The sequence below is a fragment of the Pagrus major genome, chromosome 15 (assembly GCF_040436345.1).
Source record: "Pagrus major chromosome 15, Pma_NU_1.0".
Classification (NCBI taxonomy): domain Eukaryota; kingdom Metazoa; phylum Chordata; class Actinopteri; order Spariformes; family Sparidae; genus Pagrus; species Pagrus major.
The window spans coordinates 5,994,728-6,137,221 of NC_133229.1; the positions used below are offsets into that span (position 1 = coordinate 5,994,728).

Here is a 142,494-nt window from a genome sequence, read left to right on the forward strand (position 1 = left end):
AAACGACATTAGTTTCACTTCTGGCCCTCCCAGGGACAAAGTTTGGGCACAACTGCTTCAGAGGACAGTGGGTCATGTATACCAACCTAAACGCTTAACATCATTTCCATACATTGCCTGTCTTCTCCCTTTTCTATTAACAGTAAGCTGTCTAAAAAACATGCCGAGGCCCATGAACGAGAAAACTAGGGGCTACAAACAAAATGCTTACAAAGAGGTTTTAATTTTTAGATCGTTAATGAGTACATGTAACGTGCCTTTTTAGATGTGGCTCCGCTCTAGAAAAAGCATGAATCAGTGTTACTGAGACTAAAAGACAAAGTGGTGAAAAACAAACATAAAAGATTCCTACTCCTTACTGAAACAGTGAGCACAGTAGCCATTAAAAACATAACAACTTATTTTCTTTGTTACGGAACTTTATTGATCTTGCAGCAACAGTGTCCACTGGCATTGGAGTTTCATTTAAAATAAAGTTATTTGAAATCAGAACAGAAAGTTACAGTAAGTTTGTTTCAAATCTCTTTCAACACACAATGTTAAGCCCTCATTGTCAAACCAAACTGATCTGAAATAAAGTCTGCAAACTGAATTATGATGCTGTACTATAAAGAGTCTTATCGCCAAAAAATGTGCAATGCAAATTGGGTTCAAGCAACCCCCTTGATGTGTTCGTCAACAAAACATGGCCTGAATTCATTACAAAGCCAGAAAGAAAAAATTAAATCTTTGATAGACATCATTTCAGCCATTCAGTGGTTCCAGTCATACAGATGAACAAACGTATGGTATGAATGAAAAATAAAAGTAATTTAAGGTGGTTTGTTTGCCAACTTCAGAGCTGCTACTTAGCACACAGGATTATGATGGTGGTGTAAAAAAAAAATATATATTGGGACCAAACAACCACGTCGCCATCTTAACTTCAGAATCCCAAAATGAAATATTCCCCATCACACTTTCAAACTTCACAGCTGCTTGAGGAAAAGGAAGTGATGTCGAAAAAAATAAAACATAAATGTTCTTCTTTTGCTCAATTGCTGAGTACAATGTTACCTGTTCGATGTTGCAGTGAAAAAATAAACATCTGTTGGAAAGTACAAATTGATGACAAGGAACCCAGTTTGTCGTTGCATTTGATTCAAAGTAAGGCATGGGCACACATGACACATGAAAACAATAAGGTAATGTTACGTGGATTAAGGACACTGGGGACAGGTTTGTAGATTAAGGGACAGCATCTATCAAGCCTGATGCAAACAATGTCTTCTGGTTCCTTGACACTTTTATCTCATTCAAAGGCTTGACAGCGCTCTTACCCGAACAAATACCATCAATACTAAAACTGTATTCAAAAATAAAATGCATATAAAACATCTGGATTATTTCAAGTTTTTTCAAAAGTCTTCTTGTATTTTACCACAAAAATTCTAAATTGGGATATTAACCATTGACACCTTTTCTAAAGTTATCAAATTGAAGACAAAGCTCCCGCCAAAACAAAACCAGCTGAGTCAAAGTGACCATTAAATCTGAACAGAGAAACTTTTCCTTGCAGTAGAGAAATGTGTGAATAGACTTATATAGCAAGGTCACAATAGTGATGAATCAAGTGGCTTGATATTGTTAAACCTAGTGAAAAGCCTGCCGAATTTATAATTAGCTCTGTGGGAAATACAATCATTTGATTATTACAAAATAATTTAAATTACGGCCTAAAATAAAAAAAACAACAAAAGTTTTCCCCTGAAAATCGGAAACTCACACAGGCTTGTGTCGGTAAAGGAAACTAAAATCTTGGAATGGCATTAAATGTTCACCTAACTGCAAAATAAAAACACAGCATCCCTTTACATACCATCATGGGAAACTAAAAACAGACCAAACAACCGATAATAGATTGTGGAGCTTTTCAAGTAGTTCCAAAAAAGAAATAAAAATCATTTAAATAACATGCTAAACATGGGTCTTCAAAACCAAAGACTGTGATGAATATCAAAGCTTTTGACTGATTCTAAGGCCAGTACTCGAAATTACCACCTCCTCCCCCAATTTAACTTGGAATATGATCAGTTTACGGTGTGCCCTGTTAAAGATCCTGACTCACAGAAAGCTTTAAGATGAGCACGGCGATCGACATACTGGACAATGTGTCTGGGTACATAGTATTCAGGCCTGCACCCTTGCTGTGTGGTTGTTCATTTGTACAGCGACTGGTAAACACTGAAGTCTATACAAATGAACCTAGTTCTCCAGAGTTGGCCACACTGTACCTGTATGTATGATACACTGAATCCCCATGGTTTACACACATTACATCCAGCAGCGAAACAGAGAGCTAAAGAAGATGGCTGCCATGAGGGCTCACAACATTGGTTTCTACAAGCCAAGCCACTGGCACGTGTGATGCCAGGTCATTTGCTTTTGCTGGTGAGGTTCCCAGTCTGTTAGATGTCCATTTCAAACTGAGCATCGTCACCTGTAAAACAAAAGAAAAAGCCAGAAAGGAGTTGAGACACGTCTAGAACAGGTTTTAGTAAAATGGCAGTTATTAAGTGGAATAACAACAACATCAGAGGGTGTGTTTGTCAAATGTTTGAGAAGAGAGGGTTTGGTATAAGGCTGCAGCAGTAAATAGCGAAGAAAAAAATGGATGCTTATGATATTGTTTACATTTTTGAATTTAAAGTTTATTTAAAAACTCATTGATTGTAATAAAGCGTTTGTTCCACCAAAAAACCTTTCTATTTGTATTCTTTTTCGGTCATTCTTTTGTGTAATACTGTATAACAAGATATTTTGAAACTGTGATTTTTCTGACATGGTTATTGTACCATGAAGATCACATACCGTTGCAACCCTAGTTTGGTGACTATACTAATAAAACAATTCCTACTATAAAAGGTTACTCAATCTTCAGGGCTGTGTGATACGATTATATATTGTTTGATGATGGAAAACTGTCTTTTTTATATGTGCTTGAAGCAAATCAAACTACTCTATTTTGGGTCTGGAGAATGTCTAAGAATCTTCATCAACAATATTTTTGTCATTGGAGGATCCTTGGCATTTTTCCGCAGGGTGAACGCAACACAAAAACGGGTAGTTCCAAACAGGAGAAGGACTCTGACCAGCCAAGATAAAACAAGGAGCTTGGAACTAAATGAGGGGCTACTTCTGTCACATGCACGTGGTTTGGGTATGAATGGTAAATGGACTTGAATTTCTATAGTGCTTTTCCAGTCTACAGACAGCTCAAAGCGCTTTACAACACTTGTCGCATTCATCCATTCAACACACAGTCATACACTGAAGGCAGGGGCTGCCATGCAAGGTGCCAACTGCGCATCAGGAGCAATTTGGGGTTTTGTATCTTGCTCAAGGATACTTCAACATGCAGTTGGGGGAGCCGGGGATTCGAACCAGCCACCTTCCATCTACTAGACGACCTGCTCTACCTCCTGAGCTACAGCCGAAAAGTCTGATATGGACCAGACAACCATACAAATGGCATCTTTGGGGCCTTGAATCTTTAGAGAGAATTTCCCACGAATATTCAAAGCTTCATCAGCGATCATTTTTTACATATACACTTCGCTATTGCTAGTGTAGCTCTGAATCTAATGAGAGATGAGGACAGGAGAGGAGACATCAGCCACTGTCTATTCCATTCCAAAGTCAAATTGATAAGGGAGTGAGTGTTGAGCTGTAGCACTCACTACGTGAAGGTTGAGCTCATGTTGGTCACAGCCCTGTGCTCACAGGACTGCATGTCTGCTTACGTTAATGTGTGCTGGTTTTGAGACTAATAAACGCCATAGAAGAGCTCCATTTCCTTTTGCCTCTTCTTCAGCGCAGCCAGCGCAACATCTCCTTCCTCTTCAAAACCCGAAGCTTTGTTAATTACCATGGCAACTGCAGCAACTTTAAAGCATTCATGTCAGCCCTGCTTTTAGGCCAATGTTTTGTTTAAGTACCTTTAATTTGTCGTGTTTACTTCAAAATTTTATTTTAAAAACAGGCCTTTTCATTTGGTCATTTTGTAACAACTATTTATTCATTAAAGTAACAGGAAGTGTGCTAGCTTGTGATATGTTTTGATATCTTTGACATGAAATTAACTATACTGGGGTATGACATTTTTGTCACATCGCACAGCCCCATAAATGTTACCGTTTGTGGGCTTCCCATCATGGTTGATGTGGTTGTTGGCTTCATTCTTCTGGTTCTCTCTCAGGACATTTTGGCTGGTCACTCCAGGGATGACAGGCAGGTGAGCTGGGGGAGTCTGGGCAATGGGAGAATTGCGCCTGTCCAGTAGGAACTTACGGTCATAGATGATCCGGGTTCCTGCAACAGGACACATACAAAGGTTGGGTTATTTGCGATGCTATGGTACAATCAAATGTGTTGTTCCAGTCTGTGGTGGGTGCACGGCTTTGACAATAAAAAAACATGTACAAATTAAGATGGCCATCAAATTTTCCCAGAACAAAAACAAACTAAAAGGCGGAAAAAATAAAGTTGAACCAGCTAGGATGACTGCACCCACTTAAAACTCAGTCGTCCCCAAACTTTTTTTGACACGCCACATTGAGGAAGCCAAGAAAACTTATGAAGCGGTATACTTATTAAATTAATTTAACTACGTTTGTTTCTCCTGCTATTCTGACAGTACGAGAAAGACCGTCTTCTCCATGGTTTGCATTTGACTGACAAGATGCTTAGTGAGCTCCATGAATTTTCTTTCATAAATCTCGTACTTTGGCAAAAATCTGGGGAACATCAATCTCAATAGCCTTGCTGACTTTTGCACCTGTTTATTCCCCACTATAATCAGATTCACTGACCTTTTACATATCAGACATTTTGACGCGCCAGTCATGCCAGAAGAGCACAGGTAACAATGATACGATAACGATGGCTCGCATCCAGACATTACTGCAGTGCAATGTAGCAGTAAATTTTCATCAGCAACACCTGTCAGGTCTAAATGTCTGCTGTGATTACAGGCTGTTCCAACTCTAGTTTCACTTCATGGCAGGGCTGTCATGACCATGAAAATATAGTTGACGGTTAAGTGTCAACAAATAATGGTGAGTGATGACTTATTATTCTTAATCAAACAGTTTGCATGTGTGCACCCTCTGAAACAATGTGTTTCTTGTTCTGCGCCTTCAGATAAAAAGCTGTTGGTGCTTATTATCCACTCAGGTGTCGTTGGTAATGATGGTAATAGTGATGGAAATATGACATTTCTGCTTGTTTCATCCAGCTGTTTTGAAACAGGTGAATGGAAAATATTCTAATAATTTTGCAAAATGATTGTGATCTGATTAAATAATTACGATCAGGCAATTATGCAATAATTGTGCCTGATTATGTGCGCCCCCTTACAATGGCTCTATGTTCACAGTTCAGAAACAACTGCTTTAAATGACATTTATCCTAATATACTCAAACAACAGGTCTATCTCATTTAGAGCTGAAATGATTAGTCGATTGACAGAAAACTTGTTATGATGATAATTAATCTTTTTCAGCCGTTTTTCAAGCAAAAATTACAAGAAATCCTTTGACTTTAATTCCTCTAATGTGAAAATATGCTCTATTAAATTCATATGCAGTTTCTACACAGATTTAAGGCATGTCAGCACCACTGTGTCAAGATAACATATCTCAGTCATGCAGTTAAATGTGTACAGTATCCTTGCTAGATTTGTTCTACTTCCTTATTTAGACTCAAAAGAATGATTGAAATGACTTCTAACAATATGACACACAGCTTATGTGCAGTATTTGCTGTAAAACTACTGGCTGTCACACTCCTGTCTGACATGGGTGGCTTTTTCGCCTTTTTCTTTCAAACACAATAACACACAGTTAACAATGCATCCATCACAATCTCTGCGCTGCAGACCAGCCAATCAGACAGCAGCCTCGGAGCACAGGGGCGGGACTAAGCTTTGTTTTTGTTTTGATAGGGATGACAAGGCAGCAGGCTAACGTTAGGCCTGTGGCATCAACAGTTAGCTCAGAGGCTCGGTGAGAGCACAAGCGGCGCAGAAACATCATTATCATACATTTTAATTAAACATATGATACGGCAGAAGGGGCATCCTCTTACCTCCGGGAGTGGTAGAGAATAAAGTGCCTCCAGGGGTGGTGCAATAATCATGAGGTAGCTGCGTTGTGTCGTTGATCAACACCGTCCTGGTCGGGATGGCCCTGCTCTGGCTATACTGACGACTGGTCGACATTTTCGGCGCCGATTCGATGACAAATCCAGCAGCTACTGAAAAATGTGGTGTTTATTTCCCGACGGACGGTGGAAACCCGGGCCGTTCCCCACTCTCTTTATCTTCCCAAAGGCTTTCTCGTCTTTCCTCTCGTCCTCCCAGCCGTCAGCACCGTCCCCTCCCTCGCCAAGGCAGGAAGCACGACACGCTGCGGGCGGATATGAAGTCAGCGGCGCGGTGCAGCAGCGGACGGACCCTGGCAGCTACTTTTTACACTTTGACACTTCTGCCATTTTTCGTCGTGTATTAGTGGACATATTCCGCGGACAGACTGAAAACAGACTGAATTTAAAATTGACTGTATTCTGTGATATTTCTTCACCTGAACTCAATCCTTCCGTTACACCTAAAGCTTTCATAACTTGAATAACTGGCCCGCAGAAGTCCTGAGGGGCAAGTGAGACATCCATTTTAATTCAAGTCTGAAATGATCTAAATGATTTTCTCTCCTGTTTTTATGACTAACGATCTGGTGGGAAAAAAGGTTTTGTCAGGATAATCTTTCAAAGTTCCTTATTTTTTTCCATCTGTTAAAATCACAAAACCCAAAATATTTTTGATGAGAAAAGAAAAAAATAATTTAAGCTTAGAATAGAAATGTATCCTAGTAAAACTTTTTTCCCACCGGATCGCAAATCATAAACACAGAAGAGAAAATTATTTTGATCAGAATTAGAAAATGGATCATCAAAAAAACAAAAAAACAACTCACTTGCCTCTCAGGGCTTCTGATTTGGCCTCATATTCAACCCAAACTTATTTTTGAAGGCCTGAAGACTTTAGATATCCACCTATATTTATACTTTGTGGGGTTCCTAAAAGCTTAACAAAATATAACTGTTGCCTGTCTAACAAAGTGAAATCAAATCAAGCCCACTGGTTCAATGCTGCTTCTTGAACAACAAAGTCGCTGTTTGATATGGGGGGATTAGTTTATTCCTTGGTTGCAATGTTGTTTATACTTGAATATGTGAATATCACTCTTGGTTACAAACGACAGGATGAGAACACAGGCTACAGCACAGTCTCCCCTGGGTGCTGTTCTCACAACACTCTCTTGTACTCTCTCTCTTGTAGATCACTTGCTGCTGAGCAAGGCTGCTCTCTTCTCTGCCACCTTTACACGCTCACAGACCTTACCTGGCAACAATTAGTGCAGCTGATGCACAATTTCGATACTTCAGTTACACAGACACTCGGGTGGGTTTCTAATTTTTTTACAAAGACACAAAGAGAGAAGCTTCTCCAGGCTTTTATCATTACACAATATCATTACATTTTCACAACAGTCACTCCTATGTATATTTCATCATGTTTTAGAAGCTATACGCAGAGGAGCATCTTAAGACAACAACTCCCATAACAATGTAAATACTCAAGTAGGGTAGTACTGCACCGAAGAACAGCACTTTCAACATCATATTCAAATTCATCATATTTGTATTTTTTTTTTTTCAATTGAACAATTTCAAATGTACAAACAACATGGCTCACAGATATTTTACACAAGACATGAATCAGGTGCATTAGAAAAAACAAAAAAACAAAGAGAAAAGAAAACGGACGGGAGATTGAAACAATATTGAAATACATTATTAAGAAAATGACTAGTTCATAAGAAATGTCCTTTCAAGATGATCAACCTTTGGGCAAAGCCAATCATGTACATCCTTCAGAATACATACATAGGAAAATGTGATAATCAGATTTGTTCCTATATTTACGACAGCCCGTGAAGGCGTAAGTGGCAGTTTGCGCAGGCGCAGTGTCCTCACAGTCTACGTTACCAACTCCTCAGCGCAGACGTCTCCTTCCGCCGCCATCCTCCATCCCAGAGCCAGACAGCAACACCAACCTGCACTAAACATGAGCTACATAGTGGAAGAGAGGGGAAACCCGAACTCCCTGAGCTACCGCCTGTTCTTCAGTAAGTACAAACCGAGTAGAAACAGCACAGTTTTGTCTTTGTTTGCTACTTTTGAGGTGTGTGCACAATCCTCACAGGCCGACTGCAACTTCCCACGTGTCACCTATCCATTTATTGTCGCTGCTTGTTTAATCATGTCAGTAATAGTGTTGGCAGATGGCCTGAACCGGGAGAAAACATGTAAATCCACACTTGTTTGGATAGTTGAGGTGGTTCGGGTTGAGCTGTTTGAAGTTGCGTCAGCCAGTTGTGCCGGTTTTACTGGGTAACACCGATCTGTAGTGGGATGAACTGGTTTCAGACACACCGACCTTAGACCTTTATTGTTGCCTGAACTTTCTGGAAGGAAGTTTGTTACTTGGGGAAATCTCAGGAAGTGCTTAGTCACGTCATCTGTAATTAGATTATAAAAGCCTGCAGTTGGTGGGACAACGCCCTCTCTGCTGTAACACGTTAATAAACCCATTGATATTGATAAGACACAACCTGTTGGACGAAATGCTCTCTGCAGCTGCACGTACACATGAGTGATTATGACCAGATGACATGAGGAAGGCACTGTTTCTTCCAATAGAAATCAAATATTAACACACCTTCAGCCAGAAGTGAAAGTGATCTCTCTCTCTGCAGTCCACTGAACATGATGACATAATAAACCTGCTGTAGGACACTCGGTATCTACCAGCCATATTCACCCAGTGTTTAATCTGATTTACAGAAAATGCTGAAGGGAAGTACATCTCACCATTCCATGACATACCGGTATATGCTGATGAGAGTCAGGTAAGGTCACCTGTACCCCATTAATATGTAACAATGTGTGTGTACCCTTTAAACCTGAACCCTGGTTAAAAGGCCACCTGCATTGCTGCTACAAATGTGTAGATTTGCAGTTACTTAAAGTATATCAATTACAGGTGTCAAACTGTTTAAAGGGGCAGCTCACCTCAGAATCAAAACTACATATTTTCCCTCTTACCTGTCATGGTATTTACCCACCTATCACTTCGATATTTAGACTGTAGGGCTTCACATCTGTACAGATGCTGTTTGAAAAATCTCCCACTTACTAGATTTTTTTTTGTTTCTAAGTACTTAGATAATTAAATCAGTCCAATGTTGATATATACACAAGACTACAACTAGCTATTGTTTATTGTGTGCAGTTAAAAATTCTAATCATTATAAATTATTATTATTATTATTATTATTATTAAATGATTAAAAATGTCTGCCTTCTCTTAAATATAATGGAACTAGATGGCACTCTGCTTGTGGTGCTCAAACCGCCCAGACCTGGTTACTCAAGATAATCCACAGTGTTGGATGTAACAATAATGGCATCCTCCTCAACTGATTTGTAACATTAGTTAGCTTGGTGTGCTAGGCTTTTGTCCATGATTGGTTTTAAGCTTATGTCTGCACAGTGATACAGTTGGCAGGTGTAGTCCGGGAGATAGAAAATAGTTCCTACACCAAAGTGCCCACAGCAAGTCATCTAGATAGATAAATAGCACTGCAGTAGGAGTAAAAATCTGTATTTTTGATTATGGGGTGAAGTGTCCCTTTAAGTATTTTGCTCCTGAATAGAAAGGTCATAGTCTATTTGCGAAGGCAATGGCCTTTACTCTACTCTTTGTTAGTGCTGTGTCAACATCTCCTGTGATTGCAGTGGATTATCTAATATCTTATCTTTCTGAAACACTGAATCTTTTTTGTGGAATAAATGTGTAGAAATCCAGAATATAGCGTTATATATAAGCATTGTGTGTTTGTGTTGTTGTGTTGCATACTTTTCCAGAATAATCTAGACATTTTTATGATTAGATTCTTGTCTCTTGCAGAACATCTTCAATGTGGTTGTTGAGGTGCCAAGATGGACAAATGCAAAGATGGAGGTACGAGTCTCAAATAATGTTCTACCATCATCACGAATGTCCTTCACCATGTGTGAAATGTACTAAATGTTCTAATTACATCTTTAAAAGTAACAGCGATACGATTTATTTTCAGATCGCTACAAAAGACATCTTGAACCCGATAAAGCAAGACGTGAAGAAGGGCAAGCTGCGATATGTTGCCAACGTTTTCCCGCATAAGGGCTACATATGGAACTATGGAGCCATTCCCCAGGTTAGAGTTTTATTTCAACCTAGAAACTGTACAACAGCAAATATTTAGTAGTTTTACATAATCAAGCTGACATGCTTTGTTTGTGATGTTTCAGACATGGGAAGATCCCGCGCACAAAGATGGAGACACCGACTGCTGTGGCGACAACGACCCCATCGATGTGTGCGAAATCGGCAGTAAGGTACAACACTGGCTTATGATTTCACAGCCTTGTTGTTCACCTTTCATTCAGTCATTAAGTGACACTGATTGTTGTCTTTATTAATCTTTGTATGTATATTAATTTCATGGAAAAGGAGAATACTGCTCAAGTGCAAACTGAAATGTCCTCTCCAGGTGTGTTCCCGTGGCGAGGTAATCAAGGTTAAGGTGCTCGGAGTCCTGGCCATGATCGATGAGGGCGAGACTGATTGGAAAGTGATTGCAATCAACGTAGATGACCCTGAAGCCAACAACTTGAACAGTAAGCATCTTACTTTATTCCCTTGTTTGAGTTTGTGAACAGTCCTGCATCAGCCGCACTGAACTTGTTTCTGTATCTTTGTTCAGACATCAGTGACGTTCAGCGCCTGAAACCTGGTTACCTGGAGGCCACGGTCGACTGGTTCAGGAGGTACAAAGTGCCAGATGGGAAACCAGAGAACCGCTTTGCCTTCAATGACGAGTTCAAAGACAAGGTCTCCACCAAACACATCTTGCTTAGTCATAATTTGTTCAGTGGCAAATGGATTGAGATTAATCTTCAGCACTTTCTGCTTTGTCAATATCACCCTGCTCCCTTTCAGTGAAGTCACTCTGCTGTGAGAAATTAAGCTTTCAAGGAACTGCAGTGAACGCCCTTGTCTAACTGTGCAAAGCATTTAAACCTCCACTTAGACTAGAATTACAATAGACCTGTATACGTATTTTTCTTGTATGGATGTGATAAACCTTACTCTCAGCTAAGCACTTTTTTTTGTGTGTGTGTTTCAGGACTTTGCAATTGAAGTAATCAAGAGCACTCACAACTTCTGGAAAGCCCTCGTTGACCAAAAGGCCAACGCTGGTGAACTGAACTGGTAAACACTGTTCTTAATGATACTAAGAATACAGTATGTCTACAACTAACAATTAGGTTCATCAATTAATCTTGCCAGTTATTTTCCTGATTTATCGTTTTGTTGTACACAGACACAAACTAGTCAGCACTGAGTCGTGCTGACTTGTGTACTTAACGTGCTGACTGTGTACATAACGTGCTGACTTGTTTGTGTCTGTGTACAACTACTCCACGTGCCTTTAATTGCCCCCCGGGCACAAATAAAGTATTTTGAATTGAACTGAATTGAATTGGTCCATAAAATGTAAACAAATTGTGAAATATGCTCATCGCAGTTTCCCAGAGCAGAAAATCTTCAAATTGCTTTTTTTTGTCCAACCAACAAAACTCAAAGACTCTTTGTTTACCAACATTAATGACAAAGAAAAGCATCAAATTCTTACATTTAAGAAGCTGAAACCTGCAAATGTTTGATATTTTTGCTTGAAAATTACTAAAACAATTAATTTCAAAATAGTTGGCAGTTAATTTTGTTCCTCTTGATTAATCAATTTTTTCGTTGCAGCTCTAGAATATTGTTGCTATCAGAACAAATGTACACTGAAACTAAGACATTTATGCAGAGATAGAATGTGACTAAGCACATTTACTCAAGTACTGTGCTTAAGTACAATGTTGAGGTACTTGTAATTCCATTTTCTCCTACTAAATAATTGTACTCCACTTCATTTCGGAGGCAAATACTATGCTTTTTACTTCACTGCATTTATTTGTTAACTTAAGTTACTAGTTACAGACCCTAAGTAGCACATTTTTAAATTTATCAGATTAAAAAAAAGTAAAAAATAATCAGTAAAATGCTGATAGGCTGATAAAAGTTCAACCCATAAATATACAGTATAAACATAAGTGTAAATATATGTACAATTACTTTAACTTGTACTTGTTTTACTTAACTAAATGTATTGCTAGAAAACTAGTGAAGTACATTTAATATCAGATACTTACACTACACAATGTCTTTACAGCAAGAACACGTGTGTGTCGGCCAGTGGCAGCCCTTTCTGCTGCTCCGTAGATGAGGCTAAAGCTGCTGTTAGTGAAGTAAGTACAACCCTTTATGCAACATCTAACATTTCAACTCCAGGTCTCATTCCTCCTTGATTGTTATGTCATAACTGATGTTTCACTCCATTTTTAGACATGTCCGTGCGGAAAAGAAGAGCCTGTCCCCTCATCAGGTAGCATTAACCTTAAAATACAATATTTCTCTAAAAATGTCAAGATTGTTGACTTTCTGTTGAACTTGATCTGATGTGAGACTGACTGTAATGTTTTTGATTTGCAGTAGACAAATGGTTCTACTATGAGAAGAAGTAAAGCAGGCGCTGGTTGGATTGGAGCAGAGTGAAAGGCTCATCTCTCAGGAATACTTGAAGATGGTCTTACATTAGGAACCAATGGGATGACGGGATGGAACATGGATGGTTGGGTCTGGGTTGTCTGATTTCATGTAGATAGAGAGATAACTGTTAGATACTGTAGAGAAAGACGCTTCAAAAAAGTAATCACGTCTTGACCAATGAATTTTCACCTATTTAACAAAGATCTCGTTGGGAGTTGGTGCTGTCATAAACAAAGTACTGGTACAATGCCCAGTAGAGACTTGCTCTGTATGAACTGCTTTAATAAAGCTTCTCGGGTTAAATTATCAATGTCAATGTCAATGTGTGTTTCTTTGTTTCGTTCGTTTTTTTTCATTTGGACAGAAGTTCTGTCATAGTTATAATGCTGCCATCTAGTGTTTAGTACCACACATTACTTTTTACAATGTAGTAGGATTCCATGTATATTCTCTGTTTCACATAACTACTGGTGTTTGTGGTGTGTTTTCGGTCTTTCCTCTGGCTTTAATGTTTTGTTAGGAAAGTTTACTATCAGGCTTGTGATTCCTTTATTTCCCTATTTATAATAATAGTGGTAGACTGCAAAAATCACAAATAGAATCAGTGTTTGTTTGTATGAACAAAAAGAGGAAAAGAGACAAACTATATAGAAAGAAACAGGAAAACATTAAGCACAATAATAGAATTTCAGATTTTTAAGTCTTCAGGGAAAGTAAACACATGGGAATTCTTTAAGAAATTGACATTTGTGAATAACATCTATTCAAAGGGATTATAACATTAACATGGAAATAAACCTTTGGGTCCTTTGCATTAAAAATACAATAAAATTACATCTTTAATAGAAAATTAAATTGTGTTTATATTAGATAATATTGAAAAAGGTAAAATTTCTAAAATCTCGAGCAAAAATGTTTACGGTATGACTAGATCAATGCACATGTTAATGTGTAGAAAATGACATCTAACATTTACCCACATTCTGCAGTAAGATTCCTGTTGTAAAAGACAAGTGATCAGTGGTGGAAAGAACATTTACTTAAGTATGCTATACTGAAGTACAATTTTGGGGCACTTGTACTTAACTTGAGTATTTCTATTTTATGCTCTGTACTGCTATTCCACTGCATTTCCAAGGCAAATATTGGGCTTTTATTCCGGTAGATTTATTTGATAGTTGACAAATGATTAATGATGTGTATGATCTGATTATTATAGATGAAAACAAACCGGCAGTAAATATATATTTGTTAAAATTAGTCTCACTTTACCAGCTGCAACAATAATGTGAACATTAATGCATGAATAATTTATCCAATTATATAATAAACAGTAGCCTATATTATTGTAACACGGGCCAATTTGTATGAAGAATGCTTTTATTTTGGTAGTTTTTAGTGTATGTTGATGCTAATATTTTTACTTGATTAATAAAGGAGTTTTATTTACATACTGTTTTGTATTGCTACGCGTATTTAAGTAACAGCTCTCAGCACTTTTCTGGTTAACATTTAAGAAAAGTTTTACTAATATGCGCGCCCCTCCCGCCTCAGCCATCCCGATGACGTATTTCCGGTAAACTGTCAAACTCGTAGGCTTCACGTCAGTCGACGGGACAGGCTCGGACCAAAAACCAGCGGACGGACAGTTCACAAATTCGGCCGACTAAGGTAACACCCTAAATATTTATTGTGTTTACTTTGTGTTTAAGTTTTGTTTTGTGTTTGTTGACACTTTCCTCACTTTACAATGTCACTGATGTAGTTCTATCCTCCTGGAGCTCCTGCGCGCTCATGATGTTGTTATCTAAATGTGTCATTGTTTACCATGTAACAGCTGATGTCGTTACTTCTAGCTACAGGTGATAAGCCGAACAGTGGCACTAATCATGAAATCACTGGAACAATCGTGTCTGATGAGCTCTGTCACAGTTTAGTGGCCTGTCGTGTTTTTATTGTGTTATTTCTGTATATTTCATTTGGAATTCTGAATTGAGACTGAATGAAAACTTCTTGCTTTTTATGTCATGACTACCGACATGTTTGAGGGTTAACTTAGTACAGAGAGCATGTTGTGTTATAGTATTTAGTATACACAGGTAGGAATTAAATTGCTAAACTTTGTAAATGGAGTTTGGTGTTTACAAATGACCCAGCTGAAACATTGGACCATAATGTAATCAACAATCTGGTAATTTCCTGAAGCCTTAGTCACTGAAGGCCTCTGCAACAAGCACATCAAGTCCCACACGGAGTGACAGGTGTGTGTGAGTGTGTGTGTGTGTGTGTGTGTGTGTGTGTGTGTGAGTGAGTGAGTGAGAGAGGGAAGCAGGGGGCGCCTGCCGAGATCAAGTGTCCTTGCCACAACCTGTCATAAAAATAGTCAGAGGAAGATCAGTGTGACTCGGTGAGACAGCCCTCAGAACAGACTAGCATCTAAAAATCATCTATAGCCCGTTTGTTGCTCAGTTTGCCCCCTTCATCTCACGCTTTAAAGCTGCTGTGATTACACAGAGCTTACACATACCACAAGAGTAATCCAGGGTCAGGAATAATGAGTAACAATGAGCTTCAGTGCAAGATTCTGTAATGCAACCGTGTCCTGTTGCAACAGTGCATTAAATTCTGTACTGATTTGCTAATTCATTCTGTCTTTGTCAGTATTTGCTGTGTTGGTATGGTGGGATGTATGCTTATGATGGGAGAGGGGGGTTGCTGGATTTGAGCTAAAGCTTATGTGTACTTTGCTGTGTTTTTTTTAATGTGCTGTTCCAAATAATTTCAGTTATATTATTTGTTTTACAGGAAACCAAGAAAAATGTCTTTTATATTTGACTGGATCTGCAGGAGCTTCAGCAGTGTGCTGCAACTATTAGGTAGAGTATTGTACAAAAATGAAATATGTCCAATATTGTCCAACCTTGTAAATTAATAATGTGATTTTACATTATTACCTTCCTCCACTCCACCTCTACTTTAGAACAAAAATGCCTGAAATGACAGAGTCAAACTAAAACGGCTGTAGCTCATGATCCAAACAGACATTAAGCATGAGTAAGGTCTTGCCAGAAGGGAAACTACTTGAAGTTTATTGTGAAGGTGTCAGAAATATTAGTTGTATTACTTTATCAAAAAGTTAAAGCTTCTGTTTTGGATATTGTTCTCTGTCATATTGCGATTTTGATAATATTTTGAATAATTGTGCAGCCTGAATTTAAATGAAGTCAACCTCAGATCTTGGTATTGTTCAAATTAATTTTACATTTTGGTTTATTTCACCATTTCCAGCCCAAATTATATTAATTTTTTATATTACCTATGTTTCTGAAAGATACCAATCAATGTGCATATTTAATGGAATTCCTGAATATGACAAAAAACCTTTACCTCCTGCTCATCATCCTCTTCGAGACTGAGATTAGAAACAAAACTTAATCTAAGTTTATGGTGCGTTTATCTGAAATTCACGTTTGCTTTCTTTTTATCATCAGGGTTGTACAAGAAGACCGGCAAGCTAGTGTTCCTTGGACTAGACAATGCTGGAAAGACAACGCTCCTGCACATGCTCAGAGACGACAGACTAGGACAGCATGTGCCGACGCTACATCCAAGTACGTCCAGTGACATGTTGTCAGTTCACAAATCAGCCTTTTTTCATGTTTCATCACTTAACTAAAGTCAGTGCTTCCTCTCTGTCCTCAGCATCCGAGGAGCTGACCATAGCTGGAATGACCTTCACGACGTTTGACCTCGGAGGTCACACGCAAGGTGGGAACAAGGAAAAGGCTGTTTAATGTAAAGGCAGCTACCACTTGTGTGTTTCATAAATACTGAAACTGTGTTTCTCTCACAGCACGAAGGATCTGGAAGAACTATCTCCCTGCCATTAACGGTATAGTCTACCTGGTGGATTGTGCTGATCATGAGCGACTAGTGGAGGCTAAAATTGAACTGGATGTAAGTTAATTATATTAATTTCACTTGTATATCAACACACAGCACAGTTTCAACAGCTGTCACTGATAGGTCTGCTCTCTTTGGTGATTGTATTGTCCACAGGCACTGTTGACAGATGAAACCATCTCAAATGTCCCAGTTCTCATCCTGGGGAATAAAATAGACCGTCCAGAGGCCATCAGTGAGGATGCACTCAGAGGAATGTTTGGTCTTCATGGGCATACGACTGGAAAGGTAACAAACACATGGATTAAAGGGAAAGTCTGGGTTGTATAAGGTCCTTTTACGGAGTTAGTGTATTACTTATAGCAGATAGCAGTTGTCACATCCCCTATTTGGAGAAGCGGCAGGAGTACCAGTGTAGGAGGCTAAGAAATGTACTGCTGTGGATGAGGGCAGCAGAAAAATGTATTTTAGCCACCTATGAATTGTCACAAAAAACTTCATGATCAGTTTAGGTGAATTCTGTATTCAGAATATTTTCATTGCTTCACCATGCAGCGCTTTCCGAGGAAGAACTGAAGCAGTTATATCACTTCCTCCAAAGCCACCAGACTCCTTTGATAAAAATAGTAATTTTACCTTGCAGAACATGGGAGTTGCTGTTTTACTGCTGCCTCCATAAGTTAGTTTTCATGTGAAACTGTGAGACTTTGGTGATTCACATAATAACACAAACAAACTAACCAATCAAAGCAGTGGTAGACCAGCAACTCTGCTGGGTAAAATGACTGTTTTTGTCTTATGGCTTTGGAGAGACCACAGATGGATGTAACGGCTTCAGTTTCCTGTGGGTAAAGGCTGTCTGATGGAAAGGTAAAGCGGTGAAAATATTCTCAGTATTTTTTTCACTGATGCTGATCTTCATGGGTGGGCCTTCTTTGAGGGGGCTAAAATAAGTTCTGCCTCTGCCCCCGTCAGCAACAGTACATTGCTGTGTTGCCTCCACCTGTGCTCCTGCTGCTTCTCCAAACTGGGGTCATGCCGACCGCATCTACTGTAGTCAAAACACTGACTGTGATAACCACTTCAAAAAACCTGAACCAGCCCTTTAAAGATGTGATTGAAAGTCTATCATGTTTTTTTTTTTACTACATTGTTATTGGATCCATCTGTCTGGCAGAAAGTAGTAGAAACATTAAAAATACATTTTCTGGAGTTAGAGATCACTTCCTTACTTTTCTTTGTGACTTCAGTAAATAGTGCATTTGTGTTCATGATGCTTGGTCATTGAAGGACATTTTTACTGCATAGCAACAACAGTGAGCTTCATAAATCTACTGTAGCGAGGCCAGACCTACCTACCTTCAGCACAGAAGAAAAAATGCTGTCATTCTGTGATAGTTGAAAACTTTGGGTTGCTTGAATTTTTAATACAAATCTGACTTGCCAAGGGCAGAAGGGTCTGTGCTTAGATCACCGCTGCTCTTGTTAAATAATAGAGTGGTAGTGGGGGGGGCGCTATACTGTTGAGAAGCATTTGGCACATTACCTGCCTCATTAAAATTTTTCATTGTTAGTGTAAATCTTGTTTACCACCTGCTGTTTCTCAGCAAGAGGCGAGAAAGCAAGACGAGACAAGAAAGCAAAAGGAAGGAGGATGCAATAGTGAGCCATTTGGAAAGCTTGTTTCAGTGATCCATGTCACTGAGGCAGCTCTGTGCTCCATCTCACATAAAGACAGTTACAGGTTTTAAGTTACTGATCGTACATGTTCTATGTTCATGTTAAAAGATGTTGAAATGTTTGGGTTTTTTCTTTGTTTTCTTTTCAGGGCAAAGTGTCACTGAAGGAGCTGAATTTGAGGCCGATGGAAGTTTTCATGTGCAGCGTGCTGAAGAGACAAGGTTATGGAGACGGTTTCCGCTGGCTCTCCCAGTATATTGACTGATTCTTTTAATAAAACTTAACCAGATTTACTGTGCTGCCTGTACACACAAAGACATTTTCCACACAAAACTACCTGCCATAGAGAGAGAGAGAGAGAGAGAGATTTGATTCGATATTTAGGACTGTGCCAGTAGGAAAATGTGTTTCAAGTAGTGTTTTGTTTTTAATATACCCTGTGTTCTTCATGCATTCAAAGATGTCACAGCGAGGCAAACATTAAGTTATGAATCTTCATACTGTATTGTTCAGACTGTGGAGAGTGTGGAGAATAGTCTTCATGGTGTGGTTTCTGCTGTTACTTAAAGCCTGTAGAGAATTTATGCCGCCATATAGAACATGTCATCGCAGTGAACCAGTTTCTGACCCGGGTGTATTTTTAGCTGCTGGTGTAGGCTTACAGTGAAGGTCATTTTGGTTAACACTATGTGCTTGGAGTTACTCTTCCTTGATTGAGAATGAATACTCTGAATCTACATGTTTTTCCTATTTCTACCACACTAATGGTTATCTTGAATACCATCATTTTTTCCTCAAGAATAGTAGTTTTTCTGGAAAGTGCTGCAGAGATTTGGTGCCATAATGTCAATAAGAGAAGTGTTAATACAGTAGCTACATCCAAGGATACTGACAGTTTGGCTGTTGGCATGTTTTTTTTTAATCAATGAAGAGTTTACCACCACAGGCCAATTACATGAATGTGACCACAAGTGCATTAACTGATATTTTGAGGAGCTTTATGTAATAGTTTAATATAGCAGTGTTTAATAATTGCAGTTTACTGTATGTTAACTGCATCAGCACAGCCAGGTGATGTAACAAACTCTTATCTGTACACAGTGAGGATGCCAAACTACCTGTTTTCATGATGGTTAACTGCTGTGACTTGAGTACTTTGTGATTAGTGGCTGCTCACAACTAGCAGTGATATTATGAGAGTACTTGGGTTGTGCCCCAAAAGTAGGGCACGCAAGAGATAGAGATACGCATGGAATTACCTCTTAGTGCAATGTTATACATTATTTTGTATATAAGCTCTTATTTATATTTTGCAAAAAAACTTGGCTTGCTTTATGTTACATCAAGCATCGAGCTCTGAAGTACTGTATCTGTTACAAAAGGTAGGTCTTAATGTTATTAAACGTGTGAAGTTTGAGCATAATAAATATTTTTGACAATCCTTTAAATCTTTATTGTCTGACTCATTTTTAATTAAGTAAACAGGTAAAAAGTTGGATACAAGCAGTTACAAACATTAAAAAGTGATATAATCATTAAGTAAGACATTTCTCATATGTATACTGTTAAGCAGTACTAAGATAAGGTAGAACTTTCTTAATCCCTATTGAAATTCTTGTGCCAGAGAATGCTCAAAAATACAGTAACATCAGAATTGAATACAAAAACACAATAAAAAAGTGTAAAAGAATGAAATGCTGACATCAGTACCAAGAATAATAATGATAAAATGAATAAGATTAATTTAGGAAAAATAAGTAAACTACAATAAAACAAAAACTAAATATAAAAAGTAGCATAAAAAATGATATTGAACTTTAAAAGGTAATATTGCACCTGCCATTTTAAAGGTAGTATTGATACTGAGAGTAATTTCCAGTAATAATGCACATTACAGTACATTGATATTAATCTTGCCAGTGTCCAGTATATCAGCTTTCTTACCTGCAGAGTATACAGTGAAATATTATATCATATATTACAGTTATTTACAGAATATGTAGTTAACTAATACTGACTAACACTAAGTAATACTGTTATCACTACAATACATTAATATTATCAGTATCAGAGATACCTTCTTCTTGAGAGGAAATTGGGTATGTTACATTTTCTCCTTCTGGAATAGAAATATCACACTATAGACATAAAGAATATATAGAGAAGGATAAAACAACAGAGTAAGTCTATATGTATATATATATATACATATATATATATATATATATATATATATACATATATATATATATATATATATATATATATATATATATATATATATATATATATTAGAGTACCATGTATGTATGTATTGTATATCTTAAGATTGTGCTTTTAGCAGAATAATCACTACAAATAACTGAGTTTAAAATAAAATAAATAAATACAACACAAGGTCTGCTGAGGAAATAGTCCCTCCTCCTTGTTTCCCATTGGCTCGGAACTGCTCGTGTGTACATTCTGACCAATCACATTAATCGGTAGATGTCGGGTTTTCTGTCGTTGACCAATGAGACTCAACCAGGAAGCGAGACAGCAGAATTACTACACCACAGTGAAGAATATTAGCGATATAACGGTGAGTTTAAACTCGGTAAAAGACTTGTACAACTGCCTAGTATGGCGGTTTGTTTTATCGTCTCACCACCGGACTATAGCCAATATTAATGTGCTGCTTCTTAACGGTTTTCCAGTATCTTCAAGTTGCTCAACACCGTTGTTGACACATGGCTAAAGTCCATCTGTGCAGCTAACAACATGGAGGTAAAGGAGGTAGAAAGGTGTTGCTGTGTAGTCAGAGTGTCAGAGGCTTATTCACCAAAGAAACCTGTGAGCTGCAGCGGAGTTATCATCCATGCTCAGACTGGAACAGTGTTGTGCCCCGGCCTCGCGTTTTCCCGTTTTCTCACCGACACAGAGCCCCTCTCTGCAGACCACAGGTTCCTGTCGCCCCGCAGCTTCACTGAGAAACTCCAAATCCGCGTCAGCTTTTCTACTGAGCGAGATCTGGGCAGCGGCCAGTTTGCACATGGAGAAGCATCCTCACCCTCCAGAAGCAAAACAACACGCCACCGAGAAGTTTCAGCTGAGTTGCTGATGCTGGTGAACTGCCTGGAGTTCAGACAGGCTTTCCAGGCAGTTTTCCAAGAGGCTGACCAGTGGCGTTTCCATGCAGATGAAGAGGGTGAGGAGCTGATCAGAGATGCCCAGTTCCTCAGCTGGTTCGCTGTACTCAAGGTGGCAGACAGCTGCCCAAATTCAGGGACTAGCATAACCTGGCAGAGCAGCTCATCTCTCCAGAAAGGCTGCCCTGTCGTGGCATGTGGCTCACCCTTCGGCTCCCTCTGCTTAGATCTCTTCATCAGCACCCTCAGCAGGGGTATCGTCAGTAACCTCGCAGGAGAGGACAACGCTGTCATCCTCACAGATGCCCGGTGCTTGCCAGGCACCGAGGGCGGGGGGTTATTTGTGGTGAAAAGCACAGACAACGTGCGTCTCATTGGACTGATCGTGTCTCCCTTTGGTTGGAAGGCCAACGAGTGGATAGGCCTCACTCTTGTCTGCTCCATCCACTCCATCTTCAGGAACATCATCGGCTGCATGAGCAGTCAAGATCCACTCCGAGATGTTTGGCTCCATCCAGAAGAGGCAGGCCTCCACATGTCTGCCACAGCTCATGAGACAAAAGCTGTGAAATACCCCACTGTGTGCCTTGTGGACAGTGGACAGTTCTGGGGCTCTGGGGTTGCTGTCGCCTCTCGGCTGGTTGTCACCTGCCGACATGTTGTCAACGGGAAATCGAAGGTCAACCTGAAGTTCCATCACAGGGACAGGTGACAACACATTGTCTTAACCTATTAGTGGGCGGTCAGTCACTCCCTAAACACACTCTTTTCTGTACAGAGAGGATTCGAGGGGAATAGTTATCCAAAAACACACTAAAACATGCTTATTAGACTCCTTTCACTCTTTTTGATCGCTCAAAAATTAAGTAAAACATAGTAAAGCTGGTAGTCTTGATGATTGGATGAACTGTTTTATTGTGTTTTTGGGTTGACAGTTCCTTTAATTCCTTTTCTTTTAAAGGGTAACACACCCCTGAATAACCCCCCACAGGTGCTTTCTGTTTTCACTTCACTTTTGCTGATTGGACCTCTTCTCAGGACAATGGGTGCTTTTCATAATGCTAACCTGTCTCTTTTATGTCCTTCATGTCTTCCTCCCGTCTTATGCTGCGTTTCAGTCAACGGCAGAGGTTGGAATTTCCTAGATGAAATTCCTGACATCTGACCTCAAAGTGTTCCAGGAGCACAAAGGCGAAACTTAACAAACACCTTGGTTGACCGTAACAAAATGTTGTCTCTTTGGCAAGTGTAAACTTAATTGAACCCTCAGCAGTGCAGCCTCCTTGCAAATATTAACAAAATAGAGTAGGAAAAGTGAAACATGAGGTAACTACTTGGAAATGTATCTAAATATTCCATTCAAAAGACTAATACAAATACTGTAGTCTACACATACACCTACCCCATCCCCATGGGTGCTGCCATTGTTGTGTGACGTCAGATAACTGCTCCCTCATAAATTTCAGATAGATGTATGTGCCACAAGTGTTCAAGTAGACGTGCTATTGTAGTTTTTCTAGTAGGAAGTTGGACATTTTCGAGTTCTGAGTTGTCTGAAATCCAGCATTAAAGGATGTCCAGCATTCCAAAAATGATGTTACAGAGAGATGCAAGGTGTGGAGACTACTCACCTCAGCTCCTTCAGACACCTCCTCTTTCCTCGCCTCCTATCTCCCCTAGGTGCATTTGAGGGATTTGAAGAGTCTATGCGGGGCGGGGGGACGATGTCCATGTCACGGGAGGAGATGGGGCATGAGAAAGCGCAAGTTAGCATAATGTAATGTATGTATTCTGTGTTTGATTGGAATTTCCCCTCAATCTCATGTAATCTGTGTAAAATTTCTTGCACCTGCTTGGGCCTTGGTCCAGTCACATTGGAAATTCATCCGGGCGTCGTCAAGAATATGTGCTTCTGGTTTAATTAGCCAGATTAATTGAAAATGCCTGAGTGTGGGTTCAGGGTCTTTAGGAAGCTTCAGTGTGTCTCACCACAGTGTGTACTATGTCTGTTTCACAGAGTCCATGATATTGTGGGTGATGTGCTGTTTTCCACCAAAGCATCTTCACCCTACGATATGGCTTTGTTACAGTTGAGAGACTCCCCCACAGGGGCTGTGGTCCCTCGAATGGCTCAGCGTTTCAGTCCAGGTTTGATTTCAGTCTTCTTTAGAAGAAACAGTAAAAATGCTTTTTAGAGCAACATCTTGCTGCGTATTTAGTGCCAGAGGAGATTTTAGTTCTTCACACTAATGAAACAGTTGTAAGATTGATGTTCAGCGTGTTTTCTCTGCCTGCAGGTGATTCTGTAGTTGTGGTAGGATATGGTGGGTTGGGTCGGAGCTGTGGCCCCTCCATGACCTGTGGTGTCCTCTCCAAAACCATTAGTTTGAGTGACAACCCTGTCATGCTTCAGACCACTTGTGCAGTACAGGCTGGGACCAGCGGGGGTGCTGTGGTGCGGAGATCCTCAGGAGAGCTGCTGGGTGAGAAAGAAACCGTGCAACTACAAAATCATGTACTCTTTTCGATCAGTGGGGGGCATAAGACGACCACAGAACACCTTCAATGTAACAATGCAGCACATGTGTGGAGAAAAGGCAGCTATACACATCTGATTGCTCAATCTGCACTGCTGTATTTGCTATTTTGAGAGAATATAATGATTATTTGCTGTTTTGCAGGTATAGTGTCCAGCAACACAAGGGACTTTGCTACCAATGTGACCTACCCACACCTCAACTTTAGCATCCCAGTGACTGTTTTCCAGGGATTGTTGCAGCGCTTTAACCAGACAAAGGATGTCAATGTGTTCAAGGTGTTGGACACCACAGAAGAAGAAGTCAGAAGGGTGTGGAGGCTACAAGCTGGTCAAAGCAAACTATAACAGAGGACCCTGCACCTTTAGACACATTCAATTAAAAGATGTTATATGGATTACATGTAAATCACATTAGATAATTAAATTAATATTATGTGTAATTTTTAAAACAAAACAGGTGTTTTCAAATGTATAACTTTATATGTTTCATATGTCAGTTTGTTACATAGACACAAAGTCACATATATGCAGTACATGCACCTAAAACAACAATCATTAATTCTTAATGTTTGCATCCGGAGTCATGCAGTAAATAGTGTGAAATATTTATAACACCACAAACAAGTTAAAGTTACTTTAGTTCCTATGGACACTGTATAATTGTACTATAATGCAAATAAATTAATAAAATAGTTTATTCTGGTGACACTTCAACGTAGGCTGGGTATATTTCTGTCCACAGTCGTCACAAATTACCCACATTATAACAACTAACATAAAAGGAAGATAAGTAGAGCTGGAGGGCTGAATAAAGCAAGAGTAATTACCCACTTTTCTCCCAAAGCAACAGATAAAATGATGTCGCAATAAAGTACACCAGGCTTCACGTGTAATATCTAAGTTTCAGTTATTTTGCACTGACAGCATCAAGAAAAGACGATACCCTTTTCCTGGAAGATTGTGTCAGGATTTACACCTGCTTCTGTTACATATGGCTTGTTTTCACCGGGCAGGAGGAATATTCAGCATAATAAGCTGACAGGTTGCTGAACATGATTGGTCCCTTTGGGTAGCCAGAAGACTTGCTGCTGGTATCAGGTATTCAGACATCTGTTGGCAGGTATACCCACTCAGGCTAACACATTTAAGGTTTCACCCACTGGGACATTACTGCTACTGATTTCCATTATCACTGAAACGTGAAACTGAGAAATGACATTTCAGAGGATTGGTTACTGTCAGTTTTTACAATGCTAAGACAAGCGTTCTTGGCCTGGGCTCCCAAAGATGTGCATACACTGTGACATACTGTAAGGTTTCTATTTCTCTGTTCCCAGACGGAGTAGTTCACAGAGGAGAGGCAGGAGCAATGTCCTGGGGAGGCTGAGGAGAGAGTTTTCTATAGGTATTGTGCTGTTAGAAGTGCTGATATACAGACCTGGGTCTGCATCTCATTTCTGCTGGTTTCCCATAGCTATAAGCTACACTCCACTGCAGAATGAGGTAAGGCAAGAGTAGAAGTGAGCTGACAATAGGATCTGCCCCTCAGAGGATACAGAGTTATAGCATGTCTTTGAAATGGAAATTTGAAGATAGGCTGCAAAAATTATGTTTTTCCTCAATGTTTAAGTTTAAAAAATGAAGTTGCTTTATAACTTTTCTTAAAGCGGCTACAGGGAACTTTAATTTTGTTATCGATTGTGCCGACCCCTGTGGACAAAACAAAGTCAATATTGTTTTAATGCTGTACCACCAGACTACAGCGCAGCTTTCTTCAGGCTGTGAGACCCCTCAACTGGTTGTCAGCACTCCATAAGAAAATAATTTAATTTTTTTTACTTTTCCGACTTGGTGACAATAAAGAAACGGCTTATCTTCTCTATGATGTTCTTGTTCGCTTATGTAGGTCATATAAAGGGATCAATATTAAACTGAGACTGTTTGATCTGTTTCTTGTAGTACTTTAAGCTGAAGGTTGAAAACGATGTGGATTAGTTTGTTACCTAATTTAAGTCACCTGATCTAAAAATCCAACATATCCAACTGGTTGATTATATTTGTAAAACAGCAAGATTTTAAAGCATAAATATAATGAAAGCATTTATTTCTATGCACAAAACTCTGACCTACTTGTCGTTGGTGCATCATCAGTTACAGAAATTGCTTGAGTGAGATTTTGGCTCAGGGACAAGGGTGAGGTAATGACAGGCTTTGTGGTAATTAGAGCCTAACCAATATTTCAGCATGGCTGATATTATCTGACAAATCTGGCTTATGACGAACATATTGGCTCATACACGTCTGTCAATATGTAACAAGAAACAACAGTGAAGATCATGGTGAGTGCCTCACGCATTCTCATGGTAGAGCAAGAGGGAAAGTCTGAGGAGCACCAGTCTATAGGCTTCATCCTCTGGACACCAGTAATAAAGTGATTTGAGATATTTAATTCTGGACCAAAGTGGATGACCAACTGACCAAGCAACAAACCGACAAATCAGATGAGTTTGTTTTAGTGCTAATTAGCAAATATTAGCCTGCTAACATGCTGAACTATGATGATGAATGTGGTAAATCTTCCGAACATCAGCAGGTCATAGTCATTGCAAGCATGTAAGCATGCTAATGATAGCATTTAGCGTGACTCCACCAATTTCACGTCATTAAGTTGTCTGGGGGAGTACTACTGCATTATGTGGCTAAGTTGCGTTGTGGGTAATGTAGGCACCAAGTTTCAAAGAAATAAAAATGTGTGACATAAAAAAGATATATTTGGTTCTGCTGTATCTGTTACGATCATTTGTTCTAGGAGTACTGCTTTCCGAAACCCGGTACCTACATTACCCACAATGCAACTGAGCGACATCACGGGGCAATACATCAAATTACATGCTGCGTCCTCTGGAGCCACTAAAGGCTTTATACTACTTTTTCTCTCATGCTGAGGTATTCCCCAAGGTACCCATACTTTAATTTGTAAAACTGTTAGAGTCACCCTTTAACACAGCCTGACAGAGCTTGCTAGAATGGCTGTAAACTCTTAGCCTGGCTTACAGTCAGATATATATAGATCAATATCAGCCTTAAAAACCAGTATAAACTGAGCTCTCTTTTTGAATTAGCATCGCTTACAGAAAAAAAATAGCTGTATACATGACAGATCCTACATGTCATGACAGTCGTGAATCAGACAAAGAGAGAGATCAAACACACAGACTCAGATGTACGGTGGCCAGCTGGGCCACTTAGACCAGTTTATTTTATTTTTTTATTAAACACAATAATTGATCCACATTATGATACGATGTACACTTTTCAACTAAGCAGTATATTCTGCTAGTCAAGGCATTGATAACGGGACTAATATGTGACAATCTGTCTTCTGATACACACATTATATACAAGCTAAAGAGTGATGCGTGAGAAACTTTTTATTTTTTTTATAAGTCATGAATGAGACAGAGCACTACTGTCACATATGAGCCGAAGCGTATGACATAAAAAGTCAATGGGTGCTTTTCAATACTCTCATGAGGCTTCCTCTCTTTATCGCCAGTTTCCTGCCTAAAACCAAAACTGGTTATCTAAATGTTGCTGATCCGCAGAAGGAAAAGATGAAAGAGGCCAATTTGGACTATTGAAATGCACCCAATCTTTCTCCATTTTTTATGCAAGCACATGACAAGCACCTGCCACTGCTTAAAGTCTCAATTATGCATCAGCTAAAAACTGCTCAAAGATGGTTCAAAGGACATACAACAGAAGAGAACAAAGATTCACAAGTATGGGGGACAAAAATCTTGACTCCAGAACCATCATTTCCTAATAGTGACATTTCCCCCTTCCCCTGCCCTTTTAAGAACATCCTGTAACATTAAATACCCCCATTACATATGCATCCTCCCTCTCCCAACCCGTGCAACCCTCTCCCTCGCTTTTTTCAGTGTTGTTCTGAGTGTGAGAGCTTCACCGCGTCCATCTCTTTGAAGGATTTGTCTGTGTGTGTTTGTGTGTGTGTGTGTGTGTGTGTGTGTGTGTGTGTGGGACCATCAAGATGCTCCTGTATAGACGCTGGCCTGTTTACCAGATATATCCCCCATCATCCACCTCTCCCACCTCTCCCTCTTCCTCTTCAGCCTCCTCTGCAGTCTCCTCAGCTTCTTTCTCTTCCTCGTCCTCCCATCCGACCCCACTGCCGAAATCACCTGAATATGCCATTTCATCATCTACGGAGAAACAGAGAGAAAACAGATTGAATTATCCACTGTGGCCATCTTGTATATTGTAATTACTTCTGTTCAGTGTGTCTTCCCCATCAACTTTGATGGAGTCCTTTCTGTACCAATGAGAAATGCCAAAATCAATTTAAAAACATTGACTTATATGCCAAAAAAGAAGGGGCATATGTTTGACTTTGTCTGGATTTTAATAGCTATTTCTAAACCTTGCCAGGGGACCCATTCTTATCAGGCGCAGGTTCAGTCCAACCAGTCCTCATTTATCTTGAAAGACTTTTCTCACAGCGACAAGCGGCGCTTTAGAATGCAAATGACTTCGGACACATGAATGTGGCACTGGTCCCTGCAGTGAGTTATGTTGCAGTGGGCCCCAGTCCTTTAACATAAAGAAAGCCTTGTGCAGAATGTGTGTGTGTGTGTGTGTGTGTGTGTAGGGGGGTGCTGCGGAGAAATGGGTCAATCCGCAGCGGACATTTTGAGTTGTTTTTTTTCCTCGCTTAAGTTAAAAATTCTGTTCCTATATATTGACAGCTGAAACCTATGTGACTCACCGCAGTCTGGTTTGCCACGAATCCTAGATCCGGCCACTTCTCCTCCGTTTTGGTCAACACACCAGCACTCTCCCCTGTCACACTGCTGCTTCCTGTAGTAGCCATCCTCATCACAGCTGGGGATGAATCGGCCTGGCATTGGCACGCAAAAATAAACAAAAAAAAAGTCAGATATAGTAAAGCGACCTTATATACCCTATAAGACCCTGCATGTCGCATAATCACTCCAAAGCCCATGAATCATGCCTCATTACACATGGCACCGAGCCCAAGTGAGAATGTAATGCATGCAGCATATGTGGCAGCCAATTTCATATTCCATGAATACAAATATGTTCTATGAGCAAGATAGGGGTGAATAAGTATTAAGTCAGCATATTGCAGCATGTTGGGGTGGTGTGGGGGAGTGTGTGTGGGGCGGTTAGCTAATCATCATAGGATAAGGGAGGAGAAGATATTGGAAAGTTTTCAATTTGTGAAGTATTACATGAATATGAAACACAGCCTGTGTTCACGCATGAGGAAAAGATATTGTAGCTGCATTTATCACTGAGGTCAAATTTAACTGAATGGGCTATTTGTCTTAAAGGGACAGTTCAACCGAAAATCAAAAATTCATACTTTTCAATTTCCCTGTAGTGCTGTTTATCCATCAAGATTGTTTTAGTGTGAGTTGCACTCAGCTATCCATTAAAAGCACGCAAAAACTCAACAGCAACACTAGTAACCCTAGTTGCTCAAGACAATCCACAGACCGTTGTGAGCAGTTTCATGTAGGAACTGTTTCCTTTGCACAGAAATAAAAATGGATGACGTGGATATATAATTTTGATTTTGGGTGAACTGTCTCTTTAAGGAGAGTAAAGCTTGATTTATGGCAGGGTGCTCAACACTTGAGTGTTGTTCAATAGAAATCAAAGTGCCAGGCAAAATGTTCAATTCATACTTCTATGAAAGGTTTCAGGTGTCTCCATGGTAACCAGACGCTAGTCTGCAGCAATACAAAAGTGTCCAGGTTCACAACATGAGAGGGAACCGTTGAGTGACACTTTATTCTGTTGAATATACGTAATTTCTATCAAAAGTGTCAAACACCCTGCTGTATATTAGGCCTGAACTGGCATACTCCTCACATGATGTTCAATATTTCAAAGACAACTTTTATGTAAATAAAGACAAAAAAAGTGTGACATTAATGAGACAAAACACAGCAAAACACTGTCCGTCGAGTCTTTCAGGGGAACATCTGAGTGTTGAGCTGGCAGACTGCCCCCTGCTCACTGCTCTGTGTCCTTGGAGAGTCCTGAGTCAGAGCCCAGCCAGCCAAAATCTGCAGTGCGCACATGCGTGCACACACATGTCCACACACACACACACATTCACCCGCTCACACGTACATGTAAGACACACTGACGTCTGCTTTCCTTTGCCGTCTGTCAGTATCAAGTTCTAATCCAAAAGACTGATCAGCGACTAATCCCTGCCTCCTGCTTGTCGTCTACTCAATGAAAACCCCTCGAACGGGAACGACAGATCCAATTGGGTTGAAATGCTCTTATGAGGAGTCAGATACCTACCAAACTTTCTCTTGCCACCGTCTTTAACTTGGATCCTCTCGAGTTCGGCCAGGCAAGGTGGCTCTTAAAAGAACAGAAAATTATTTTTACAAGAGAAAATAAAGGAACAAAGTGCACTCCTGGGCATGATTAGACACAGAACAGAAATAATGATGATCTAAAATCTGACAACAACTATCAAAAGTCAGAGTGAAATCAGTGTTTTCTAATGATCTGCAAATTTTAAGACCACTTTCCATGTCTTTTCTTTAAGATCAGCATGAGCTTGGGACTGAGACCTAGTTTCTGCTTGGCTGGTTGGCTGACTCCGAGAGCTGTAGGAGAAACAGGCTGTCAACAAGCAGCAGGAATGTTTTTAGCTCCTTGCGGTGACCCCTCCCCATAGGGGGGCAGGAGGATGAGTAGGAAGACAAATAGTGACGGACCAGCACACAGCACAGAGGTGGCTACACCTGAGGGCCTTGAAGTTTCAAAGCATGTGCCAAGGGAAATATGTCAGCACACAGGCACGTGATGAATGTCTGTGTACCTACAGACCATAAACCCCACAAACCCTGCCCAGGATACTCACTCTCTCTCCAGAAGCAGAGGCACCACTCGGCAGTGGACACCTTGCCGTCCCTGTAGGAGTCACAGGAGTTGAAGAAGGGCCGGATGCACACCTCGTACTTGTCCAGGTTGATGGCAGCCAGCTCAGCTTGGTCCAGGTACAGGTCACTGTTGGTGTCCAGCTTGGAAAACATCCAGCCTATGGAGTCCTTACAGCTGGCCACCAGGCTCCTGTCCAGCACTGCAAACACAAAGACAGACAAACAAACATTCATTTTTATCAGGGGACAGCTGTACAAATGGAAAACGAAACCATGCCAGTGTGCTCAGAAATATCTGCTGTTTCAAATATACAAATCCACCCTGTTGTTTTATGTTACTTGTTTCAGCAAAAAACTTTTTTTTAATGAAAATGGCATTTGATCTCATCATTATCAACCTTTTGCAAGAATTTACCACTTAAATCTTTACAGCCTAGTTAAGACCTGGGGTCAGATGCATAAAGCTTTGTGTAGATTCATGTCTAAAACTGTGTGTACGCACAAAGGCAGTCATGAACTTGTAGCCGATGCAGCATGCTCCTGTTTGTGATGCAGCATTATCTTGATTCATCCACCCAAAAGAGCTACTGAAACCTTTCTGAGAGCTGCAGAAAACATGACAGTAGAAGCATCACCAGCGGAACCATAAAGCTAAATTTGAGAGGATTTTATTCTCCCAGTTAGACTTGTTTTAGCTTTTCTGATTTTCCCTTTCTAAGTCATGCCATTTTTCACTCGGTTCTCCAATATGAGTCATGCAAGTTTGGTACACAGATGAACCTCAGTCAACTTTCCCCTTTCCTGTCAAACTAATTTTTATTTTGTCGGATGTAAAGAGTGCATTAGACCTCACCATCAGCTGAATATCACAACAATACCACCAAAGACACCAATGTTTGTTCAAAGGTAACATTACAATGTACGGTCACATTATCCTGATGCCATAATCTTCACAGACACTTTGCACGGTTTATAGTCACATCTTAAAGGGGCTCTGTGGAACTTCTGTGTTAAGCTGGAAGCCGTAGCTTCTGTTGCTCTCTGTTAGTGGAGCGGAGAGAGGCACTGAGGCAAGGCACTCAAGAACGAGCATAAAGTCACATCCTTTGAATTGTTCTATTTGGAATCCAACCCAGGCCTAAACAGGACCTGTGTGTCATGTTTCTTAGATCGGTCACTTGCAGTTATTGCATTGATACTGTTGCTCTTGCTCATCAAGGCTACCTTCTTTAAGCCATGTGAAAGCCCACCAGGTTATTTATTTCAGAAGCATAAAGGGGTTTGGTGGATTTTACATGTTCACAGTTGTGTAGTAAAATCCCCAACAACTGTAGTGGCAACTTTAGTGTTAGCAGTAGCTCGCAGGCAACAACATCCATTGCCTCCACAGAGACACAATAAAAGACATAACATCTTGTTTAGACTTTTTTTACAGCTAGTATACTGCCTTTTTTATAAAGTAGTTCTAACTCCCTCTTAATGCAGTCGGGATTCATTAAACAGTAGCTCTAACCTGATGTGGTGCTGGCTGCAGTGGTTCTGGCCCCGGACTTGCTATTGTTGTTCTGCTTGGCATTGGTCTGCAGAAGCTGGAACCAGTCCCTCAGACGCTCCCCGAGATCAGCCAGATCCTGTCCGGTACAGCTCTCTGTGGAGGCCAGAGGAAAAAAATTAAATTTGTTGCACCTATTCATGCTGCTGTGATGATTGCTTTACTAGTGTGTGTGTGTGTGTGTGTGAGACAGAGATACAAAATAAATAATAATACAAAAAATATATTTATTTTTTGTCATAGTTGTTGTGTGTGTTTGATCTTACCATGTTTACTCTCCTTGGATGTCGGGGCGGCAGTTGGACAAGGACACAGACCTGAACACTTCAGGGTAAGATCCTTCCCCGTAAGACACGCCTGCTGCTCCAGCTTGCACTGCAGCACAAACACACACACACATACAGTGATTAAACGCACACACACCAGCAACATCGACAAGGGGACACAAAGGTGAAGTAAAATGAGTTATTGCTGCAACACAGATCAAATATTCATGAGGTGACGGACTGTATGCCTTAATTCAAATCTGAGATTTTCTCCTGAATGTGCTTTCCAGCCTCACACAAGGTCAGGAATAGTGATCCAAAAGACAAAGCATAAATCAATAAAAACACAGGATTCTGTCACCACAAGCCCCCAATTGGTCCTTCTGAGGCCATATATCAGGGCTCTTTGTCTTGGTTTTTTTTCCCCTGAGAGGCTCTACACACCGCTCAGCTCAGAATGTGCAAGGTGTATGTCACAATTTACGCCACAATGCAAGGTGCATTGTGTTAGTACGTATATAACATAAAGTCAAAGCTGTGAATAAATGTATCACCATCTCACTGATGCACATATCGTTATACATAGGTACTGTGTCGTATTTCAGTACAAACATTTCAACACATGTCTGCTACCTAACCTACATTGGTAGTAGGTGTTAAGACCCTTTTTGCAATTCTGATCAACACAACATGCAGTATGTTATCACAAAGCATAGAGACCATATTGTGAAGCTGAATCTACACACACATGAGTGTCCTTTTCACTTCTATATTGTAGGCGATGCTGTGCAGTGTCACTGCCAGTGATTCCCACCTACACTCAGTGATTATCTACCTTCGGTTCTTTTCAGAGAAATACACATGTTCACACCAATTAAGGCAAAAAAAACAAAACAAAACAAAAAAAAAATATATTTTTTCTGTTTTTAGACTTAACCTGCCTTAATTGTTTTTGTCGACACTTGGGAGCAGCGGAAACGAGCTGTAAGCATGATATTAATGTACAAACACCTCAAAAAAGTTTATGGAGAACATTCTTGTAAACACTTAGCCGTGTTTATGTCTAATTGTTAACTTGTGACCTTTTGAAATGTCGTGAAAAGAAAAGAAAAGAAAAGAAAAGAAAATTACACAAAGTGTAGTTTCATCAGAAGTAGGCAGCTTTACACATGGCTGTAATAGACAGTAGAAAAACTAAAGAAACGGAAACAAAACCAGTTGTTTACCACCAACACACCTCAAAGAAGATGAAGAAGAAACAGAACTGTTCATTTTTAGTAGATTGTGGGATACCGTTTTTTTTTTTCATCTAAAATGACAATTATGTTTGATGATGAAGTGACGGACTGTGTGCCTTAATTCAAATCTGAGATTTTCTCCTGAATGTGCTTTCCAACCTCACACAAGGTCAGGAATAGTGATCCAAAAGACAAAGCATAAATCAATAAACACACAGGATTCTGTCACCACAAGCCCCCGATTGGTCCTTCTGAGGCCATATATCAGGGCTCTTTGTATCGGTTTTTCCCCCAGGAAGATTAGACAAAAGAATCATTTGGTCTACTCATCCGTTCCTTGGGAGTGGAAACAGCTGATCAGTCATGAGTTCAGTGTTTGCTATATCAGAACTTATTCAGAAAAGCTGTTTCTATCTCCAAAGTGCTTTAACTCTTTTTCAAAAAAGACAAAAAACAACTCAAGCAAGGGGGGAAAAATTAATTACAGAATTGACGTTTTGTCAAATGTAATTTCCATCAACCAATGATCAATAAAAACATGGACAATGAAGCCGTTGATTTGGAGGTTTGTTTATGGCCCACTGGTGAATGTAGGTAACTCTGTTTTGGTCTCCATGAAGGAAAATATCTCACTCTTGAGCTGTTAAATACTATTTTGGGTAGGCTGAAGTCAAATGATTGTTCCAAAAGAAGACACATTGATTCTAACTGTAACTTAACTTAAAACCGTAGCCTGTATGATTTAGAAATGAGATTATGAGGTTGGTCAACAGTATATCAGGCACAGGCAGGTAACACTAACACAGTCTTATACAACAGTATTAATCACACCTTCATTGAGGTTATAATGATTTTTTAAATGGTTTTGGAGACGTTCTGATTCATCTTTATACTAATTTTGAAGGATGCAGGTGTTTACTCTGCCCTCATTGATATAAATGGGAATGACAGTATAACACCTCTTAGTATAAATCAACATACTTAACAGCAACACAGACTGCAGCCTCCAAATCATTAAGTTTAATCAACATCTCTCTGAAACAGTTTCAACAAAACTGAACATTATAACCTTCATTAAGGGAGGATTTATTTCAGGATTGTTAGACTTTATTGCAAATGTATGCAAAGTCACAGAGACAATAACGAAACCGCTGTTCAGTGCAATTAATTATGTTCTATTGTTAAGGTTTATATCAGACAAAACCTCCAGTAACTAATTCAGTTTGGTATTTATTGGCTTCAGTGTACCTTTGAGGCATAGTTGTGTCCGTCCGACCCACACACAGGCCCGGAGGAGGAGATGGGACAGGGCTGACAGTTTCCATCAGGAGACCGGAGAGCAGGCTGCTTCAGTCTGCAGGACAGAGGACACACAAACACTTCAGCCTCACGAGTCCAGCTGAGACAGCGACTGCTGTGCTAATTCAGAGTACAGACACAGCAGCAGCATCCTGGACATGTAGCAAACAGCCCTGCTCCATGTTGTCTGAATGTATTAGCTTATCATTAAACAGCAGGCAGCCGCACTGCACTGGTCCACAAACAAGCTTTATTATCATCACTGTGGCTGACAGGGAAACACGTCCCAGACCAGCACAGGCCACCGACTGGAACTGGTTTGTGTTATGTAAGTGTGCATTAACGGAGAAGATTTTTGACTACGCAAGTGTGTTTTGGGACTTAGTCAGCTCTTGCCCAGGGGTGGCAACACTCACCTGTGTTCGAGTTTCTTGCGGTTGACGCATACAGCTCTCTGGTAGCCCTGGGCGATACACACCTTGTGTCGGCTGCACTTAACCTTTTGACAGGGGTCCTTGGTGGTGTCTACATCTGGGAAAAAAATAGAAAATGAGATGTATACTGTGGTTTCCTCACTGCTTCGCTTTTTACCCTTTTCTCAATCTGTCTCTGCCCATCATTCCACTTTTCACTCGCAGTCTCAAACCCCAAATCTCTCTGCTCTATTTGCTTGGCGTAACCTGAAAGTCAGCCTAAATTATTAGAGCATTGAACACAGAGCTAATGCATTGAACTGTCTCGCACTTTATTCTATGAACATGAAAATGAAAAGCCTTTCTTTCTAACAGGATAAAGTAGATTCATTTGTTTCTTATGCAGCTGAACTTATTTTGAGTTTTTTTATATGCAGGCAGCATATTGTGGAAAGGGAGATTTCCTGTCTTTTTTTAAATTTTAAAGCAGTTCTGAGTGCTATATAAATAAATACTACAGAAGTATCAAAATGCTCAATCCATGGAGCAATACAGACAATAGGTATTCAAAAACTGTGCCTTCAAATGAGCCACCAGTACAGCCGTAAGGTTGTCATGTTACAACTATACAGCCGCGACCACAGCATGGCCATGGCTGCCAAAACACAGAGCTCATGCGGTGATTTATAATAGAACTAGATAGTAAAAAATGGCATCCATTCAATCCAGTGAGAATTGCTCAGCAGGTTCATACGCCAGAAAAGTTTTCTGGCTTCCAGGTTTACTTCCTGGTTATGCGGCCCACTGAATAAGTGCAGCAGAGTTTCTCCCACTGGCCCCACCCGCAAGTTCCTGCTCTGCCCATAGATTTTACATTTTATGATTTTTAAGTTTTACAAAATCAAACCTGGATAGATAAAAAAAATTCAGATTAGAAAGAGTCATAATTGATCTTGTTTACAGTTTGAGGTGTCCGGTCAACAGTTTCACAGATGTGTCTTTTGGGTCACATGGGAATACAGCGATCAGTCACTGGGAATAACTGGAAGCAAAGGCTGAGCAGGTCTTAATAATACATTCAAGGGCAGAGCTGATGCAGAAACATGCTGGGCAGTGCCTGCTCAGGTATGTGAGAGCTGACCAATCAGAGCAGACTGGGCTTGCCTTTAAGAGACAGGCACTAAAACAAAGCACTCAGACAGAGGGTGAATAAGGGTGCTGCATCAATGGACAGTATGAGAAATATAATGTGATTTTTGAACTTAAAAGCACATAAACAGTTTCTAGTGGAGCCACAAAATAAAAGCATGAACAGGAAATTATCATAAAATGGGACTTTCAACTACATTTTTAACTTTACACGTTAGGTGACATCCTAAGACGAATACTGTTCTTGATGTACTCCAAAGCCTGCAATGGCCAGCTCACTCCACCTCATCCATCACATTCTCTGCTTGCACCTAATGCTGGACCGCGTGTCAGCACCCCACACACACTCATATGTCACAGCTGTCTCTTCCTAGCAGGCCGCCCCGAGCCCGACCTGGATGTCACACTCCATTCTCTTCATATCCCCCAGCCTTTCTTCACCTACACGATCCATCAGTACAGCACAGCGGAACACAACTTATTCACTGTTTCAGGTTTCATCCATATGACAGAGGTCCTTGTACTCAACCCCTGCTCTCCTGTTTTATAGCGCTGTTATTATTTAGCAGACAGGCTTAGGATCTCCTCTGTTGTCCTCTCCGGTGGCTGAATACATTAATGCTGCCTACATCACAGGATTATCGAAGCGAACCGACAGATATCTGATTTGAGAAGCAAATCCAAAACAATACACCCCCCTGTCAGGGCTGAGCTGGTTGTATAACTGACTGACTGACTGCTCTGACTGAGAAACAGTGAGGCTCCGAGGCATTAATGCCCAGACGCAGACTCCTCATCCATTTAGACTGTCAACAGTGGAGCCTTATTCTCTGGTCGGCATCCCAGTTGGCATTGATTGTGTAGAGTATCTCAGTGTACGGTATCATACACATCTCCCAGCTTTTCCCTCGCTACTCTTTTGTCACTGCCCGCCTTCCTTGCAGGTTTGATGTTCCACCCCCATCTAATTCAGACCAATGTATCAGCAAAATCAGGATGCAGCAGCCAATTAAACCCTGACGATACTTCCCGACACGCAGGAGGACAAGGAGATTAAGGTACTAATGGGGATACAGGACACGTAGCTATGCAAAACTATGTATTCTTACAATCCATCCAAGGCAGATTTAACCAATACTCCAGCGAAAGAAATTAAAAGCAGCAGCACGCAAACACAGCGCAGATAATCCTGCCTTCTAATAGCAAAACATTTGTAAATAAATCTTGTCAGTAGCGAGCGGCTACAATGCTGGCAAAGCTTTGTGTTGTGAGTACAGAAGCATAAGGTGGCTGCCTGAGCCTCATGTTAACTTAACAGGCTTCCACGGATTAAAGCAGTGCCTGCGATGATGACGTTTCCATAGCAACAGGCTCTCCGTGGTCCGGGAATCATTTCTGGGTTGACTGTGATTTGCAGCTCAATCTGGTGTTTCTGAGAACTCTCTCCCTCTCCGTTTTCTGTCTATCAATCTAGCTTTCTTCCATCTTTTCGCATTCCTTTGTCTTCTCCTCGGATCAGACGTCTTCACTCTGTATTCGCGCTCCTGCTCTGCCTGCATGTTTATTATTTTCCTCATCACATCCAGTCTCTTTCTGTTCAACCCCCCGATGCACCCACCGACTTCCAGTTTTACTTTTCGAGAGTCTCTCCTTTGGTATTAAACTAATGCCCGCAGCAGTAAACCTCTCCTAATTAGGCTCCCCGTGCTTCAGTCTAATCCAATCCCGATTTGCATGAGGTTTATCCCTGCAGATTGAGGATAACGGAAGTCTAGCTCAGGCCCACATCCTCATCATGACCCTCTTATCTACTATTTACACACTCAGTCAGTAATAACATCAGTGCAATCTTATTTTCTAGGTAGCAGTGAAGCCAGACATGTCTCTGGCATATCTACAGTTGTTAGCCCAGTTAATGCAAAAATAGGCTTGCATTCTCACAGTGGTAAAACATAACCAGCAAGCCAAGAAACGTAGAATGAAGGTCTAAACTTAAACCTCCATTTATTGATTTTCTTGGCTACTTGCAGGCAGTGAAAACACAACCCTTACATATTGCCACCTGTGATGGTGAGAGCTGCTTGTTTACACATCCAGCAGACATAGAGCAATGTTAACATTCATTTGGGGTCCTGTCTCTGCCCACCTGATGAATTTAGGGCCAATATTCACTCTCCTTTTAGCTCTATTTTGGTCTCCACCAACTCCTGAGAAAAATGTCTGGCTGCTAAATGCTATGTTATGCTATGTTTACCAGCTGACTACTGCTATAAAGAAGCGCGTCATTCGCAGTGAACCAAACAACACAGACACAATTCTGCACTAGTGTGTGATTTTGGATAGCATGCCAAAGTTACAGTAGCAAAAGAGGCTTGACATGCAAGGGCCCTGACACAACTGGCCGACAATCAGCCATTGGCCAATGATTAGGCCACTGGTGAGTGTCTGTGACCCTAATAGTAACAATGTGTCCTGCACTGCTGGCACTAGTCAGCCCTTGCCAGCAGCTTTTTGGCCGATTGACAGTGTAGAATCGGCGGCAGAACCCATCAGTCAGAGAAATCACTATGATTGGCTGCTCAGATACGTGAATCAGAGTCGGGTGATGATTCTCTGAGGTTTGTCACTACAAGTGAAACCTGTCAAATTACAAAAAAACTTTGATTTAATGCTTAAGGACTGGCTCCAAATTCACTTTCTTGATTAGCGTTACATGAGCAAATCAGTACTGCTAAATATGAGGCTTTGAGTTCCTTTTTACATTTTTGTATTATACAAAACAAACAAATAAGATACAACACGTTCATTGAAACGAAAATGGTATAGATCCTCTCACAAAAATCTCAGCAAATCACCAAAGGAAGTTTTGTGTTTCCAGAAATTTACATTAAAAACTAGAATGGCACCCCGTAAAGTGCATACTGCACCTCCACCAGGTACCCTTTTATACTCACTCATAGATACCAGCCACCTTAATACACCTTATAATAAGATCCATGCATTATCCTATGAGAAATCAACCAAAATGTTAAAACCCTATTTTAAAGAAAGTGATACAAAATTTCTGGATCCGTCTGTTTATCCAGATCAGCATGAAAGTTAAAGGGGTCTATTCTGGGCCAAGACCAATCCTCCATCTAAATGGAAATCTGTTTGAGGGTGAAAACATAAACTCCTTGGCGGACATATTAACAAAAGAAAAATAAAGGACAGCACTCCCATCAAACTGTTTATTCTTGCCACATGGACATTTCTGGCAAGACACCCTTCTTCAGCGTGTATTCTGGCAAAAATGATTCTTATTTGTACGGACATATTAATAAAAATATAACAGAATATATACTATACTGCAGCTTTAAATCTCCTGAAAACTTTCTTGTGAGCCCAGAATGATTGTGTAGGTGTATAATAAAAGGGTAATAACTTTAGTTCAAGCTAAAATTAGATGAAAACTTGAAAGATTTATTTTAGAGCGTTATTAGCGAATCAGATTGACTGAATCAGATTCAGTCGCAAGAGGATGATGTGACGATGTGAGGCATGTATTAAAAAGATTAGTTTTTAATACACGGGGTAGGGACGGGGGCCTGACTCCCCTCCGGAGTTGGAGGAACATGCTGATCCCTTCACCACCATGTATGTGGGGTTTTGAATTTGATAGAAGCGGCCCCAGGTGGCCCGAGGAGGGAGAGCGGGGAGGGACAAATTTGTGGAGTGTGAAGGTGAGAAGGGCAGCAGAAGTCCCTCGAGGATTGTGGTGGCTGTTTTTAGAGTTTCAGAGTTGTAGCGGTCCAGACACAAGATGTGTACAGCTTGTAGAAAGAGCGGGGCCGTCTCCCTGGTGGGGGAGTCTGCCCTGATTTGGTGGATGTTGTGAAGTAAAAATATGTTAATAACGGTGGAGCGGTCTCACACAGGGCATCTCCCAACAAAAAATTTAAAAGTTGCACTATTGCCTTGATGTTGAGTTTTCAGTTGGTGGGTAAAGGCTATTTAAGCACCAGTGTATCAACAGCCTCAAGAGGTATCAAACTCTAGACCTTGTGAGTGTGGACTCAGCGTGTTTTCCTATCTCCTTAGTGTCTGCATTGATTTGAAACCATTGATTTCCAAGAAAGTGTCCATTCAACATTCACCTGGCCTCCGTGGCTCAGATAAGCTTCTGGAAAACCAAGGTGCACTTGAAAGTGTATGTATAAAAGGATCAGGTCTTCTATGAGTGCTGTACACAAACACTCGAGCGTCGGTGTGTGTGTGTGCATACACACTTGTTTACTCTTACAAGTCCCGATTACAACCGCTCTCCTGCCATGTTTACTGTCTTAAGAGCGAGGTGATTCAATCAGCTGCCTGATTGATGAATTGACTGGAGAAATCGACTGCAAATTACCCTGACCTCTCTCTCTCTCGGCTCAGCGCTGGCTGAAGTAGAGTGTGGTGCCTGAATGCAAATTTTCCACCTCAGTCTGTTGTTGCCGTCGACTGCCTGTGTGTTAGAGGAGTGTTGACACTTCAAAAGCTCCTTCTCCCTCTGCACGGCGATGTAGCAGTCTGGGCTGAGAAATGAGGCCTGCAGGCTCATCCGAGCTTGGGAGTTAAGACATCGCACTGATTTAGTGATGTCTCCGAGGGACAAATCTCCTCTTTCTGCGCCTTCGCTTCATTAGGCCACTCATAAAGGAAGGCAGATCAGTGGAGGGAGATAGCACACTCACGTCAAGACGAGAGAAAGGGAAATAGATAGATGAAGGGCTTTATGCTGTGTGAAATGAAAGGAGTGAGTTACTATTCATGTGACAACCTAAGGCAAGCATATAAAGCTTTGCTTAAGTTTCATAAAAGCTGAGCACACACAGTTGAATACCTACATTATAGATATGCCACTTGTGACGTTGATCTATTGACTCTGGACCCAGGCAAAAATTAGAGTATAACTCCAACTCTAGTGCCACATAAGAACATCAATACTGGATGATAATGTTTAATGACATTTTTTTATAATCCAATGCCATCGTTCTTCAGAGTGTGCAATATTTATAAATGGCAACAATGGTATGGTCAAAGAAAGATTGGGGTTATGACAAATAAATGATGGTTAGGGTTACGCAACTAAAACATTTGGTGAAAGAAGGAGAGAAGAAGATCTGTGACAAGACATGAAGACGTCCATCCACCATGCCAACCTCCACAGCCTTCATTTCATTGCACTAGATACAGTACAGAGCATGCTGCTTCCTGTATTAGCACTGAACCTTGGTAGTGGACTTAAATCATAAGATGTAGAACTGTCCACTATTGACATAGTTGACAGGATACTGGGCTGGCAGATTGGTCAAAACCTCTTATTTCATTTCATACATGAATCTCTTTCCCATAAAGTCAAAACTCTGTTGATTATTTTAGTTAATTTTTCAATATTTAAATTCTAACATGTGGCTCCTTTAAAAGAAAAACTGGATGAATATATGGAGAAACATAATGAATGCAGATGCTTACATATATGGCAATGGGGCACCAACTGTTTCAATGAGTATGAAAAAATTAAATGCTGTGGCCTTGAGTCAACAGATCTCTGTGATAGTAATTAAAAAGTTCAGTGATTTATAACACATCTTTCGATGGCAGCCATGTGGGAAACTGTTCAAACCGCAACAGCTGACGAAACTTTCTGACAATCCAGAAATCCGACCAATTGTGCAAGAGTCCAATTGTTGACCAGTTAAGCAAACTAATCGAGCATAGTCCCCCTCTTGAACGACATGTCGAACTCAGCCGTTCTAGTGGAAGTTCTGCCTGATTCTACAATGAGTTGTTGGATGCTCGTGGAACCTTACTACACATTTGGTTTCTCCTTTTATTTGCCAACCATCTGTTTGTTCTGGATAATATCAATAATGTATTGTAAGCTTAATGAATAGCAAATGTTCTCAACATTTTAGATATATATCTGTAAAAAAAACAGTTTAAGGATGTACTTGTGGTTGAAATATGGGTTCATTTTAAATGTTAAAATATTAATGAAGCCCTTCAGATAGATGGACATGTGACACATTAAAGCATTACATGGCTCATTTCAGTGTCAGTGTATGTGATTTTTGCAGTGGACTTTTTTGCATTTTTTTTCCAGTGAACAAACAGCTTCCTCTTTACAGATAAACAGAGCACAAAGATATCCTTTCACTTTTTCATACTCTCATACTCTCCTTTACAAGTCGACTCGCTTCCTCCTCCGAGTCCACGGTTTCCTCATCAACAGACTGCCTCAGAGTTGGCAGGAATAATGTTGATGTCAGTCGCTTTACACTAAATCACGGCATATTAGCTCCCACCACTGTCACTCTCTCCTCATGCTTTTACTTCCCTCCCTGGCCTTTCATTGGAAACCATAATTAGTCCTTCATTAAGCCCTTGGAAATTGCACTAATGGACTCTGCCATTCAGCCGACTTCATTTGAGCTGCAAATCAAGCGACAATGGACGAGGACACGACTCTTGTCATGACTTCATCTTGCAGGGGCTCAATTAAGGCTGGAGTCGCAGCAGGAGTCCGGGAGGAGACCTCAGACAGTGTGTACACATGTCTTCTGCCGGAGTGCAGCAGAGAAAAAGGAGGAATTAGACCGAAGGTGGTGATGGGTTGAAGTCTAGCCAATGTTTAGTGTCTCCTGGGGGAGGCACATCAGATCCACTCAAGCAGATAAAACGGAGCGCTAACATCTTTCAACCTTTTCGCTGAGGAACCACTACAAGTGTGGACAGCCAACGGCCGACCCCAGAATACAAACACGGAACATACGCAATGCTGTCCAATACGATGAACCACAGACAGTCTGGGAAGCATCCTAGTTCAAATACAGGCCACAGATTATGTCTCCACGCTTTAGTAAAAGGCTAATGACAGTTCAGTTTGAATAAATCATGTGGCTTTGCTTTCACTGCATCAGCATGCACACCAGCAGAGTTGTCTTAATATTTGCTCTACATGTATGAAATATGAATGCGCGTCAGTCCTGAGCATGTGATGAGACATTTTGGGCACAAAGATTTTCTGCAGGGGCATAATATTCATTATTTTACAGAGCCTGGGAGATGTAATTAGTATAAAAATTGGAAAAATTGTTGTGCACAGTTTATTAATTTATAAATTTTTTTTCTTTTCTTAGACTTTGACTTGAACATACGCAGGTTTTAGCTGTTCAACGTTATGTTATCTCTAAGGTACTTTAAACATATTTTACATGATAACGGACTCTCAGTTACAAAGTGAGCGTTGTAGGTAGTTTATTAACGTATTTCTTCATGTCTGTTTCACGTGTTTTACTGCAACAGAAGAAATACACTCCTGATGAGTGAGTAAAATGAGTCTTTACTTCAGAAAAAGGCCGGCCTTGGAATCATCTGTCAAGCAGCCAAGAGTCAAACAGAATTTCACAAAGAGGCTCAGAGAGAGAGTCTGAAAGAAGCCCAACAGTAGAGTGTGAGAGTGTGAGACTGATATAACAGGATAAAGAAGCAACTGCACTTAGAATGTACTTCAGCTGTGGCTTTACATTATCCTATAATGGTAGTATTTCATCTTTTACCTTCACATGAGAAAGACCATCAAGGAGGAAGACTATATTATTCTTAGACTAACATTATCAAAAGGAAACTTGAGATACTATGAACTAGGAAAAAATAGACATTTCCTTCATTGTCATCTTGCCATCATATAATCTTATACTCAACAGAATACATTATTGTTTACTTAAACTTTACTATTCTGTGCATAGATGATCATGGGATCATTTTTCAATTTATGTCCTTTCTCAAAATGTCTCATTGCACACTCAGGGTTAAGGAACAAGTATAATTCCCATATTGACGAGCCTTTATCAAACTAGCAAAAATCCACCAGTGGCCATTCAGTGGACGTCAGCCAAACCAGTGACTTGACAAGACTGAGCGGTGAAATAAGCTTGCTGAAGAAAGTGAAGCTGAATGATAAACTACCATCACACTCAGAATAACGTCACTATCTGTAATGTTCCGCTATTTTATTTGGACCATTGGCTTCATGATAGCTTGCCAATTGCAAATTACTTTATCATTTTAAATTTCTTTTCAGCTTACGTTTCAAAACAGCCAATGTCAGATCAATGTTATGTAGCTAAATGACATCTACCTGGCTAACCTTTGCTTTGTACCATCATACAAGTTATTACTGGCTAAAATCAAGATTGTTTGTCACAATACATGTTATTAACACCAGCTCATGTTAGCTGTTGTAAAGTAATTTGGTAAGGTATCCAACTATTTTCACTCAGATTGTGTTTCTCTAGCGATAACGTTTGCTAACCAAACAAGCTAAGGTTAGCCGCTGCATGGATAGTTGGTTGCTTCGTAGCAGTAGTAGATAAAGTAATTTCTAAATGATAAGCGAGCCAATTTACCAATAAGCACTGTGAGTCTGGATGAATAGCTGAAATTATCCACTCAAGAACGTAGTGTTTTACTATGTTAGCTAGATAGCAATTCATCTGTGGTTGCAAGCAAGCCAGCATTTGCTAACACTAGCCAGCTAAATCAAAAATATCACCATATGTTTCACGTGCTTTGTAGTAGTGTTAGCTTTTGACTTGTTTTTGGTGGTTGCCAGTTGTTTGTTGACGTTAACGGACTACATTTCTAAGTCAACATTAATTTGTGTGTGTTTTGGGTGGACGAAAAAGAGGCCTTTGAATTCTTCTGGAAAAACCATAGAAATCAGTCGACAAGCTGTTCTTATTTTTCAAGTTACAATACAAATTGTTCACACATTGGCTATACAAAGCGATTAATAGCAAAACCGCTTCACATTCTTACATATTCCAAAGCACACAGTGAGAAAGAGACGAGATGGTGAGTGACACTTACTGTCATTGGAACCTTGGTTTTCATCCCAGGTACGAACATAATCATCCTGCAGAAAAATGAAGAAGACAATAATTTTTTAGCAGCTTCGGAGAATGAGGAGCCACGTAATTCACACTGAAAGCCTGAGTACACAGTGTTGTTGATAGCATAACATATTAACACTCTGTCATCTTCATGGATAAGTGAAGCAGTTTACATTATCATTGCACACTGATTATAATGTGTACATTAGTCTTGCACCATGATAATTAGCCAAGTGAATCACAGCAGAGACAGATGGGTATGGGCTGTGCCTGTACGTCTGTATGGAAATGAGTCCGACAAAGCTGCACCCACAGCCCTATATGTGAGACATATGGCATCAGGGGTGAGCTCCCTTTAAAGTGCTCTGCCTTTTTCCCTACATAATTAGAACATTAATCGTTCTAATTAAAATGGGTACGTTGAAGGAGATTTGTGAAAAGGAAACACAGAGAGAAGATGGATAGAGAAGCAGAGATAAAGACACACAAAGACTGGGGAATGAGTCATGAATGAAAAAGACTTTGTACAAAGGCAGCTGGAGGAGCGTTGTAGAAAAAAATGGAGAGAACTGACCTCTACCTCCTGGTGAAATGACAGCAAAAGGAGAGAAAAGAGCCAATATTAGTGAAGAAAAGTGTCATTTTAGGTACAGGGTATTAAGCTGCAGTCAGTGACATTGTAAGGACCAGTATTCGTTTTAATGCCCCTGAAAAGTTATAACATTTAGCACTGACGCAATAAAAAGTTAAAAAAACGTCCTTATTAAGATTTCTACACTCAAAATTGCAGATTACGTGCTTCAACAAGACTTTGTGGGTCATATTTAACATGGGCCTCGCATCATCATCACCTTCTCCAAACCCCACTCTATTCTCCATTTGCACAATGTAATGCTTTACCAACTGCACGTCCTGAAGGGCCACATCCAGTGCCATCTCTACAGTACGTGTATAGTTATTTCAATGCAATTTTATCTGTAACTTAGTTAAAATATTCACTTTTCACAGTACGCTTTTTATATATTAACAGTTTACCATTTGATTTTGTATATCGTGTTTTTAACTAGCGAGGTTAGCCTGTCAGCTAGCCTAGCTAGCTTCATAAGAAGCTTTACATATACATATAATAGTAGAACCAGTCACCCTTCTCTCTGATTTATGATTTAAACCCCTTATCTAGCAGTGAGGTCGGACCAAGAAGGTGTACGTCAGTCACTTTCATTTTTGGCAGCTCTTCCAAGCGCAGAGTGTGAAAAAGAGCCATAGTGAGCTAATGTTAGCATGAGGCTATCTAACTTTGCCAAAGATTAAAAATGCTAAAAAACATGATACACAAGAACAAACGGTAAACTATGAACAACATATACAAAGCGAACTGTGAAAAATAACGTTAATAATAAAGTTCCGGATGAAAAAGCACTGACATAACTACAGACGTATACTGTAGAGTTGGCACTGGGAGCTAAAGGACGTGCAATTCGTAAAGCGGAAATACATCGAATAATAATACGAGAATTAAAACCGCAGTGTAAATTTTAAGAGTAGACTTGACTTTAAAAAAGTCAGGAACCTGATTACCTTTGAATTTATAAGTTAATCAGACAATTCAATTTAAGATGTACAAGCTATAAAGTTAACTTTATAATTTTGAGGTAATCGGATTCCTTGATTTTTTAAAAAATGTCACTTTTTTTTTACATTGCAGTGAAAAAAGCAAGAGAAACACCCATAAAAACAGAAATCCATGCAGTGAGAGTAGCATAAGGCCTTTAATATTACATAAATATAAATAAAGTGAAGAAAAATCACATACTGAGAGTATTGACCTTTCCAGATATTGTCTCAATAAACCCTCTAATTCCAAACAGTGTAACTGTGCATTACACTGGACACATTTTTGGTTGTATTTTCTTCAAATATAAAGAAATCCCACAAGAGATGGTGCAGATTTAAAGCTTTTTTGATCATATTGCTGTGTCTGAAATAAAAAAACATGAGTTATTTCAAGATATTTACAATCATCCACCCCCCCTCCCTTCTTAGCGATGACTTACTCATCACCGTAAACATTTACTGTACTGGGAGCGTGTGCCAAACAGCTCCCCGAAAGGTGATAAATCCTGACACAACATGTGAAATAAGCAGCCCTCGTGAAAGCTGGGACCTTCTTCTTTGACCCTCACAGTTTTTATTTCACAGAGGTAAATATTTTCATCACTGGCAAGGACTACACTTGAGCGCTCAAATCTACCACACTGCGCTTCTGCTGCTCGGCTCCTCATCTACTTGCTGCAGCGCTGAGCTCATTTCGGCGGCTCAATGACAGAGAAATCGCTTCCAGTAAACTGGCTCGTGTCTCTATTCTCTCTCAACACTCCAGTTGAGCTTCATGAATGATCGCAGGTTATGTTGTTTAACCTTGTCGGGCCTGACGGAGCCACGCATTAGCAGGGTAAGACCTCAAAGAGTTTACGACCTGGCCATTAATCAGAAGCCTCCCATGTCTCCTTTATTGATGCTCCAGCTCCTGCATTATTTAGCAGCTTTTCTGTATTTGTGTTTCTGCCAGGACCGATGAGGAAAGTGTCCTGCTGCGCTGACAAGACTGGAAATCAATGATTTCATAAAGGAGAGGCTGCAGAAAATGTATTAGGGTGAGAATAAATTCTCCTGAGTGTACAATGAAAGTGAGCATGAGACTCAGGAGCGCGGTGACAAGTTTGGCACACAGCAGAGGAGTTATATCACAAATATGACTCAGAGACCAAAAATCTGAAGAAAAGACTGCCGGGTTTTTTTAAGTGATTAGAGGAAGCAAGCTCGGAGTTGAAAACACTCAGCTGTATCCAGGAGCTCTGTGATCTACCTGATAACATCAGAAAGATCTCCTCTTGTTAAACAGAGCGGGGAGGCTTACCCTCCGCATCAAACATGGCAGACTGTTCACCCTGCTGCCGAGCTCGCAATACTGATTGACAGATCACAATCCCTCATATCTGTGTGGGGGAGGGATCACGGCCCGATGAGCCTGTCCACTGTAAAATTGGGCTCAGCTCATGAGGAACTGCAACGTCACTACCAAATAGTGTGTGAAAGACAGATATTGTGCTTGTTAGGTGGATTGAAAAAGAAGCACGGACAGGAAACTGGGTGATGGGTGTGTGTGTGTCCATCTGACAGGTCGTGCGTGTGAGTGACAGGTGATTCTTATTAAATGTCAGCTGTCGGATGCACTCTGCGTTCACGGTGGTTATCCTGAGGGGTCTGTTCACGGTGACAGTGGAGTGCACCACTGCCTCATCATCAGTAACAAAGGACAGTGATAAGGCTCTCATGTGGAGATTTGTGCGGGCTCATCTGCCGGATGAACGTTCATACTTGACCTTTTCTCACAATTAATGTTAATATCTGTCTTTGGTGGTTATATCAAACCCACGCAGAACATCACGCTGTATCACAAAAAAACACTTAAGGTCATAAAATTCACAGCAAATTTCAGCCCACGCAGACCCCAATCTCCGGTTTTCATGTATGACAGTGTTTCCGTGCCCGGACCATTTTTACGAGTGAAGTGAAAAAGCCTCAGAGGTGCTGCCAAGTCAATACGAGCATCGAGGTAGAGGGGTGGACATTTCTGCATCAATACAGTGACAGAACACAATAGGAGTTTGCAGCCTACACAAAATTACTGCTAATGTTGGCTAGACAATAGAGTTGTATAGTTATGTGGCTATCTTGCATTGAACTGAGGGCGAATGCTAGGCTAATGTTACTTTTGTATGATGGGAGATGTGTCGGAGGGCGGTAGAGATCAGCAGTTTCATGAACCTACAGGGAAGCACCTCTGGGCTGCAGTGGCAGCAGGCTAAGGCTAAGCAGGGTAGTCCAGATGACCCTCAACCCAGCAATGCTTTCCAGCTCCTCCTGGGGGATCTGAGGTGTTCCCAGGCTAGAAGAGATATCTAAAAAGGACTTTCTGAATAAAAAGGGCGTTTAGATTAATCTGACTTCCTGTATTAAGCACTAAAAAAGAAGTCATGCGCAGTAATATAGAATATTGAGGCTGCAATACATTGAGATACATCAAGATGCACCAAGAATCGTTGTACAGGTAAATCTTCATCAAGGGAGGCCCCAGTCTGTAAACTTTCAGGCACAAAAACACTTAATTAGGGTTGTCAACTGAATGTACACGTCGTTTTTTTGGCTCTCGCAACAACTGATGCTGACGTTTTTCTTGAGAGGAGAGTCACAAAAATGTTTTTTTTTTTAAAACTTGGGTGTTCATCAAATGCAAGAGATGTGTAGGCGAGCTGGGGTTTTGATCAGACAGTCACCTGCTTGCCAGAATGCCACTGAATGCCACTCTAAACTGAAGGTCCTCCTCACTGTAATCTCCCTCCAGACTTCATCAAGGACCGGGCTGCATGCCCACCACTCATGCTGCTGAAGTCCCACTTTTTCTGTCGGCTGACAGCTGAAGGTCCTTAAGCATGTACAAGAACCCCCTCAAAGACGAGAGTCTCTGACAGATGAGGGCGCAGAGAGGCTGACCACGTACAGTGAGGATGGAAAGCATTTCATTAGTTGGTCAGAAAGCAGGAAAACATCCACATTTCAGCTTAAAATTGTAACAATAGAAGAGACATGCAGTTGGTTTCCAAAAGTGCAATAAATATCTTTCTTTGGAAGCACACTGCTGAAGTAAATATATATAAGATACTATTGTAGTACAATAAATAAGCCCCGAATCTGATGAAATCAAGCTGAGAAATAAAAAACGTTACATTGCCTTGAGGTTGTCTTTGGCGATAATGCTACATACAGAATTGTGTCACTTCCTCCCACCTAGAGATTCACATAAAGACCCAGTTGCCGTTCACGGCCTCTCAGCTTTGGTTTATAGATCACATGAGGCGCGTCTGAGATGAAACAAAACCCCCTCAACAATATTGGCCTCCTATATGTTCTCCACTTATCTTCATGCATGCTGGGCTGCAGGGGGCGAGAAACAGCCCCGCTGATTCCTCTATTTCTGCATGCACACAGGGCTGTGAGCTGTTGCTTAAGGATTGCAGAGAAGAGGCACAGCATCAAACACTGAGAGTCTGGTCTGCCTCCCTTACAGGACGGAGTCAAGTGCGAGGCTTACGTAAGAGAGCTCGGAGGACTGCATAAGTAAAAGGTGAAATAGGGGTTAGTACTTTTGGGAAACAGATCGATGGACAAAATAAGGGTGGAGACGAAGCGATGATATAGAGCAGAAGTTCTCACTAGTAGTCGCGAGATGAATCTGGGGTTTAAACATTTATTTCTTCTCACTAAATTATGCTTATCTTTCTGTTTTCCTTCAGGAGCAGCAGCGAGTGGAGCGTGGAGTGCTGGAGGACTATTTTTGCTTTCTCTCAGGCTATATACAGGCTGCCCTGCCTCAGGAATGAAGGTACAGCTCTCTTAAAAAGACACTAGATCATTAAAAGGTAAAACAGTCAAGCACATTGCCTCTTTTTGTTACACTTTACACTTTCATACATGAAACTAAACCTAAACCCTCGTTTACACACATTAGACTCTTTACACTCTGGTTTGAAAGGTAGACTTTGATATAAGCAGAATATGGATTACCATGTTCTATATTGATGCCTCTGATGCATTTCCACTCCCACATTTAACTGCATGTACAAGCACATATATTTGACGTCATTATAAGCTTTGAAATTTGTCAGTATTCCTGTTTCTAATAATCCCTGTGTTCAAACAGAGCCGGTTTTAACATTCTATGCTACGGTAGCCATCAAAAGCAAACAGGCCGCAACTTGCACATAGACCAGAAATAAGACCAAATACGAGAAAAATAAGGAAACGAACTTTGTCAATGAGACAACACATGCACAGCATTTTGGAAATGTGCTCCAAATACAAACAAATACATGAATGGCCCAAAATACTTCCATTAAGAAAAACGAGTAAATACAGAAATGATACAAAGTTAAAAACACACAAACCCCCGAAAACACATGCACATCTAGTCGCCACAACAGACGTGCTCCAGGGCCTCTAGGGGGAGCACTCTCCACCGACTGCAAGAGCCCAGACCTTCTTCTGTTAACACAATACATGTTGTGTGGCTGATGGTGACATTAAGAAAATGTACTTCAGTATATTTATTTACTGTATACTTGTTGTATTTTTACATTACACTACAGTTAACACTTCATGTTCCTCTGAACAGAAACTCTCAGTCCTGCTGTGTGTTTAGCTCAGCTGTGAACTATTAGCTCCATTAGCTGTAAGCTAAAGCGCAGCTGGTACCGGTGTGTCGATACTGCAGAAAATAAGAACTAAAACTGTTACTCAAATATCAATGTTTTGATTATTGATATTTTTGACAACATTATGCAGGGGTATAGTGTAAAAGTTAAAGTTAAAATGGCAGAAAATCACTTATTTCCAGTTGTAGAGCAAGTGTTTCAGTACCTCAGTAGAGAACAACCCACAGATGTGTTGCCCTTGCTTTTCCGTAGTATTTCACAACGGAGATGTTAAACCAAAAGACACAAACTCAAGCCACTAGACAGAGGATTGTGGACTTTTCAGCAACACTGACTGGTTTCCTGCATGTTTCCTCCCTGTGTGCCGCAGGAGCATTTCAACATGGGTGGAGAAAACAATGCTCTTGGCGAAAGGTCAGATTTGTGTCCACATTCACGCAAATCAGATGTATAAGATCCAAAAGCAGATTGTGCGCGAGATACAATAGATGCACCGGGCTGCGCGCAAAAAAGCAATTACAACCGAGAGCGTTGGCCCTCCCGCAGGTCTAACTTAGAATGAATAATTTACATATTTCTTATGCTTGAGTTTGCAGATAGATTCCTATCTGAAAATATACTTTGACAGATGAACAGACATATTGTCTGCATTGCACTCCCCCTTAATGGTTCATACATGAATAATCTCTTTCATACTGAAGGTGGTGGACAAAGGGTATTCATCTACATCGGCAACGAGTGGTGTGACACTTAAATGCTACAGATATTGTGTATTATACATAATAATTTCCTGCTTTGTTCAAAAAAGGCTGTAATGTCTATCTTTATACTCAAATAGAGATGAGTGACGTCAGAAATACTGTGACAGTGAAGGATGGATAAAAGAACAAATACAAAAGCTGCCTAAAGCTTGGACTCCATTATGTCAATGGTGAATTGCTTTTTCCATTTCACTGGATACTTATTAAAAGGTACCAGACAAAAATGCACCAGTTCTGCTAAATTTGAGAGAAATTTTGATCCATATTGGTAATGAGCTCTGAAGCTGTCTTGCTTTGGCCTTATCTTTTTGACATAGTCACAACACACACACACACACACACACACACACACACACACACACACACACACACACACACACACACACACACACACACACAGCTGTAAAAATCACACTTAGTCCACAAAGTCTCTGCGCACTCATGCCAGCTCTGTACTCACTATCTATAAATAAAATCAGACCTTGTGCCTTTCGGGGCCCTGCGGGGAATAAGAAAACAGTCTGCAACTCACAGGAGAATCTGGTACAAACAGCGAGAACCTTCACACTTCACTGAAAACACCGAGCTCAACTGGAAAACAGACATGTACAACAATGGAAAATCAATGAAGTTGCCTTGGTAGGGGCTTCAAGAAGGATAATAATCAGACAATGATTTGAGACGGGGGAGGCTAAGACAATGTAATTAAATAAGAGAGTCACAATCAGATCAACATTGGATTGAAATGTGGCTCGTCTTGTGGAAAAGGCAGACTGGCTGTCAAAATGTCAAGTTATTGACTTAAAAATAGATTCATATGAATACTATGGGCCGACTGTTTGTTTGTATCATTCGTACAAATCATTTTGAACATTAAGAGTTGCTACTATTTTTCAAAATCATTAACTTAATTTGACCTTCCAAAGTATGCACAACGAACATCTCGTTAGCTGTTAGCCTACCGTTGCTTTACCTGTCTAGCTAGGCTACCTGTCAAGCTTTCTGTTTATGAAGTTTAAAATGACAACAAAGATTTACTGAATCCATACAGTACACGATTTTTATGATTTTTATGTCTCATCTCTAGTTTGCAGATTCAATCAGCTGTAGTTAGCTGATTAAATAAGCTAATTGTCAAAAGTCAATTGATGACTTGCTAAAGAGTCAGCATCCAACAGACGATACATGTAGAAAACATTTAAATTAAGAAGTATTATTCAGGTACTGTAGCATAGTTAGTCCTGGCATAAAAAGATCAAAATGCTAATTTAGGCTAATTCTGCTTGGCTGCCTATTCTCGCACAAGTAAGACAGGGATTTATTCTTAAGTGTTCATGCTTTCAAACAGTATCTTTGACTTTCAAAGGAACCACACAACCAAATCCTTCTTTTTAAGGGAGTGTTCTTATTGACCTTATTGAAGCCCTGTGCACTACTTCAACATGTGAACAAATCCTGCAAGTCATGCTTGAGTGAGTTTGGACCAGGAGACCTTCTCACCTATCAGCGCCTTTCAAAACAAGCATCTCAGCTCCAAACAATGAGGGTTTCTATGTGTGCAAGTATCTGTATTTCTGTGCATGTTTTTCTGAGTTTGATTACAACAAATACTTTCTCGGGAGTCGGGAAGATCTATCTTTCGACCCCTTATGTCTTCTTCAAGATCAGCAATCAAATTTCTCAACAAGCCGACTCTCAGTTGATCTCAGGTGCTAAAATATCCAGAATAACACCGTTATGTTCAAACAGTTTTCTATTCAAAATCCCTTGTTTGAATGCACCTACAGGAGCTGAGGTTATACTGGCTGTGACTCAGCCTGGCTCAAGCCCAAAGGTAATAACACTTGGGTGGCATTTACTGTAGGGACAGCCACTGCCACTTAGAGTTATTGTTAGTTTTAAAAGAAAAAAGCTGTGATTTATTGAACCTGCCTCACAGACTCTCAAAAGCCACAAACAGTCTCGTAATGATTTAAGAGGCGTAGTGCATTTTCAAATGAGGGCTAAACACCAAACAAATACAACTCTTGAGTTTCAAATTGTCCTTCATCACACCGATGCACTTTTCAGACTATTTTTGGGCTGTTTACTGTTCGGTTTTCTAACTACAGAAAGAGTTCATTAAACAGATTCCTGGATGTCAGGTGTTCTCTGCAGCAAACAGCCTATTTGGCATACCGACTCCCATGTGTAGCCAACACAGAAACAGCTATTAGTCAACACCACATGGAGAGATCTGGATGAAGACAAATTTATTCAATTACGTACACAATTGCATCTGCTAAGAAATTGGATATTTATCACCTTTCTTCACCACTTAGAAAGTCCCCTCCGTCTCTCTGCGGCACCTGTGCCCTTCAGCTGTGGCTATTGTACTGCAGTGGGAAGCAGCTGTAGCCGTGCACGCAGGGCAGGCATGATGAAAGGCTGTTTCGTCTTTTTTTTTTTCTCCCCCTTCTACTCAATTACAGCCCACCTAGGCCTCTGGTAGCCAGCCAAGACACCCCACAGAGCACCAGTCGCTCGTCCAAACCCTGAATGACCAGACCGGCTCTCTCGAAACTGTTGGAAGTGAATGAGATGCACTCTGGACATATGCAGCCTCATGGAGAATTATGAAGTATGATATGGAACAACTCATCGCACACAAAGCGAGAGCAGATAAACTAATGGATTTCTGATAAGCTGTTATCACGATTCATGGCATGAATGCATCAGTAGCAGTCTATTCTAACATCAGAAAAATGGGGTAGTCGAGCGGCTGTGAGATGGGAAAGCCAGACTGAGTGCAGGGTTAGAGACGATAATTTACTGTTCATCTAGATAGTCTTTAATGGACTATTTGGCTCCAGTGTTACAGATGCCATTATCCACAATTATGTTTCGTACGCTACGGCGAAATGATAAAAAAGGAGCACTGATGGCTGCACCCACAATCACAAAGTGTTAAAATTCTGCTGGATTGTGGCCAGTTCAAGAGCACGAGAGGCTAAAATCAGGCGGGTCAGTGAAAGTATTCAAAGTAAACCTCCAGTCAAATGTTCTCACCAGATTGCCAGAACCTGCCGCAAGTGCCTCCTCCATTCTGCATATTTAATCCATTGGCATCGACGAGGGATCTGATGTTTTCGCGCTGGCACCAAGTGTTTCCTGTTGCTTCAAAATGAAGTGAATGCATAACAGGTGCGAGCAGGATTGGCGCTGGGTGGTCCCCGACTGTAGAGGTATGTGTTTTTAAGATAAGGATTTACCAGGCACAGACAGAGAAAATACTAACAAACATCACTCTTTTATGTTCATACTGGCATGTGTGATGAAAGCTGACAATAAACATCCTCCTTTGGGGTGGATTTGCATTGATACATCATAATCATCATCCATTTTAAGGCACATATCTGAGTTTATCTTAAATCAACAGGAGTAAAACATCAGACCAATTTCATGGCCTGGTGATTTCATGGACAGTATCATTTTTACAAGGGAAGTTGAGCAAAAAATTGAATTACCGTTGGTTTGCCTTTAGAAGACATAACAAATTGGATCCACTGTGCACAAAATGCAGAAAGTCTCTAACCATTTAATTTCATACTGTAATGAAAAAAAACAGGGCCTCAACTGGTGGGATGATCCCAGCTGACATCTAATTGTCCCTGTAATTGAGTCTTTGAATGTCTGCGTGCAAAACAAATTTAATTCAGCGTCTGTTCTTAAAAATGGGGCTTAAAATAAAAATGAGCGTGTTACAAACCACAACATGTGTTTTATTATTCTACTTGCATCTGTTTTCTTTAGCTGCTGCGTGCCTCCATCTTTCTGGTTGGACAGCCTCTCTTGTGAGTAACAACAGTGCGAGATGAAGACCATTTGGCTGCAACTAGGGCTGGGCATCGTTAAAAGACTTCGATCCTGGCATCGCAGATTTATATAGAAGTAGAACTCGGTACCAGATGCAAAGATGGCGACTGTTCAAACCAATGAGAACTGCTCGCCTAGTGCATATGCCAAAAAAGAGTTTCGCTTTTCTCAGCTTGAGGATAGTTTTACAGTTATAAAACCTCCATGGATCAAAATTCACAATAGAAAAAGTCATGACCTTGTTTGCGGTTCTTGTTGTCCTGTCAATATTTTTACAGATGTTTCTTTTATCATGGCGGTCTATAGGGAAAATGCTTTTTGGGCCACAGGGGAATTCGTTGTCGCAATACCGCGCCTGACCACCGGGCGGCACACTGAATTTGATCCTGGTTCCTAAATGATACTTTTTCTGATACCAATTTCATGAAATCTGTTTTAACAAAAGATAACATTACACATACACGTGGTGAGCCCCGTCTCTGCACTTAAGCTAGTCTTTTTCTTGCATGCCTCGACACAGCCAATCACCAGCACATTACATCTCGGCACTACCAGCATGCTGCATGCTTATTGGGTCACTGACGCCAATGAGATTAAGATTGAAATGATTTAGGAATTGAAATGAGAAGACATTTTTCAACACTCAATTAGGCAATTCAGTTGGTTGGTATCGAAGTTCGATACCCAGCCCTAGCTGCAACTAACGATTCTTTGCATCATTGATTAATTGATCTATTTTCTCGACTAATCAATCACTTGTTTGATCTATAAAATGGTGAAAAGTGCCAATTAGTGTTTTCTAAAGCCTAAAATGATGCCTTCAAATGTTTTCTTTATCCAAAACCCAAAGGTATTTAATTTACTGTCATAGAGCAGCAAAGAAAAAAAATATTCACATTTAAGATGCAATCAGGAAATTCTGAACTTCTTTTTTTCTTATTACTCAAACTGATTAATCGATTAAATAGTTGGAGATAAATTCAATAGTTGACAGCTCATCGATTAATCGTTGCAGCTCAAGAATTCCATGTTTTACCCATTTCAGTTTGAACTAAAAGTGGCAAATAACACCAAAAATGTCATTCTTCAGCTTAAAATAACAACTCTGCATTCAGTCACCATGACTGCCTTCCCTGTTCCCATGCTTTCTGTTTTTTTCCCCTGGATTTGGTGCATTAGTGGAATGAAATGTTGAGTGCACCTGTCAGATTAAAGGATTGAAGGTATCCCATTCGATTATTTGTTGACTGTAACTGTTAAATCTAATCTCCTTGTCTTCCTGTGAAATAAATTGAATTGAAGTGTGGGGAGCTATTTTTATTGGAAGTGAAAGAGCCTCTTATCCTGATTCTGCGTTTACGCTTTGTGAGAGAATAATAAAAAAAAGAAATATTTACAGTGTGCCGCCTTCTGCAGCCTATGTATTGTGTGTGAGGGAGTTTGTGTGAATCCGTGTGTGTTTGCGCACATGCAAGAGGGAGAATGAAAGAGCTCGTCTTTCATGTTGCGCTGCTTTGATTATTGCTTTCCAGTGTTGGATTAATATTCAACGTTCAGCTCTCGGAGGATGGCAAGTCAGCATCAATTTGTGTAATCTGAATACCTATAACTGTGTCAATGGCAGTCCTTCATACATCAACTAAACAATTCCCAGAGACTGAGCTGCTCGTTTTCTGGTTCATTTTTTAGCTCAAACAGCAGCATGAAGCAACACCAATTAAATGTTCATTATACAGGTAATCAATATTCAGCAGCTCTCATTAAGAATCAAGAAAATATGAGCTGGTTGCACACATGGTGTTTCAGCTGAGGAAGTGTACAGGTTGACTGATATGAAAAAATCTTAATAAGGGACGGCTCCACTGTTTCCTCCACCCTGAAGCCGGACCGGCGATGGGAATAGAGTCATCAAACCCTCAGCGATACATGCTCCATTTCAACTACATAACACGGAGACCGCTGTTGCTACGGCAGCAAGCTGAAATCAAAGCTGTTTCTACTGGCGATTCCCCCGGGAGGTTCAGTGGTTCGCTTCTCTGATGTTCCTCCTGTCATCATCATCATCACCAGAGACACCACCACCACGCCTGCCCTTCAACGCGCTCGCACAAACCCTAACAAAAATCTCACTTCTTCTTCTCCTTCTTCTTGCTTAAATGCACACATACACCGTCACACGTTAAGACAATCACCCAAGGGAATAATGATCATGACAGAGATGCAGTGTGGAGCTGCGGGGGGTGTTTGTGTTGCACGGCAGCTTTGATGTTAAATTGAGGAAAAAAGGGAAAGCAGAGCAAGAAAGTGACATCTTTATATTGGATGGCAACCCTTTAAGCAATGTTAAGAAGAAGATCCCACTTTCCCTGAACCGTTTATATCTTGAGGATGCTCCACACGTACGATGCCTGTGTATTTGTGCTTTTATTCACAGATATACTGCGTCATGAATGTAGTTGCTCACTGCCCATATATTACCCCTGTTACTGGAGAATACCCCTAGATGGTACATGTTAGCTTGTTGTCCATGCCCCTGCCGATACTGACTCCTGACCCTGTCATATCCCCAAACTCTTACAGTTCATGTGCATATGGCATCTTGCGCACACATTGTGTTAATTCCTGAGGACGTGCACAACCGACGCTCCAAAAGGACGCAAGATGAGGCCGGCCCTCATTCGTACCCAAATGCATTGTTGAAAGCAAGTATATCTCCAGCCTTAAGGCTAATTTTTGCTTAAAGTTAGATATGGACAGAGCCTTCTGTCCGCACTCTATGTCCATTTTGTCTGCATTTCTTTATGTTTTCTGAAAGCTTATGGATATGGACCAACAGAGCTGTACCTCAGGTTGTCGTGGGGGGCAGTACAGTAGTGGAGCCAGTAGTTTGAGCGAGACACGACCACAGGACAAGAAGAAGAAGTTTTAAAAATGGAGGCACTTCTTAAGGAGAGGTAATGGGAGTTGGTGAGAAGTTTTACTACAGAACAGCTGGGAGCAGATTGGACAGGAATGAAATGTGAGTCGACGCTGGCGAAGGAAAAATGGAGGTCCATGCGAGACAAATTTGACTTTAAGCGGTGCCCCCTAGCGGTTGTATTGCTTAAGATCAATGCCAACGTGAAGGAGGCAAGGATGTATGATGGGAATGGACGGTTATACCAATTGAACTTGACGTATCTGTTTTTGTACGTAAAGGGAGCATGAATGAGCCTTTAGAGGAACGGCTTCTTTTCCCCATGCTTTGCTGGATTCAGAGTGAAGTTGCAGCTCTAACTAACATTTTGGATCAAAGCTGTGTAAATATAGAGCCGCATCCAGTGAGTTATAATCCCACAATAATTCTGACTTAATCTTTCCATGCCCACAATTTCATTACTTCTCTAAGTACAGTTCCTGAGGACATACTCTTCAAGCAATCACAGTCAAAGTAATCCGATCCCAGGAGAGGCTGCTGCCAATTTTCACTTTTTCTTCAGGGACGTCAGTGGTTTAAGGATCTGTATGAATGCAGACCCAGAATGACACCCCAGCCTCTCTCTGACGGTTATTATTTAGAAAGGCTCTTTGGCATTGTTCTTCTCATACAAGATGCTCAAGCTGAAGCCAACTGCTCACATTTCAAATCCAATAATGATACCCATCACGTGCTCCTAACCACCCCGGATCAATTAAAACCCAATTAACAGGAGTAATATGGAACATAATCCGACTGTGCTATTGTCCAAATCCTATCGGGATCATTAGTAATCATCTCACAGAGCTGGAGGCAAAACTACATCCATACATTTACAGACACAGCAATATATCACCGCATGTATACCCGGCAGGCTTTAATCAATCCCTGCAACCCAGTTCAGTTCAGTAGGTGAATATGCACATCAATCAATCTACGCCCCTGTGCTCTAATTGCTTAATTCTCTTGTTTGTGAAATCTCCCGGGACACGTCTGGAAACACATCCGAGGTAACCCATATTAAGGGCGGCATGATGGAATAGGTCTATACTGCTCCTGCTGTGCAAGTGGGACTCAAACATTAACTGTGTATAATTAACTAAAGGGCATATACACTAAAAAGTGGGAAGGGCAGTTGAGCACAGATGGTTTGTGATTTTGGCTTTATTTTGACTCATTCCTCTCCAAATTAATATCGCTTTGAATTTTGAGGAAGAAGTAAAATAAACAAGTGAGTGTTTCTCATTTACCTTATATAAAAATCTATATATTTGGAGTGATTCTTCACAAACAATAGCAAAATCAGGCTGAACGTCCACATGCAGATGCCATTCATTCAAAACAAGGCACATTGTGAACACTGTAAACAACCCCTCATATATTTTAACATGTCATTCCATTAAAAATGCCCAAAATACATATTTTTACCATCCAAACAGAGATCTCAGAGAGATTATTCTGAATATTTTCTTATTTTGAAACATCTATTCTGAAGTCTGCGCGTGTGTCCACAGCAGCGCCAAGTTTGTGTGTATAATCAGTGTAAGAAAGTGCGTGGTGATAACTATTATTACTGTTTCTTAATGGCCGTGCGTGTTTTCCCCCCCGCAGCCAGCGCATCTTGTACCGCATTACCGCGCATCTCTCAATCAACACGGCGGACTTACGTCTCTGAAGCGATTCCAGTGCTTGATCTTGCGGCTGTACTGTGAAATGGTGGACAGCCACTGCTCGTCTTCCATGAAATTCCCCGTCTTTTCCGCCTCTTTGACGCTCTTCACGTCGCTCTGGAAGGTAGAGCCCGGGAGCATCAGCAGCGGGACGAGAAGGCACACGATATCCGTCATTTCCACCATGGTAACGGGCAAAAATCACCTCGCGCAACACCGGCTGCTGGCTGTCCTCTTCTGGGAGGGGGAGGATGCTGAGGCTGGATTGAAACTACCAACTGATTAGCCTATAGGATGCTCCTTCTGCTGCTGGCAGAGGGAGAGGGGGAGGCAGGGAGGGAGGCAGGGAGGGAGAAACCTATTTGATAACAGCGGTCAGGTCCTGGTACTGTGTGACTCTGTTTGGTATGTTTGTAAGGTATAAATACGTCACACGCTTATTTGCATTTTTATTTTGTTGATGTTGGTTTTGCACCTTCAGCTGTCACGTGACGTCCCCCCCCCTCCCCTCCACGTCACGATGTGTTCAGGTGGGACAGCCTGTCCTGTATGTGGGACAGGCTGAATAAAGGCTGCAACTCAGGATCAGGAGGTAATCTGCGGATTGTTTTCTCAATTAATAATTAATCATTTGTTGTATGAATTTACCAGAAAACTGTGTCACAGTTAATCATATAAAACAAATAAAAACAGGAGTTAAACAGGGCCTATATTCCCGTGAAGATGTACTTTAACGATAAATGAATTATCAGAACAGTTGCATATACATTTTATCAGATTATTTTTTTTAATGATTTTAACCCTAGTTAATATATATATATATATATATATATATATATATATATATATATATATATATATATATATATATATATATAAATATATATATATACACACACACACACATATATATGTATATATATTTGTATCTGTGAATGTCACAAATAATAATAATACTTATAATCCACACAGGTGTTTTTTGTTTTGTTATTTCCTGTTTTATTTTGAAGTTGTAATATGTTCTTTGTGATTAACTTAAAGTATAAATTCACCCAAAAATGACAATCCAGTCACTATCTACTCACCGTCACGCTGATGGAAAGTCGGGTCACGCAAAAGTGTGTTGCAGCATCCTCCTAAACAACTGAAGTAGCTGGGGACTTGTTTTAAAATGTCAACACTCCATATGTAATTCAGCAGTCAATCAGTGACTAATGACCATTTCACTAGTAATTAGTATTTTAGTTAACTGCATAAATAAAGTAGAAAGCACCCAATTTTTGCCACAAAATGCAGCTAATTCTACCAGTCTTTTTTATCTTTTATAGGAAACTCAAAACAATTTTAGAAAAATAATCACGTGGTTTCATTAAACACCATCATAAATCATCATTTTGAGAGCTTAAGCTCTGAACAGACCCTGACTCTTTTAATGACACCATACCAGTCAAAAATCCCTATTTCATGTTCAGTCTGGCCTCTGAACAGGATTCTTTCACAGCCGATCATATCATCAGATTAGTTTTAGCAGGGAGAGCACAGGTGTTACTAATGACACTAACGATGGCTGTGTTCCATTTAAGTGTCCCAGTGAGCCCTGACAGTGAACCAGTGTGCATAATATCAGGGCCCTGGAACTGGAACACCTACATGCAACGCTGCCATAATTAATGTTATTAATGACACACATGCTATTCTTGCTATCACGACCCCGACACAAAAACTGAACATGCAATTAACATGAACTCCAGGGCTATTTTATTGGCATGTGACGTTACTGTGAAACTGTGGTCTGGATTGTTGATTGTATTTGACTACAAACGTGTTATTTTTATCACAGCATGTCCACCTCTGCAAGAGAGGGAATGATTTGCCCTCACGCCCTCTCTGCCACTATAATAGTGAAACATGGATGGGAAAGTGAGGTCTGTGCTGCTGCTCTGCCTCTGAATTGTTACCTGGATCCATTAAGAGACAACACAAAGTAAAGGTTCTTGAATCTGGATCAGTTTGCTGCTGATCTCTGGTCTGCTGTGTTCAGATGGCCCCACAGATAACGGCAGTGTGATACATTGCTGGGGAAAAAAACGTAGCATTTGCATAGTGCCACGCTTCACAGTATCTCACTGTATCTGCCCTGCCTGCTGTATCGCTCCCTGCTGCAGTCTCAGCTAGTCCCCGGAGAGACACGCTGAGTGACAGCTTGTAATTGAAATGCTGGATTAACTGATGCCATCTTTATTTCATCCTGAAAAGAGTGTCTTTGAGGCCCTCTTAATAAAGGCAGGCACGAGACAGGGCGTCATCTAATCTCTCAGCTGAGCGCAATCAAGTCTACGAGGAAAGATAAAGAGAGAGGAAGTTGTTTAAACAGTGTCTGAAAGCAGGAAAGCATGTCCTAATCCTCATACATGTGCTCATTTGTTACAACACAGTTACGCACTCAGATTGTTAGAAATTATATGTGTGGAAACAACAAATCTGAACTGCACCATCTTCAGTTTGTTCTCCTTATGTGTGTAAAATACAAATGGCTTTTAACACAGTGCTCTACAGCTGCTGCAATCAGCTTGATTCATTTTCAGTGACATTAATCAAACTTAGAGCAGTGAGTCAAATGAAGCAAAATGGCAGTGTGATTAACATTATGCATCCTTTAAGGCACACGTTGGGTGAAAAACTTGAGGCTGCTGCACTCAGGTCCAGTCATGAACCCGCAGACAGATGTGATGTGACAGTAACAGAGCCGGGATCCAGAAAGAGAGGAGGGCAGAACATGGCAGGCCAACAATGTTCGTCTCATTTATTGGAGCCAGTTAAAGAGAAAACGGCTGAGTAATCCTAGAGTCACAGAGCCATAGGGGGTTTCAGGTAATCTCCTTATAAAAGCTGGGGAAAATACTCCCCTGTCAGTCATGCGAGCGTGGCTTCCCCCAGGTCTGATGCTTTGTGAAGCAAAAGAAGGGGATTGTTGCAGCTGGAATGGCTGCAGGGCAGAGAAATGTAAAGATTAAATGATGCTCATTAACAAAACATGTTGGCTACCGTCATCTGGACATCAGATAATGCATGGAAGCCGTGGGCCAGCCCCAGACTCTAAGTCAATGAAGGACTATAAAAAGGGGTCGCTGAGACAAGATAACATTTTAGTTTACTTTACTCTATTGTACATTCCATTAAGGTTTGCGAACATCAAGAAGGACGGTTCAAGTCATGAAGATGAACAATGGCTGCATGCCCTTTCAAATCAGTTTGTGGCATGTGGCCTCTCAGATTTTTGAGATTTGATTGCTTGTAATACTTCAATCGAAAAATTTTAATTCTAATGTTTTTTAAACGTTTTCATAACACTTTTTGTTTCAATTTGGAAACAAAAATATAGTTTTTGCCTCAAAAGCAGCGTGCCTCTTGTGATGGCATGTCAGCCTGTCGTACGTGACTTTGTTGGTGTATTTCATGTGTATCGGGGTTTCCCTAGAAGTGACTTATGTCATCACAGCTTCTAACCTGAGTCAACAGTGAAGACATGTCTGGACATGGGTCACTGTCTTTCCTATGAATCTAAAGTCTCGCCCCAAAGGAAATGGTTTCTGTATTAGATTGACCTGAAACTTGAGTGTTTTGAAATGAAAGCTTATACAAGTGTGAGTGCCAGTGGTGTGGCTATAAGGATGGTCCAAACTGAAATATCTCAACAACTATTGGATGGATTGTCATGCAATTTCTTTCAGACAATAATGTTCCTCTCAGGATGAACTGTGGGCATGTTAGCATGCTGATGTTAGCAAGCAGCTGTCCATTAGCTATCATAATCACATCATCATTATGTGTAGGCCTATCATTTGATTCACAACACACAAATAACACAAAACACAACAAAAAAGCAGCCAAACAAGCTGAATCTTTTAGGCTAAAGGCTCTTCCATTATCTAAATAATAATTTCAAAGTCCATCAGAGTCGGACACTGAATATCTTTCCGTTTTATTGACACAATTTCACAAGTATACACAAGTTCATACCAAAATAATCTGTTGGACAACCCAGATCAATACTATTAGTTTTATCTTGTATAACAAATGACTGTTTTCACAGTTAGGAAAAAATGTCATCTTGAGTTTATGCTTACATTTAACTTTGTCCCCTAAGAAAAGTGGCAGCAATGAATCAACATCTCTGGAAAATATGCTTATTTACTCTTAATGAGCTGTCAAGGTGTTGTTAGGCAGATGTTATCGGACAGAGCCGTCCTAGCTGCTTCCCCATTTACATTCTTTGTGCTTTTGTGCTAGGCTAACAGGCTGCTGGTGCTACTGTAGCTACATATAGAGCTTACAGTTGTACAAGTGGGATCAATATTCTCCTTTAACTCTCAGCATGAAGGCAAAAAAGTAAAATTTTTCCTCAATGCAAGCTGTTCCATGAAGGTAAATTAATACAAACTATAATATGCATTTAACAATAGTAGGTCCTGTAAAATATGGTAAACAAGAAGGATATACGGAATGCTTTAAAATTCAAAGAGCAGTCACAACAGCCCTACGAGTCTTGTTTAATTCAGAGCCAAATACAAAAAGCAAAACATTGGCAGCGTCGCTAAATAATGCACACGGTTCTAAAATGAGAGATAGCTTTGCTCAGGGACGAGTCACGGTAAGAGAACTTATAAATAATGATCAGGATCTTTTTCTGTCTGATGTCATATGGCCACAGCTCATCAGGTATGCACTGACTTCCTTACTCCTGCACCTATCACTTAGCTGTGCAGCCCGATGACATTCAATCAATATCAATAATAGGGCTCATTCACGGGCACGACAAATACGAACTGGAAACTACAAATAATCCAGTTCCTGTGGGTGGTTCATGTCAAGTTAATAGTTGGGGGGATAGTCCTAGGGGAAATACATTTGCATTCAGTTCTCATATCCTGCCATGAATGCTGTATAATGTACAGTAAAGTACATGTGAAATGAAAACCAGTAGAGGACAAAACAACAACTTGGTCAGAGACATAAGAAAAAGGTGTCAAAACACAAAAGCGAAAGTATTTATTGATTTCATGCACTGTACATGCATTTAATGTAATTGTATATCTTGTTTCATTGTGGCCAGTGTTGCATGATTTTTTATGTGATGCTGCACTCTTGCTAACTTTCTTTGAATCAAGTAAAACAAATGAGATATGGTCTTTAAGGCCCTTTGTGCAGGGGCACTTCCAGAAATGTTTTATACGAGCACCCACATGGGCCAGTGAATATCCGGGGGTGAAAATAGGGATGATTAATATGCTTCTAATATAGTTCAATTTGATATGTAACATTACATACAATTGATGCCCCCTCACCTTTGGGACGCCACTGCATTTGTACGTTTGAAAGAGTCTGAACTTTGACAATTTTAAAACTTAGACAGTTTTCATGCAATCAGTCAACTGCAATGCGCCAAAACTGTAGTCATACATTTGGCCTAATGTAAAATAGGTATAAGGTTTTCTTGGAAACATTATTTAAAAAAGGAAATTTGTGTCAAAGGGATATTTCAGTTAGTTTAAATGCACAATATGTCATTTCTGCAACTAGGGATCTCACAGTCGAAACAAAAACAAAAGACAGAAGTAGTGTGGGGTCATGGGAGCCGTTAACTTCATTACCACTGCCAATGAAAATCTATTCAAGTGATTTACGCAGAAATGTTCACGGATGAGGTAATGTATTAAAGTTTTATTCATGTTCCTTCCTTACCCTTTGACATATCATCTGATGTTTTCCCAAAAGTTATAGTGACAGACGACCAGTTGAAACACACTGTTACCTTGGTTTCTTTGGGTTTGAACATTGTTGGAAACATCTGGGATAATTCAACGCAAGATATAACAATGGTTTTGTCTTTTTTAGGACATTTTAATGCAGAAATGTTACATATTATATATTTTTGCTTGGCTCATAAAAGTCATTGCTTAATGGAGTCATGCTTTTTTGGTGATTCTCTACTTTCCCTAATGTGCAAAAACTTAAAGAAACACACAAAAGAAACAAATTTAAGACAAATGAGGACTCTATCCCTACATCAAGCTAATATTCCAACCATAGGCTGTTTGAAATTGGTGTGTAAAGTGTTAATGCTTTGATAAAGAAGAGTGCGTCTCAGCAAAACTCGCCAAACATCACAGTTTCTGCTGTCCCCCCCTTGAGAGTGCAGGTCTGTTTCTGCTTCCTCCAGCAATAAATCAAAACCTAAATGGAACGCTGTCCCAGGCGCATGAAGCCAGAGTCCTGCACTCAGAGCTAAAGGGTTTCCAGATAAACACAGGGCTCAGATGACAGAGGAAAGAGAGGCTACATGCTGGGATATTTACCAGATAGATGGAGAGATACTTTATTTTTCCTCATGTTAGAATCATGCTGTCTGAGTGGCTGACACTGGCCCACTTTTCATGTCACGAACACTGATAAAACATGAGGTAACCGAGACTGTTTCAGTGTGGCTTCAACAAAACAGTTCAGATGTCTCAGTGAGATGGACCCTGCTCACAACAGCATGTTGTTGCTATAGCTACAGTCTCGCAAACACAATCCAGGGACCCTTTTACCCCCACCTGAATTAATTAACAACACAAGCGCATTTAAGAGTCTAGAAGAAGCTTGTAAATGAGCAAAAACAGGTGTAAATATATGCATTCTCCATTTAAGTGCCTCATAATCGCTCCGGTTACTTTCACACCAATTACTGGAAACTAATAGTTCTTTAAAATTTGAAATTGTTTTTTCTTTGTGATTCACGCCAGTGCACCTCAGATTAAAGCAAACTGTGTCAGAAAAAAAAAGCATTCTTAACAACCCATTTGGTAGTAGATTTATTATACATGAATTACATAGCCCGGGGCTGGCCAGCCTAACAGGTCTCTCCGGCCTGTTTGAATTGTAAAACACAGCGCCTGTCACGCTTTATTTCCTCTGCTCCATTTTACTTTTTTTTCCATTGACACGGCAAAAATAATGTTTAACCCCAAACAGTGTAGTGTAGGAGGCCAAGGTCAGTTAAGTGAAACATTTCCCATCCATATGCTGAGTGCAGAGACACGTTTAAGGAGCAGAAAAACACAGTGGTGACCATTAAAGTGCACACAGACTAATGCATGTTAAAGACTGTGTGTTCATGGGCATATTCACTGGAAACAATAGGTGCACTCAGGCAGAAACAGTTTACATGATCTCACACACCACACTGGCCGAAGCTTCTTGGCTGTCTGTGAATTGGAGGTGGTACAGTGGCGCCATCATCTGCATATGCAGTGTATTACACCATTCACGACAGACAGCTCCACCACATGTAACTTCAGATTAGAAAAAATAAGTCTAAAATCAAATCCTCAGTCTATCTACACATTTATATTCTCTGTGTCATATTCTCCCATTTATAGAAACCAGTTTTACCAGTATAAATACGTTTTATAGACATTTAGGGTATGTCAACCAGTATTAGATCTGGTTAAATGCATTTTATACAATAGGCAAGGCAAGGTAAATTTATTTATATAGCACCATTCAGACACAAGGCAATTCAAAATGCTTCACAGAGACAGAAATGCAATAAAATAAGACATTAATACGTTATGATAATGTTAGAATTGCATTTACAAAACAAAAAAGGATGCAGAAAGCAAAACTAAAAATGTATTTAAAACACAACAAAAACAAAGCAAACAAATAGAAAGTTACAGATTAAAAAGAAGTGATGAATCTGGTTATTGGAAAGCCACAGTAAACAGCTGCGTTTTCAACCCAATAGGACTGTGGCTGAGCTTTAGTGTGGAGCAAGCCTCACAGTTTGGATTGCCTTTAAAATGCACACTACAGGCCTACAAGTCTTACAAACTTGAAACCAGTGGTTTAAAAAAGTATTCAAAACCTCACATAAGTAAAAGTATGTAAGTATAATCAGCAGTATGAAAAGTTAAAGCACTAATTGAGCAGTTTAGTGGTCATTTATTATTAAGGGTTTACAGTTGAGCTCAGTTTAACTACATGTACTATTGGGTGGTTTAATCTACAGCAGTGCATCATATTCTACAAGATTATTATATGTTTGTATCTCTAAAGGGTCAACTTTTCATGAGCTCAGAAGTCAACCCTGTTTGCGTTCATTTGGACAATGCATTTTCCAGCTAATCCAAGGGTTTTGAAAGGTTTATTCAGTTTAAGAAGTATAATTCCTTCCTCAAACCATAAAGGAACACTTAATCCTTCCGCTTATGACAAACACTGAAAATCAACACATCGTTTCTTCTTGTTCTTTACTGGTTTATTTAAATTTAAAACACTGTTGCCAGTGTAGAATAAATGTATTGCAGCAGATATAGCACAATGCTTTTCAAAGATTTTCATTTCTTGTTCCTGGTCGTGTAGTGCACATAACAATATAAACAAGCACGAAGACATTAAGAATACAACAAAGATGAAAAACAACACTAATAAATACCCCTGTAGGACAGATCAGAAAAGCATTGTTGGACCTTAATGAGAACATGACTGATTAAACTGATTAAGACTTCTCTGATATTATTGGGGACAGTATTCCATTATTTTATTGCAGTAATGGAAAAGGCAGATTGAGTGACCAATGTTGAATATACTAGTCTCCCCTTACTGCTGGTCTTGTTTGTCTTGTTTCACCATGAGCTGTTACAATAAAGTATTTACGGGGTGGGGGAGCTGGACCATGCAGTGTCTTATACAGCCAACAAACACTGGTCATTGACAGGAAAGCTAAGATTATGAAAAGTAACTAGCAGCCTAACTACAGCTGTTTGTAATAAAGTAGTACAGAAAAAATTACAAGAGATTGTTAATTAATTTAATACATCATCCAAAAACCACACCAACTGATGGTGATGTTTGTTGGAGTGACTTTAGGGGTGGGGGATGGTCTGTGTGGAGTGGGCCTACGTGTCTCAAGTCAGGGGTTGTTACCTAAGTTTGGGAATTCAGTTTGTCAGATAAGAACAACAGATTTCACATTTGGAAAATCGTTAAAAGCGTGAAAATAACCAGAATGGTTGTGTACAGCTCCGTTTGGCTCACCACCACTCTCTGACACACAATAACCTGCAGCACGTATTTAACTGAATTACTGATTACACGTGAAACAATTAATACATGTTTGGATTGGACCTGGCAAGATGATCAGGATCGTTTTATTTTATTTCATATGGATGAGGGTATGATCTGATGACAGCAGTCCATCATATCATTAAGTCCACTGTATCTTCCGTCTTCCTTTCCTTTGTTAACACGCACTAACAGATTCCTGCTCTGGATGAATCAAGCCCAAATATCAGCAGTCAGCACTCACATTTCCGATCATCCACAGACAATAAACGAGTCCTACGTGCGGTACGTGTCATCTGGAGCTGCCACTCACGTCAGTGGATCTTGCCACAGCTCGTCTGTCTCATTTCTTTTTTGTTCCCAAAAACTGAGGAGGTGTGTCTTTCTTATTGTTTCATGGCATTATGGCGACGGCCGCTGATTGGCCTGTCAGTCCGTTTTTTTTTATTTAATCTGTGACAGCTGAATCACTTCACTAAAACTTGAATATGTGTGTATAGCCTGAGTGCGGTTGGGGGTCGGTGGCCCGCAGGGCTGGGGGCGCCTGGCCTCTGCCTCATCAAAGGGACCAAAAATGTTACCAGGCAGTTTAGAGAGCTGGGAACGTGAGCTGAAACCTCATTGGTTGAGAAATACAGGAGGCGTGGCTCTCTGGCTGGGGGTATTTAACGCTTTGTTCCATTGTTGCACTGTGTGTTTTCCAGCTGGTCTGGCTCAGGAAGGGGGAGGCCTGCCGTTACAGGACACCACTGCACTCTCTCCTTTTCTCCTTTTTTATTTATTTTTTTCATTATTATTTGTTTGTGAAGATGTCTTTTTCTTGCAATCAGTCTCTGGACGGCAGCTTCCCTCCGTCTCCAGCCGAGGACAGGGGTTCAAACAGGCTGTCCTGGGGCAGTCTGCTGCAGAGGCTGACTGAGCTGAAGGGGATCAATCAGAGGGCCACAGCAGATCACCAGTGCAGCAGGAGTGAGACTGGTGAGTGTAGCAGCCTTTTGTCTCAGGAGGATCTACTGTCTTTTAGTTTGGGTTGACTCACACTGTAGCTAAGAAGTTTTATCGTTGGTTGCATTTATTAAAACAAAGGGCATGAACTGACAAAGCACAAAGAGTTTAGGGCATGCAGAGGGTTTGAATGATTTTAGAGTGAGTCCAGCATCACCAGACAAGACTTTAATCTGTATTCTTTTGTTTTAGGATCTGTGGCAGACATGTCCCTGTCAGAGTTGGACAACAGTTTCTTCTGTTATCCCCTGGAGGAGACCCTGGCTGCAGAGGTTGTAGCAACTATAACACAAACTCTGAATGATGCATCAGACATCCTGGGCTGCTCCAAACTCATCCTACCTGACTTTCTTCTGCACAATATCAGCCAAGAGCTGCTCCACCTGGCCGCCAGCGAGCCCTGCGGCCTAAGGGGAGCTCTCATTGACCTGTGTGTGGACAGGGGGGATCCAGGCTCCTTAAGTACTGTGGATCAAATAGCAGTGGATGCCACCCTGGTCCCAACTTTTCATGTGACCCTGGTGTTGAGGCCCGAGTCCAGTGGGCTGTGGCCAAAGGTTCAGAAGCTCTTTAAGGGTAGCGCGTCACCACAGACATCTGCAAGGCACCAAAACACGCTGAGGCTGAGTACAAGCTTCAGGGCTATCAAGAGGAAACTGTATTGTTCAGGGGAGCTCCTGATTGAGGAGTGCTGCTGACCAAGCACTCCTGTCTCTGATTAGCTGAGCTGAATTCATATGTACTGTGAAAGATGGCTGGTGGGTGAAGCATTGTCTGTTTTTGAAGACAATATCGTATGGCTCCAACATGTCTAATGGCACTGACAAGATGGTTCTGAAATAACATGTATGTCTTTGTCGGTGTATTTCTTGTGTATTTCATGGCAGCTGCTCACCTGGTTGCAGGTGACTCAACAGTGAAGACTCATGTTTCTCAACATGAGTCAGTGTCTTTCCTATGAATGTAAAATCCCACCTTGAAGAGTGGCTTACGTATTTGATAGTCAAATATGACCTGAAACTTGTGTGTTTTGTATTTTCATAAATTTCACAACACAAAAAATAAATTATTTTATATTTAATTTGGTGTTAGAGTTTTCTTCTAACTTACAAGCATTCATGAAAACTCATAACAGTGTGTGTGTGTGTGTGTGTGTGTGTAGCCATGCTAGCAGTGTGGCTATATAGGGACAACAATGTCAATGACAATGAGCTGAGTCCACCACTTTGGTCCAGACTGAAATGTCTCAACTATAATAACTATAATACGGAGGAGAGAATGAATCGTAATGTCTTTGGTGATCCCTCAGCTCTACCTGTAATGCCACCAGCAGGTTCACATTTGTGGCTTTGAGTGAAATCTCTCAAGTTATTGTTGGATTGCCATGAAATTAGGTCCAGACATTAGTGACCCAAACAGGATAAACTAACGAATTTGAAGATACCTTAAAGTCTCCTCTAGCACCATCATCAGGATAAAGTTGTCCAATACTTCAGTTTCTGAACAAAATACCTGAAAAACCTATGAAATTATCAGCTGTACATTGTCTTTAGTACTTAATAGCAACTGTTAGCATGCTAACACACTAAGGTTAAGTTTAAGGTCCAGTGTGTAGGATTCAGTGGCATCTAGTGGGTAGGGCTGGGGAATATATACGATATACATCATTATCGTGATAGGAGACTATATATCACCTGAGATTTTGGTTATTGTATAGTGTGATATGTCTTATGGTTTAAAGGCTGTACAACACTAAAGTCATTTTCTAAACTTACCAGACTGTTCTACTTGTTCTAATACTTCCCTTTACCCACTGAGTCATTATATTCCCATTACTGATGATTATTCATCAGAAATCTCATTATGCAAGTATTTTATGAAAGTACCAAGTCATCCCAACAATATCGTTGCATTGAAGTAGGGCCTATGGTTAAAAATATTGTGATATTTGATTTTGTCGCCCAGTCCTAACATTAATAAGGTGCTTTTGAGAAGATTTCAAAATATCGTAATAAGATTGTATATTATTTTAAGGCCATACGGTCCAGCACTACTAGTGGGGAGGTTTCAGAATACAACTGAAACCCCCTTCCTCACGGTGGATGCTAAAAATGCTAAAGGTCCTCTCTAGAGCCAGCATTTGGTTTGTCTTTTCTTGACTACTTTAGAAACAAAGAGATGCAACATGGCAGACTACATGGACTACATAATCTACATGGAAGATTACATTCATTTTGTTGCCCCTAAACCCTTCACACTGGACCTTTAACATGGTAAACATGATAACTGCTAAGCATCAGCATGATAGCACTGTCATTGTAAGCATAGTATTATTTATCTCAGTAGTACAATCTCACAGAGCTGCTAACACAGCTGCAGAGTCCTGTTGTTAAGAAGAAAAATATGCACCAGACAACCATTGGACAAATTTAATTCAAAGAAACTTTCATACAATTTTAGCATGTTAATTTAATAAATATGGTATACTTTTATTTGTGCAATGATTTTCAATACTTATGATCCAACAGGCTACAAGCAAATCCACATAATAACATTATAGTAAATGATATTAACTCCAATAAACCCTGCACTGTTAAAAGTAAAATGAATATTTACATTGGTAAGAACTATAAAAATTACACACTTTCCTTGTGAGTGGCTCAGACATCTGTCTATGAGAAGGCCATGAGGTTTCTCAAAATGTTAAAAGGAAAACAAAAAGACGGGGACAGAGAAAGCTTATCTTAGCAGCTTCATTAACCGTTCAAATAGACAACTATGCTCTTACTTTTCCACTGGGACGCCAGGCCGACTCTCACCATCCTCAAGACACTAGAGTAAGAAAATGTCAGCAGTCAACTCAAAGCTTCTCACAGTTCTACAGGAAGTCAATCTACACCAAGTTGCAGAGAGGTTCCCTGATGAGGTCTGCTGCCCACTGCACGTAAGGCATTTTTGATTCTCTTGGTTTGCTGCAGAAATATGCTCCAATTTGAGTGGGCTCCGACCGATTTCTTCTAATCAGATTCAAGTACCGACGAACCTAGGAAAGAGAAAAGAAATGGCGGCAGCTGTATCTCTACATGGGATGAACCTTCATTGGATTTCTATACATGCATAGACAGACAGAAAACACCACACAAACTTCTAAAGGTGCAACAATTAGTAGATTCACCAATTCATTTATTAAAGGAAAATTCATCGCCAAATATTTTGATAACTGATTAATTGTTTCTGTAATTTTTCAAGCATCAATATTAAACATTTGCTGCCTTTTATTTACGATGGCAAAATAAATGTAGGATTTTGGACTGTTTGGAGAAAAGATCAAATTGAAGATGTCACTTAAACTAAAATATGAATTGATTAATCATGAAAATCATCAGCAGATTAATCAGCCATAAAAATAATTGTTAGTTGCAGCCCTACACAAATCAATCATTATCACTGTAATTTGTGCAATGCTTTGTATCAGGGGAACAGCGACCAAAAAACAAAAACATTTTTTAGCCGATTAACTACTGCTCTTGCAAACTTGATATAACATTTAGCCATTACTCAAATTATACAATCTGTTTATTAAAATGTACTTACTACATTCCAGGCAACCATGGATTTTTGTTCATTTTACCACTAAACCAACCTGCAGAGACTTCACCATTGCTCAAGAGAGGTAATCCATCACAGTGACCCATCAGTTGCCTTTATTGAAGGTTTCTTTTTGGTCAAAGTTCTGTCATCACATGGTAATGCAGTTGTGAGAGTTAAGTGCTCGTGGGAAACTCGGACATCTGAGACAGGCCAGCTGACATGTTAATATCAGGTGTCTTTCACTGCAGCATTAAGTTAACGGATAAAAATAAAGTTGACCAGCCGCTTGCTGTGATAGATTACATATTGGAGGCAAGTGTTATAATGAATGGGGACAGCATGTTAGGATTCCATCCAAAAACATGTGGTTTGCTTTGGGAAACAGTCAAGTGTGATGTTGAGTGTGTGAGATGTGTAGATATTGGTATAAAACATGCAAAACACTGGTGACTTTGCAGCTCATGTAAAGTATAAAGTGAAAAAATATAGTGTATTGTTGTTTGTGGCAACTTACCCGTATGTGTGCGAGTGGTTTTTAGCCATCCAATATGACCTGAATCTCAGATAGTCGGGAACAGCTGGGAGTCCCCATTCTCTGCGCCCTTTGGTACAACTCAGAATCCCCAAAGTAACGAGCACGATAAAGTAAGCCTTCCTCTGAAAGTACAAGAAGAGCGTGTGTCAGTATGCTAGGTCCCAATCAACTACACTATACAAAGGAAGACATACAATAAAAGAAGTCAAGAAATGTTACTTCACTTCAACAATAAACAAAAAATGCCAACCCTGGTGGCTAACTAGAGCTGAAATTATTAGTTGATGATCAGCAGAAAATTAATCTGTTAGCATATAAGTCAATTTTGAAGCAAAAAAACCCCCCTAAAACTTAATAATTAATTGGTTCCAGCCTTAAAAATGTATAATCTGTTGCTTATCCTCATCTTTTTTTGACAGTAAACTGAATATCTTTGGGTTTGGGAATGTCTGTCGCACAAAACAAGAAATTCAGATATGTAAACTGAGACACTGTAAAACTGTGATGTGGAATTTTCACTATTTTCGGACATTTTTAAATTATTGATTGAGAAAATAACTGTCAGATTCATTGATAATTAACTGCTAAATGCCCAGCTGTAAACTTACTCTGCTGCTTCTCCTTCCAACAGTTGTTTCTGAGATTGGAGATATAGTCTTCTTCTACACTTCTCTCAACATTCTTCAGGTTATTCCCGGAATATTCTTCATTGAACCGGTCTCCAACATAGAAAGGCACCTTCAGGTTTGTCGTATGCCTTTTGTGAATATGCCCAGCTGACCTGATGTATGGAGAAGACATCATAACAGAGTGAGACAGATGAAGAGACATTTTCACCAAACTGCAGAAGCTCTCCGAGTGGTGAACCACTTACGGGCGGTAGCTAAGGCTATAGGGAGGCTGGGTGACCATCATCTGGCTGAGAGCGGAGACGATGATGAGGATTAGGATGGGCATCAGCTGGACAAACAGAGCCAGGCCTCCCTGTCAAGAGAGAGAACGAATGAAGTTTCTTTACAGATCATACAGTGCATCAGCTAGTATCAAATTTAAGTATGATTGAAGTACTACAGACAGGACTTACATCTCTCTGTTGTTCTCGTCTGTCTTGCCTGTTATGTGCAAAATGCATTCTTCCATTTCTGTAAACGTGTACATTACCTAAAAAGAAATGAAGAAAATAAAGATTAAGAAAAGATAATGTGGGTGCTGCAACTCTAAGCCATGTGAAGTCAAGGTCACTATTAAAGAAGCTGATTCCACCGATTATCACATATTCAAAACAGAGAGTCAAAAGTATTTATAAACCAATTAACAATGTCATTATGTTATTCAGATTGATCTATTTTCAGGATAATACATTTGCTTTCAGTCTGTTCACTCTGAATAGTATTCTTGTTACACTGCAGTGCAACTGATGAAAAAATTATATATATACATAATAACGCACTAACGCAAATTCCTCTTAACGCCGTTAATTATTTTGACGCGTGATTAACACACGCACATTACGACCCTCAGCCCGCTACGTAGTTTGGGAAATCAGGAAGCGATGCAACAGTAACGTTGTAGATGCCAAGCAGAAACAAACCTCCTTGAGCAGAAATGGATAAAGAAAAGAGTTTTATGAATGGCAAGTTCAGCTTCAAAGCTCTGCCAGATGGTTCTCTCAACAAGAACAAAGTTATTTGCATTTACTGTCGATGTGAACTGAGTTATCACCAGAGTACGTCCAGTCTCAAATACCACTTGCTGGCCGAGCACACAGCTGGTGCAGAGAGCCCTCCTCCCCCTCGCCAAAGGCAGACCACGCTGTATAATTTGTGATGGAGACGCCTGGACAACTGTACATGAGACAAACTTTCTAAATGGGTGGCTTTAGCTTGCAGGCAGATTAGCCTTGTTTAGTTAACCTTTACAAGTGTAAAATTAGACACTACATTGTGTTAGTATTACGCAGGAATGTTATATTCAGGTCAATACGCCCATTTGTTGTTGCTTGTTGGGCTCGAGTTTTGCCATGTTATGCTTTCAGCATATTTTTTGAGCATACAGTACCTTTGAGGTTATTCTGGAGAATATTCTGGACAGTATTTGTCATTGTTTTGGATTGTTGCAATAATAATAAACATACATTTGCATAAAGCAAGCATATTTGTCCACTGTCATGTTGATAAGAGTATTTAAAACTTGAAAAATATCCCTTTAAGGTACATTTAGAACAGATAAAAAATGTGCGATTAATTTGCAATTAATTGCGAGTTAACTATGGACAATCATGTGATGAATCGCAATTAAATATTTTAATCAATTGACAGCCCAAAAGATTCATAGAGGATATGACAGATAATGACTACAAAGCAGTCTGTATTTTAACTCCAATCCATCAGAGATGCAAACAAAGCAAATAGCCAACCTAGTTTAGGCAACTTTGAATTTGATAAAAAGTACAGTCATATGCTTGTCAGTTTATGTTTATATGCTTGTAAGTTTATGTTTATGATAAAATAGTGATAAGGAGATTTACAAGGCTGACAGGCCAGTCAGACAGCTCTGTCTTGTTGACTCTGACAACGGCATGATCACTGATAAGGGCTGAGTAGAGCCAACTGTGCCAGGCACGGCAGAGAATTTACAGGTAATGGTGACATCGGACCAAATGACTGCTAGACAACTGTTGGCTTGATCTGTCAGGAAGAGTTTTCAGAACAGTCCCTCTGAGAAAATACATTACATGAGGGAAAATTAATAACAAAAGGACTACAGCTGCATAAGTTGACTTTCATACCATACCATCATGATGTGTAACGGCTGTTTGGAAGGCAGAAAGCCAATCTAAAACACTGCAGAACACAGTAATGAAGCTTGGCCTGATCTTACAATGACTGTGTTACTGGGATATATAAACATGTTACTCCAATCATGAAAACTAAAATACTCTTGCACCTCGAAAGGACTGCACCAGTGTACAACAACAACCTGCCTGTGCCTACATTCGTCTGGCCTCTACTTACTTGATGGGAAGCCTCCACCAAAGAACATGTTGAAGAGGTCCTCAGGTGAGATATCTGCTTCAAAATCACGATGGTGTCTCTGTCTAGTAGGGTGTGATCTCTCCTCTCCATACTGGTCATACTGCCTTCGTTTCTCAGTGTTACTCAGCACAGCATAGGCATTACCAATAGCTGAAAGACAGGAAAAACCCACACAAGTTTGCACTTAGTAAGCTTCATTTAAACTACATGTCCTTAGTAGATCAGCAGTGGAGCTGACTTTTAATTTACCTTTAAAAGCCTCTGTGGCTCCAGGCGCGTGATTTTTATCTGGGTGAAATTTCAGAGCAAGCTTTCTGTAAGCCTTTTTTAGATCCTCCTCAGTGGCGGTCTTTTCAACTCCTAGAATTTGGTAATAATCTTTACAGCTCTTAATCCTGCGGATAAAAACACACAGGAAAGTTACAAAACATATAGATACATCCCCTGAGATATTAATGTGACACCAAATACCCCAATTAGCTAATTGTAATGATACAAACAAACACTGCTCAATGTATGCACCAACCATATGTTAATTCTAAGATTATTACATTCAATTTGTGCACTTTTATAGCATTAGCCAGGGAGATACTGGATTTTTGGGGCCGATGCTGATATTGGGGAGTAAAACTTGAAATATCCATATAATAATCGTTATTCTTACATACAAAGAATATACACATGAACACATATTTTCTGCAATGACCCCTTGAATGTGGTTATGAAAACATGTTAAAAAAAGATAAGAGCCTAATGGAGGCAGGATATTTTACAGTTAAACAATGAGCTTCACTGTCTAAAATGAAACTGGAGCACAGCTTCAGCAAACTTTACTGGGAAGCAACAAACAAAATCAGCACATATTGGACAACATATACTGATATATATGCAATTGGCCAGTATAAGCCAATAATATCAATTGACCGATATATCTGTCATGCTCTAGATCTCACTATGTTGATATTTGAAAATTTGTTTGTACTTCTCTCAATAAATATCATACTGGCGTATGTTTTCCATATCATCACATTACGAATGATCTTACTCATTAAAGGCACAACTAAGAATTAAATTGACTGCTCCAGCTGGGTGACAACAATCACACTGACAGTAATGCCCACAACTCCAACCCCTTTGAATATGCTATCTACAACCAACAGACCAACACATTAGTTATTACTGATTGATATCAAGGTACTACGTTTTAACGCTTTTACAGAAACAAAAGATTAGATCCACATGTGCACTGACTTTCTAACAGCTTCCAGCTGATCTGCAGTGTATGGTTTAGCTGATTCTGTGGCCCCCTGTGCGGGCGCATCAGCTTCGTCTCCGTGGCCTCGGTGCCTCATAGTGGGTCCGTCTCCGTTCACAGGACCGCCATTCTCATCTGGAGGCTTTCCATTCTGCGCTAACGACTCCAACAAGTCTGTAAAGAAAGTGGAGCCATGTTATTCAGGAATGCCACCTGAGACTGCCTTCGAATTACTTAACTTACTAGCATAATGAGCTAACAGTTAGCATTGTAGCTGCTAACAGGGACGTCAAGGATATAAATACGAATAAGCAAACACAAATTCAAGACATTCAGCAAGTAAATATATTACATAAATCGCGGGTGGTGGGCTTTAAAAACTACAAATACCAGTGTCGGCTAGGAGCAGCTGGCGTATCGTTAAGACGGTTATGCTAACGTTAGCTGATTTGGTTTCACAGCGATGGCCCACAAACTGACGTAAAATCCTCGTCGAAACAGACTTTTATTCGACGTACTTTTGGCCTTTTCTGTCGGAAACAGTCGCTGTGCTTTCTCCAGAAACTTCCTGGCCTTGTCCTGCTGATTGTTGCTTATCGCAGATAGGGCTATTTTAATGCACCGCTCCGCTTCGTCCTTGTTTGAGTCCATCGCGACACAGCGGAAATGTTTACTTGCCCCAAGACGCACGGAGATGACGTTGACGCTATGTGGCTCATAAATAACACGTCATGACAGTTGAATTGAACCTTCAGCATGCGCTTCAATAACACCCGCCGGAAAACGCTTTTAAACAGTAATATTTAAAGTTACTGGAGTAAATGTTATATATTTAACTTCTCCGCGATGCTAGCTGACACCTGCAGCAAGGTCAGTCATAATAGCTACTTTTAATTAAAGTTAAAATGGCTTTGTCAGTTACATGCAGCAGGTCAGTCTTTGTCAAACGCAAGCTTCTGTACACTTTGAGGAAAACATGTAGTCAGAGACATGAGACTATTCTGGCTGATCAGGGGAAACCAGCGTTAAAGGAAAAGAGGGGAAAACGTCACAAGAAACCTCTCCGGACTGATAATCTGTCCTGGGAGGAAAGGCTGGCTGATGTGGTCACCCCTCTGTGGAGGCTGAGCTATGATGAGCAACTTGAGCTCAAGCTAAAGCAACAGGAGAGGATACTGTCTCAGATCTCAGGTGACTTACAATCACACTCCTCATCACCTGTCAGAAGTAAACCCGGGTTCCCTGTCCTGCCTGTTCTTCCATCGCCGGTGAGGGACGGCTACCGCAACAAGTCTACATTTTCTGTCAAAAGAGGATTTGATGGAAATCCAAAAACAGTTGGATTCTACTTGCCCAGAGAAAGGGATGGAAACTTTGTCTGCGTCAATGGAGACCACCTGCTCAACATGCCCGAGAAACACAAGCTGGTCGCCAGGTGCTACCAGGACTTCATCCGCCTCTCTTCCCTGGAGCCCTGCCTGCTGTTCCACACTGGGGGTCACTGGAGAGAGGTCACAGTCAGGACCAACACAGAAGGCCACACCATGGCTATAGTGTACTTCCATCCACAGACGCTCACCCCAGAGGAGGTGGCAGTCCATAAGGCTGAGCTGGTGGATTACTTCACGCGGGGTCCAGGGTCAGTCTGTCAGCTGGACTCACTGTTCTTCCAGGAGAGCATCAGGACTCGATGCACTCATGAGGAGTCCCCCTACCAGCTCCTGTATGGTCAGCCACACATATACGAGGAGGTAATACGCTATCATAGCAAAGTTACAATCTACAAGAGATTTGACATAGCATACAGCAAATATTTTAATGTTCCAGCATTGCAACTTCATAACCTCTTGTCCAACTGCAGCAATGTTGAAGTACTTTTTTTAAAAATTAAGTGCTGAGATTATTTTTTTAATACAAATGCAGGTGTACCATTTAATGCATGTCACTTTCTCTGTAATTTAGTGTCTTAAGATGGTGATATTTTTATTCTGTTGCCAAATCAATTCTTTTGTCATTTACAGGTTTTGGGCTTCAAGTTTCGCATCTCTGCTGATGCCTTTTTCCAGGTGAACCAAGCGGCCGCTGAGGTACTCTATAGCACAGTGAGAGACCTTTGTGTCCCTAACCATGAGGAACATGGAGGAAGAACAAAAGTTGGTGGCACTCTCCTGGATGTGTGCTGTGGGACAGGTGCCATCGGCATCACAATGTCTCCCAGAGTGGACAGAATTATCGGTATAGAGCTCATAGAACAGGCAGTGGAAGATGCTCGACACAATGCAGCTCTCAATAACGTACTGAACTGTGAGTTCATCCCTGGGAAGGCGGAGGTGGTGCTGCCTGGCCTTATGTCTCAGTTGAGCTCTGCAGGTGGAGGCCCTGTTTCTGCCGTGGTAAACCCTGCTCGAGCTGGCCTGCATCGGAGAGTAGTCCAAGCGTTACGAAACCAACCTGCTATCCGCAAGCTGGTCTATGTTTCCTGTAAACCAGATGGAGAGGCTATGAGGAACTTCAGGCAGCTTTGTTGTGCTCCTGACCCGTGGAAGAAACTCACAGGCGACGCGTTTTCTCCAACTCTGGCTGTGCCTGTGGATATGTTCCCACATACTCCTCACTGTGAACTGGTGCTACTTTTTGAGAGGTAGCAAACACCTCAGAGGTGGGCTTCAACCTTTCAACAACTCTGGTTGCTTTAAAAAGCAATTAGGTAGCAGCACGGACAGGGACAGGAAGAGACTAAACAAACTGATTAGGAGGGCCAGCTCTGTCCTGGACTGTCTGCTGGATTCCATAGAGGTGGTGGGTGAGAGGAGGATGTTTGTCAAGCTGACGTCAATCATGGACAACACCTCTCACCCCCTGCACCAGACTGTGGAGGTCTTGAGCAGCTCTTTTCAGCAGCAGACTCACTGTGTAAGAAGGAGCATTATCGCAGATCATTCATCCCCACAGCCATCAGACTGTTTAACTCGAGCACTACCTGAACAATCAATTTATTTTTTATTTAACTTTATGCGTATTTGTGTTTCTTTTTCCTGTACTTGTTGCATCTTGAGCTGTTGTATCAAGTGGATTTCCCCATTGTGGGATAAATAATCTAATCTAATCTAATCTATCTAATCTAGTGGGTTGAATATGATATGTTGTATTTGAAATGATAACGTAATATAACTTTATAGAGAGCCTTTGTAAAACAGTTAAAAAATCCTGCATTTGCATAAAACAACAACGCAATGATAGATGCGGGGAAAAGAGACAAAGTGTCAGTTATCAGAGCAAGTATTACATGGGCAATTGCAAATATGAAAATAAAAAAATACAAATAACAGATGTGTCACCAAATAAAGTGAATACAACCAGCACACAAAAGTAGATAAGTAAATACCAAGAATGGAAACCACCTACAATAACTTTACACCCATGGCTCATCCACACAGTTGTCCTCACTCATGTGCCTGATTAGACCTCCTATCAAGACTGTAGTAGAGTGGTAACAAATGACTTTTGATAATTGATGATGAGTAAGATTTGTATTTTTTTCAGATGATGCCGATAATTACCTGCTTCTCATGGCCGATATCAATAAGTTAAGCAATAATGGTACATTTTAAAAAGGAGTTCCTAACCTTTAGTTTATGCACACCTGGGGGTGAGAAAGGCTCACATGTCATGTGCAAAGATTGATGGTTAAATATTCCATATTCATCTTTTATTTCTTTTTTTCTGTGTTTATTGGTGGACGGCAAACCAAGTTTTAGGGTGCAGACAGCCACAGAATTTGAAAATGCTGTGCTCGTTAAGTCAATGAAAAATTTCCCAATATCGGCCGATAGTTTCAGATATATCAGATATTTAATTTACAGCTATATAAAACAGAAGAAAGTGGTAAAACCTTACAGACAGATTGTGTTATTATATATATTATATATTACAGAATTGTTAAGATTATGTCAAAGTGAGGCTGATTTGATTCTATGGTTGTTTTTGTTTCCTTATGTAGCAAGGTCATACCTCAGAAGCTCAACTTTTGCTAGAAGATTTGAATGTGGCAACAAAACCTGTTGCTGTGCATCCTGTCTCCTGCCCTGCAGTAGCTCTATGTGTGCAGCAGATGGTGCTATTACAACTTCTATCTCTCTAGGAATCATCATATTCTTTCCAGTTTATTAAAGGTCATAATATCATGAGTGTACAATACTAGTGGCCAAGTTTTGTTCCTGGGGGTTTACCACAGTTTGTGTGAGCTCATACACTGGGACAAGGCGGCCTTGGCTGATAGTGTGTTCTTTTATCTCTCCAGTGGAGTAATGGGATGATGACTGTGCAATAAAATCATGGGTTACTATGGTTTGCAGAAGGCTAGGAAATTCCATTTTTTACCACCACATCACTGTCAGGGTGTTGGCAATGAGAGGTTGCATATATATCTCCTTTCTTGCGCAACTAAAATGATAAATTATAAATATTTTGTTCACAATACATTACTGTGGTTTATTTACCTAAATAAAGGCTTATTAAGGAAAATTGAGAAAAAATGTAACACATTAAAGGCACATCTTGGCTGCACGTTTCACATGAACTCCCACTTGTTTTTCCCCTCATTTTCAGGCAGAAGTTTTCTATCTTTTCTATCTTCTGATGTCAACATCTGAGGAAAATCTTTTAGTCATGTCTTATTTTGGGAAACATGTACTGTACCAAAAGTCGAGATATTTTAACCACAATTCACAACCATGTCACACTAGACTTTTTAGACTAGCTTGCAAAATAACAATATTGCTGTTGGACTGCACAGTGTCTCATTTGTAAAAGAGGTAAAGGGGTACAAGGCACAGAGAGTCAGATGACAGCATTTTCAGATGGAGACAGTCATCGCTGAATGACATCATGGTGTCAAAAGAGCTGACCTGTTTTTAAAACCTCGTTCAATGTTTCATCAGTTTAAGAGTCATATTAAGATTAAGGAGCTTATTTGTACGATTGGGCAAGGGCTCATATGAGATTGTCTGATGTTGAAAAGAAGGAGGGGTGTCAACAGGCTGTCACGCAAACAGCCAATGGGATATTCAGAGCCGTTCATTTCCACATCCACCAACTGCTTTAAAACATCCTCGGGGGAGGCAGTAAGACATCCTGGACTTCATCTCTGACGAGGACCCGCGTTACTTTCTGCATCTTTACTTTTCAGCTTACCTGCATTCCAGGTGCGCAGCGCGGCCGGAAAAGCGACTGGAGCGCACAGTGAGTCGACTTTACCTGGGTGAGCAGCCATTTACACCACACGAATTTGAATGGAGTTTTACAGAAACGCCGATGTCATATGCAAATATATAGAAGTATTTGACTAGTGGTATGTTGCTGCTGTTCAGCCAAGGACATATACAGACATATGCCTGTGTAACGTGCGCCTGCACAGCATTTAACTTTCATATTGTGCCACTGACATATGCCACTAATAATGACATGAATTTAAGACATTTTCCTTTGGTTTATTAAATTTAATAATAATATAAAAAACAAGTACATGTTAGCTTAACTGCTGTTCAACCGACATACAGCCAACCACTTCTTACATGAATGTAGAAAGTTTTATTTTTTGTATATTTGTATTATAATTTTTTTTTTAAAAAGACATGCCCATTGTAATAGAGCTAGCATTAAATAATAACTCCAACAATTTTAGACATTAAAGTATGCTTACTGGCAGTGGTGGAAAATAAAAAGGGCACAAGCTGTTTGCTGTTGATTGTAAAGAGAGGGTGCTTCACCACCTTTTGTCCACTGGAGGGGCACCTTAGTGTGCACTTTATCATGTTTTATCTACCATTGGGACTTCCAAAAGGGCACTATATTGCCTCCAGTGTTGTCACTCAGTAGCTAAGTTGCATTCTGGGTAATGTAAGCACCAGATTTTGAAAAGGAAGACGGATGCGTGGAATAAAAAAGGCTATATCTCTGGTTGTACTCTATTGATTTGGCTTATTGGTCCATAATGAGTACAACAGTGTTGTGCAACACTAGACCAGTGGATTGCTTTTCAAAACCTAGTGCCTACATTACCCACAATACAATTCAGATATGAGTGATATTACTGGATTTAATCAGTGTTGCCAACTTAGCGACTCTGCCGCTTGATTTAGTGACTTTTGAGAGCCTCTTAACAACTTTATTTCTAAAAAGCAACTCGTGACAAATTTCTCTCACTGCAACCATTACAACCACTAAGCTTTATGCAAATAAATGCGCGATGACATCACCAATTTTTGTCACTAGTATGGCATCATCTGGCGACTTTTGGAGCTAGTGCTAGCTACTTTAAAGGTGCAACATCTAAAACATTTCAAATTCAACACAAATTATCCACAAAATGTGATTAAAATCTATGTAGAACATGTCTATGTATTGTGTTGCATAGATAGACACTTGAAAATAGCAAGCTAACCAGCTAGCCCCTAGCCACTTTGGACCTTAGGAGGTGGTAGCCTCATAGTAAACAATAGCAACAGTCCCCTGATGCTCTGAGCTTTCAGTCCAGACGGAGTCTGCTGATACACCTGCTACCTGCACAGTCAACTGAGCTTACTAGCTAACGGCGGCTACAGTTAGCAGCAGTTAGTAGTTGCTCTGGTGATATGCTGCATGCTTTTGTTTGTAGGATGAATTTGAAGGTGGCCAATTCTTACATATTGTAATTGCATTATAATTGGAAAACAGTTGGCAACACTATGAAAAGGCGTTGTACAACCTTTTCCCCATGTGTAGTAGCACTCCTCATATAGCTAGCTTAGCTTAGCTTAGTTTAGCTTAATCAAATCAGTGACGGTCCTTCTTCTTCTTTCATGTACCCGGCAGACTAGACGCTGCCAAGGCGTACTGCTGCCCTCCACAGGTCTTTAACAGAAGGTATTAGGACGCCTCAGAGCAGCCTTATGTATTTTATAACAGTTGAATTGATTTCAGTGACTGATCCGTGACTCCAGTTTCAGCCAGGATTCTGTGTGTGATAGTTACAGTCGGTGAATGCCGTCAAATCACGATTCACTGCCTCTCCATCAGGTTGCTTACCAACCATTGTCACCCCATGATTTAGCTCACAGTGACCCAGCCTTAGCATCAGCTACCTGTTGGTGCAGGTACACGCAGCATGAGCCGGTGGAGCAATAACGGAGACAGCAGCACCGTTTTAATGTGAGACCGTTAAATAACAGCTAGCAGCAACATATTTAAGTTAAGAGATGTCATCATGACACAGCTGGTTAAAGTGTGAGCAGTATCTCGTTGTGAAACACAAGCACACAGCTGCAGTACTTCCTAATCATCACTGGGATAAGTTGGCTGAATGTATGAATCAGTTTATGGCTGTGGGGAGTGGCGTAACTTCAGCCGGTGTAACATGAGCTATACCTTTAATGAGAGCCACACACCAGCAGAGCGGCAGCAGCATGCTAAAAACCCAGCGGTGACATAACTCTCAGATGATGCCACTGGAACAAAAGTGGCATCCCACTCTGCGATCTCGAGAGTGAAGCGCAGCCTGCTGCATGTACACAGCCAGCCGCCGTACTTTCCCCCTCCGTCGCTGCATCCCGCTGTACGCATTTTCACTGAGCAACACCTCTCTCGTTTTTTCTCCCTGCTGCGCACTGCTGCTGTTACAGAACCTCTTCAGCTGAAAAATGACCGAGACGGAAACCCGGAATCATCACGCTGGCAAGCAGCAGAACGGAGGTGCCATGGCAGCAGAAACATCGACGGTGGAGGATGTTTTTGACGACACCTACGCAGAGAAAGAAGGTCCTAAACCGCCCAGGATACTGGTGTGGAGAAACATCCTAATGATGACCCTCCTACATGTCGCTTCGCTTTACGGACTGGTTCTGCTTCCCTCCGCATCGGCTCCAACTCTCGCTTGGAGTAAGTATTGTGTAAACACTGTCGCAGGCTTTTCGCTACAGCTCCGGTTTGTCTTTCCTCCTCACAGGCCACAGTTAGAGAGGAGAGAATGTGCTGATGTTGTGTGATCACTGCTAACTACAGTACATACTGCCTGAGGGGGTCATGCCAATGGGAATAATGGAGAATGAGTCACTCTGGCCTTCCTCATTATACACATCCCTGCTCGTGTAAATGTTATTTAGTTCCCTCTTTAGCAGCTCAAACCTGTGGCGAATGATTCTAAACTATTTTGAATATGTAGCATGTGGGTGTGCAAGTGTTTGAATTTCACTAACACAAGCCAAACTTGCTGAATAATTACAATATGTACCCTATATATATATGTAGACTATTGACACATGACTTGAATTCCTGAACAGTGTCAACTTTGTTTCCACTGTGGCACTGCATAATTTTCCCCTCTCTTTGCAATGCTGAGCTGCATATTATTTCACCGGGGAAGACAAAGCACAATCACCATTCCCATAGTCATCCCATTGTGAGCTGCGTGGCACCACAACAGAATGTTCTTTGCCAGTCAGAAGCCCCCGGGTCTCAAATCCTGGGTAGTCTTGTCTGGGCTTCACATAGAGACACATTCAGCAGTTTTAGAACAACAAAATTGTGAGGGCAGACCTGCACGCTCCCATCATCCCATCTCTCCCCACATAGATGACTTTTCTCTGAACAATGAGGCCTGGCTGTAGTGGAAAGAACATGGTGTCCCAGTGACCCTGCTCTCATGGGTGTAAAATTAATCTCAGTCTAGTGGTGACAGTTTCCCCTAAGATATGTGTCCTCTCCACCTCTATTTCTTCCAGCTGTAGTGTGCTACCTCTTCAGTGCCCTCGGTGTGACTGCTGGTGCACACAGATTATGGAGCCACAGATCCTATAAGGCTTCATTTCCCCTGCGAGTCTTCCTCGCTCTCGCCAACTCCATGGCTTTTCAGGTAAAAGCAAATTTTGTTTTAAATATTTCATACATATTTCCATTGATTCCTTGGCAGGTTTCTGTTCTAGCTCCACTCTGCAGATTGATGTATGTTTTACGCCAGAGCTCTGTTTTCATATACAGCTTAACATCACAACTAGATTGGAAGCCAATTGTGCAACTTAGGCAAGTGCGATGTGGGAGCTTTAAGCACATACACTTAAAACAGACTTTACAATTCTCAGATACATCTAGTGTCGAGCATTTAAAGTGACAGTTCACCCCAAAATTGAAAATAGATATTTTCTGCTTACTTGTAGTGCTACATGCTCATCTAGAGATGTCTGCCTTCTCTTGATTATAATGGAACTAAATGGCACTCTGCTTGTGAAGCTCAGAGTGCTAAAAATACATTTGAAAAACTCAACAGCGATGTCTCCTTCCAGAAATCATGACCCGATTACTGAAGATAATCCTCGGACCTCGAGAGAGGGTAGTGCTCTTGACAGCTTGGGATGTAAACATTAATGACATCTTCCATGGCTCGCTGTAACATTAGCTAACTTAGTTAGCTTAATTAGCTAGCCTCTTGTCCATGAGTAGATGCACGCTTCCATCTGCGTGGTGATATGGTTGGCGAGTGTAGTTGGGGAGAAGATGACGGTCCCTCCATCAATCTGCTCACAACAAAGTCTGTGGATTATCTCGAGGCTCTGGAAAGAGACATCGCTGTTCTGAGTGCCATCTAGTTCCATGTTATTAGAGAGAAGGCGACCATCTCTACAGCTGATATCATGCAATTTGTGTATTTTGAAAAGAGAACATATTAGACACAAAGTACTGTATTATTCAAAGCAGTCTCTTTATATATCATAAAACATGCACGGAGGGGATCTTAAAGCAACACTATGTAGAAAGCATAGCCCCAGTTTCTGAGTGTAACACCACTGTCATAAATGCAAATCCGGGTTTCTGTAACAATATTATCAGAAGTAATGTCACATGAACTAACCGTTAGCTGGTTAGCAGCTATATGTAGCACTATTGTATACTGTCTCAGTCTGAAAATGCAGTATACTATTGTATGTATACACTATTCAACCTATTACAAGTCAGTGTATCATCAAATTGATTCTGAAGGTGTTTTAAGGTAAAATAGTTACATAATGTTGCTTTAAAGCTATCCAAATGCTTAATATTCATCACATGTACTGTACAGAATTTACTGGTAAAAATAAAGTAGCAGTGGTATGGTTTTCAAATAATTGTGTCTGATTTCAATTGAGTTATGTAATCGTAGTGATACATTTATTGTTTTGTTACCACATGATCCATGACCTTAATCTGATGATCTGAAACTTCCATGCATATGTAGGTGCCTCATGTAATCCTCTCTATCTGTACCTTTCTCTCTGTGAGCAGAATGACATATATGAGTGGGCAAGGGACCACCGTGTCCACCACAAGTACTCGGAGACGGACGCAGACCCCCACAATGCCAAGCGGGGGTTCTTCTTCGCCCACATTGGTTGGCTGCTGGTTCGCAAACATCCCGACGTCATTGAGAAGGGCAGAAAACTGGAACTGACAGACCTGAAGGCGGACAAAGTGGTTATGTTTCAGAGACGGTGAGCATGCATTACGCAGAGTTTACTGCCGTTCATGTGTCTGAAAGGAGCTCATAGATGCAGACTAAACAGATCGTAGTCAGCCATAATGAGAGTCCGCACATGTGATCGTCTTTATAAGTCATTTCCCCTCTGGCACAGGATGTTGTAGTCTGGGTTGTAGTGACCATGATAACACTTAGGGACAGATCTACTGATAAGGGAAGTGTTTTTCATCAGGGAACAAACCACACCGTGCCCCCATAGTGTCCACTGACTGGTCATTGGTCAACATTTCAACTCTTCTGGACACGGTCCCAGATTTTTACTACTGCTCTCAGCGGAAGGAGATTAACACTGGCCAGAGCCTCCCAATCAGAGGGTCCTGTCAACTGTGTACAGTGAACTAATGTGCCAATTGTCTGAAGATAATCATATCAATATGTTCTGAATTGCCCTCATGACAATGTAGGATTACATTTGTGGCCTTTATGGGACTGTTTAGATTAGATTAGATTACTAGTGAATTCAACTTTATTGTCACTGCACAGAGTCCAAGTGCTGAGGCAACAAAATACAATTTGGCATCGAACCAGAGTTACCGGAAGAAGTGTAAAATAATGTGTCTATACTGTATAGTAGCAGTATATAGATAAGGAATAGATATTAATACACTTAGATATATGTGTTTTAGAACTGGGCGATATGGCCTTAAAGTATTATTGCGATATTTTTAGGTTATATTGCATAGAACCACTATTCTGGAACAGTGGTATGAGTACCAATGGTGGTATGCAAGCTCCCTTTAGTGGTGTAGTGGTGTATTTAAAAATGATATAAGCTAATTTAAAAACGTAAAAGATATGCTGCAGAATTTTAAGATAAAATACTCAAACTGAAATGTTATTTCAGATAAGTTTTGTCTTTCCTGTTATGTTTGCATTTTCTAGTCACGTGGATTATGATTAGTTATGAGCTAAACTCATACTGTGATGGCACAATAGTAAGCTGAGGTTAAAGGAAAGGTTCAAACACACTACAGACAACACCAGTAAACTGAGCACGAGTGCTAGTGGCTTCTTAAGCAGTGCTGCTTGAACATCTATAGCACCTGCTAATGTTAGCAGCAAATGGCACAAAGCTGAATAAGTAAGCTGAAATGAGTAGGCCTACTGTATGCCTCTATTTTTAGGTCATAATTGTGTTACTTGGCGAGAGTAACAACACAGCACCCAAAATATAAGACTATATGTAGTCTCCTATCACAGTTACGACATAGTATCAAGATATTTCTCATCCCTCACATGTGTACAGTACGAACATATGAAGCACTTACAGTGAGCAGTGCAGGTAATAGTAAAAATATACAGTATATTGCAGGTGTGAGTATAAGCAATGATGATAGTAAGACATTATATAAAGAGTAAACAGCTGGAGGTATAATATGAATATGTTGTATACACTATAGATTATATATACTACACAGTGTAGACAGTAGTACAATATGAGCACACTTAATCTCGACATAGATATAGATTTTAATGTTGTTTTAGTAATCAATAGTCCAAATCTGGCACGAGGTGCAATATTGCTTTTCACTTCTATTAGTGTTGTGGGATTGTAGAATGTGTTGTTTTTTTGCCATTTGACAAAAAATGATTCAGTGACTGCGTTTACATGGACCTTAATATTGTTATTATAATCGGTTTTAAAGCCCAAACAAATAAAAATGCTCCATATAAACACCTCAGTCACAATACACGGGCTCAAACAGAACAAAATTTCAATTATCAGTTGCAGAGGGGTAGTTTAAACCTTTTCATTAACAGATCAAAATAAAATTGTCCCACATAAATGACATTACCTGATTATTTTCAGGCTGCCTTCTCTCTGGGTGTGCCCACCGTAGTGTCATATGTTTCTCTACTTACCAAAGATGGTGGCTTCCAAGGTGAACTGGTTCACTGCGGAGGGTTTGTTTTTAATGCAAACTCTCAGAGAACGTCACATAGGCGTCGATAGATACCAATCTTTGGGACAGGGAGCTGATCAAACACATGTCAAGAGATAAAATATCTGACGAGGAAGAGGAATGTGTGACGCAAAATCATTTTGCACGTTCCATAGCTGTTCTGATTAAATTACTTGTTGCATAAATATTGTCCATGTAAACATGGCTAATGTCATTTTAATCTAAATGTAACAATGTGTGTTATGTAATCCAGCCTCAGACTGGTTTATGTCCAAGTGTGACTGGATCGGTGTGAGATACAGTTTGTTCTTTCATTTCAGGCACTACAAACTCTCCGTGCTGATCCTTTGCTTCGTCGTGCCCATGTTGGTGCCCTGGTACTTCTGGGGTGAATCTTTGCTCGTGGCATACTTCGTCCCCGGACTCCTCAGATACACTGTGATGCTCAATGCCACCTGGCTGGTCAACAGCGCTGCGCACATATGGGGCAACAGGCCTTATGACAAGACCATTAACCCGAGAGAAAACGCAATGGTTGCTTTGAGTGCCATAGGTAAGGAAACAGCATGCTCATGATTCATTGTTATTTATACTACAGTAAATATGCTTATACTTATTTTTTTCCATGTGCATTCAGTCTTTTTTTTAGTTTTTTTTAGATGCTAATGTTATTTTCAGTATCATCCTTTTCCGTGAGTCGAAACTTTATGCGTGGAGGCTGACACCACGAGGGTATGGTGCTGCAAACAGCACCGAGCATTGTTGGCAGCGAAACAGCACTACAGTTACGAGCTTACTAATGACTGCACACAAGCTTTTCTTTTCTTTGCTTTCAACTGTATTTCCATGCAGCCTTACAAGAACTAACATTGTCAGCCCCATTTTATCCACCAAGATTGATTTTTTTGTTGTGCTGCCATCACGCAGCTGTATGAACAAAAGGGGAAAGAAATGAACCGGAAACTATTTCAATTTCCAAGTCCATTTTTACACCTTCTTTAAAGTCTCACCTATTGTGTCATTTTAATTAGTTACAACAGTCATTTCCATGTTACTCACTTGTTCCTCAGCACCCAGAGCTGCTGTAGTAAACACATTCCTAGTGAATAAAGCAGTAAAAGTCTGTAGCTGTAAAAGCATTCTCAAACGTAACACTCTCACTTTGCATTCAGAAGTTTCTGATGAACTTTGACCTCAATCATCATGACAAAAATAGTCTGATGGATTGTTTGCTGGGAACCAGTGGTGTGAGTATGCATAGTGATTTGTGATTGCAATCTAGAACAAAACACTGCAATAGAGTTTAGAATTTATCCAAAAATATGACAACAAATCTAAATTTATCCAACAAGTTTGACAGCAATGTAACCTGTATATGCTTCAGGATTTTAAGCTTGTTGATCGGCTGTTTTCTACTGCAGTGGTTCAGTGGATTCATAGTTGTTCTATTTCCTGAAGCTGTGGGCACAGCAAACGGTTTCATAAGCATTACTAATGCAACACATCTGATTTTGGTTTTCTTGTAAATTGTAAATTCCCTGTCTCCACTTAGCATCAAATCACATTATTAGTCACATACTACGCATAGCTGTGTGTCACGCAGCCGCAGTTCTGTGATATCTTCAAATGAGAGTAAACGTTCCATGATGGTATCAGCTGGGGCTGGGTAGGTTTCTTGTTTTGCCAGTCCTGTCTGGTGTACGAGCCTCAGACAGTTTTTGATTTTGTGCCAACTTGCTGTACTGACACTTTTCAGAACTAGCACCATGTGGCGAGTTAGCAGGAGCCCAGGGATAGCTGATTAGCTCAGCTTCATTGGTGGTGCGGTACTTATGTCTTCTTGTGATGCACTTAAACTGAGTTGTGCAGACACTGCCACTACACTTCTCATACTAAGGTCCACAAGAGAAAACTCTGTCAGTAATGATTTGGTGCAGGGTATGTTGCAGTTTATTAAGTTAAAGGCTATTTTTGTAGCCTGCAGTACAAAACTCAACACTTCCTGTTTTCATTTCAAATTAAAAGCCCTCTAGCCTTTAAGTGGACAGAGACCCTTCATTTCTTAACGAGGCTTTCATTGTGAGACATTCTCAGGAATGTGATGAGAAAAACTCGTTGACATGCAAGGTTCACAAATATGACTACTTGAACTGTTGCTTCTTTTTTATGTATTATTTTGATGTTAAAGCTCAGAGGAAGACAAGTTAAGTTGTATGGTTGGTATGAGAATTGAAAACATGTTGTTTTGCAGTTGCCCTGATGGACTGTAGTGCTACTACACTCTCTTATTATGTTCCTCTCGGGAGCATCTGTAGTCTATATCATCTAGTGGTGAAATTTGGTATTACCAGTCTGGTTAGGTCTTAGGCTTCACCTCAAAACATCTCAAAACAATTTTAAATCAACCCTATTATCAAACTCATCGAAAAGTATCAAGTTATGTCTGTTCACTTGTTGACATTCAGCAAAACACTAACTTTTGTTTTTTGGTTTTCAGGTGAAGGATTCCACAACTACCATCACACTTTCCCCTTCGACTACGCCACCAGTGAGTTTGGCTGCAAGCTCAATCTCACCACCGCCTTCATAGACTTGATGTGCTTCATGGGTTTGGCCAAGGACCGCAAGAGGGTGCTGAAGGAAACAATCGCTGCTCGCGTACAGAGAACGGGCGACGGCAGCTACAAAAGTGGCTGAGTCACACTAGCTTCAAACTCTGATAACGCTGTGTGGAACCAAGACAAAACGTAGCAACGGGTATAGCAGCATTTTAGCGATTTGGGGGGTGTTTACGATGCTTCTGATTATAAGTTAAACCTCTTCCTGAGACTAATATTGGCTTAAAAGAGTTGTAGACCTTTCTATAAATTGTGTAGGTCTCTTTAAGTTGTGAAGTGTCCTCACCAAATATTAGTCACAGCCAGCGACTCGGCTACATGTGCAAGCACAGCTTTTTCACCGTAATATAAAACAGGCAGGAAGAGGATAAAAATGCTAATTGGGATTTAAGTCTCTCTTGGCACCAGTAGGACAACCAAACAAGTCTGTGTGAGCGGTGTGTAAAAGCAGCAATTACAGAATAATTTACTGTATCTCTTATTTGTTAATGTGCTATTTATTGATTGAGTTTTTGGCACTTTGAAAGCTTTGTTGAAACCCTTAACAATGAGGTTTCTCTACAGGCAAGATTGGAGGTCATTCGCTCTAACTTTGAGTTTCATTCCACAGTGAGTGATGTTTCATCTTGATATTTGTTTGTCTGTTCCAAGCTAAGGTTTATCTTTAATTTTGGTAAGCTAGTTGTCTTACTAAACTATAGACTGCCGTGTTAAATGCCAACAAGAAGACAGTCAACACTCGACTGAACTGCCCCTATTTATCATACCAGAGTAACCCTGGGTGAATACAGATGTGTTATACCTTGGGATACTTTCATATCTACTGTCTCCAAACTGTCCAATGGGCTCCTAATGAGGACTCAGCTCTCTGGTTTGACGCAGTGTATACCTCTGATTAAGTAGTAAAGACTGGACTGAATTATACAACCAGAATTCTGACTCTTAATCTAAAGAAGAGAGAATTATTAGCATTTATTTTGTATGTACATAAAATACACTCAGACATAAGGTCTCCCTCTCCCTCAGATAAGGCCAATGAGGCATGTGTAGGAGATGGATTTACCTTTTTGTGCTGTGTGATGATGAAACATGTCAGGACTTTGCCCAGATGCCTTATGATGAGGGTTGCACACCTGTTTGAAAATTAAGTGCAAGTTATGGAACTAAATTAGGGCTTAAATTTTCTGTCCAATCACGGCTGTGTGGTGTCTGATTTCAAGAACTGAAATAATTTATTTATAATGTACAAAGTGGGACCATTCAACAAATCCTTAAAAAAAAATAATAAAAATGAAAAAACGATGGGGTTACTTTAATTTAACTTTTGTGGAACCAAACGAATCCTTTTGCTCTGAAACGAGATCCAAACTTGTTCTGACATCATTAATGATACTGTTGTAATATTTGTCACACTTCCTCTTTTACAGAGCAACAATTTTTTACAGTGTTAACTTCTTGAAGTCTGAATGCCTTAAAAAAATGGCACCTTTTTTCGAAGAATGTTTTTGCCCACTGTATGTACGTAAATAAAACCAAATTTTCTACTTGTGATAAAGTGTATGTTTTGCTTTTTTGTTGGAATTCTGTAATACTCCTTCTTCGTATACTGAATAAAAAATATGACCAGACTACTTTGGTTAAATTCTTTATCAGGGGTGTTTGGACACTACAATAATAACAACTTCTACTGATAATATAATAACTGAAAAACTATATGTGAAAAAAGTATTAAAAAGCCTTTTGTGGCTCCAGAGGAAGCTGCATGTAATCTGATAAATTGCCTCCAATGTTGGCTCTCATAGGATAAGTTGTATTGTGGGTAATGTAGGCACCAGGTTATTAAAAGGAAGATGAATGTGTGGAATAAAACAGTGTGATCTGGTTATGATCGTTTGTTTTTAAACCGTCCATGTGGAGCCTCACAGTGTTTCAGGAGTGCAATGCAGGCTGGTGGACTGCTTTCAAAACCTGGTCCTGTATCACCCACAATGCATCTTAACCACTGAGTGACATCACTGGAGGCGATTTATCAGATTACATGCAGCTTCCTCTGGAGACACAAAAGGCTTTTTACAACTTTTTTCACATGTAGTAGGCCTAATACTCGAAGACCTGTAAGCACACTTTAATGTGTACAATCTGTGGATTTACCCTTTAAGTTGTAACACACATCTTTATCTTTACTTACAGTTATGTGTCTGCACGTGCTTTTACATACTTATCACACGTGTTACTCCAACAGGAATTAAGAATGTCTGAAAGTTTTTATCTTGATCTTGCTGCTGACGTCACAGATCACCTCCAAAGCATACCACAGCAGCTTTCTAGACAAGTTGTACTTGTTAATTAATAGTGTCGTCTCCCGTCTACATGCCTGTGCTGATGTGGATCTACCTCTGCTGGTCATGCCCGGCTTGCTTGTCTCACACATCAGACACTGTTGTGACCTGGCTGCACTTGTTGACACCACCATACTGTACATATTTAAAATATCTGCATTTATTGTTCGAACATTCCTCTGGGAGCCCATTGTTATACCCATTGTTGTTATATGTGTTGCATCTTCATGTGTCCATCCCCACAGACCTCTGGCCTATTTCTGCTGTCACTGTGGCCATGTTTGTAAGTCTTGATGGGAGCTGCCACCTCCTGCTAATTGAGCCTGGTTTGATCAGAGGTGAGCAAGCAGAGGAAAATGTCCTCCCTGAGGTCTTGAGGTTTTAGTTGTTGTCATCCATCAAAGAAATTGAGGGATCTGTCAATTCGCTCCCTCTGCTGGAGAATCCCTTTACTGCAAGTCAAAGAAGCAGCTAACACGGTGCACCCTCCCTCTGTTCAGTGTAGAAACACTAAATCTGATGTTTGTTGCAACTGCTGATTGATTTTCTGCCAAATGTCTGAGTGCAGCCACCAGTCTGAGCCCGGTCCAAATGTACTGTTAGTGGTCCCACCACCACTGTTGATCTCTGTTGCCCCAACAGTGACATCAGCCCTCTGTCCATTGGCTGCTGACTGTCAGGCCATCCTCCTCACGGCATGCAACACCTCAGTGTGGTGGACACACTGGCAGAGAGCGCTCAGACGCACCACAGTGGCCAGTCGCACAGCTGAGCGCATTATTCAGATAAATAATGAATATGTGTTTGCACTTTAAAAAAAAAAAAATCCCATCAAGCCCAATTAGACTATTTTAAATATGTACAAACTATACATTTAGAGCACATTTTTGGGGGAGAAATTCTCGCGATAAGAAGTGCGTTTTTGGCGCTCCCTGTGAAGGAATCACTACTGTGCCTTAGAAGTGCTGAAACAACAGGATGGATCCTGCTGTTGTCTCATTTCACTCGTCATTCCTCTTTAAATCTTAATCCAAAAACATCCCTCAGAAGTCCCCCTCCTCCTGCTCTCCGCCTCCCAATCACTTTTTTTCTCTCTAATCCTAATTTGCACACAAGAAGATGGCTAAAGGGCTGCCTGCGCCAAAGGAAAGGGTCCTAGGGGTCAGACGGGGTTATTGGGGAATAACCCTTCATCCAGTGTTAGGTAGGGACCGTCTGGATTAGTGATGCAAATATCTGATCAATGGCCGGGCCTTCACTGTGTCTCCATCAGCCTTTTATTTTCTCGTCAGTCGAAGTATTTTTCACTCCTGTGGCAACTTTTAGATTCAGACATGGCAGGAAACGTGACAAATACAGAAATGTAAAGTATCAGTAAGTATACAGCTAAACAGCCCCATCTACTGCAGAATATTTATTACATTGATTTTAAAATCATACGTGAAAAAGTGGAAAATTAGACGGTTTTCTCTTCAAAGATGTGTAAAAGGATGATCCATGATTGTACTAACACACAACTGCGCTTCCACCTGCTGCTGATCCGCCTGTAGAAATAAAATACTCTGCAGTATAAATGTATTCAGTAAATGTGATGATGCAGTTCGAGCCATTTGAAATAAAATGGTCAGATTACACTTGTGAGGCTATCATCGTGACTGTCCTCGTGTTTCTGGCTGATACACGTTGATTCAATCACACCTCTGTGAAAACATGAATTACTTCCTGAAGAACAAACAGCTCATTTTTTGTGCTCCTATCAAACTAACAATCCGCCATCCAGAGGACTATCAGCCACTAATCCCTGACAATCAGCGAGCTGCGCGTAAGATATCTTAAATAAACGTAAAAATTCAAGGGATCAGTGTTACACTTTTCCTACAGGATTAAAGAGATCTTCCTTTGCCTTTGAGTGGAGGCAGGGAGCCTACCGTTGCCAGGCCCTGAGGGCCCAGGGGTGCCCTGATCAGTTCAGTCTCTCCTCTGGTGCAATACTTCTGATTGGTCGAGAGAGTAAGAAGGGGGAAAATCTTTAATTAGGCAGATAATCTCTTGTTGGGACGAGAGCAGCTCCATTTCAGAGCCCCCTCCTTGAGTCTTGGGAAGCCCCTGGTGAAGTTTCATGCGCTGCTAGCTCAGTTTCCATCTCCATCTCGACTGTCTGCAGGCTTCGGACGGGCTCAGAGTCTCCGTCATCCCCCTCACCTGTCACGATGTTCGTGCATTCGGAGGTTTTCTATTATATTTTCATTCTCCTGGCTCACATGAGGTCGTACTGCTGCTGGTAAGTTTCATCTAGCCTACTATTCAAATATTATTCTTATTTTGTGCAGAACAGGTAACACTTAGTACATTTCTAGGATTAATTGTTAATTCACAGTTAACAACCAATGAAATGCTATCTAAACCACTTATTAAACTGTAAAGGTTTATAAATAATGTAAATAACCGCTTCATAAAAGGGTTATAAAGCGTTTCATTGGTTGTTAACAGTGAAATAACTGTTAACTAAGTTTACTTACCTATACCTTTACCTATTAATGATGATTTATGATTTTAAAGTGTTACCCATAATTCTGTGTTCTGATTATGTCCTGGTTATGTTCTTGCCAGTATTATATTGTTTGTAAGCCCTGATTTATGTATATTTTTGCTGTGTATTATTCAGAAGGCCCCATTAAATCACTTAAATGAACAATTTTGCAATTGTAAATAAGGAAATTACTTATTTTTCACGTAAATCGCAACTGGATCTGTTCCATTTATTTCACTAATACCATTTTTAAATAAAGTACTTTTATAAATGGTTTATAAATGGTTATAACTGACCAAGAATAATGGCTTAATTAATGATAAATTTTTTTTTTACTAATGCTTTATAAATCAGTTGTAAGCCAGAAGTAAGAAAACTTTGGGTTGCCAGGTTGTAAAAACTCCTTTTCACCAATATCTGACCACTTTTTTTTTTGTTCTCAGAAAAAGACGTGCAGATGATCAGAATCCATATACAAACAAGTGTTCAACACTTAAAACTGCAGACTTGTTGGGTTAAAACCACTTTTAATGACTTGTAACATTTATAACTGCGGACATGATGACTTATTTGAAAATGAAGAAACCCATGAACACTATAAATAGATTACCAGCATTTATGACAGCATTATTTACAAACAGAGAGGATAAACCACCGTCAGTGGGTTTCTTCACAACCTGGCAACCCCAAATTTCAAGTAATAAAGGACTAATAACATAAACATTGGCCTCAGTGTGCCTCACTTCTTACATTTCTATACTTTTGGACCAAATTCAGGCGTATTGTTCCCTGAGGTTTGGATGCCTGCCGGTGTCACGGTTTAACATGTTACAAAGCGCACTAATGAGAGATGTTAGCAGAGGAATTTGTGAAGGACACTGAGCTTCCCTGAGTGAATAAGCTGTCTCCTTTTCCAGGTCAGTGAATAATTTCTTGATGACTGGACCCAAGGTAAGCCAACTCTCTTTTGATCTTTTCTCCCTGTCTCGTCCCCCCCAAAAAGAGACCGAAAACATGCTTTCCGTGCAGCCTTGTTGTCTTTGTGATAAGTGTATTGACAAGCTCTGGTACCCATCAACAATGCTACTAATGATACATCAGTGATATTCTTGGCCCTTTGTGATTTTTTCCCCCCGCCGTACACTTGACCTTATTCAGAGGCTCTGTGTATGTGCGGGTTGAATGTTTTAAGGGGCGAGGGCAAGCATTGCTGTAGTGGGTGGTCATCATTAGTGAGCCAGACCCCTGTGAAAGAGGTGGTACTCCATCTCCCCAAAGGCCACTTGAGACATATTAGTTATATTATCGTTCACACAGCCTGAACTAGCAGCAGAGAGGTGGGTGAAAGCCAAGGACAGGGCATCCTAAAAAAAAAGAGTGAAGTTTGAATGCAACTCACATTGTTTTTGCATTATTTAAATCTCCAAAATATTAAAGGAAAAGTTCACCCAAAAATGTTATTTCATTATCCTGCCGATGGAAAGTCAAGTGAAGTTTCGAAGTCAACAAAACATTTCTGGAGCTTCACAGTGTTGCAGCATTTTCCTTAAAGATTGAAGTAGATGGGGACTTACGTCTCGTGCATGCTAACATGCATAACAAAAAACAAAAACAGACCCAAAAAAAACCCATAAAATGGCTCCATACAGCTCTTCTGGCGTAGTCAAAGTCTCCAGTCTCCCAAATTGATTTAAAAAGACATTATTCACACCCTTTTTTATAGCTGAAATCACCATTTTAGCTGCTAAGCTAAAAGTGTTAGCATGTGCTTGTCTTAAGTGTGTACACGAGCTTTGAGGGTGTAAATAACTTATTTTTAAGTCAATTTGGGATCTCTGGACTTCTGGAGACTTGGATTACACCGGACGATCAGTTTGGAGCCATTTTATGTTTTTTTGGGCTTTTTTTGTGTGTTTTTTTTACGTTTGAAATCAAGTCCCCATCTACTTAAATTCTTTAGGAGGATGCTGCAATGCTGTTTTGCTGTGAAGCTCCAGAAATGTTTTGTGGACTAAAAAACTTTTTTTCAATGCATGCATTGGCATGGGGGTAAGATAATGACTGAATTTTGATTTTTCAGTGAACTGCTCCTTTAAGGACTTGTTGTGAAATATCAAGACACATTTTAAATCCTCTTTACTATTTAAGGCTTTTTTGTTTTTGCTCAAGAAAACCATGTGAAAAAGTGTAAAACATTTGACACCAGTAGTAAGATATAAATGTAAAAGATACTGAGACTGTATCACATCGGCATTTTTTGTTTTCTTTCCATATAACATTTGATTTTGTGCACCAGAAGTCTTCTAATGATTTGTTGGAGCTGTGACTACTGACACTCTATAAGGGCCTTCTGTCTGAACTCTGTGTTCAGGCTCAGGCTTGTGTCATTATTTCAAAAACTTACATTCATATTCCAAAGGTTGGGTTGGATTTATAAGGTGGGGGATTGCATTGTTTGCATCAGGTAAAAAAGAGAAAGCTAATTTTCACAATTTAAGGTGGATATATCTGGGTATCAAAATCAGTCCAGATGCTTCAGAACCATCTAAATATCTTAAAACATGCTGTCATTATTCTATGGGTTTAATATTTCCCCTGTCTCTGCTGCTGTTGCTGCAGGCGTACCTGATCTACTCGAGCAGCGTGGCAGCAGGAGCTCAGAGTGGCATAGAGGAGTGCAAATACCAGTTTGCATGGGACCGCTGGAACTGCCCCGAGAGAGCTCTGCAGCTGTCCACACACAGCAGCCTGCGCAGCGGTGAGTCCAGAGTCCCCCGGAGACGAGCCGGCTTTAACACCGGCTCAAACATCTCCCCACACTGCAGCAGGGGGAGAGGGAGGTTCTCAATGGGGAACACGGCTAATGGATTTTAAAAGATGTTTGTTGCAAGTTTCTGTGGTGGAGGGGAGGGTTTTCTTTTCTCTCCTTTGTGAAATAGAGATGTTTGCTCAGTTGAAACATTCGCCAGCCTTTGGGATAGTTACAGTGGGCACGGTCGCTAGAGGCAAAACAAACAAACTAATCCATTTCACAACATCCCCCAGAGTCACTGCCTCTCTGTGCAGCTTATGAAAGCAGTATAACCAGATTCACAAGACAAGGAGGGAAATGTGTTCAACTTCATGTAGGCAAAATTTGGAAGTGTAGATACCGTGATGACACATTTTTTTCAAGACATTTCCTACATTAAAAGCAAACCGTAGAGTTCTGGGGAAGACATTTTAATCAGAAGAGAAAGATCTTCACAGATTTTCTTTATGCCTAAACAAACTAAATAATAAATCTGACCTTAAAGGACAACACAATTTATACTGTTTTACTTTGTTTATATGTGGCGGACCCTGCCACCTTTCTAGCTTCATACAGTGTTCTGGGACCTTCTTTTCCTCTGAGAACAGCTTGTTTATTCCTGAACAGAAAAAATAAATATTTCTGACTTTGTACTATCACCAAATTAATATTGTAAATTATTAAAATTTTGAGTTTGAATTTCTTCTCCAAAACAAAATAGTTCCCCTTTAAACGAAGCATTAAGTGTGCATAAGAATTGAAACTTGTTATGCAGGTAACTGAGAGAAGAAGATTGTATTTTTAAAATTGTACCTTACCAGGAGAGTCCCGCTTAGATTTCTTTAAAGGAAAGTCTGGCCGAGACAGTCATCAGCAAAAAAGCACATAGTTACAGGCAGAAAACACACAAGGACACAAAATACAATAAAGCAAGCATGAGGAATTCACATACTAAAGAGGGACATTTCTAGGAGTCAGTTGCATAAACAATTAAAATAGAAACATTGACACCTTAAGGATTCTGCCACCAGTTCTCTCTGTAATATAATTCCTAACCAGTATGATTTTTAATAAGTCTTTCTCTGTCGACAGCAAACCGGGAGACAGCGTTCGTTCACGCCATCAGCTCGGCTGGAGTCATGTACACTTTAACCAGGAACTGCAGCCTCGGAGACTTTGACAACTGTGGCTGTGACGACAGCAGGAATGGACAGCGAGGTCAGAGAAATACACAGATCTGTACATAAAAACCTACAGCAGCAGTGGCTTTAGCACAGATCATTTGAACCTGGTGCTTTATTTATTCTCCTAGGCGGTCACGGCTGGCTCTGGGGCGGCTGCAGCGACAACGTCGGCTTCGGCGAGGCCATCTCGAAACAGTTTGTCGATGCCTTGGAGACTGGGCAGGATGCACGGGCAGCTATGAATCTCCATAATAACGAGGCCGGACGTAAGGTACAGTAGATGCTCTTGATTCGAGATGAGCTCTTGGTAAAAGATGGATTTGATTTGAACCATACAGTATTTAAATTGGTGGAAATGTTGGGAATCTGTCCGGGCCCTCCAACTGATTGCACAGTGTAAAGCACCTTTTGAATCATTTTTTCTCTGAGTGTGCCACCCAAGCATCCCTTTCACGTCGCTATAAGTGAGGTGCCACTCGTCCCCAATAATAACAGTGTGTTCGGTGTACCAGAAGGGCCTATTTACCAGTGCTGAATGCTCCTTATGACAATACCTCAACTCGAGAATCTCAGGATCACTGGTGCAAGCTTAATTAGAGATCCTGGGGAGCCAGACACTGCACAACATTCTGTATTATGCTGCTTTTTTAAAATAAGTGTTTAGTTTTTATTCTTGCAATAAGGATCCCACATTTATGTTGGTCTTTGTTTGGCCCCGAGGGAGTCTGAGGGGACCACAGGCGTGCAGCTGAAGTGCTCTTTGTTTACGGTGCCTTTGCTCCCCCCTGTCGGGCCCTAGGATCCCCATGGCACCTGGAGCATCATTGTAACAGAAAAAAATGGGGATAGAAAGAGAGAAAAACTCCTTTTTCATTTCTCCACTCAATGGGACTCTCCATTGGGTCTTCTCACACTGGAAAACATGTTGATAATGAACATGCTAAATAAATACTCCCGTTTCTTCGGAGGCGACAATGGGGCTCGATGTGAAACTTTGATTCAGCCTCACCTCGACAGAGAGTTCGTACCCTCCTCACGGAGAGAAAACGTCCTCTTTTCAACCGACAGCTGTTTTGTGTCGGGTAAAGTCAGGAAACACTGAGGACGACAAAGACACTCAGAAAAGGACCTTGAAGCTATCATTTCTTCCTTTCAGTGTATTCATCGCCCCTTTTTTTTTACTTAACTGGAAAACTTTGAGAATACAATCAGTTAATTTGACAACACATCAATCAAGAGACAATGGACATCCTGTCCTGTTTTACACACACATACTTACATAGACACACGTGTGCACATGCATATTCTTAACTACAAATCTCTTTGTGTTATCACTGTCTAAATATCAAACACTGATGGAATGTAAATAAGTACATTTACAGTGACTCATCCTCTTTTACATTTATACCTTCCTACTGGAGTCAAATTGTTTACTCTCAACCTTTATTTAAAATGTGTCATGCTACTTACGTATAAGCTACTTGTATAAGTCCTTAAAGGATTAGTTCACACAAAAATGAAAATTAAATCATTATCTACTCACCCTCATGCAGATTGAAAGTCAGGTAAAGTTTTGTAGTTCACAAAACATTTCTGGAGTGTTGCCGCACAGCTCGTCACATGTAATCCAAGTCTCCTGAAGCCCAGAGATCCCAAATAGATTTGAAAAGACTTTATTCACACCCTCAACTCACGGTCAAGCTCCTGTATCCACTTCAGGCACGGTGCATGCTAATGCTTTTAGCTTAGCAGCTACAGTGAAGATTTCAGCCTAAAAAAGGGTGTTAATGATGTCTTTTCAAATTAATTTGGGATCTCTGGGCTTCTGAAGAATTGGATTAGGCACGACAAGCTGTATGGACCCATTTTGTGTTTTTTTATTCGTTTTAAATCCCCATTTACTTCAGTTATTAAGCTGTAATGCTCCATGAAGCTCCAAAAATGTTTTGTGGACTACAAAACTTCTCTTGACTTTCAATCTGCATGGGGGTGAGCAGCCAGTGACTGAATTTTCACACATTTTTGGATGAACTTCACTGACTTGAGTATTTTAATTTTCTGCTCCTTTATGCTTCCTCTTCATTACATTTTGTCAACATTTATTGAAGACTTTACTCCTCTACATTTATTTGATTACTTTTGTTATGTTACTTTGCAGATTGCATGCTGCATCAGAGCCAAAGCAGTGCATTTTAAAAAAAAAGAAGTTTTTTCTTAACAATTAGATAAAAAAAAAAAAAGATTCTAGAGCAATTCACCAGAGTAACTGCTAATTGCTGTTGTGGTTAGCTAGTTAGCTCAATAAGTCGTGCAACTAGTGCGCCTATTAGCTGACTCTACACAAACTGGGCGCTCGGGTGAACAATGTTGTTTGCTATCAGACTATCACCTTAAGTTACAAAGTGGCTCAGGGCTAGTTGGTTAGCATTCTAACTTCAATAGACTTCTCTGCAACACAATGCATTGATGTTTTTGGCATATGGACTGTTATTTCTTCACATTCTGTTAATAATTTTAGCTAGTTTTTGAATGTTTTAAACTAAAAACATTACATATTGCACCTTTAAACTATGAATACATTTTAATAAAGTGAATCTTCTCTCTTTCTGTGCTTTCTGTGTCTCCAGGCTGTGAAGGGGACCATGCAGAGGACATGTAAGTGTCACGGCGTCTCAGGGAGCTGCACCACTCAGACCTGCTGGCTGCAGCTGCCGGAGTTCAGAGAGGTGGGGAACTACCTGAAGGAGAAGTACCACAGGGCTCTGAAGGTAGATCTCCTCCGAGGAGCTGGGAACAGCGCGGCCAGCCGGGGGGCCATCGCCGAGACCTTCAACTCCATCTCTCGCAAGGAGCTGGTCCACCTCGAAGACTCCCCCGACTACTGCCTGGAAAACCGCACCCTGGGCTTGCCGGGCACAGAGGGCCGCGAGTGCCTGAAGAAGGGCAAGGGCTTGAGCAAGTGGGAGAAGCGGAGCTGCAAGAGGCTGTGTGGAGAGTGTGGGCTGGCTGTGGAGGAGCGCAAAGCCGAGATGGTGTCGAGCTGTAATTGTAAATTCCACTGGTGCTGCGCGGTGAAGTGCGAGCAGTGCAGAAAGACAGTGACCAAGTACTTCTGTGTGAAGAAAGGAGGTCAGAGGGGGAAGAATGAGAGCGCCAGCAGTCGCCGGAAGAACCTGAGGCTGAGGAAGAAGCACTGAGCATCTTCATCACTTCTCCCCAGCTGTCATCATATTTGTACCACTGCACCCAAACTCTCTGTGCATGTTCACTTTAATACATTCTCAGACCATCCTCTTTGTCAGTTTTGTATTAAAAGGTAAAGACAGCGGGATGTGCACAAAGACACATGATCAAGAAGATGAGACGGAGAGTTTTTACAACTTTTGGTACAAATGTATTTAAGATATATTTTTATACTTCTTACAACATTTTGAAAAGAGTATTTCTCTGACTTCAAAATTCTCCACAACATGATTTATTTATTGTCATGCACACGAAAAACCCCATTAAACAGTTATTAGTTTTTTTAATGGTGGATGACTATTGGGCAGTAGCAGTATTAGCCTTTTAAAACAAGTTTCAAGGTTGTATTCCCATGACTGTCTCGCAGTAATCTTCTTAAATTTCAGCTTCCTCTGCCAATTTATTCAGAAACATTCTGACATTTTTGGGGACTATCTCCCATCATCTGGCTCGCCCTGACCTTCGCTGCCCTCTTGATGTATTTAATTGTATATAAAATGAAGCACTTTGTACTGTACATTGTTAATTTATTGCACAGCGTTTCCTAGTTTTGCTTTATTAGTAGTTGCCTTTGCGGTTTTTCTATTAAAATGTAATGAAAGAATAATAAATCCTTCTTATCTTATATATCACTCAGCCTGAAGAAAGTGTTCATCCTTCTTTAACTTTGTGACAGTAATACCTGATGGTTTGCAGTAAACACAGCCTCACTCTTCGCATTGTTCACACTGGGGTTAGGATAGTCCGGGGCAAGCCAACAAGAATAGAAAACCTTCCAGCGAACTCTTCGTTCCATCACGCCTTTCTCAATTTCGCCTCAACAAATACCTCCCGTCCTCTCCCTCATCATGGTAATCCTCAAAGAGCCCCCTAACTCCCAAGCGCTTGGAAGTTTCTTTACTGTTTAATACTAGTTTAATTAACTTTGTCCAGACAGAGTAGGGCCGTGGGGGTGGAGGGCATGAGGCAAGTTGCCCTTAAAAATCATCCCGCCTCTAATTTTGTATGCTAATCTCCTTTTTCACGCCGCACCTCCTTAGGAGTGGGGGAAAGAAATGTTGGGAAAACTTTGGCTCGCCTGTGCAGGGCTTCCTGCGGCTGTTTTATTTCTGGGCCCACCTATTTGGATCCTTTCACTCCTCTAGGGCCTTCCTTTGCTCGATTTAACAATGAATGCAGAGCTAATCAGCTCTCTCGGAAATGCACCACTGTCGAGGAAGGTAATCCCTTCTTCTCCGCTCTCAATGGGCCGTCGCCTTCTAAAGGACTTTGGGAAAAGGCTTTGCACAGATTCACACTGTTCTCTCAAAAGAAGTTAGTTCAAGTATTGTGCCCAAACAAGTGGGTTTTATAAACACATGCTTTGCCAGGATACTCACCCCACCTGCGAGTAAGAAGTGCCAGGCCCAGGCAGACTAGCACATGGCAGCCGAAGCCGAAACCCTTCAGACGAGATGGGACATGAAAGAGGAGATTAGAGGTCCCATTGAGAAGGGGGCGTTCATTTCTGCACCTTCCTCCTTTTGCTCAATAAAGTGTCAAGGAAACACCTTGTTGACATCTTATTTACCAAATAATGATCATAATCAAAAGTCCTCCCTCCTCTGATGACCCCTGTGGGCCGGCTGGATTGCTCTGCCTGGCATGCAGCAAAAACCCTCTCAGCAACAAAAGAGCCAGCATACCGAGCTTTTGCCCTGCGGCTCTGTGGAAGTTCTGCATTTTACTGTGATAGAGCGCACAACAGAGGCACGCCGAAATGTCCATTCACAGTAATTAGGACATACATTTTGGATTAGACTCAACAAAGCCACTTTAAACTTGGTGTGCAGAACCCATCCATTCTCATTCAGACTTCTTCTTTCAGTTAATTATGTGAGTCATGCACTGGCTCGCTCTCAGCACGTACTGTACGGACCCACATGTAAAACTAAATCACACAAAGGCTGCTGACACAGCAATCCGTTAATGTGTGGGAAAGCCAGACAGAAAAACACGTTTGGCCGTTTTTTTCTTCCTTTTTTTTTTTTTTTTTTTTTTTTAAGTTCAGCACTTCGATACACGTTACACAAGTTGTGCATCAGCAGCAGAGATGAAAGAGAGGGCATTGCTCTTGAAGGCAGCGTATGGAGATAATACTATGCTTAACCTGGAGACCTAACGTCAGGCGCTGGGCTGCAGGTTCAACTGAGGGAAGAGGAGAAAAGACAGTTAATGAATTCTTACATAACACAGAGATACCTCTGTTATACATACCCTTTACCTCGCTGTACTGTACTTCTCTATTTGTCTTTAATCATGGGTTTGTTCTCATGTTCATAACATTGTGTTCCTCCAGTGATGGAGTGTAACTCAGAGGTACATTTACTCAAGTACAATTCTGACGTAATTGTACTTTACTTGAGTATTTACATTTTCTGCTACTTCCACTCCACTACACTTTGGAGGTCAAATAACCCATTCTACTTCTTACTCCAACACTACACAACTTGATAACTTTAGTTACTAGTTACTTTGCAGATTGCATGCTGCATTAGAGCCAAAGTAGTGCATTTTTAAAATTAGTTTATTTTGTTGACAATCAGATGAAAAAAAAGACATCTCTTAATCTGCAAAAAGCTGAATATCAATTATTGGCCAGGACGATAATCAGTGGATCCATATCATACGGTACATACTGTACAGACAAGTAAATATATGTATAATTTCAAATTAGCTTGTTTATTCACTTATTCAAATTTTAAGTACATTTAATATCAGATACTTTAAGAAAACTTTTACCTAAGTACTATTCATCGGATGACTTTCACTTTCACAAAATTAATAATTTGGATGCATGTGTACATATGCATGCTTTAAAACACAAATACATTTCTTTGACACCGTTTCAAGAATGTTTTGTAAGTACATTTACTCAAGTATTTCCATTTTCTGCTACTGTATACTTCTACCCCACTACATTTTAAAGGCAAATATTGTACTTTTTACTCCACTACATAATTTGATGACTTTGCATATGAGTTACTTTACAGATAACATGCTGCATCAGAGCCAAAGCAGTGCATTTTAAAATCATTTAACTTAACTAAAATGCTGAATATGGATAATTGATCGACCCATAGTATATAGTGCATATATGTTGATATAAGTATAATTTACTTTTACTCTTGGTAATGAAATGCATTTAATATTAGATACTTTAACACTTGTACTCAAGTACTATTTGTACGGCTTTCACTTTTACCAAAGTAATATTTTGGACGTATGTTTACATATTCCTACTCTTGACCATGAATTGATGTCTTTGTTTTGACACTGATTTCAATATTGAACAATTATGGAATGTAACTAAGTACATTTACTCAAGTACAATTAAAATACTTTATTTGAGTATTTCCTGTTACTTTGTACTTTTTACTCCACTACATCTATCTGATGACCTAGTTATCAAATAAAAGTATCAAATAAAAGTTACTAGTTACTTTGTAGATTAAATTCGGACTATTAGAAAAAAGAAGAACTTGATAATCGGCCAGGCCCATAGTTGGTCGACTCATAGTATACACTACAAACACGTAATTTTAGTCTTGGTAACAGATAGCCTACTTTAAGACTTTAACCCAATACTATTTGTACAGGTGACTTTAACTTTTTCCAGAGTAGCATAGTTTTTAACACACTAGCTTTACTTTTACTCCAGACTGACTTTTGGGCACTTTTTACAACACTGTGGTCTTCTATACGTTTGCTAAGTGGTTCACATGAACAACTAGAGACCACAGTTTGAGGTAAAAACCTTAAATACAGATGTACAAAGACATGCAACATTATCATCTTTTGTGTCTCGTACTCTCACTTGTTGCGGAGGCGTGTGAAACAGCACATAACGTTGATCGTGACTCACACAATTTGCCCCCACCCAGAGAGTGACACGACCTCTGACCGAGGGGTCTGAACTTCCGTCTCTCGGGCCGGCCCTGCCACGTTTAATTTACCATCACACATCAGGCCGAGGTGGCGGAGAGAGAGGCGACACCACAGAGGAAGAGTGGGGCTTTAGGCAGAAGCTTTCTCACAATCAACTTAAAGATACCAGAGACTACTGATCGAGAAGTTCCTTTTTGGAGCCTTTTTACTATGCTACTGGCAGCATTTAAAGACAATCGTAATGAAATAGGGAGTTTTAGTTAGAGGTAGGTTGAGTATTTTCTTTAATTTAAATGAACACTTTTTGTGGCTCTGCAACATTACACTCTGACACATAGATAAAAAAAACAAATCACACAAAGGGGCCGAATTCTCTCAGGTAGCAAGTGATAATGCAAACAATGAAAGATGGGAAAACGACTTATAATGCTTCAGAGAATCCCTGACTAATAGGATTTATGGCTTAGGGGTTCTGGACCTACAACACCTAGAGGGGCGAGGGTCAGTATGAATGTGAGAGAAAGCCAACACAGATGAGGACAGATGAGGGGGATGTCCAGCATGTGCTCTGAAATTGGTTTAAACAAAACTCTGTGGAATCTGTAGTTTCCTGTGCTGCATCATTAAGTCGATTTGTAAGCAATTAACGCATGAGGATGTTTCCAGCAGTAATCAGACGCTTTGACTCATCAGGAAACAGTTTCATTGGGACAGTACCTCCTCGAGAGAGTCTTTGTTTTGATAGCAGTCCATCTGTTCTGGAGAAGGCAGCAGTGGTATATGTGTTTGTAGCTAACAGCAGGATTGAGATGCAAGCTTCTTGAGGCTCACCGGGGTGGTCAATCTCCCGGCTGTTGGTATCTGCAAAGAATGGGGAGAGAGGAGCATCAGAGGGATCAGCTCAGCTCAGCTCAGCTCACTGATCTGCACAGGAAACACCGAGCATGGGAACCCACCAGGGAGCCCAAAGTAGTCCCTGCGGTGGAAATCTGCTGATAAAGCCTCACTCAAGGGAAAACATACAAGATGCATCTTGTGCAAAAAAAAAATCAGGAAATGCTCTTGTACTTATGGGCTAAAATCAAGTCTGTTTGTTGCTTTTAAAAGCAGAAAGATTACAAGACAGAGTACCAATGATCAAAGTGATTGATAAGATGTGGTGCTTCATCTACTTCAATATCAGTCTGACATTGACTAAACAGAGCAAAGCTCCATCAGCTGTATCACTCCACTGAGCAAGGTACAGTGTGCACTGCTATCTCATGATGTATGATCGAGCACTGATCAATATAGTAATGCTGAGGCAATGATAGCCAGAGTTAAATATTGGCTCAGCATTTCAAAAGTGTTTGCTCAGTCTTTCATTACCATATCTTTCCTAGACAGACAGAGAGAGAGAGAGAGAGAGAGAGAGAGAGAGAGAGAGAGATGGGACCACTGCTGTGGCGTGTCCTGTATTATACTACAATGATATTACTCTGTACTACTGCCTCCTACAGTACAGTGCATTGATCAGACCAATACTGGTGGAAGAAGTAGCAGAGCAGCACCACACTATAAAAATACTCCACTAGGGGTAAAAAGTAAAACAAATTTTAGTTTATGTATTTTTACAGGTAAAAGTATGAGTATTATCAGATATGTACTATGTACTTATAATGCAGAAGAACCTCTCCCTGTATTAGACCATTATATAGTTTTACTTTGATAACACAACAAAAATGTATGTTAAATAAAATAATTAAAGGTGCACGACTAGTTTCGGGGAAGAAATTTCAATCAGAAGAGAAAGAACTTTATTGACTGATTTTTATGCCCAAACAAACTAAATAAACAAACTCTCTTTGTTTTCATGACTGAATAAACAAACTGACCTTAAAGGACAACACAATTTCATACTGTTTTACTTTTATATATGGCGGACCCTGCCACCTTTCTAGCTTCAAACAGTGTTCTGGGGACCTTATTTTCCTCTGAGAACAGCTTGTTTATTCACTTATGGAAAAAATAAATATTTCTGAGTTTGTATTATTACCTCATTTATATTCTAAACATTACAATTCTGAGTTTGAATTTCCTCTCCAAACTACATAGTGCCCCTTTAATGGTAAAGAAAAAAAAGTATACTTATACTTATGGGTAGTTTAATCGATAACAATGCATCATATTTTATAAATTTACCATGTTTTGGAGTAGAAGTCACATAAGATGGAAATACTCCAAGATTATAAAGTGCCTATATATACTTTAGTAGCCTGCAGTACTTGAATAAATCTTGTGATCTATAGTTGATCTGTGAATGGAGTTTTTATCACGCATAATGTAACATCCCCCAGATCTGCCAATGTTTACATTTTACAGTCAATTAAAAATGTTGCTAAAATATTATTCAATTTAAAAGAATTTCAAAAAAATAAATAAATAATGGGACATTATGAAGACACTGATTCACATTTAAGTTAAGATGACTGTTACTGATGATTACTGAGTGTATTGTTGAATGTGTGTATGATCTGTGAAAAGAAAAGAAAAAGACAGCTATCTGTATACAGTATGTTATTGTTAAGAAAGGAATTGAACTGGATCAAGGAATCGTGCATAAGTAGTTTGTGTTACAGTGTATTATTTGTAAATTAATTGTGGAAATTTTACACTGACATCACCAAAATAAAACAGATATGAAAGGAATGAAACGGATGCAGAAAAAATGCAAAAAGACTAAGTGTGCTGGCGCCCTCTAGCGGTAGAGGCGGCTCATTACAAGATGAGCATTCAGTCAGCCGGTGCGCTAGGTGTCGCTGTCTGATATTCCGCGTCATCACGTTACTGAAGTCTATTTTAGTTTGTGTCGTTTGTTTTCTGGCTGTCAACACGGTGTGTAAACACCTACACGGAACAGCTCCGGAGAGAGCGCTTCTGTGTGCAGGGCAGACCCGCTTCTCTGGATCAGTTTAATAACAGTGAATGGGAAAGATTGTATGAAATCCCCGCCGCTGACTCTGGAGCCTTGCAGCGGGGTAGAGACCTGAAGACGAGTCAGTCTCTGGTTGTTTCATTGTGCGGAGGACGGAGGCAGCTAAGCAGCGCCTGTCGACGAACATGGCAGCGGCGACCGTTGTGGAGGCTGACCCGGAGGAGAGCGAAGGCTGTGCCGGCTTCACTGGCGTCCACAGCCGGGGCTGGGATGAGTCTCAGCTCCGGAAATATTCCTTCGCAACCAGGCCCATTCCCCGGCTGTCTCACACGGACCCCCGAGCAGACATGCTAATAAACAACGAGGTAAACAGACTAAGTTGGCTTGTCTGTTGACTAAGTTAGTTAAGAGATGTGTGACCCTGCAGCTAAAACCCTGTTTTGATCACAGTCTGACTCAAGAAATTGTAAATTGTCTTGGGTCAAAAAACATATTTAGTGTATGTTGTTGTTAATATATAGTGAGATATTGAGCTGTATATAATTGTGTTCAGGTTTATTTTCTGAGAGAGTTAATGCAGGAAAAATGTATTCTTTAACTCAGTTTGTAATGATTATATCACAATAACCATCTGTAGAGTTTAAACAATCTGCGGATTCATGGTTTAGTCAATTTACAGAATATATTCGGCGGCTTATTTCATACTTGATAATCATATCATGAATTAATCGGTCGTTTTTTAAGCAAAAATTACGCAACATCTCAGTTAAATCTTCCCATTTGTAAGGATTTAGTCCTATATATCTGCATTATTGACACTAAATGACATCCTAAAGTAAACTACAAGAGAAAGGCATTATTCACATTTGATAATATGTACATTAATACAAGCAGCCCAGCTGTAAATATTTTTTAAAAAGTGTGACTCAGATGATGGTGTAGGGAATGGCAGCATATAAAAAGTGCAAAGCCCTTTGTTATTTATCATCAGGTAGTTTGACATGTGGTTGGTGATGTTTGACTATAGTTTGTGTTTTGATAAGTTAAGATAAGTTTCATTCAGCATGAGTAATGCTAGTGATCGCTAGTGGTTCCTGGGAACATGCAGGATGTCATTGAGGTGTGTCTCATACAGAAGCAGACCAAAAATATGTGTTAACACCGCAAATTAAGCCTATATCCTCCATCAGCACAGCTGGACATTTCTCTTGTATTTGGTCACTGCTGGTGAGGAGTGTGGTGTTTAGACGATGCACTTGCACACTGACCTACAATAGTAAGATCTTGAGCTGTGGTTTGCAGGGATAGCAACACAACAGTCTTATCAGACTAACACACGCGGGCCATTTTTGAACATTGCTGCTGTCAAGTGAGGCTCAAGCAAAGCGAACAAAATCAAATAAAATCAAAGATGGTTACACGCAAAGACCCTTTGTATGATTTAACACTGAGATTCACAATTTGCACTAAAATGTCTACTTTAAGATATACAGCTTTCAATTGTTGACTGCTGATATGAAGACTTGGTATGTGAACTGGAATATGCGCACATTGAATTGAATCCATTAGAGGTAAAAGAATAATAATGCTCGTTATAGTGTACAGTTGATATTATTGAGGAACATGACAGAAAATCATGCATCCCGTTATTCACTACAGTAGCCTTCGGGTTTGCACTGTTGCATGTGTATGAGTTAAAACAGGATAAAGGTGTTACTGGTTTGGTGTGAGGACATGTGCGGTACTGGGAGCTGTGGGGGTACTGGGAGCTGTGGAGGTACTGGGAGCTGTGTGATAGTGTCACTTTGCTTCAACACGTTTCTCTCATGTTACTTTTCTACACCCCCCATCGGCCAATCACATACGCGCGCGTGCGAGAGTTTTATGAACAGCGTTGATATGCCCAAATATGGCTCGTTCATACTGTCCGTTAACTGTGAAAGTCCCCGTCCTTTGAGCCATGGGGACAAAAAGGGCAGTTCCCTGTCTGTCTTCAGGTCATATCACGGCAGAATAAAGGCGTAAGATACTTATTTATGATTTAAAGCGACGCACAAAGCAAATTGTTCTCGCAACACTCGACGCGACAGCCCAAAACACCGCTATCTGAAGAGCAACGCTTGTGGCCCTTTGTTTCTTTGCTAGCAGCTGCAAAGACACAGAAAGACCCACAAGCCGCCACACTAAAGTTACACTATGGGTTTTTGCCCCGCATCATTTTGTCTCTCCGGGACCGCAACCTGCCCTCGTTCATCGGCGAAAGTGAAAGCGAGAGCCGGTGCAGTGAGAGACAGGCAGCGGGAGCGCGCCCACCGGTCTACGTTCAGTCAGTCACGTAGCCCTCGGAGCTCAGTGTACTGTACTGTACTGTCAATGTACTACTGCTGCGTAGGTGTGTGCCGGGGTGCATTCATGTTGCCATTCGTGTAAAACACACTTCCACACACAATATGAATGACACTATTCACTGGTAGCGAAGATAACAGTAGTTACGGGATTTTGTGACACAATCAAGATGAAGCACATGCAGCAGCTGCAAATGTAATATAACATGTCTCTGACTTCACTCTGACAAGTTTTATTTGTATTTAACCTATGCTATGAACCACTATTATAGTAACAGACTTCTGTATCTATCTATCTATCTATCTATCTATCTATCTATCTATCTAGAGAGAGTTAGATAGATAGATAGATAGATAGATAGATAGATAGATAGATAGATACTTTTTGGCTACAGGAAAGTACTTTGTTACAGCAGCAACAACCACCTGAGCCACGCACTGAAATACAACACATCTGTAAACATATATACTCAGCACAAATGACTAGAAATAAGTTATTAAATACCCTATCTTGTACCAAAAAAGCTATAAAATATATAATAAAATACCCTGTGTGCAATGTGGAAATATGCTACCTGTATTATCTAAAACTATAATATATATATATATATATATATATATATATATATATATATATATATATATATATATATATATGTATATATAATAAAATATGAAACACATACACAGATGCATACAGATGCATATGCAAGTACATGTATGCACATACAATATTATGCTGTTAATGCACATTAAACAGAAGAAACACTTAAATCCAACAGTATAATCCAGAAAAACTAAATGAATTGACATAGCACAGTCACTTTATATGGCCTAATATAGCCCTCTTAGCAGTCTTGCATTTATTATTCCTTATTGCATTATTCCTGAGAGCCTGTTTTACAGTGGATATACTGTATGTATAAATACACTTTAACTTAACAAAACTAAATACTTTTAAGAGCAACCTTAAGACCTTCCTTTTTAGGCTGGCTTTTAGCTGAATTCTATTTATTCATTTATTGGTTTTTATCCTGTTTAAACCTGGTTTTATTTGATTTATCTATTCACGTTCTATTCATTTATTTATTTTAATAATCTTGTTTTATCTTGTTTTACTTTATTTATGATTATTTTTTATTTCTTCGCTTATAAACAGTTATAGACTTTCAAACCTCTTTTAGTATTTTATCATTCTTAGTTAGTTTTAGAGTTTTATTATTTTATCTTTATTTTATTTATTTTACTGCCTCTAGTGTCTCCTCAGTGAAATACATCGATGATAGCGTTTCCTCAGTTCCGCAATACCTGTTGTTAGTGCCCTGTTTCATTTATCACTATTTAGTTATTTATTATTACTCACTTTTTAATTTTTCCTGTTGGGTTTTAAGTAGCTGGGTGTGGCTGTGTATGTGTGTGTGTGTGTGTGGTGGGGTGGGGTGGAGGGGGGGCTGTTGTTTTAATTGTTGCTGCTGCTGTTTTTAATTTCTGTAAAGCACTTTGCGCTACATTACCATGTATGAAAAGCGCTCTACAAATAAAGTTTGATTGATTGATTGAAATACAACTAAATACACTTTTAACACTTTTAATAATATTGTATTGAAATGTCATTTGTCTGTTTCCAGGAACCGGTGGTTTTAACAGACACAAACCTTGTGTATCCAGCTCTCAAATGGGACATTAAATACCTCCAGGAGAACATTGGAAATGGAGACTTCTCTGTTTACACTGCAGAAAACCACAAATTCCTGTACTATGATGAGAAGAAAATGGCTAATTTCGAGAACTTTGTTCCAAAGTCACGACGAATGGAAATGAAATTCTCTGAATTTGTGGATAAAATGCACAGAACAGAGGAAATGGGAGGAGAGGAGAGGTAAGATATACTTACAGGGATATTGTAACAAGATTGGGATTATGATGACAGCTTTGTTTATATTAACCCAGCCAGGGCTGATGCAGAGCGGGAACAAGATGTGACTGTGCTGCAGGTGTGCCTGACAGTGAGGGGGTGTTTTTTTCATGAAATGTAATGCAGCACAGGAAAGTGGAGCGAATGACTAAGCATTTACACAGGGAACTTGTTACCGTGACCTGACTTGGTCCGTCGGCACACATGCATATCACTTACTAAAGTGAACTTGCTGACAGTCACAGTGTTTCTTATCTATTTGGATTTACATTGTTCACTTCCTTCAATGTCAAGTTGTTCTTCATGCTTTAAGTGAGATGCATTCCACTGAAGTACAAGTAAACAAGCTCATATCCTTCAAGCACATTTTATAGCATTTTCAGAAATGTATCTGCATTGCGACTTGTTTCAGATCCCAGAGTGTAGAACACAGTGTCTCATGCATTTTGTCTCTTCTCTCATGCATTTCAAGGGTATATCTGCAGCAGACTTTGAATGACACAGTAGGGAAGAAGATTGTTCTAGACTTCCTCGGTTTCAACTGGAACTGGATCAACAAGCAGCAAGCCCAGAGAAACTGGGGCCAGCTGACATCCAACCTGTTACTCATAGGCATGGAGGGTAAGGCGGTTTCACAGATTCTGTTATACAATGTAGGGTAGCGTTGCTCCTCAATCGTCACTGAGTTTTTTTTTCCCAGACACCCCATTTTCTATTAATATTCTCGCACCATAGGCAATGTGACGCCAGCACATTACGATGAGCAGCAGAACTTCTTTGCACAGATCAAAGGCCATAAGAGGTGCATCCTCTTCCCTCCGGACCAGTTTGAATGTCTCTATCCGTACCCTGTGCATCACCCCTGTGACCGACAGAGCCAAGTAAGCCACAGATGTGTAGAAATCCACACAGACTTTAATAATGCAAGCTTATAACGTGTGATGTAGTTCACTTAATTTCATCTTTAGTGATAGAGATAGTTTGCGGGAGGTAGTCCCCACATAGACCTTATACAATGTCTATACGTTAAAGAAAGTTATTATAGAGATATTGGGTTAAAGTTACTTGAAATAAGGACATACATGTTATAAGAAAGACTTCCTTTAAAACAAATTCATATTTTTCATTCATAGGTTGATTTTGATAACCCTGATTGTGAGAAGTGTCCCAATTTTAAAAACGTTGTTGGCTATGAGGCTGTTGTGGGCCCAGGAGACGTGCTCTACATCCCCATGTATTGGTAAGAAGTACTTCTGTATGGCCTTTCTATAGAAATGATGTATCAGTTCCACCACTGAATCAGCTGATTATCTCCAGGGCATTGAGTTTCTTCAATGCACTGTCACCTGATGCCTCTAAATGCTTGCTGCATTTCAGTATTGTATTCTTTAATTTAACTGTTGTTAGAAAACTGACTGAAATGATCAATCGATTATCAAAATAGTTGGCCATTAATTTTCTGTCTATCAACAAATCAATTAATCAAACAATTGCAAAGCTCTAATGTATAACTAAGTATGTCTTGTTGGTCAGTATTGCAGTTCTCAAGCTGAAAACTACATGTACAGAACACACTTACAGTACATGAATATGTCACTGTTAAGAAAAAGTGCAGGGCAACCATGTTAGCTGTTTAGTGCTTCTTTCTCCTTTATGATCTATTTTCTGCTCATCATACCCATCATCCTTTTATTTCCACTGGCTTACCACTGCCTGTAGTTTCTTCAAACAACCTCTTACTTGCATGTATGATGCTGATATTAAATAACAGGGAGTTTGGTGGCAAGATGAATTGTAGAAAGTTGCTCTTTGACTGCCAGAGATTGATGATTTTAGTTATTTATATTTGTCTTCTCTCTTCAGGTGGCATCACATTGAATCACTGTTGAATGGTGGAGTGACGATCACTGTAAACTTCTGGTACAAGGTACGCATACTTGACTCATGGCTTGAACATTTGTGCCGTCTTTGCTACTACATGTTTCTTCATCATCACTCACCTTTTTGACCCATTTGTTCAGGGTGCCCCAACACCCAAGAGGATAGAATACCCCCTGCGAGCGCATCAGAAGGTGGCCATCATGAGAAATATTGAGAAGATGCTGGGAGAAGCACTTGGAAACCCACATGAGGTAAAAGCATTTGCTTCTCCATCCTCTATATAAGTCAAACTCTCTCCTGTCGTCAGTGTACTGATTGCATAAGTCACTCATGAATGTCACACTGCCAGTTTCTAGAACATCAAATCAAATCCACATTTAGGTCACCTGTTGCATGAAATCCCTGGGGCATGCTGACCCTTCTAGCAGCCCAATTACTGTGAATATTTATGGCTTACCTGATTTAGTACAACGGAAAAGATATATGCATTCTGGGACAGTGGGTAAAACAATGTAAAATGTCTGACATGATATGAAATCACAAAGAATCCTTTTTTTCCCTGTAGGTTGGACCTTTACTGAAAACGATGATCAAGGGCCGATATGACCATGATCTCAGTTAGAGCCCCACCCTGAAAACTCTTAACTTGGCTGCTTCAGAAACTGTTTGCGTGTGAAAGTGAGACTGCTGCGTGTGTAATGTGCATTCAGACTTTGGAGCTACCTGTCACTGCATGGCAATAACCGGCCATCTTGAAACCATTCTGCTTCGTCTCAGAGTGCCATGTTCATCGCAAATCCATCAACTGAAGAAGACGTGTTCGACAAACTCACAGGAATACACCCTGCGTGAAGAAGTCTTTGAAGAGGAGGCCTTATTTGGCTCATGTCTAGATATATTTATGTGAACCAGTCTCATAATTCAAGCTAGTGGGGTTTTGGGTGCATTTGCTCCCCAAGAGATCGGTACCTTTGGAACAACCTCAATATTTTGACCACTAATGGATGAGACAAGGGGAATTATATATACAGTACACATCCAACAAATACAGGACATTACTGAAATACATGTAAAAACACCATACTGCACTCCATTTTTATCACAGACAGCTTTAAAACTGATTTGGTTCATACCACTAATGATGACAGGTCTAAGTGTTCATGAAGTATTTATCAATGTAATCTGCATCCTTTTTAGGGAGTAATCAGCAAGAACTTTCTGTTGCAAAGGCGACTGCATAGGCATGATAATAAAACACAAACGTACAGTGATTACTGAAAAACTGTAGGTGTGGGGAAAAAAATGGGCTCATATACTGATACATATTCAGCTTAAGGGAATATGTGACTGCTTGAGGCTAAATTATTTTAGCGGAGTGATTGCTTTGTGTTTTATTTATGCTCTTGCTTGTTCGATTCATATTTCAAAGACTTTATTGGACATGCTATTCTGCTTACTAGTAATAGGTGAGGGGGCAGTGAAAATTAACTGTACACGGCACTTTTAGTTGCAAATACGGTTAACTAAGAAGGAAAAGAAAATACAATAAGTTACTGTTTTAGGGGGAAACTTCCCAGATGATGTTTTATTGGGAAAGATGTGTAAAAGTGGTTAGAATGAACCCCTTTAATGATTTAAATTATTGTTATTAATGGATTGAACTAGCAGAATCATCTTACGGGATGTAGCTTATGTATCAGCCATTGCAGTGCAACAAAAGTACCATCTAGTGGTAAAGTTTGCAGTTGCATGTTGAGCTTGAATTGTCCTTGCTTGGTCCATGCACTATCCCTGCAACAATACAAATAATGGGTATGTTGTATCAGACGCAGCATATCTCAGATAAAATTACGCTGGAGTGTGCACAAAAATTTGATTCCAGCTGAAAACTTCGCACTTAAATCCCCAGAAATACACTTATTTTTACTTACATGCAGCCATTTTTTGAAGACCATAGTGTGTTAACTTTGAAGTGATCTCTCAAGAACTGTTGCAAAAGTGTACATGAAACAAAAGAGATGGTTTATGTCATATATTGTGCTGTATGTGCCAAACCAACCTAGAAAGCAGTACATATCAGGAAGCTTTGTTTTCCTGTACAGCTGGAAGAATGAGGAAGTGGTGAACTATAAAATGGGAATACCCAATCACCAGATTGTCAGACATACTGACCTGATTAAGGTTCAACCTTTGAATTGCTGATAATGTGCATATCTATGTCTTAACAGGGCTACTTCCTCTATAAAAATAACTAACCTGATGATGCGTCATAGGTTAACCCTGTTTACTGTATGTGCCTTGCTTTACAATGGCATGGCAGGAAATGTTGCAAGGACTTGATTTTTTTTTTACATATTAATTTTATGGTCAAAATGTTCTTTTTCACTCCGGCATTAAACGCCTTTAAATGTGGGACTTACAAGGGTTCATAGAGATAGAGGCATGTTTTTACCGACGGTTGCCTGTTTTTTTGTTTTGAAACGTTCAGTATGTGCACTCCTAGTTCCTCTGATTAAAGTTTGTTTGCAAAGCTATTCACTGCTGAGTTCTGAATGACTGAGAGATGTGATGATGAAATAAAATATTTCATGTGTTTGAATTCATATCTTACATATGCTGAGTGAATAATTCAAAGAATACGATGTGAATGATCTACAAAAATTAGTATTTATTTACTATAAATTGTGCGTCAGCGGTTTCTCAAAGCGCAGGGTTAAAACTCAGTTGTGTCTAAACAGATGCTCTACAGTAACACTATCATACAATAATTAAAGACAACATTGCTGCTGATAACGACATGTATCAGTAACAACACATCTTTTCCACAATCCATTGTGTTACACATACACTCAAGTAAACTATATAATTACCACCAATCAAAAACAATTGCTTATATTTGCTCCAAATGGATGCAGAGTAGAACACAAATAAACAATAGAGTAATAAACATCAGTATATGCATAAAAAACCCTGACCAACCCATTTATCTTAATATAATATATATAACAGGAACCAAATAAGAATCCAATCATAATAAAAAAAAAATCACAACCAACAATCACAAGCGAAGCAAAATCCACACAACACAAATGAGATGAAAGGATAACGTCATGTAAACAGACCCTGAAAGCATACAACAGGCCTCTTCACCATAATTACGCAAGACTTTGCAAATCTAAAATCTAAATCTATTGATCTATATCAAAAATAAAGATAATGCTATTAGAGTGAACTTTAAAATCAAGCCCTCCTGCAGCATGTTTAGCGCAACATTTAGGGGGCAACCACAGTTATAGTTTGCCGAAAATTGTAGTGCTGTAATAATCTGGGCACACCTGGAGGATTACATTTGTTGTGCTAGAAAATGAAGAATTCGGCTGAATTGCTGCGTCGTGCTCCGGCATCTGGCAGAAATAGAAGCCCTGCGTATCTGCTGTCGAAGGGTCCAGACTGCCGGAGCTGGGACGGAGAAGATACGCAACACAGCGGAGCCAGTGGAAGTAAACACATAGGCTAGAGTGAAACCTATCAGCTGGACCGGAAACGTATCTGGTGGAATCTAGGGGTAAGTCCCTCTCTAGCCTCTCTGTGGTTTGAGCTTCTCTGTGTGGAACAATGTCCAGTATGTACAGTTTTAACATTGATTGCCTGAGGTGTAAAATTTTATTTGTGCTCGTTGAAAATCTAATTTTAAGAGGTGGGCCTATGAGCATGATTTGTGACATCACAAATAATTTGATAATTTGTAAACCAATCCAATCCAAATATTTGCAGATTCATAAATTCTGGAATTTTTAAATGAGGGAGAAGGATTTTAATGTGGTAATTATACTTCTTTTCTCCCTGCAAAATCAATCTCAGTCACACTAGAGAACTTTTTGTATGCATTAAAATGTGTGGAGGGGATCCTTAACATTTCCCCTTAGACTGCTACTCACAGATCTTTCAGGGTCTGGCACTGGTTTGCAAATCTCACTTCTGGATGACAAAGTCAAGCTCATCATGATTCTTTATTTTGTGAATGATAGTTTTTGTTTGAGATATTATAAACAACCATAATTCTTTTATATAGTGTGAAACTTGCTTCTCAGAGTTTCATTTAAAAACCATTTTGTAGCACAACAAATTGTCCAAAACAGAGGGCTTGACCAAACACTTTCGCAGCACAGTATTCCTGTATGATGTAAAAATAGAACTTTTAAAATGAAATTGGCATCAGTGATTGTATATATATATACATAAAAAAGCAGTTGAGACTTATAATGTCCAGAAGAAACTCTACAGCACCACTAGAACTTATTTACAGAAATGACAATTGATTCATCTCTACAACTTCATGAATCTATATTGTAGTAAGTTGAAGAAAATACAAACTATAAAATAAGAGAATAAAGAAGTAAAAAAAAACAAAAAAAACAAAACAATGTCAGTGCAACATCAGTCCTGCTGAGATGGCAAAAAGTAGATAGATTAGGCTGTTACACAGAACACAAGTTACAACATCCCCACCAAAATATCACAAAAAATATCAAAAGCTCAAGGAAGTGATGCAACTGAAACATTGTAATATAAGGTTTTAACCAAGGCATATAACGGTAAAAATGTTTTAAAGGTCAAGTGTGTAGGATTGCAACCAACTGAACCTTCAGTGGCAGGTAAAAACTTGAAAGGCCCTCTCTAGAGCCAGTGTTTGGTTTCAGAAACATGGCGGTGCGATAGGGTCGGGTGATTGGAGGAATATATCGTCTATGGGGGATTGCTGGTTGGTTTGTATGGTTTGTAATGGTGCGTCTCCTTGAAAATTTCACTCAATAAATAATTAACCTGTAAGCGCCAAAAATAGGAACAGGCAAAATCTGTGGTTTTCTCACTGCGATTAGGAAAGAGTAGAGGAGGAGCAGAACTGACTAGTGTAAAGAAATGCCAGCAGACTGCCTGGGGAGCTGTGCATAAGTTACTGGAGCAAGTTGACGAGCAGTGCAGCTCCGCCACTCGCGCTGCAGAGTTGGGAATAAATGTAACCTATATGCGAGTTCAAAAACTGTTAGAAAAATGAGATGTGCAGCATTTTGTATCCATATTTTTCTGGCACAAATCCGCTTGTCTGGTGAGAGAAAAAAACGCTGTAGCCTACTAGATTAAACACTCAGTGAATCTCTGTGTATGAACAACGGTGACTAAACCAAACTGCTGCATAAACCTACACGTTTATAGTTAAGCTGTCTTGGCAAAATAGTTTTATTTTGATTTATCAAAAAGTGTAGCCTTAAACTTTGGGCTGTAATGTTTGAGTGAAATTATCTTTTCACTTTTAAGACCACGGATGTCAGAGGGTAGGGTAAAGGCACACCTGCATGGATGTATCAGCAATCGCTGATCGATATACTGACGGTGGCATATCCCTCAACCCTACGGTGCAACATGGCAGACTCCAGATGACCTGCAGATATAAAAAACTCATTCTAGGGTAATGAAAACAACATGATCCTTTTCAAGTGAGGTACACTAATGAAAATGTATAATACTGTATTCCATTTCTGCCTAAAAGATCCCACTGAATCCTGCACACAGGACCTTTAAAATAAGCCACTGACACGAACAAATGTCTTCATTTACTTGGGAGAAAAATCAGGCTAAATGAATTTAATAAATTAAAAATAGTGTAAACAATATTGTCAGTAGCTGCTCTTACAGTTATGTGCTCGTCATCAATGGAATCTGTACTTCCGTGCAGGCTTGATATTGACATATGTCTTCTTCATGTCCTCTGCCTCGTCTTTCTTCACAAGTTGATATCGCTCTCCTTTTGTGGTGACCACCTGGTTGCCGTGGTACCGAACTAGCTTCTTTGGAGCCTGCAAAAATTGTACCAGTGTTTTTTTTTTGTTTTTTTTTAGCAATTTCATTGCATGAAACAGATTTGAAAACTGCATTGTGATATGGAGTATAACCACAGACTTACATCTTTTGGGGCGACAGGACGGTGGGTTTTGTTATCATCCTCATTGTCCACAAGCATGTACCTACAGAGAAGAAACAAAGTCATTAAGACCCAAACAAAGAAGTGAATTCTACTCTCCAAAGGATTAAAGTAATCTTACTCACTTCTCAAGGATGCTCTCTTTAAGTTTCTGGTCAGCCAGCGAGGAAATACTCTTCCCGTGGTTTACCTGAGGCAAGACGACACCATTAAATTCAGACTCAAAGTAGGAAGAGGCAGACATGAAAGAGAATGGCAGTGTTTCTGTGTATGGCAGAGACTCACATTAAGAGGAGTGGGGCTGAGTTGGACATCGCCCTCTATGATAAGGCGCACAGCTTCCTCCATGTCTCCTTTGGCAATAGAAAGGGCACTGCGAGCCTCGGACAGACTACACTTGGGAAACATCTCAAGCAGGTGCTGCTCCTGGGCCTCCCACTCAGATACTGGTGGCTGCACAGTGCACATACACACATAAATTACTTAGATGGATGTGAACAATACGTAATATTAAAAGTAGCACATACAGTAAGCATAAGTGACATTATAGTGATTAAAAAATGATAAATGCAGTGATGTGTGCTGAAGTGATAACCTTGGCAGTGGCGCCCTCTGTCTGTGTTTTAAGGCACTGTGTTTCTCTTCCTGGTGGAGGTTCACTGGGCAGGGTGGTGAGTTTCAATGAAATCTCTTCTGTCCTTGCCTTAGGCACAGCGTCTTCTTCGTCAGATAATAAGGAAACAAGCAAATTAACATTGTAGTACAAATGTTAGGCTGAACATCCCCACCAAACGTGTGTCACTGCCCAATAAAGTTTGTTTTGATGACTTGTTTGGCAACATTCTGAAAATGAAGGAAGGGTTAGACTGCCATAATACTGTACGTTCAGTGACAAAGTTTTCCTACCAACTAATAAGCTCTTGATATGATTGAGTTACTGATTACACCTCCCTTTGTACCAGACAGGATGCTCACTATCTGTATTAACTTACTGCTAATACAAACTGAACATTTTCTAATGTTGCAGCTTCATATTAAAAGCACTTTACTTTTATTATGAAGAAGGCTAGTTTGAGCACTTACTGCTATCGTTCATCAAAATGCATTTACATTTTTGTCATTGTTTGAAATACGTCAAGGGGTAGTTTTATATAGTCTGTGGTAGCAATGGAACTAGAAGTTGTTAGATGAGCAGCCGCACACCTTCAACTTCTCAGTGAGGTAACCAACTCCTTTCCCCTCACTGACGTTATCAGGTTCCTTGTTTGCATTACGTTTCATTCTGTAGTTTTGCCAAATATGTGCTTTTGCGTTTCGCTTAGACAACAAATCCTCAGCCATCATCTTGTCTCACTGTCATCACCTGATAAGTGAAATGTGACTTCTTCACCTTCAGACACCTTCAGTTTATAATTGTAGCATGCGTCGTCTGACTATGCATTGATTTAAAAAATGGACAATTAATCTAATCAGTGCATGACCAAACATTGTGTAACACAGATTACCGTGGCAAGCCTATTGTATGTGCTAGAAATAAAAATAAAAGCACTACCTGAGGTCCGTGCAGTAGCCAGTTTTGTAGCCAGGCTGAACATCATTTCACAAACTTTAACACTGCCAAATGAAAAAAACACAGGGTACTGTAAGTGCTTTTTATCCTGACACAGTGCAAGATAGAGAAAACACACGTCTTTTTGTTTACCTTTCAATTTCCGCAAAGCCAGGTATGTAAGCTTCTAGCATCTCTGCAAACACATCCACGTCAAAGTTCTCATCAACACTGTGCTGGGAGCCCAGATCCTCCAGGACTCCAGTTATGTAGGACAGAAGCACTTCATCCAGAGTACTGCGTTGAAAAGAAAAAAAGAAGTTACCGCAAAACTGAGTGAACTTAAGTTTTTCTAACAATGCAAGAAAGACTGTTTACCTGAGATCTGCATCAGGGATGTAAGTCTGAATAAACTCGTGCAGCGCGTTGTGGATGATTTTCTGGAGGTCCATTGCGTTCTCCTACTGAAACACAAGTCAGTGTGCTGGAGTAAAAGCTGCTATATAAGCAACAGGGCGTGCAAACCTTAAATAACCAAACACAGCAGTTGTCACCCATGTACCAAATATGGTGCACCGTGGAAATGTTACAAAAGCACTGCTTACGAAAGCTTGTTGTGAAAGCTTTGCTGCAGCATCTTCTGCTGCCACTGTGCGACGCCTGTGGTTGTCAGCACGGACAGTATTTTCTGCACGACCTGCTACATGAAATCAATGTATAGATTTCCCGATTCATTTCAACCAACATCGCCTGTAAAGTTAGCCAGGATGCACCGATATCGAAGGCTAACATTAGCATTAAAACCGCTGAGGAGGCTACTTAACATGTTCGCTTGAGAAGTTCACCGATGTTAAAGTAACCCTAATATCATCTAACACTTCTTCTGCATTACACTCATGCACAGCAATACAATAACCTTGCTAGCGCTGGTTTGTTGCCAGCGTTAGCGTCGCAGCTGGTCGGATATTAGTTATCAGCTAATGGTTAATTACTAACGCCAGGGCTAACATGATGCTATCGTTCGCTAAACGGTTGCAGGACAGCAGTTTTTTCTTTATCCGCCTCATGCTGCTATTGTTACACGTCCTGACAAATTCTCTCAACATTACTATTGTTCATCCATCAACAAGGTTAACCTTCATCTTCGTATCCAGATATAATAGATGGGTTGATAGCGAACTAGCTTTCGTTAGCTAACAACAACTGCTAGCTAACGTTAACGCTTCATGCAGAACCAACCACCGTTATTTAAGATTATTAGATCGGAGGACTTTGAATGGAGTGAAACTTACTGTGACGGTAATTATAGGGGCATGAAGCTCAAAGTTTGCCCCAGATATGTGAGGGGGAGGCTGGTCAGTGCGGTGCTTACAGGCTCTCTGTGCGTGATGCTGGTGAACCCGCACGATTCAAAACATTAGCACGTCACTTCCTTTGAATGGAAACAGACAGGCTGCTATTTAATACGTTTATATGGCTGGAACTTGTTTGGATTGACTTGAAATGCTTTGTGAAACGAACAGACATAGAAATGTTTCATTAAATAGAAACATCAGGCATATTGAATTTCATTTTTTAAAATTTATATCATACATTTCTTTTTGAATTATCACAAAGGAAACCCCCAAATAGAGATTAGACACTGAAGCATCACATCAGAGATGAAACTAATAGTTGAGAAATTGATTAATTGACTATTTTAATCAGTAGAGCACATGTTTTTTTTTGTCTATTAGTCAATTGACAGAAAAAGGTCTTGCAGGACAATCATTCAATTCTTTGTCAATACCTGCATAGTTCCCACAGGACACCTTCATAACTGAAACATATTCCTGAGTGTGCACCGGACGATATGAAAATTTGGTGTAACGATTATCCTGTCCAACTTACCTCCGATTCACGATATTATCCCGATAATCAGCAAAATATTCTCAAAAATTTCAAATAAAAACTGAAATTGCACTAAAACATGCTGGAATCATTTTACATTTAGTCAGAGAGCAAATATTTTTATTGCGTCATAAATGTTTTTGTTGTTGAATCTTGAATAGGCCTAAATAATCATGAATAATAAGGTCTTCCTAACCTCATCTCTCTGTTGTTCTTAGTAGTTTGGAATCCATGGTATTCACACACATCCAGTTTAACTTGTTTTTTTGTGGGGATATGAGTTGGACATCTTTGTTCATTATTATTCATTATTTAGTCATTCATGTGAGGCTAGTCATAATTATCTCGATTCACAATGTCTGATTCCTGAGGAACTTTTTTTTGGTAGTTGCTGATCAGAAACTATTTTGACTATCAATTAATTATTTGAATCATTTCCTCATTCATACTCTTCATACTTAATTTTATTTTATATAATTGCAAACTGGATATCTTGGTTTCGGACTGATAGCTAGACAAAAAAAAGTCCTTAGGTGCAGTAAAAGTTTGATATTTTTCCTAATGTTCTGACATTATATAGATTAAGCAGCGAAGTGATTATTCTAGAATATAATTCACAGATTGATTGACTATGAAAATAATTATAAATTGCTGCCCTTGACAAAAAAGTCTGAGAACTATCAGGACTGTGGACATCTATTCCCCACCCCAAATTTCCTTCTTTATGGCTTTACCTTTAATGGATCGACAAAATTAATTAAAATAGGCAGCTATTATATTGTTAAAGGGGCACTATATAGTTTTGGAGAAGAAATTCAAACTCAGAATATTAATATTTACAATATTAATGAGGTAATAATACAAACTCAGAAATATTTATCCTTTCCACAAGTGAATAAACAAGCTGTTCTCAGAGGAAAATAAGGTCCCAGAACACTGTTTGAACCTAGAAAGGTGGCAGGGTCTGCCACATATAAACAAAGTCAAACAGTATGTTATTGTGATGTTCTTTAAGGTCAGTTTGAATCTGCAACAATATGTGTGACATTTTAAGGCAACAAGAAAATCTCATCAGGATTTAAACTATTAACCTATTCCTTGTCTTTTGGTGAGTCAAAAAAGTGAAGCAGGATTACAAAGAAAGGTAAAACAAGGCTAAAACAAACAAGAACAGACCTCTGCATCAATATGTGATTCCCTAATAAATTCTTCCTCGCAGCTGTCATCAAATATTTGTCTCCGGGAGATCAGTTTCATTGCAGAACGAAGGCTTTTTCGATTAAATTTACAGACTTTCTTCTCTATAAATGTGAAGCCTTCTGTGTCCTGACTCAGTGTCTGAACACTACACTGGGCCAGTAAATAGTCTACTCTCACTTGGACATTATCTTATATCTTCAGCCAGATCCATACATAGTTGATGATCAAGGTGTTATCTGAGGCAACATCAATGATGTCATCAGATCCTGCTCTCGGTTACCTCCGCCTGTGTTGGTATTATAGCAGATATGTACCTGTAAATCATTAATGCCCACCCAATTGTTCCCTCGCTCCCTCGGCGGTATCTCTTGCCGGCTGTAGTATTTCACTGGGAAATATGGTACACGCTGCTGATAAAACAAGCAAGAACAATTCTCGACTTGGCTGAACTCTGTTTCAACTCATGAGATCATGGCTAGACAGGTGGGGCTGAGGTATCGGGGCAGAGTGTGTAAAATGTACAGCAGAGGAGAGCATCTCGGTTTTCTCCCCGTGTGTCAACGGCTGACACTGAGAACAGCCTGCAAGCCATATAACACACACTTATACACTCAGTGGCATCAGTTAACTGTAACATTATGTTCACACTTACTTTAAAATTGTACAGACTCAACATTTAAAGGAACAGTTCACCCAAAAATGACAAATCAATCATTATCTACTCATCCCCATGCCGATGGATATTTAGGTGAAGTTCGTTGTCCACAGAACATTTCTGGAGCTTCACAAAATAGATTCTGGGTTGCAGCATTCTCCTAAGCAACAAAAGTAGATGGGGACTTGTTTTATAATTTAAAAAAACAGATGAATGATGACATAAAATGGCTCCATACAGCTAGTCAGGCACAATCAAAGTCTCTGGAAGCCTGGAGATCCCTAATTGATTTAAAAAGACATTATTTACACCCTTTATAACCTGAAATCTTCACCGTAGCTGCTAAACTAAAAGTGTTAGTGTGCACCCAGTCTGGGTTAGGGTGTAAATAACGTCTCTTCAAATTAATTTGGGCTTCCAGGGACTTGGATTAGACTGAGCCAGCTGTATGGAGTCATTTTATGTTTTCTGGGGGTTGTTTTTGTTTCAAAACAAGTCCCCATCTACTTCAGTTGTTTAGGAGAATGCTACAACTCTGTTTTGCTGTGAAACTCTAGAAATAGGACTGTAAACTTCACTGACTTCCTTTGGCATGAGGCTGAGAAGATAATGACTGACTTTTATTATAGATGAACATGTCCTTTAAGGGCTTTGAAAAGCCTGGTCACACTAGACTTGTGTTGTTTCATCCACCGAGGAGGTTCTGTTTTCACCTGTGTCAGTATGTTTTATTTGGTTGGTTTGTCAGCAGGAATACACAAAAACTACCAAGCAGATTTCCACGAAACTTGGATGGACGTTGGTTCTCAGCCCAGAATAGACCCCAATAACTTTTGGTGTGGATCCGGAAAAAGGGGCCGATCCAGGTATTTTTCTTGCTTTCTTTAACATTGCGTCTCATGGAATAACATGCATGGATATTGGTGAAAAGGCATATATTAGGTGGCTACAAAAGGGGACTGTTGGGGTCTTGGTGGAGGTATACACTCTATTGAGTGCCACTCTAGTTTGTAATATTTCTACTCACACCTTATTGTGGATGTCTTCATACAGACTGTGAGCTCAAATTTCCTCTATGAAGTACAGTAAAGAATTAACATGAAAAAACATTTGCCGTTCTCCATACAAAGCAAATTCTTAACTGCAAAAACGCATTTAACCACCAATAAAAATGAATGATCTCCAAGCCACCCCTGTATCCTGTATATAATCATTTTCATCCTATTCAATTCAGAACTCAGTGATAAATATTAACTCATGCTGACAGACATAAAGCTGAAACTGGCTTCCTTTTCTCTTCTTACCAAAGTAAAAGCTAACCCAACACAAGGTGGCAGCATTGAGTTATCAGTGACAGCAGGACCTCCTCTACGTCTCCGAGAGATGGTTTGCTCTTAACACCTTCCAGTAGAAACAAATCACCAAAAAATAGATTCATTGCTAATATCAGATCCACAATAGTTCATTGTTTCTCTGGATGAAATATTCTCTTTGTTACTTTTAGAACAGCCATATTCATTAACACACACCTTCAAACAAAGAGGTTGTGAGTTCAACAGTACAGGAGTCACATTCTTGTGCTTGAATTTCTGTGTCCAAGTTCCTTTATAACGTAAAACTTCACTTCTTTGTGCATGCAGTGGTGACGCAGTTTGTACATGAGTCCATGTTTTTGTGTGAGTGAAAGAGGGGGAACGTACTGAAGCATCAACAGCACGAGTACTTTTCCAATCAGTGCGACCAATTCTGTTCAAAATAGTGCAAAATAACAACAGAAGAAAATTCTGTTTTTAATGAACTAAGATTATAGTACCAGTTTAACCATATTGCACATTGTATAATATGTGAATTGAATAAAGATTCTTCTTCTTCTTCTTCTTCTTCTTTAGAACAAATATCTCAGGTGAAATTATCCTTACTGCGCAGAGAGAACCATTTAATGACAAGGGTCAAATTATTCTCCTCCTCCTGCACACGTCCTCAAACAGCACAAGAAACAAACATCCTGAAAAACATTCAGCGGTTTAATCATTGTACACAGACATAGAAACACACGAACAATAAGTTAAATCAATGTATACAAATGTCATATACCTTCAGTAATAACAAGGAACACATTGCACCTTTAGCCTCGAGCTACATTATTATTTAAAACTGCCATTCAGGGAGCCACAAACAAGCAGGATGGTTGAGTTAAAATGCTGTGTGACAGTACGACAGATAATTAAATATATTTGCATATTTTCTTTACAATGTATTTAGTGTAAATTTGAAAAGACAGTGTCAGTTTTTGTCAGAATTTTCTGCTTTAAGGCAAAAGAACACAAATGTTTTACAAATGTCTGAGAGGTATTTTGTTCAAGCATTGAAGAAATCATTTTTAAAACTTTTATACTTTAATGTAAGTGGGAGCTTAATGTGTGCTAATGGTATGTTTACTCATCTCTGCTCCTATATGCCAGGGTACAATCAAGCATGTCATGCAACAATGTGGAGGCAGGGCACATAATGTGGATATTGTACTGGTGGCACAGATTTCCATTTTCACACAGACAATGGGGACCGGGGGCTGGCTGGCTGTGGGGGGGACGTCTGAGCAAGAAAAAAAAAAAAGATTTCTTTTTTTTTTTTTTTTTACAATTCTCATCAGAGTCACCAAAACACTAAATGATTTCCTGCCAAATTAATTACCCTTTACCCAACTTTAGACAATAATGCTCGGGGCTGTCTGTCGGAACGGTATTATTCTATTAACGTTCGATTTGCAGTTCAGCCAGAGTGACTTCATATTTAGATTTTATTGTATTTTCTTAGTGAATGTGTAGCATTGCATCCACAATAGAAAGGCGCAGAATTATCTGGCAGCTGAATCACCTGTGCAGCAGCAGAGATGGGGATCAGCACATTATTTGGAGAGAGAATTTGTTAAAAAATTTTGAACACTTAACGTATCTGTTCCTAAGCCTCACAAAAGGTGCATTTACAGGGTGAATTCAAGCACAGTACAGTTTAATTAATTGAAACTTTTACAATATAAGGCCTCCTTCACAATCATAACCCATCTTTAATCAAATCTTAAGCCTAATCATTTCACCTCTCTCTGCTTTGGTTTTGAAGGTCGTGTGATTTAAAGCGTTATCGTGTCAGTTTTTACAAAAGTATTAACAACACTCAAAGTTGGCGCATGTTTTTAATTAAATTTCCTTTATCAAGAGCTGCAGGTTAAGTGACTTGAAGGGACTTGGAGCATGAGCATGAGATTAGCTGGCTGCTTGTCCGAGGGCGCGGCTGACCTGATCCAGATCCGGGCCACCTGTGTGGGCTAGCCTGCCCTCCCGTCTGCCTCCTGTACCGTCTCCAGGAAGTGGTCACCAGGCAGCCCATTGCCACTTTTTCCCCCTTCCCCTTTAACTCCCCAAGCCAGCCACACAATTACATATTCAACACACACAAAAAAAAGAAGCCCTAAAATGATGATGATACAGTAGATAAATCTCTGAAAAATAAAAGTGTTGTCAGGCATAATAAGATACAACAGATGGGTGTGATAAGTAGGCCGATTCAAAACACAACTAGCCTCGGTTCATCTCAGGGAATGGGGCTGGTCTCCCTTGTCCTGGCCTGTGTGTCTCTGTTCAGCAGTCGATAGGTTAACCTGCCAGTGGCATCCATCTTGCGTGGCCCCCCTCGCATTACCATTGATCTGGGGGAAATAAAGAGCACACGTGTTATTATATACAGCCCAGAAAAACACCCTCTCTCAGTGATGGAGTGAACAGGCCAAATGTATGAAATATCGCCCCTGCGACATATTCTGTCTTCCTGTCAATAGTGCAGCCTTTGCCCACAAGCCGGATCAATAGGGACTTATCTTTTCATGATAACACATAACGATGTTGTCTGCTGTCTTTTTCTGATATTGAAGTTCTAATTCAGTCCCTCCGCCTTTTTAAATCATCCGCTCTGATATGTATATTTGGACGACTCTTTTTTCTTGTTTTTTTCCCCTTGTTTTTCTTTCTCAGAGAAATAAAATTGGCGTGGGCCTGCTAGTCTGAGACATGGCAGTTACAAATTTACATGTTGGTTTTCTGGACGTTTCTCTGAAGCTTTTGGGGGTCTCTCATGTGTGAGACTGCTCAGCGGAGAGAAGACACCCCTCTGTAAAAACATCTGTTGTGGAAATGGCTGTCAGACTCCCTTTTGTGGGCTCCGTCTCTTCTTTGCGCAGAGATTGTCATTTGTTTTGATCATTTATGTGGGTGAAAGAATAATGATAAAAAATCTGGAGTATGTAGCCATGCAGTTGAGCAGTCCACAGTTGGGCTGCGTTTGTTTTCTTTTTTTATGGGAAGGAACATTTCTCTCTGATTTAGTGGCTTCGTGGTCGGCACATTGAGGCATGTCTTGTAACTATATCTAATATGAAAAGTAAACTATGACACACTGCGAGTGATTTTAACTTTTTTAGAAATGTTTTGCAATTAAACATCTCAGTAAGCATACATTCTGTGTACATTATGTTGTCTTATGGGCAAGCTGCTTAAAGATGATAACAAAAAATACTGTTTAATTATTCATGATGTGATCGTTATCATGTATGGAGGAAGTCACTGGAAAAGAGAAATTGGCATTGTCCCTTATTGTTTAGAATGATTTCATTGTGGAAAATGCAATTTCTCTTTCCAATGAAAATAAAAAATACTCTCTGTAGTCATCCATTCTGTTAGCAAACAAGTACAATACCACTCATACGAAGTGGTAACTATAAACGGCTGTTGTCTTGGTCCTCAAAATATATTGTCAACAAAAGCTCTGTGTTCAGACTCTCAATGGCCCAGGGTACGGTGACGCCACTGTTCTCCACCTACACAGGAAGTGTTTTGAGAGCACCTGTCTATTAGTGCCACAAGGCACATCACCTCTATGTGCTCCCAGGTCAGCTGCCATTTATCTCAAGCTGCTGTTTCAGCTGATTCATTTTCACTGCTCAGCACTCAAAACATATAACAAATTATTTCAAAAAATGAATAGTTGTGTTGTATGCAATTAGAAGGATTGCTTTCAGAGAAGTTGGGTCAAGATGTAAACCGATGATATTTTGTTCCCTGTATGTTTTTAAGTGATTTATGGATCCTAAACAACACTGCATTGTTAAATCAATGTACAATGTGACAACTGACTAATCCTGCCAGAGTAGGGTACCATATATATATACAATTCTGGCTATTTAACTTGGACAGTATCTTCTTATGAGATTAAAAGTTGACTCTACTTTAAAGGTGCAGTATGTAGTTTTTTGGAAAGAAATTTTAATCAGAAGAGAAAAATCTTCATTGATTGTCATGCCTCAACAAACTAAATAGAAAAACTGTTTTCGTTTTCATGACTGAATCAACAAACTGACCTTAAATGACAACACATATTCACATTTCTGTTTTACTTTGTTTATATTTGCCAAACCCTGCCACATTTTTTGGCTACAAACTGTTTTCAGGGATTTTCCTCTGAGGATGGCTTATTTGGTTAAGGAAAAAATTTATATTTCTGAGTTTGTATTATTTCCTCATTAATAATGTAAATGTTACCTTTCCGAGTTTCTCAATTTCTCTCCCAAAACTACATAGTGCACCTTTATAAAGTCAGGAAACGCATTACCTCACAATTACCAAGTTAAGTAGACTATCAAATTCAAGTTGTACAAGCAAAACATTTTAACAACTTAAAATTATTAGTCTACTTTACTTGGTAATTGTGAGTAATTAAAGTGACAGATTTTACAGTGTTGAGACAATTAAAATAGACACAGTTCTAGAAATACTGTATTTCTCATGAGTCCCAGGAGCCTGCTCTGAGATGTCATCACTTGTTTTGAAGCATCAGTTTAGACTGTATTAGATGTAAGGCACTTTCTGAGTTTACACACTGGGTCACATGGGTGTACACGGCAAATCCTGATGTTATTTTAACACTTAAGAGTATGTCAATCATGTGTCTGGATGTAGGTGGTAAGTAAGTAAAAACAAAATGTGTTTTTATGTCAAACACGTCTTCATTTTTTTTAACAAAACAGAGCTACTTCTATATGAAAGAATTTAAACATTGTGTGATCTGGTTTAAAAGGTGTAAATGATGTCTACAGTAATGTGATCCATAACAGCGAGATCCCTGCATGAATTAACAGGACGCCTGCTTGTGATTCTCTGGTTTTCCTGCAGAACAGGTGAGTGTTTGAGTGGAGTGACACCTCATAAACTAGCTGATAACCTGTTCCTGTGTCTTCTTATCTGTCTTCCTGACAATCCCAGGTCCCTGAGCGCGTTGTCGTTTCCCCTCGGGCCCATTATCAGATCCCCTCCGTAGGCTCCCAGCAGCTGCAGTTATAGTGGAAGACTCTACTTTTATAGCCCCCATGATGTCTGTGACAACACTATCTTTTATGGGATGGTAGTTTCCTTTTTTCCTTTTTTTTTTTGTTTTGACCGAGAAGCTTCCACTCGTTTTTTTTTCTTCTGTTTTCCTCATCAAATAAATCTATTAAAAAGAGAATTTAATGCTGAATTTAATGTTGTTTTCAAATGTTATATCATCAATCATCTTTTTCCAATCATGTTTGAGCACTGATCGGTCCCTCGCTCTATCTGTGGGAAACGTGTTATCTCCCTCTGCCATTCATGTACACATTTATTGGATTCCAAGTCTCTGGGATCAATCTTTTGGCCACCAGAGGAGCATAACTAATGGCAACATTAGAATGGCTTTGTGAGAGGGACTGGCCGGATGCGGGTTAACCAAGCAGGAAATAATCTAGGATTTTATATCCTGCATGAATGGCCATAGGATATGCTGAGAATAAATTAATCCCCCCCAAAATTTTACTGAGGTTATCTTTTGAATGAAACTGTTTCAGAGGGGCGGGCAGTTTGTTTGGCTGATTTCTTTTTGAGGAGGGCTGGGGGTGTTTGCTCCCCGCATGAACACATGTGGAATTTCTTAGCAGATAATGACTGTCATCTTAATGCTCAGCCAGGGTCAGAGTATCTATTCTGTCTCTGACCGCAGGTCTAGACGGCCTTCCTCTTGGAAAGCCTTCCTTTTAAAGACCCACTTCTATTTTCCTGTTGTGCCCAAACAAGGATTTTATAAAACGGGTGGCATCGCCACACAAGCTGTCTGCCGAATCCCCCTTAATTAAAGTGACTTTTAAAGCCTTCCTCAGACACTAATAAACCCCCTCTCCATTAAGATCCTCCTAATTACTGTGTGCAAAGGAAAGGGGGACACACAGAAACAGACAGTGTGGAGGTAAGCCTGCTGGCATTTGGCCCCATAAGCTGAGCGCCACACAAAAGAAAATGTCCCCTGGGTTACCCATCCTAGCAGAGAGATTCCAACCTCGCTCCCCCTCTCCCGTTTTCTTCTTTATGAATGAAAGTATATGACATGTGGGGCTGACAGTGTCCATTCATGGAGCTGCTGGAATGTGTGAATAAGGGCTTTGAATGAGGCATGAATCACAGCCACCTGATTAGTCATTAAGCAGTCTTTTGACATTACCATTGTTTAAATGTGCATGGTGGAAGGGAGAGTGCTGTCATCTATAAACACCCGTTCACTCAAGTGAGGCTGATTAGAAGAGATAGATGTTCAATGTAAAGCAAGAGATGCAGGAAAGCATCATGAAGCATTTTTGTGGTGAAACTTTGGTATCAGTGGACCAATTAAAAACATTATGGAACATTTAAGGCCCATATTTAGCGTCTTAAATTGATGTTGGCACGAAAATCTCATATCGTCGTGTACAGAGTGTGTGGACAGTCACTCCAGCTTCAGTGGCACAGGCCTGCCCACAGAGGTTAAACGTGTTTGGTTCATGTCCTGGTCTGCAGATTAATGACATTAACGAAGTTTCCATTAGTCGTTCAACTGGGGGAGACATGGGCGTCCATGTGGAAAGCCACATGACTGAGGCAGAGATAAGAGAAAATGAAATACGTCTTCGTGGAGACAGGAGGGGGCAGGAAGTGCCACTCCAAATTAGCCGCAGGCCCGGTTTGTTGTTACTTCATTAACCCAACAGCCCCGGGAAAAATAAAAAGTGGGGTCACAACCTTTAGCAACGGGGAGGCCTGAAATTTGTAAAGAAGAGGCTCCAGCAAAGTTTGGCTGGATGCAACTATTGACACAATACAGACAAGTGTTTGTGAGGGAAAGTTAAAGGAACAATTTATTGTTTTACCGCAAACAAGTCTGTTTGCATTAGTACTCAATTTTATATTAATTCAATTATATTCATGTGGACTATTATGAGAAACACTAGATTGCTGTTCTTGTTTCAATTATTTAATGTTAAACTGTGCTGCAGGTTAATTATCAACCTATATTTAAATATTCAACTTTTTGTGTCTCGTGAGTATAAGTGATTCATTTTCAGCAACGTCCTGACAGGCCGGGTTTTATACTGATATCATTTTAAAATATTACTTTAGGGAGAGATAACGAAACCCATACAGATAGTGGTCATATTCTACTTTGAGTAAAAGTCTTAAAGTATCTGATATCAAAATTGGAATTAAGTATCAAAAGTACAAGTATAAGTAAATTATGTATGTATTTATACTATTGGTCAACTAGCAATTTATCAAACTGGATATTCAGCATTTTCAATTAGATTGCTGATAAAAAAAGTAGATAAAAAAGTGCTGACTATGATGCAGGATGCAATCTGAAAAAATAACTTGTGACTTAATGTCAAGTAAATGTAGTGGAATAAAAAGTACAACATTTGCCTCCAAATATTACCTAGGTACAGTACTTGAGTAAATGTACTTAGTGACATCTCATCACTGTTTGATATAAAACAAAAACAGTGTCAAGTCAAATAAATTGTGAGTATGCATATGTTCTATATACACCAAAAACATTACTTTGGTAAAAGTAAAAGTTACTCTTAAGTAGTACTTACTCAAAAGTATTTGTACTTCAGTAAATGTACTTAACTATCAAAAGTACAAGTAAAAGTCAATTATACAAAGGCTTGGAGAGAAATGGAATACATGTACTGGGATTACATCATTAGGATACAAAAAAGGTAACTGTATTCTGTCAAAGTTACAGAAAAAAGATGCAATTAGATAACATAGATTTACTGAAAAGGGGGATTACAAACAGGATTACAATTGTAAAATAAAGAATGATACACATAACAACACTTTACACTTGTTATTAAGATTAAATAAAAGTAATCTTATCAATATTTATTTTCTCTAGTCTTTATTTGTATATGTTTACTATTGAGATAATCCAAAAGTAACAGATTACATGGCATTTCATTACTACTGATACTTGGATTAAATTACTGACTACATTTTTAACAGGTAATTAGTAACTGTATCATAATACATTTGATTATACAAGTATTTTTTTTAATAAATATTTATTCATCTATTTATATATTTCAAGTACAAGTACCTCAAAGTTCTACTTACTGTGAGTGTAGTATTTGAGTAAATGTACTTAGTTACATTCGATCACTGGTGACAGGTTGCTGAAACAGAGATGAACCAATCATGGAGTCAGCCTCCTGCAGTCTGATCGTTTTCTTCTTTCATGTTAAATGTTAAAAATGTAAATGTCAATAATCAGGAGCTTCATGAGTTTTAGTTAATGTACCTTTAAATTACACTAAACTCTGTGAATAAAGGTTAAGAAAATGTCAGTGAATATTTTTCTAGGACAGGTGAAGTGGTTTCAGATCTGACAGCATGCGGGTGTAAAAGTTCACACAGTCACGTTCTTATCCACTGAACCAGCATTCAGTGCATGAATCACACTGTCTCCTATGAGGAAGGAGAAACCTCACACAGTGCTACATGAAAACATCCAACACCAGACAGAAGCATCAATAATATAAATTCATTACCAGCTGTTCTACAAATGAGAATAATATAGGATATCGCTGCATCATCAATATTAGATAGTGTGCATTGTGCTGTGTTTGTTGCTCTCTAACATTTGGTGGAGTGCTTCAAAACAGAGCCGGGTTGTATAATGCCGGCCTTGTTGTTGTAACGTGAGCTGCGCGGTGGCTCTTTATTTGCAGGCAGTGACTTTATTAGAGTCTATGGTTACAGACCCTTGGAAGGAGGGCTATTGTATTCTCACCCCTTCTCTGGCAAACATACCTCTGCTGCTCTCTTCCTTTCTACACTCTCTTTATAACAAACAGGCCTGATGGAGTCTGTAAAGTGTGGGTCAAAGCAAAGAGTATTATTTTGAGCATTATATGATTATTTTATTGATTAAACGGAGGTGAATTTAGTCACATAAATCATACAAATTAGATGCCTTAGATCCATCAAGTCCATGTTTATTTCTTAAAAAGTCAGCCTACCTCTTCTGTAGTTTTCTCTTCCTCTCTCTCTCTCTCTCTCTCTCTCTCTCTCTCTCTCTCTCTCTCTCTCTCTCACACACACACACACACACATACAGTATATACCTACTCAGCAACATGGATCAGCTGACTTGGCTAGAAACTCCATGGCACAGGTAGACAGAAGCGGGGTCCAGCGAGTGTCTACTGAGGCTGCAGACACATCTGCCTGCTTGATTTCACCTGGTAACTGAGCATGTAGTATTTACTTCTCGGCTGAAATGCAATCAGGGGCTGGTAGCTGGCAAGGAAGCAATGAGCCTGCGATTAGGTGCAGTTTTTTTTCCCCTCTCCGCCTCTCTCTCAAGAAGTAAGGGAGAGTGTGAGTCGAAGAACTGTGGGGGAAAAATGTACTGTAATAGTTTGGAAACTCTTTTCTTTACATTTATAAACTTGTAACACACATGACATAAAGGGATACATATTAAACAATTTAAACCATTTACTTTACTCACAGACTTTTGTTCAAGTCTTGTTTTCCAAAATATATTCTGGAATATGTTGTTAAAGGTGCACTGTGTAGTTTTGGGGAAGACATTTTAATCAGAAGAGAAAAAAATCTTCTTTGATTATTTCATGCCTAAACAAACTAAATAAAGAAACTTTATTTGTTTTCATGACTGAATAAACTGAATAAACAAACTGACCTTAAAGGACAACACAGTTTCAAAGTTTTACTTTGTTCATACTGTATATGGCGGACCCTGCCACCTTTTTAACTTCAAACAGTGTTCTGGAGACCTTATTTTCCTCTAAAACAGCTTGTT

The 142,494-nt window shown here is 40.0% G+C and overlaps 12 protein-coding genes across 15 annotated transcripts; 8 read left to right on the forward strand and 4 right to left on the reverse strand.

The window, feature by feature from the left end:
* Window positions 1-398: 398 nt before the first annotated feature.
* Window positions 399-6,260, reverse strand: eif4ebp2 (eukaryotic translation initiation factor 4E binding protein 2). Its single transcript, XM_073481402.1, has 3 exons — window positions 6,128-6,260; window positions 4,174-4,350; window positions 399-2,479 (listed from the first exon to the last, which is right to left on the reverse strand). Exons 1-3 carry the CDS (start codon window positions 6,258-6,260, stop codon window positions 2,448-2,450), a joined length of 342 nt encoding a protein of 113 aa, XP_073337503.1. The 3' UTR covers window positions 399-2,447.
* A 137-nt stretch (window positions 6,261-6,397) lies between these two features.
* On the forward strand, window positions 6,398-13,113 carry ppa1b (inorganic pyrophosphatase 1b). The gene is made up of 12 exons (XM_073481401.1): window positions 6,398-7,499; window positions 8,029-8,226; window positions 8,945-9,009; window positions 10,071-10,124; window positions 10,240-10,359; window positions 10,454-10,540; window positions 10,696-10,822; window positions 10,909-11,036; window positions 11,332-11,417; window positions 12,427-12,502; window positions 12,600-12,639; window positions 12,747-13,113. Exons 2-12 carry the CDS (start codon window positions 8,166-8,168, stop codon window positions 12,776-12,778), a joined length of 876 nt encoding a protein of 291 aa, XP_073337502.1. The 5' UTR covers window positions 6,398-7,499; window positions 8,029-8,165; the 3' UTR covers window positions 12,779-13,113.
* Window positions 13,114-14,401: 1,288 nt separating this feature from the next.
* Window positions 14,402-19,834, forward strand: sar1ab (secretion associated, Ras related GTPase 1Ab). The gene is made up of 7 exons (XM_073481918.1): window positions 14,402-14,474; window positions 15,609-15,679; window positions 16,295-16,414; window positions 16,506-16,571; window positions 16,657-16,760; window positions 16,863-16,994; window positions 18,535-19,834. The coding sequence occupies exons 2-7, from the start codon at window positions 15,622-15,624 to the stop codon at window positions 18,649-18,651; spliced, it is 597 nt and encodes a 198-aa protein (XP_073338019.1). The 5' UTR covers window positions 14,402-14,474; window positions 15,609-15,621; the 3' UTR covers window positions 18,652-19,834.
* A 1,139-nt stretch (window positions 19,835-20,973) lies between these two features.
* On the forward strand, window positions 20,974-24,939 carry tysnd1 (trypsin like peroxisomal matrix peptidase 1). The gene is made up of 4 exons (XM_073482309.1): window positions 20,974-22,222; window positions 23,532-23,662; window positions 23,812-23,997; window positions 24,196-24,939. Exons 1-4 carry the CDS (start codon window positions 21,147-21,149, stop codon window positions 24,396-24,398), a joined length of 1,596 nt encoding a protein of 531 aa, XP_073338410.1. The 5' UTR covers window positions 20,974-21,146; the 3' UTR covers window positions 24,399-24,939.
* Window positions 24,940-27,277: 2,338 nt separating this feature from the next.
* On the reverse strand, window positions 27,278-61,544 carry spock2 (SPARC (osteonectin), cwcv and kazal like domains proteoglycan 2). Its single transcript, XM_073481868.1, has 11 exons — window positions 61,356-61,544; window positions 46,419-46,427; window positions 45,822-45,867; window positions 35,781-35,895; window positions 35,314-35,419; window positions 32,828-32,936; window positions 32,523-32,657; window positions 30,991-31,209; window positions 30,420-30,482; window positions 28,843-28,974; window positions 27,278-28,279 (listed from the first exon to the last, which is right to left on the reverse strand). The coding sequence occupies exons 1-11, from the start codon at window positions 61,542-61,544 to the stop codon at window positions 28,134-28,136; spliced, it is 1,269 nt and encodes a 422-aa protein (XP_073337969.1). The 3' UTR covers window positions 27,278-28,133.
* A 9,647-nt stretch (window positions 61,545-71,191) lies between these two features.
* Window positions 71,192-72,552, forward strand: LOC141009757 (DNA damage-inducible transcript 4 protein-like). Its single transcript, XM_073482454.1, has 2 exons — window positions 71,192-71,444; window positions 71,664-72,552. Exons 1-2 carry the CDS (start codon window positions 71,276-71,278, stop codon window positions 72,167-72,169), a joined length of 675 nt encoding a protein of 224 aa, XP_073338555.1. The 5' UTR covers window positions 71,192-71,275; the 3' UTR covers window positions 72,170-72,552.
* A 1,333-nt stretch (window positions 72,553-73,885) lies between these two features.
* On the reverse strand, window positions 73,886-80,555 carry dnajb12a (DnaJ heat shock protein family (Hsp40) member B12a). Of its 2 annotated transcripts, XM_073481961.1 has the most exons (9): window positions 80,406-80,555; window positions 79,884-80,061; window positions 78,882-79,027; window positions 78,612-78,782; window positions 76,682-76,758; window positions 76,472-76,581; window positions 76,206-76,378; window positions 75,577-75,719; window positions 73,886-74,514 (listed from the first exon to the last, which is right to left on the reverse strand). In XM_073481961.1, the coding sequence occupies exons 1-8, from the start codon at window positions 80,536-80,538 to the stop codon at window positions 75,598-75,600; spliced, it is 1,110 nt and encodes a 369-aa protein (XP_073338062.1). In that variant the 5' UTR covers window positions 80,539-80,555; the 3' UTR covers window positions 73,886-74,514; window positions 75,577-75,597. The 2 variants fall into 2 exon arrangements, with proteins under 2 accessions (XP_073338062.1, XP_073338061.1); XM_073481960.1 differs by having other exon boundaries at window positions 73,886-75,719.
* A 108-nt stretch (window positions 80,556-80,663) lies between these two features.
* trmt2b (tRNA methyltransferase 2 homolog B) lies at window positions 80,664-82,994 on the forward strand. Its single transcript, XM_073482108.1, has 2 exons — window positions 80,664-81,638; window positions 81,909-82,994. The coding sequence occupies exons 1-2, from the start codon at window positions 80,793-80,795 to the stop codon at window positions 82,530-82,532; spliced, it is 1,470 nt and encodes a 489-aa protein (XP_073338209.1). The 5' UTR covers window positions 80,664-80,792; the 3' UTR covers window positions 82,533-82,994.
* Window positions 82,995-85,010: 2,016 nt separating this feature from the next.
* scdb (stearoyl-CoA desaturase b) lies at window positions 85,011-96,580 on the forward strand. Its single transcript, XM_073482123.1, has 6 exons — window positions 85,011-85,147; window positions 87,546-87,801; window positions 88,644-88,774; window positions 90,178-90,383; window positions 92,655-92,887; window positions 94,832-96,580. The coding sequence occupies exons 2-6, from the start codon at window positions 87,564-87,566 to the stop codon at window positions 95,029-95,031; spliced, it is 1,008 nt and encodes a 335-aa protein (XP_073338224.1). The 5' UTR covers window positions 85,011-85,147; window positions 87,546-87,563; the 3' UTR covers window positions 95,032-96,580.
* A 2,921-nt stretch (window positions 96,581-99,501) lies between these two features.
* wnt8b (wingless-type MMTV integration site family, member 8b) lies at window positions 99,502-107,028 on the forward strand. Its single transcript, XM_073482143.1, has 6 exons — window positions 99,502-99,572; window positions 100,739-100,772; window positions 102,441-102,579; window positions 103,705-103,830; window positions 103,925-104,067; window positions 106,424-107,028. Exons 1-6 carry the CDS (start codon window positions 99,502-99,504, stop codon window positions 106,991-106,993), a joined length of 1,083 nt encoding a protein of 360 aa, XP_073338244.1. The 3' UTR covers window positions 106,994-107,028.
* Window positions 107,029-113,821: 6,793 nt separating this feature from the next.
* Window positions 113,822-122,624, forward strand: hif1an (hypoxia inducible factor 1 subunit alpha inhibitor). Its single transcript, XM_073482659.1, has 8 exons — window positions 113,822-114,245; window positions 117,854-118,104; window positions 118,613-118,761; window positions 118,876-119,021; window positions 119,274-119,380; window positions 120,004-120,067; window positions 120,162-120,272; window positions 120,587-122,624. Exons 1-8 carry the CDS (start codon window positions 114,066-114,068, stop codon window positions 120,641-120,643), a joined length of 1,065 nt encoding a protein of 354 aa, XP_073338760.1. The 5' UTR covers window positions 113,822-114,065; the 3' UTR covers window positions 120,644-122,624.
* A 45-nt stretch (window positions 122,625-122,669) lies between these two features.
* cuedc2 (CUE domain containing 2) lies at window positions 122,670-128,928 on the reverse strand. Of its 3 annotated transcripts, none has more exons than XM_073481226.1 (9): window positions 128,843-128,928; window positions 127,929-128,014; window positions 127,704-127,847; window positions 127,554-127,615; window positions 126,597-126,718; window positions 126,287-126,454; window positions 126,127-126,191; window positions 125,984-126,044; window positions 122,670-125,876 (listed from the first exon to the last, which is right to left on the reverse strand). In XM_073481226.1, exons 2-9 carry the CDS (start codon window positions 128,000-128,002, stop codon window positions 125,730-125,732), a joined length of 843 nt encoding a protein of 280 aa, XP_073337327.1. In that variant the 5' UTR covers window positions 128,003-128,014; window positions 128,843-128,928; the 3' UTR covers window positions 122,670-125,729. The 3 variants fall into 3 exon arrangements, with proteins under 3 accessions (XP_073337327.1, XP_073337325.1, XP_073337326.1); XM_073481224.1 differs by having other exon boundaries at window positions 126,597-126,721; XM_073481225.1 differs by having other exon boundaries at window positions 126,597-126,721; window positions 127,929-128,011; window positions 128,843-128,925.
* Window positions 128,929-142,494: the final 13,566 nt, after the last annotated feature.

Coding starts and splice junctions, on each gene's coding strand:
- wnt8b (XM_073482143.1), top strand. CDS start 99,502: ATGTTCGTGCATTCGGAGGTTTTCTATTATATTTTCATTCTCCTGGCT. Junction 100,773..102,440: donor TCTTGATGACTGGACCCAAG/GTAAGCCAACTC, acceptor CTGTTGCTGCAG/GCGTACCTGATCTACTCGAG. Junction 103,831..103,924: donor CAGCAGGAATGGACAGCGAG/GTCAGAGAAATA, acceptor TTATTCTCCTAG/GCGGTCACGGCTGGCTCTGG.
- eif4ebp2 (XM_073481402.1), bottom strand. CDS start 6,260: ATGTCGACCAGTCGTCAGTATAGCCAGAGCAGGGCCATCCCGACCAGG. Junction 4,351..6,127: donor ATTCTCTACCACTCCCGGAG/GTAAGAGGATGC, acceptor GTCCTGTTGCAG/GAACCCGGATCATCTATGAC. Junction 2,480..4,173: donor TGATGGGAAGCCCACAAACG/GTAACATTTATG, acceptor TTTGTTTTACAG/GTGACGATGCTCAGTTTGAA.
- hif1an (XM_073482659.1), top strand. CDS start 114,066: ATGGCAGCGGCGACCGTTGTGGAGGCTGACCCGGAGGAGAGCGAAGGC. Junction 119,022..119,273: donor CCTGTGACCGACAGAGCCAA/GTAAGCCACAGA, acceptor TTTCATTCATAG/GTTGATTTTGATAACCCTGA. Junction 120,068..120,161: donor CTGTAAACTTCTGGTACAAG/GTACGCATACTT, acceptor CCATTTGTTCAG/GGTGCCCCAACACCCAAGAG.
- ppa1b (XM_073481401.1), top strand. CDS start 8,166: ATGAGCTACATAGTGGAAGAGAGGGGAAACCCGAACTCCCTGAGCTAC. Junction 10,360..10,453: donor ACTATGGAGCCATTCCCCAG/GTTAGAGTTTTA, acceptor GTGATGTTTCAG/ACATGGGAAGATCCCGCGCA. Junction 10,823..10,908: donor TGAAGCCAACAACTTGAACA/GTAAGCATCTTA, acceptor ATCTTTGTTCAG/ACATCAGTGACGTTCAGCGC.
- cuedc2 (XM_073481224.1), bottom strand. CDS start 128,002: ATGGACCTCCAGAAAATCATCCACAACGCGCTGCACGAGTTTATTCAG. Junction 127,616..127,703: donor GGCTTTGCGGAAATTGAAAG/GTAAACAAAAAG, acceptor TTCATTTGGCAG/TGTTAAAGTTTGTGAAATGA. Junction 126,192..126,286: donor TCAGCCCCACTCCTCTTAAT/GTGAGTCTCTGC, acceptor GTCTTGCCTCAG/GTAAACCACGGGAAGAGTAT.
- spock2 (XM_073481868.1), bottom strand. CDS start 61,544: ATGGTGGAAATGACGGATATCGTGTGCCTTCTCGTCCCGCTGCTGATG. Junction 35,896..45,821: donor AAACCAAGGTTCCAATGACA/GTAAGTGTCACT, acceptor TTTTTTTCCCAG/ATGTAGACACCACCAAGGAC. Junction 32,937..35,313: donor GACACAACTATGCCTCAAAG/GTACACTGAAGC, acceptor TTTGTGCTGCAG/TGCAAGCTGGAGCAGCAGGC.
- tysnd1 (XM_073482309.1), top strand. CDS start 21,147: ATGGAGGTAAAGGAGGTAGAAAGGTGTTGCTGTGTAGTCAGAGTGTCA. Junction 23,663..23,811: donor GGCTCAGCGTTTCAGTCCAG/GTTTGATTTCAG, acceptor CTCTGCCTGCAG/GTGATTCTGTAGTTGTGGTA. Junction 23,998..24,195: donor ATCCTCAGGAGAGCTGCTGG/GTGAGAAAGAAA, acceptor GCTGTTTTGCAG/GTATAGTGTCCAGCAACACA.
- scdb (XM_073482123.1), top strand. CDS start 87,564: ATGACCGAGACGGAAACCCGGAATCATCACGCTGGCAAGCAGCAGAAC. Junction 88,775..90,177: donor CCAACTCCATGGCTTTTCAG/GTAAAAGCAAAT, acceptor CTCTGTGAGCAG/AATGACATATATGAGTGGGC. Junction 90,384..92,654: donor GTGGTTATGTTTCAGAGACG/GTGAGCATGCAT, acceptor CTTTCATTTCAG/GCACTACAAACTCTCCGTGC.
- dnajb12a (XM_073481961.1), bottom strand. CDS start 80,538: ATGGACTCAAACAAGGACGAAGCGGAGCGGTGCATTAAAATAGCCCTA. Junction 80,062..80,405: donor TCCGACAGAAAAGGCCAAAA/GTACGTCGAATA, acceptor CTTTCTTTACAG/ACTTGTTGGAGTCGTTAGCG. Junction 76,759..78,611: donor TGGTGGAGGCTTCCCATCAA/GTAAGTAGAGGC, acceptor ATTTCTTTTTAG/GTAATGTACACGTTTACAGA.
- sar1ab (XM_073481918.1), top strand. CDS start 15,622: ATGTCTTTTATATTTGACTGGATCTGCAGGAGCTTCAGCAGTGTGCTG. Junction 16,761..16,862: donor AGGCTAAAATTGAACTGGAT/GTAAGTTAATTA, acceptor TATTGTCCACAG/GCACTGTTGACAGATGAAAC. Junction 16,995..18,534: donor ATGGGCATACGACTGGAAAG/GTAACAAACACA, acceptor TTTTCTTTTCAG/GGCAAAGTGTCACTGAAGGA.
- LOC141009757 (XM_073482454.1), top strand. CDS start 71,276: ATGTCTTTTTCTTGCAATCAGTCTCTGGACGGCAGCTTCCCTCCGTCT. Junction 71,445..71,663: donor GTGCAGCAGGAGTGAGACTG/GTGAGTGTAGCA, acceptor CTTTTGTTTTAG/GATCTGTGGCAGACATGTCC.
- trmt2b (XM_073482108.1), top strand. CDS start 80,793: ATGGCTTTGTCAGTTACATGCAGCAGGTCAGTCTTTGTCAAACGCAAG. Junction 81,639..81,908: donor AGCCACACATATACGAGGAG/GTAATACGCTAT, acceptor TGTCATTTACAG/GTTTTGGGCTTCAAGTTTCG.